At 42.2% G+C, this 144,179-nt stretch overlaps 1 long non-coding RNA gene across 2 annotated transcripts; it reads left to right on the top strand.

The window, feature by feature from the left end:
• Positions 1 to 50,273: 50,273 nt before the first annotated feature.
• On the top strand, positions 50,274 to 142,857 carry LOC118914187 (uncharacterized). 2 transcript variants are annotated; one of them, XR_005025515.2, is made up of 3 exons: positions 50,274 to 50,631; positions 133,452 to 133,719; positions 142,166 to 142,857. It is a non-coding gene; the product is annotated as an uncharacterized LOC118914187 (long non-coding RNA). The 2 variants fall into 2 exon arrangements; XR_008994447.1 differs by lacking the exon at positions 142,166 to 142,857 and adding an exon at positions 140,915 to 141,243.
• Positions 142,858 to 144,179: the final 1,322 nt, after the last annotated feature.

The raw sequence follows: 144,179 nt of genomic DNA, 5'->3' as shown, positions 1-144,179 counted from the left end.
TCCAGACAAAGCATCCCTGGTAAATGCAGGACAACAAAGCTGAGACCACTGAGGAGAAGGCCTTCTGTATGGTCATTTGCATGGGGTGTGACCCGTCATCAATACTGTATTCTGAGTACATGCTTGGCCGTCACCACACCCAGTTACTGTGCTGTAGAGAATAGATCAAAGTCAGAGGGAAGCTGCACAGTTTATAAAAACAAGGCTTATTTGGTTGTAATTTTCCTTTGGAGCCTGAGGCAAGAAGTATTGATGATAAAACAACCGAAACTGGTTACACAGTTGAACTTGATCCAAGTTTGTGTGTTGTGCAATCCCAAATGCTTGGGGCAAACCTCCTGAGGAGGAAGTAGGAATGACTGACAGAATGCATGGGGCAGCTGGGGGAGGAGCGATGACAGGGAGTGCAAGGGGAGAGAGAGTGCTGAAGAGAGAGCTGCCTCTGGTTCCAAGTCCTGACTTTGCTCCCTAGAGGGGGCAGCAGCTCTCTCAGTCCAACAGAGAACATCTGTGGGGACCCTGCTCCCTTTGTGTCCCTGGTGTTGGCTGTGACTATGGGTGTTTTCCTAACTTCCTCCTGCCCCATTGAGCTGAGCAGGAGGACAGCCGCTGTGCCACTCACCCCAGGACCTGCAGAGGCCTTCAGAGAGGATAGACAGGAGACAAAAGGCCAGGGCAGGAACACTCCTTTGCATGGAAGTGGGGGAAAGGAGATTTAAAATGGTTAATGGCAGCCCTATTCATAAACCAACTTATCAAAATATATTTATAGGTGGATGCCTTGGAGGTATATTTATGAAGCAGGAATACGTTTTATGGCACCACAGTCCACAACACAAATTACAATACTTTTCTAAATCAAAATCTACCTGGCACACTTCCCCTTAGCCTGGGGAGCCAGAAGTTACATCTGTGTTACTGTATGGAAAATGGAAATTCCCATGGCCAGGATCCTCACCTGACCCTAAACTACTTGACGATATTATTGGTCTACATCTAGGCTAAAGCTGCCACACTTGTTGGCAATGAGCTATTATTGATCAAGTCACTGTATAAAGAGCTCTGCCCACTGCTCTGGGTGGAGGCAGAGATGAAGGTGGATTATGAACCTGCATATTGCTACATGCACACATGATCCTAGTGCTTGACCTCCTGCCATGAGAATAAAGCTGGGTATAAACCCCTTTTACCCCCAAAAATGTTCCATTGTCACTTCTCAGTCTCATGGAATCCATAGTGAACTTGCCTGGGGCCGAAACCCTCAGGCAAGACAATTAGCACAGTTGCAGGATTCGCTGTAGACTGAAGAAGGAAACAGGCTGCCTTCATGGGAGGGGTGCTTCAGCAGATTGCCCTTATAGATGGGGAGATACTTTAGTGTCCCCCAGTGGGCATGTGGTCTGAAGTGGCTTGTCTCCTAGAGGACTGGGCCCCTCCAAAGGACTCAGGGGAGGTGGAGGTGATGCCTGGGGCAGTAGAAGTGACCGTCCACATAATGAGGTCCTCTGAAAAAGAGAGTGCCCATGAGGTGGCAGGAATCATGGGTTGGCTATTTCTCACAATATTAAAAAAGGCTACAGGTGAGAGGGATGTGCTCCTGCGAGAGAGCACAGGAATGTGAGCTGCAAAGTGCTGTGGATTTGTGGAAGAATGAAATGACCTTGATAAAAGAGGAGGCAGCATGAGAACAAGAGCTATGAGGTGCTGTGTAGGAAGTAAAAGACTTGTTGAATGAAAGGCTGTTGCTGTGAGGCACTGTGAAAAGGCAAAGGCTATGAAGGAGATGGATGTACTCCTGTGAGAAGCACAAAAAGAGGCAGCATGAGAACACCAGCTGTGAGTTATTGAGGTGAAGGTAAGAAAGCTGCTGGAGACTGAAATAGTGTTGCTGTGAGCCACTGCAGGAAAGGTAAAGGGGATAGCAGAGAAGGCACTTGGGGGAGTGGCAAGAAATGTGCTGTCAGCCCAAGCAATGGAGGAGGAGTCAGGGAAGGACAAAGGGGGTGGTGTTGGAGGCCCCAACGCCTCCTCTATTGAAAGCCCACCCAGTTATAGTCAAGAAAATAAAGATACAGTAACCATGGGTTCCTCCAAAAGAGATGTAGCCTCCTCCCCAAGTTGTGGAGCACTCTGTGCTCTTCCCCTATACTCAGACTGAGCTGGTAGATTTGGGCTCCCAGTTTTAGCAGAAGCCCTCAGTGTTGATATCAGCTTGGCTCCTGCATCTTTGGGGTGTAGGGGTGGATGTAATTGTTCTGTCTGGAACAGAGATGGGGAAACTGGCTTCCCTGACAGTTCATCCTGCCTTGAAGCAGCAATTACAAAATGCACATCAAATTCCAGTAACCATTACCTTCCTGATCAGTTTATGGCCACACTTTGTACTTTAGGGCCCAATCAGGGTGATTTACCATCTTTCCCTGATAGTTGGCAAATGTATGCCAAGCTCCAACAGATGTTATGGGAATTAGGCATGAAAAATGTATAGTCCAGAGAATTATGGCCCAGATGAAGAGCCTTTTACTTCAGGGGGAAGGAATGTGGTGCTTCAAACAGATCCCTCGTCTCTCTTTGGACCCCTCGTAGCCATTCTTGCCTCTCACTTAGAAAGCCCATAGTGAGGTTACCCATATGGTAGCAGACTTGGCAGAGGCTGAAACACTGAAACCATGGAAAGAAATATGGTCTGCTTCTCAGAGGGAGAGTTTAAAGGGCCCCATGAAGGTCATGAGGACACAGATGTGGGTTGATTTAATAGGGGCAGGAGCAGACAGAGAGAGATTGGATGGGAAGTCAGATAGAATATCACTGGATATGTAGCAACAATTGAAACTGGAGCAGCGGTTCTGGATGCTAAGGACCAAGAAGTAGAGGCTGGAGACAGAGCCACAAGTCTGGCCTGTGTGTCGGCAAGACTTCCTGCTGGAAAGTAAGCTGACCTTTCCTGAATCCACAAAGGAAAATGCCTGGGGGATATGGTTTGACTGAAGGAAGGGTCAAGGTACCTACCCTGAGGAACTTGGGGGGACCAGAGGCCACACGTAGAAATACCAATTCATTGGTTCCCAGTACAATGTGTCCTGGCTCTGGCAGACACAGGAGCTGAATGTTCACTGATTTATGGCAACCCTGAGCAGTTTCCAGGAACCCCTGCTGTTATAGATGGATATGGGGGTAAGGGTATCAGAATGAAAGAAGCCGGAATCCCACTAGGAATAGAGCATCTACTATCAAAGAAGTATACTGTGTATATATCTCCTATCCCTGAGTATATGTTGGGGATTGATATCCTGCAGGATCTATGGTTGCAGACCACTGCAGGCGAGTTCAGCCTGAGAGTACATATGGTGAAAGCAGTTCTGAGGGGACATGCTAGGCACTAGCCCATAGCTTTGCCTGTGCTTCAGCAGGTGACTAATAACAAACAATACAAATTGCCTGGAGGGTGTAAAGAAATTAAAGAAACCCTCCAGGAACTAAAGAAGGTGGGTATTATAAAGCCCACCCATAATCCTTTCAATTCCCTGGTATGGCCAGTAAAACAGCTAGATGGCTCCTGGGGTATGACTGTAGATTACAGAGAAGTAAATAAAGTCATACTCCCTCTGCATGCTGCCATCCCCTCTACTGCAGACCAGATGAGTATCATATCCTCAGTCACCAACTAGGAACATATCATTATTTTGTGGATCTTGCTAATGCCTTCTTTTCCATTAACAAAGAACAGGAAAGTCAGCAAAAGTTTGCCTTCACTTGGAAAGGATGGCAATGGACTTTCATTGTCCTTCCACAAGGATACCTCCACAGTCCCACCATTGGTCATAGATTTGTAGAACAGGACTTGGCAGCATGGGAGAAATCGCCAATGGTGTGGCTATATCACTATAATGATGATATGCTCACATCTGATTCTCTTGCAGATTTAGAAGGTGCAGCACCAAGACTACTACAACATCTACATAAAAAAGGATTGGCTGTGAACAGCACCAAGGTTCAGGGACCTGGTTTGTGAGTCAAGTTCTTGGGGGTCATCTGATCAGGTAACAGTGAAGTTATACCAGGAACAGTCATAGACAAAATCCAGGCCTTCCTTATCCCTGCAACTGTGGCGTTACATGAATTTTTGGGTCTTCTAAACTACTGGAGAGTATTCATCTCACACTTGGCACAAATTCTGAAGCCGTTATACCATTTGGTACAAAAGGTCATCAGGTAGGTCTGGGATGAGACATGTGCATCTGCTTTTACTGCTGCAAAACAGGCAGTCAAGGCCATACAGGCCTTGAGTATGATAGACCTCAAGGCCCTGTGAGCTGGATGTTCATATAACCACAGATGGTTATGGCTGGGGTTTCTGGCAGCAGCTTGAATGAACTCACCTACCTATTGGATTCTGGTCACAACTCTGGGAAGGAGCAGAGGTATATTACACATTCATAGACAAACAATTGGCTGCTGTGTATCATGTCTTGTTGACTACAGAGTCCATTACTAGAATCGGCCCAATAGTGGTAATAACCACTTATCCAATCACATGGTGGGTATGAGCCTGGACCTAAAAGCCATGCAATGATGTGGCATAGATGCTTGCACTGGCCAAGTGGGGCACATACCTACAGCAGTGTAGTGCCCTCTCTACTGGCCCCTTGAATGAAGAACTCCTGTGATTATTGGGGCCAGTGACATATAACAGTAAAAGGGAGGAAGAATTTAGAGCCATTGGTAGCAGAGAGCTCTTACTGGGAGGAAAGAGCCCCTATACCTGAAGATGCATGGTACATAGATGGCTCTGGCCATGGGCAACCCTCGAAATGGAGGGCCACAGTTTTCCATCCTAAGACTGAGACAATATATATGGAAGATGGTGGGGGGGAAGAACAGTCAGTGGGCAGGGTTGCAGGCAGTGTGGCTTGTGATCAGTCAAGCCCTCCTCAATAGTCGTCTTCATTGATAGTTGGGCTGCGATTGAGGCTTGATGGTATGGCTACCGACATGGTACCATGCCAACTGGCTGGTTGGTCACCAACCCCTTCAGGGGCAAGACTTATGGGCCTCTGATCAGTCTAAAACAGTTACAGTATATCATGTGACAGTCAGTTGCCACTGGTGACCCCAGTGAAGCAGATGAATTGGCCCAGGTACATTGGCTAGAAGGAAAGCCTGCCTCTGATGGCCAGCGGACAACCAAAAGCGGCCTGGAGCATCTCTTTGCAGTCTATGGTTGACCACAGGTAATTGAGAGCACCCACTTTACTGGATATGCACTATAAAAATGGGTACAACAGTTAGAAATCAAATGGAAGTTTCATGTACCATATAACCCTACCAGGGCAGCCGTGATAGAGAGGCAAAATAGTTTGTTAAAATGTGGCCTGAAGTCACACACCAATAGTCTATGGGGATGGTCAGTCTGCTTATGGACAATACTATGGTGTTTGAATGAGAAACACTGGAAGAGGTCATTGAACCCTATAGACATAATAGCATACATTGCTGCCTCCCCTATACAACTGCAAGTACAAACCAATTAGGAGTCATTGAGGCTGAAGTTTGGCCACTGGAATAATATCTTGTTGCCAGCACCAACTGCACTAAACCCTGGAGACTCCCTTCAGTGGATGTGGCCTTGGACATTTCAACACATGGACCAGAGATAGCTGGCCCTCCTGGCACCTTGTGGACAAGGCCTGGAGGCTGACCTCCTGTGTGTTCCTTGAGTAACAACAGAGTGGCCCCCAAAGATTATGGTAGTATATCCTAAATGGCCAGAAGGTAAGAATATTACCAGGGAGTTCTGTTTTATCATTATGGCCAGTGGATGTGCCTCCAGTAGCCCTATATATAGACCTCTCAGTAACCCCCATGGGGAGAGGAGTAAAAGTATGGTACACTAGACCTGGACGGGACCCCCTTCCTGCCACAGTCCCATCACAAGACCACTCTCTTGCATGCATCCTACCTGATGGACAAGATTTGCCTGTTAGTGTCCCTGAAACATGTGTCCTCTCCCCCTTAAGGTCTCCTCTAACATCTTTGTCAATTGGGCACGTACCCTAGAAAAAACTGCTAGTCACTGGAGTGCATGGAGCTCCCTATCAGTACCATTACAGCCTCCCATGGAAAGTGAAGATCATGAACTGGGACTAGTTTGAATACAGCTGGGACGATTACTTGGTGGCAATCAATCTCCCCAGGCTTGAGGATGACTATTATTATTATAATTTTTGTTGTTACAAGGTTCCAGCTTTCTCGCACAGGGACCATTGCAGAAGATTAATTTCTCCCATGGAAAGTGTGAGTCATGAACTCATCTGAGTAGAACTGGTTTGAATACAACTGGAATGACCACTTGGTGGCAATTGATCTCAGGTTAAGGATTATTATAATTTTTGTTACCTGTATCATAATTTTTTGTTATCTTTGTGTTGTTGTCATTCTCTGTTGCTGTTATGGAATCCAGCTGCAATGCTCCAGCTTTCTTGCACAGAGACCATTGTGGAAGACTGAGGGCATGTAGATTGTGAAGTGAGAAATCTGGAGGTGTGGAGTGTGGGAAAAGTGGAAGTTCCTATGGCCAGGATCCTCACCTGACCCTGAACTACTTGATGATATAATTGTCCTACCACTAGATGAATGCTCTCAACATCCATTGGCAATGAGCTATTACTGACTGAGTTAATACTCAGTTCTTCCTAGTGCTCTGGGTGGAGGCAGAGACAAAGGAAGATGACAGACTGCAGACTGCTGTATACAGACATGATTCTAAGTGCTCAACCTACTGCCATGAGAATAAAGTTGGCTATAAACTCTTTTACCCAAAGAACGTTCCATTGTCATTTCTCAGTCTCATCGAATCCATAGTGAATTGCCCAGAGCTGAAACTCAGGCAAGACAGTCTCCCCCAGAGCTCCAGCTGGGTCTTGCAGTATGGTGTTGTGGCAGCATAGGCCAGTGAGTCCCAGGATCTGGCTCCTGGGGTCTTGCTGGCCTTGTCCTCTGGGCTGGCACCTTTCCTCTGGGTTTGCTGGCTGAGAGTCGGGAGAGGTCCCTGGTCTTTAGCATATGCTGGGCTGCATCTGTTTGGTCCTCTGAAGGCTGGTGATTCTGGCCAAGGTTCTGCTCACTGTCTGTAGTGGGACCCCCAAAGCCAGGGAACAGTCTTTTAGGGGGTCCTTGCAGCCATGCCCCCTGGAAGGTCTTCCCACTGGCACAGGGCCCTTGAGGGGACTCACCCAAATCCTTGCTCCTAACTGAGCCCTAGCCACTGCCCTCTACCCAAGTACCAGCAATGCTGCTTTTCCTTTCAGGGAGTTCCCTCTTCATTTCCCTCCCCCTATCTTTCTTTCTCTTTCTGAGGTTAGGACACCTGTCAGCTTGTTTCTTACCAGTTCTTTTCCCAATTTATCTTTCATTTCACACTTGGGAGAGCAGCAGCAGAAGGCAGGCTGATGAGCTACAGGTGGGAAAAATGGCTCTCCATTCTCTCTATCTCTCCCTCCTTCCCCCTATTCTCATTAAGCTCCTCTATTGTCAAGTGTAATAGTCACATAGCTTTGGCTTTAAGGCAAAAAATGAAAACAAAGTGAGGATTAAAGATGGCATGAGAGGTGAGACAGAGGCTTCCTCCTAAAACTGCATATAATACAAAAATATAATTAATACAACTAATCCTGAAAGAGCAACAGGAAAGAGGACTGCACCAGACTGCATAAACCTGGAGAAAAGAGAAGACCTCACAGAACAGGGTAACGTACCAAAGCTGTGGCCCAGTGGGACCCAAGCCCTTCCCCAACCCCAGCTCACTGGTGGGAGGAAAATAAACAGAGCAGGGAGGGAGTGGAGACCTGGGACTATCGAATACCTAACTCCTGAGATCTGCTCTGGGAGCACAAACCTACATTTCATTGTGCTTGCATGGTACTCTCGTGATTAGGGGGTTGGAAAGCTAAGACAGAATTCCTGGAGAGACTGAGATTCCAGCCTCTTGTGGAAAGCAGGGATCCATATCCAGCTTCTCTGGGACAAAAGAAAGGTGGGCAGTCTGAGAGACTTCCTAACAAGGAAGCCCTTAGCAAGAGGGCTGCTAAAGGGGCAAGGATTGCACAGAGCTTACTGCTTAGGAGAAAGGACAGATAGACAAAATTGTCTGGGTGCACTCTGCACAGCAGGTTGGGAGATGTCATGATCTTTAGGCACTCCAGTTCCCTGGCTGGCTACACAGCTCCAAGGACCCCCTCCATGATACGCAGCCTACTGTGCCTTTCTCATGGCCAGCCCCAGCTGGCTCAAAAACCATCAAATCCTACCCTCACGTTAGGCCAGCCAGAGGGAAGATCTGTCTACAGCAACTACAAATGCAAAGCATAGAGGCTTATACCTGTGTGTCCGGCCCTCTGATTCAGGCAGTGGAGACAGGCATAGCAGCCGGGAAGCAGGAAACAGCTCTTTCCTCCCCACAGGCACCAATACTGTTTCCCTGTGACCCCCGACATAGCTTCAGGGGCTGAGCAGCTCCAGAGAGTAGAGCTTCTGGGCACTAGAGGGCGCCATATACAAATATGAAACACCAAAAGGAACCTGGTTCAAAGTAAAATTATTAATACAACTCCTGAGAAAGACTTAAATGACATAGACCTCATGAATCTTCCTGAAAGGGAGTTCAAAATAAAAATCATTAACATGCTCATGAAGGTACAGGAAAATAGTCAAGAACTCAGGAATGAATTCCAGTCAGAGATCCAATCGTTGAAGAGCACAATGGAGAGTATTAAAAACAGATTAGACACAGTGGAGGAGACGATAAATGAAATAGAAACTAGAGAAGAGGAATAAAAGAGCTGAGGCACAGAGAGAAAAAGGGATCCCTTAGAATAAAAGAATATTGAGAGAACTGTGTGACCCATCCAAATGGAACAATATTCACATTATAGGGGTACCAGAAGAAGAAGAGAGAAAAAGATATAGAAAGTGCCTTTGAGGAGGTAATTGCTGAAAACTTCCCCTATCTGGGGAAGGAGATAATCTCTCAGGCCATGGAGGTGCACAGATCTCCTAATTCAAGGGTCCCAAGGAAGACAACACCAAGACATGTAGTAATTAAAATGGCAAAGATCAATAAGTACAGACTACTAAAAGCAGCCAGAGAGAGAAATGTGATCACATACAAAGGAAAGCCCATCAGGCTATCATCAGACTTCTCAGGCCAGAAGGGAGTGGCATGATGTATTTAATGCAATGAAGCAGAAGTGCCTGGAACCAAGGTTACTTTATCAGGCAAGATTATCATTTACATTTGAAGGAGGAATTAAACAATTTCCAGATAAGCAAAAGCTGAGAGAATTTAACTTCCACAAACCATCTCTACTGTGTATTTTGGAGGGACTGCTACAGATGGAAGTATTCCTAAGATTTAATAGCTGCCACCAGGAGTAATAAAACTGCAGTAAAGAAAGAAGAACATCTAATTACTAAGCAAATGCAAAATAAAATTAGCTACCCCCAAAGTCAATCAAGGGATAGACAAAGAGTACACAATATGATACCTAAAATATAGATACCATCTATATTCTGCCTACAAGAGACTTTCTTTAAACCCAAGGACATACACAATCTAAAAGTGAAGGGATAGAAAAAGATACTTCATGAAACTAATAGGGAGGAAAAGGTAGGAGTTTCAGTACTTGTATCACACAAAGTAGACTTCAAAACAAAGAATGTCACAAGAGACAAAGAAGCACATTACATAGTGATTAAGAGGTCAATCCAAGAAAAAGATATAACCGTTATAAATATCTACACAGACAACAAAGGAGCACCTACATATGTGAAACAAATACTAACAGAATTAAAAGGGGAAATAGAATGAAATGAATTCATTCTAAGAGACTTCAACACCCCACTCACTCTGAAGGACAGATCAACCAGACAGAAAATAAGTAAGGAGACAGAGGCACTGAACAATGCATTAGAATAGATGGACCTAACAGACATCTACAGAACTCTACACCCAAAAGCAGCAAAATACACATTCTTCTCAAGTACACATGGAACATTTTCAAGAATAGATAATATACTAGGCCACAAAAAGAGCCTTGGTAAATTCAAAAAGATTGAAATTGTACCAAACAGTTTCTGAGACCACAAAGGTATGAAACTAGAAAGAAACTACACAAAGAAAAAAAAAAATTCCCACAAACACATGGAGGCTGAACAACATGCTCCTAAATAACCAGTGGATGTATGACCAAATAAAAAGAGAGATCAAGCAATATATGGAGACAAATAACAACAATAATTCAACACCGCAAAATCTGTAGGATGCAGCGAAGGTCATTCTAAGAGGAAAGTATACTGCAATACAGGCCTACCTCAGGAAAGAAGAACAATCCCATACGAGCATTCCAATCTCACAATTAATGAAACTAGAAAAAGAAAAACAAATGAGGCCCAAAGTTAGTAGAAGGAGTGACATAATAAAGATTAGAGCATAAATAAATAAAATTGAGAAGAATAAAACAATAGAAATAATCAATGAAAGCAAGAGCTGATTCTTTGAGAAAATAAACAAAATAGCTAAACCCCTAGCCAGACTTAGCAAGAAAAAAAGAGAGTCTACACACATAAACAGAAGCAGAAATGAGACAGGAAAAATCACTACAGACACCACAGAAATAGATAGAATTATTAGAGAATACTATGAAAAATTATATGCTAACAAACTGGATAACCTAGAAGAAATGGATTTTTTAAAAAATACAATCTTCCAATGCTGACCCAGAAAGAAACAGAATATCTGAACAGACCAATTACCAGCAATGAAATTGGACTGGTAATCATTAACCTACCTAGGAAAAAAATTCCTGGATCAGATGGCTTCACTGCTGAATTTTAACAAACATTTAGTGAAGACTTAATACCCATCCTCCTTAAAGTTTTCCAAAGAGTAGAAGAAGAGGGATTACTTCCAAACTCATTCTATGAACCTAGCTTCCCTCTAATACCAAAACCAGTCAAAGACACCACAAAAAAAGAAAATTACAGACCAATATCCCTGATGAACATAGATGCAAAAATACTCAACAAAATATTAGCAAACCAAATTCAAAAATACATCAAAAAGATCATCGATCATGATCAAGTAGGATTTATTACAGGGTTGCAAGAATGGTACAACATTTGAAAATCCATCAACATCATCCACCACATCAACAAAAAGAAGGACAAAAACCACATGATCATCTCCATAGATTCTGAAAAAGCATTCGACAATATTCAACATCCATTCATGAAAAAAACTCTCAACAAAATGGGTATAGAGGGCAAGTACCTCAACATAATAAGGGCCATATATGACAAACCCACAGCCAACCTTATACTTAACAACGAGAAGCTGAAAGCTTTTCCTTTAAGATTGGGAACAAGATAAGGATGCCCACTCTCCCCACTTTTATTCAACGTAGTACTGGAGGTCCTAGACATGGCAAACAGACAACACAAAAAATAAAAGGCGTCCAGATTGGCAAGGAAGAAGTTAAAACTGTCCCTGCTTGCAGATGACAAGATATTGTACATAAAAAACCCTAAAGAATCCACTCCAAAACTACTAGATCTAATATATGAATTCAGCAAAATTGCAGGATACAAAATTAATATGCAGAAACCTGTGGCATTCTTATACACTAACAATGAACCAGCAGAGAGAGAAATCAGGAAAACAATTCCATTCACAGTAGCATCAAAAAGAATAAAATACCTAGGAATAAACCTAACCAAGGATGTGAAAGACCTATACTCTGAAAACTATAAGACACTCATGAGAGAAATTAAAGGGGACACTAACAGATGGAAACGCATCCCATGCTCGTGGATAGGAAGAATTAATATTGTCAAAATGGCCATGCTGCCTAAAGCAATCTACAGCTTCAATGCAATTCCTATTAAAATACCAACAGCATTCTTCAATGATCTAGGCCAAATTGTTCTAACATTCATATGGAACTACAAAAGACCGCAATTAGACAAAGCAATCCTGAGAAGGAAGAATAAAGCTGGGGGGATTACATTTCCCAACTTCAAGCTCTACTACAAAGCCACAGTAATCAAGACAATTTGGTACTGGCACAAGAACAGAACCATAGACCAATGTAACAGACTACAGAGTCCAAATATAAACCCAACCAGATATGGTCAATTAATATATGATAAAGGAGCCATGGACATACAATGGGGAAATGAGAGCCTTTTCAACAGCTGATGTTGGCAAAACAGGACAGCTACATGCAAGAGAACGAAACTGGATTATTGTTTAACCCCATACACAAATATAAACTTGAAATGAATCAAAGTTCTGAATGTAAGTCATGAAACCATAAAACTCTTAAAAACAACATAGGCAAAAATCTCCTGAATATAAGCATGATCAACTTCTTCCTGAACACATCTCTGTGAGCAAGGGAAACAAAAGCAAAAATGAACTTACGAGACTACATCAAACTAAAACGTTTTTGTACAGCAAAGGACACCATCAATAGAACAAAAAGACATCCTACAGTATGGGAGAATATATTTGTAGATGACATATCCAATAAGGGGTTATCTTCCAAAATATATAAAGAACTTACATGCCTCAACCCCCAAAAAGCAAATAACCTGATTAAAAATGGGCAGAGGATCTGAAGAGACAGTTCTCCAAAGAAGAAATTCAGATGGCCAACAGGCACATGAAAAGATGCTCCACATCACTAATCATCAGGGAAATGCAAATTAAAACCACAGTGAGATATCACCTCACACCAGTAAGGATGGCCAGCTTTGAAAAGACTAAGAACAACAAATGCTGGTGAGGATATGGAGAAAGGGGAACCCTCCTACACTGCTGGTGGGAATGTAAGCTAGTTCAACTATTGCAGAAAGCAATATGGAGATTCCTCAAAAAACTAAAAATAGAAATACCATTTGACCTGGGAATCCCACTCCTAGGAATTTACCCGAAGAATTCAAGTTCTCAGATTCAAAAAGACATATTCACCCCTATGTTTATCTCAGCACTATTTACAATAGCCAAGATATGGAAGCAACCTAAGTGTCCATCAGTAAATGAATAGATAAAGAAGAGGTGGTACATATACACAATGGAATACTATTCAGCCTTAAGAAAGAAACAAATCCTACCATTTGCAGAAACATGGATGGAGCTGGAGGATATTATGCTCAGTGAAATTAGCCAGGTGGAAGAAGACAAGTGCCAAATGATTTCCCTCATTTGTGGAGTATAACAACAAAGCAAAACTGAAGGAGCAAAACAGCAGCAGACTCACAGACTGCAAGAAGGAACTAGAGGTTATCAAAGGGGAGGGGTGTGGGAGGGTGGGTGGGGAGGGAGGGAGAAGGGGATTGAGGGGCATTATGTTTAATACACATGGTGTGGGGGGTGACGGGGAAGACAGTGTAGCACAGAGAAGGCAAAATCAATCTGTGGCATCTTACTACACTGATGGACAGTGACTGCACTGGGGTATGGGTGGGGACTTGATAATATGGGTACATGTAGTAACCGCATTATTTTTTCATGTGAAACCTTCATAAGAGTGTATACCAATAATACCTCAATAAAAAAATTTTTTTAAAAGAATAGAAAGCAACAAAAATTATGATTTTTTACAATGTCGTTTTTTAAACTTGATAAACATTGGAGGAATCTGAGTGTGAGCTGCATTCTCTTAACACCTAGTACAAAAGGAGAATGGGGAGCAGGAGGGAGGGAAGTTGTCCCGGAAGCCTGAGCAACTCCTGAGCTGCAGCACTCAGTATCTCCTGCCTAGAGAGCTGTCCTGTCCTGACGCAGGGATCTGGACCTCACACAACACTGTGCTATTCCACAAGTCTTTTAATGTTTGCATTTGACTTTGGTTTAATCACTTTAGTTCTTGAGTACTTTTAAAAATCCTTTATGGATTTGTGCTTTGTTAAAAAAGTGGGAGCTACCACATTCCAGGAGCAAATAATAGAACGTGTCTTTTAGGAATTAAGAGTTGGATCCAATGATGGAGTCAGATAGAAGCTGAATTTTGGAGAAGAGATGGGTATTGGTGAACAGGGGAGTTTTAATTTATGAAACTGTGAAGGATCTGATATGTTACCCCACTTGCAAGCTAACAAGTTAGCCTGCCACTGTTAGAGGATGGATGGATAATAGATGCTGCACACACACACACACACACACACACACACACACACACACACACACACGAGTCAGGATGGCAGTCCTTTGTGAATTCGTCATGTTTATAAGCAACACCTCTGCATCAAGGAACAAGACTTTTACTCACAGGAGCAACTTGTGTCATTTCCCAAGCCAGTTCACAGGGTGATGTGGGGAGAGCCACCAGATGTACCTGTGCTTGTAGGGTTTACAACTATGAAACTCGGGGCTTATATAGGAGTTTCTGGCACATCTGTCTTTTCTATTCTGTGGGTAGAGGTGGAGGGATGGGGCAGAGAGATAGGAACAGACACATGGACTGAAAGAGTGCTCAGAAAGTTCTCTAAGTTTATAACCCTTGGAATATATACTGATGTTTCTGGAGGAGATGTTTCTATCTTTAACTTCCAAACCTTGTCTGCCATTCACTCATCCTTTAACCCTGGTTGCCAGTAAGTTTTGCTCATATTGCTCTGACCATGTAGAAACATGAAAATGTTCATGAAACATTGTCTCTGAACAATAGGAGATTTGTTCCAAGAGTTAAATATAAAATGGATGAAGGCTCATGGTCAAGAACAGGAGATACAATTAGAAAAAGGTTGATTCACAGAGGACATGGGTAGGAAAGGAGATAAAGTGCATTCAAATAGTTAAAAGTAAATGTCCTGGAATGCCAAACAGATTCTGTGATCCAAGGGAACTTTCTAATTAAATATATAATCTGTTTGATGAGTTGGATTAAAAGAACTGCCCCCACCCCCAGTCCCCAAGACAACAATAACAAAAATGGAGAGTATTGCATATGCTCTGAGGAACTCTCACAGAAGGATGTAATGTGGAGGTAAGAGGTTGGAATAAACTCATAGTTAACTGAATTACAAAAGCTCACATGGTTCCATACTAGCACATACTGAGTGCTTTGTATGTGTCAGAAATTGTTCTAAGTACATTACATTGGTTAACTCAATTTAGTTCTTCAAATGACCTCTAAATAAGTCAGGTTCTATGATTATTCCCACTTTACAGATTAGGAAATGGAAGCAAAGCAAAGCTAAGTAACTTGACAATGATCATATACCTAGAATAGTGACAGGTAGTGATTTGGACCCAGGACATCTGAGTCCTTGCTTTTCACCACTACCCTCTGTCTCTTGTGTAGCTAGACAACCTATCTGAGAGCTTTCAAGTACCAGCAGGACTCTTTGAAGGTGGGGTGGGCAAGTGTTTGAGACCATAGGCATTATTTTCCTTCTTTTTGTATGTTAATTTCTATAGGTCTCCCCATAAACCTCACCAACAGAAGCTTGGTTGTTATCTGAGATAGGTTAGTCTTAGCGTAATTCCGGGGGGGAACATTCTGGGGCAAAATACCTTTGAAACTGAAATTAGTCAAAGGGAGAAATAAAATGGGAAAAACTCATTTATTGCTTGCAAGCAGTCATCCACTTTTGCTCACCTGTGTTTCTCATGACCTGGCTGCAGAAAAAAGGGACCCCATCCAACCTCTCAGGTCCAGATATGCCCTCGCTCTCCTGTGTAATTACCTGTTGGTATGGAGATGGACTACTCCTCTCCACCCCTTGGAAGCACCTATTAGTATGGAGATGCACTAAGGTCAGGGGGGAGATTCCAGAAATATTGCAATTTTACTCACACTTAGTTATCTTTATCTTTCTTTCTGGATGTAAATACTAAGGCTTCCCTAGGTATACTTAAGGTAGGGAAAGTTTCAGCAGAGAACCTGCTGAGAAGGAGAAGGGGAGATTTAGAAGCAAGGCCTTTACCCTACTGGGAACCCCATGGTCACTGTCAGAGGCCTCCACACTGCAGTTGTTATTCAGCTCTCCAGGTATGAAAACTCAAGGAAACCATTAATTAATAGATGTCTGGCCACTACCTGGGGTTCCCCTGTGAGCAACCAGCATCCAGTTTTTAACTCATACTCCCATCTTCAGTGCTGTACCCCCTCAGAAAGGAGTCTAAACATAGGAGATACATCTGCAGCTTTGGTGGTTTCTCCCTAAAACTTTTGTAGGAAGACTTTGTGTTGTTTGTTTGTTTTGCTCTTCTGAATCTTAAGAACATTAGATAGAAGAAGTAAGCAAGATATATAAAGAATGCTCATTTATTTAAGTTGGCTTAATTATCTCCATTAAACTTAATTGCCATAATTGTTGCTTCACTGTCATAATTGTTTTTCCTCTTGTTTTTACAAGGATCACCAAAGGTATTGTGAGCTTTGTGTGGTTGTTTGTATGCTGTTTGATTCTATTTGTGCTTTGTATTGTTTACTTTCTGCTTCTTAGGGATTGCATAGTTCCGTCAGGACCATGCCTTTTCTCCAACTCTGAGGATGGGACAAAGAAATGCAACAGTTTTCAGTCTATGATAACATGAGGCAGTTAATCATATAGATACAGTTCATCATGAAAAGGCAGATACTGCCTGGAAACCTTATTGCTGCTAAAAAGAGCTAACACGCCTTTTGACTTACTGTGTGTCAGGTGTTTTACATATAGTCTTATTTAATCTTCTCAACAACTCAGTGAATTAAGAATTATCATGGTTTTCCAGATGAAGAAACTGTGACACAATGAAATAAAGAGACCAAGGTCACATAGGAAGTGGCAGTGCTGGGATATAAACCTACATATTTTGAGCCCAGAGACATCCTATAATTTAATCACTATACTAAATAGGTCACTAGACTTCCGTTCTTTGATTTTAGATATGCAAAGCAGAAGAGGAAATAATCTATGTTTCAGACAGCTTTAAATATCTCACACATGGTTCCTGATAGTTTAGAAGTCCTTCTTTTAAAAAGTTGTCATTATTATACATACTTTTCTCCTTTATTATTTTTTCTGCTATCATGCATTTCATCTTAGATTTTTACTTAGTACATAAAAATATTAAAATGCAAAAAAAAAGTAAAAAAATGTTGGGTAGCTCCAACAAGCCAAACTAATTTTATTTAACATGCTTATTTTTTAAGACCTCTGTTAAAATACTCATGGATTACCTTGGAGCGATAATACTTGTACCTGTTGCCTAGCATCGTTTACCTAATTATTTCTTTTCTACTTAGTAGATTTCTGGGCCTAAAGAGGATGGCATCTAGGAAGAGGTGAGTTTTGGTGTGATGAGAGGATCACGTGGTCCAGATATGGTCACACAGTGTTTTTTAATAAGTTCCATTGCTAGTTGATACAAAAAATGGGGAGAGAAACATTTGACCATATCCCAAAGGATATTTCTTGTCCTTTCTCCTACAAAGCCTTCTCCTACTTTTCTTGTTTAATTAATTTGCACACCATGTCTTCTGTTCCCTAGCTGGATAATTGGGAGTTAACCTTGACTCTCTCCCCCCACAGCACCCACTCCCCAACCAAACTGGTACCAAGTTCTGCCAATTTATTTAATTGACATGGGCTTCAGTTAAACTGCCTCTTCCTTTCCACATTTCCTCCTTTCCTTCAATCTATTCTTCACAGAGTGTCAGAGTCAGATTTCTATATTACAGATTTGTCCAAGTCACTCCTTGCGTGCAATTTTTAGAAACTCCAGAGGCCTACAAGGTTAAGTCCAAAGTTCTTACATGACACAGAAGATTCTTGATGATATTACTTTTGCCATCTAGTCCTCATATTCTCTTATTTTCCTCTTCTTGTGTCTTGTGCTCTAGCCATGCCCAACTACTGGCAGATTCCCAAATGAGTCATTCTCTTTCATGCCTCTTTAATTTTCATTATGTTTTTCCCTCTATCGGGATATACTGATATTTATTTTAGGCAGAAAATCTTCCTTTTGAACTATCCATCTCAAAAGCATGAAATTTACCACGTATTTGTTGAGTACCTACTATGTGTTAAAAGCTGTCTTAGGTGCTGGGTATATAGTGATAAAAAAACGATATGGTTTCCTGCCCTCTTGGGGTCTACAGTATGAAAGAGCTGAATCTTAAACAAACTAATGACTATAAAATTATGAATTAAAATATGTGATATACTAAATAACTCATGGGTCAATGAAGAAATAAAAAATAACTTGACAAATGAAAATGAAAACAGTGCTCTAAAATCCACGGGATGCACCAAAAATAGTTCTAATGAAGTTTATGGTGACACAGGCCCATCTCAAGAAACAATCAAATCTTACACATAAAGGGAATAGGAAAAGAAGAACAAATGAAGCCCAAAGTTATTAGAAGATCAAAGAAATAATAAAGATCAAAGCAGGAATAAATAAAGGCAAAAAACCAATACAAAATATCAGTGGAACTGAGAGATTGTTCTCTGAAAAGATGAACAAAATTGACAGATCTTTAGCCAGATTCATCAATAAAAAAACAAGGCCCAAATGTATAAAATCAGAAATAAAAGAGAAGTTACAACCAAAACCACAGAAGTAAAAACGGTCATAAGAGACTAAAATTATATGCCAACAAATGGGGCAACCTAGAAGAAATGATAATTCATAGATACACTCTTCCAAGACTGAGTCATGAAGGAATAGAAAATCTGAATAGATTTATTACTAGTAATGAAATTGAATCAGTAATTGAACAATTCTGAACAAACTTAAGTCCAGGACGAGAAGGCTTCACAAGTGAGTTATACCAAACGTTTAAAGAAGAGTTAATACCTATTCTTCTCAAACTATTCCAAAATATTGAAGATGAAGGAAAGTTATCAAGCTCATTCTATAAGGCCAGCATTGCCCTGACACCTAAGTTATACCAAGACACCACAAAAAAAGAAAATTACAAGTCAATCTCCCTGACTAGCAAAGATGCAAAAATACTCAACAAATTATTAGCAAACCAAATTCAACAACACATTGACAGGATCATAACCATTATCAAGGGGGATTTATTGAAGGATGCAAGGCTGATTAAATATCCAAAAATCAATCAATGTGACACAGTACATTAATAAAATGAAGGATAACAATCAATCCAATTTAAAAATGTACATAGAATCTGAAAAGACATTATTCCAAAGAGGACACACAGATGAACAATAGGCACATGAAAAGATATTCAACATCACTGATCATCAGAGAAATGCAAATCAAAACCAGAGAAATATCACTTCACACCTGTGAGATGGTTAGTATAAAAGAGACAAGAAATAACAAATGTTGGTGAGGATGGGTGGAAAAGGGAACCCTTGTGCACTGTCAGTGATATTGTAAAGTGGTGCGGCCACTATGGAAAGCAGTATGGAGGTTCTTTTAAAAATTAAAAATAGAGCTACCATGTGATCCAGCATTTTGACTACTGGGCATCTATCTGAAGAAAATGAAAACACTAAATCAAAATAATATGTGCACCTCTATGTTTATTGTAGCATTATTTACAATAGCCAGGTAGGGGAACAATCTATGTGCCCATTGATGGGTGACTGGATAAAGATGTTATATATATGTGATGGAATGAATATTACTCAGCCCAAAAAAGAAAAGAATGAAATCTTGCCATTTGCAACAATGTGGATGGACCTTTAGGGAATGATACTAAGTAAAACAAGTAAGACAGATTTGAAAGACATGTAACACATGATTTCACTTATTATGAGGAATCTAATAAACAAAACAAAACCCAGAGTTGTAGACAGAGAGAACAGATTAGTGGTTGGGGGGTTGGGTGTGGCAAATGGTTGAAAGGGATTAAGAAGTACAAATTCCCAGTTACAAAACAAATATGGGGATAAGCTGACAGATGGTAACTGGACTCAGTGTGGTAACTGGTTTATGATGTATACAGATGTCAATTCAGTATGTTGTATATCTGAAACTAATATTGTATGTCAGTTATACCTTGATTTTAAAAAAGCCAAGACATTTGGAAGAAATATATAATATAAAAAGAAAGAAATTTTGGGATGATCCAAGAAAGGAAGTAAGAGGCAGAGGCAGATAAAAGGGGCAAGGAGGCACAAGGGAGAGGAGACATTTCCTCATGCCGCTCTGGCTCAGAAAGTGGTCCTACACAGCAAGGGCTCGGGGGCAGGAATACGCACGAAGAACTGCAGAACGTCTGGACAGACTTCCGTCCTGCTTGGCCCTTGGTCAGTCCCAGAGGTGGTCTCACCTGCCGGGCATCCTCGGGAAGCAGCCGCAGGCAGTGCCTGCTCTGCTCTGTCTGCTGGTTCTTCTGCCAGTTGGCTCAGGGGAAGCCCTGCGGGAGAACCATCAGTGTGAGTTTCTCCCCGGCGTTCTGACTTGTGCTGATCAGTGATCAAGTGCGGCAACCTGTGGGCATCTAGTGTCGTTACTCTCTGGTCTTCAATTTGCCCTTGAGATACCTCCATACCGTAAGTGGCAGACCACGTGGGAGGAAATGGATCAAACTCGCGCAGACCCGCACGTCTCCTCCATCCATATTTGGTCATTGTTAATGATGCCTGATGCTCGTGACATTTATGAAGAACAATGAGGAACGAAGCAGGAGCAAGTCCTACCAAGGGCTTCACCTTTCATCTAGAGCAAAGCATCGGACCCCCGGACCGAAAAGAAAAGGCAGAGCCGGTGTGACAGGAAGGCTGGAGATGACGCCCCAAAGACCCGCCGCAAAGGACAATGCCCTGAATTAATCTCATGTTTTATATTCAAATTTCTTGCAAATTATGTGTAACCCAGAAGTCATTCATACTTTAATATAAAAAACCTTGCATTTGTTCTCAAGCCAAAAGAAAATTTCTTAACTGCCTCTTTCCCTTAATCTTCTAGTGAAACTTGCTCTAGAAAAGATGTTCTAGGTTTGTTGTATGGATTTAAATGCCCTGGAATGCCTCTGCTAACTCCAGGGATAAAGCCCATTTTAACTGGAGAAACGTGTGTCTGAATCTTTTAAAAGGCCCCTTTCTGGGCACCCCAGAATAAAGGGAGGTTTTGGTAAAAGTCCTCACTAAATGTCATCTGCTGGTTGTGCTTAGGTTCACTTAGATTTCCAGGATGTGGTCCTTTTAGTCAGAGACAGAGGAAGCAAAATTGAGAGCAGTGAAGAGAAACTAAATCCAGCTATTTGTCTCCTCAATATTCTAGCCTTCATTGATCACCTTCAGCTATAAATTAGACATTTTACAAAAATATATTTATTTAAATACTCACATGTTCAAAGACTGTCAGGTCACTGTCAGTATATTACTAGAGAAGGAATGGTTTTCTCTTGGCTTCAAGGTTGATATTTATCAGTTTTGTAATCCTGAGACTACATCCAACACTAACAAATGTGACTTTTCTCCCGCATCTATTATCAGGCACTTGGACGTTGCCATATAAATGTAGATGCTCCCTGTGGTAAATTGTTTTATGATGTGAGTCATGGCTGAGTTATAGCTCTCATCTACCTGAAAGGACCAAGAGGGATCTAAAGTATTGTCAGTGGCTGACAAGATGCCACTTTTTTGGATATTTCTCATAGCATTCAGATTCATATCTGAGCTCAACATGGTTTGTATGTTCTTCCCCACATGCTGGAACAGGTCTGTTTTTGGAGACAAGCTTGGGGAGTTGAGGGAAAAGGCCTGTTTTTACACATGGTCGTCAGTGCAGTGTAATATCTCCAAACTGAGGAAGTTCCCCTGGCTGGGGACACACTTCACCCTTGGTCCGTCTTTGTTCCTGGTCTAGGGAGCCTCCTCTGGGTGATTTTTCCACCCCATCCTCCAACCTTGTACTTGCCCTTTAACTAAAAAAGACACCTTCCCTCTCCTACTTTTGATGTTTTATCTGAATCCTTGGCAAAAGTCTAGCTTACAATCTTTTAATTAAGATGCCTGTATTTGAAAAGGTGGTGACAACTGAGCTCCAGGCTCATCTGGTTTATCACATGCTCTGGGACAGGTTTAGGTCTGGATTTCAATCAGGTCATAACATGAAGTCAGGATCTGTGATAATCTAATTATTCACAGGAACAGAGGCTCATTGAAATGAAGGGAGACACTCTAGTCACCAGCACACCCAGTGTCTTTTTGTGCTATGCCCTTAAATTGAAGTTTCTCATCAGTAGATTGAAACTTTTAGGTTTCATGAGATTTGTTTGTTGCCTTACAAGAGATTACCTTTTTTCTTTGACAACCATTAAGACTTTGGCTTACTTGGGCAAATAGCTTAGAATATTGATGGATTACGCCTGGCACTGGTTTTGCCAATAGTCAAAAGGAAGCCACCAAAACTATATAAACTTGAGGGCTGTTCTGAAAGGCCAGCTCCACCTGCCCTCAGAGGGTGCCTAATATCATCACTCTTGGAGTCCCTGTTGTAGGCATTGCCTCCAGAAAGAAACACCTAAGATACAGCTGTCTTATCAAGAGCTCATTCACTATTTTGTAACTTAAAAAAAAAATTAATGTCTGTTGAGTAGTGGATAGGAGGGTTTGGAGCAGGGAGGGAGGTGGGCAGAAACTTGGGTCAGTTAAGTTTCACCAGGGGAAGGATTATAGAGTCTGAGCCTGGGACTGTAAGTGGGAAATTCAGACATTGCACAGTAGAGAGAGGTAAATTAGTCATGGAGCAATTGGAGGGTGTGGCAGAAGATAAACTAATTTCAGACAGATTTATGCATGCATTCATTTGGCTGGACGAGAGTTCCAAAAAAGCTGAAGATCATCTCTAAGTACAGGAACTTTTTAGTGTCACCTGTTTTTGGTGATCATGTAGTACATACTTCCTTGCCCTAAATTTAGTCTTGCTAAGCTTTGGAAGGGAATACTTGCCTCACCATGTCACAATTAAATGATTCATTTTATTTTATTTTATTTTATTTAAATCTGTGACATCAGGATTCTCTTTATTCCTTTTAGTGCCCCATTGAAGTCCTGAATTCTGAAAATGTAATAGATTTTTGTCTTACAATTTGCCTTAGAATTTCTAAAATGTGTCTGTAAAGGAAGTCTCTCCAACCCATGAAGCACCTCCTTCCTTCCTTTTCTTCTTTTTCTAAATTAATTTATTTCACAAACTTTTATTGACCACCTATTATTTTTATAAATTTTACTATGTGATAGAGATACAAAGATGAAAAAAAATACATTTCTGTCCTTTTCAGAAGCTTACACCCTAGTTGTGAAGATGCTCATGACACAATATGGCAAGCACCATGACAGATAAGCATAGGGTACCATGAGAGGACAGAAATGGATGTCAAGTCCAAACTGCTAGAAGAGACCCTACCAGAGGTAGGAGTAGGGACTGGTTAGTAGGCAAAGAGTATGAAAGGTATGCAAGGATTTCTATAATTTTTTTTGTTGTTTGTTTGTAAAAGGGCAGCTTTTAGAAAAATGATAGAGATGAAAATACAGATCATTTGAAATAAGGTATGCAATTTACTTGGACTAGATTATGGAAGGACAAGGCAGGAATGACAAAAGTCAAATGAAGAGATAAGAAGGTGACAGATCATGAAGGATCATGCATGGCATAAGAAGACTTGGACTTTATACAGAAGTGTCTGGAGAAAAAGTTAAAGCTTTTTCCCAAAGAGGTTATAAGGACCAGATTAAATTTTATAAAGATCACTTTGGGTGCAGGGTGGAGAATGGATTATATTGGAACAAGACTACAGGGAGAATGGCAGGGAGACTTGGTTTATTTTAGGTAAGAAAAAAAAGATGAACTAAGAGTTATACTGGGAATAGAGATGGAGAAAGATGAAATCAGGAAATACGCAAAGATGAAATTGGCAGAAGTTGGTGGCTGATTGGATTCAGATGAGAAAGAGACAGGGCTCAAAGATGACCCTTGGGTTTTTTTTCTTAAAGCTACTATTGATATACATTCTTATGAAGGTTTCACATGAAAAACAATGTGGTTACTACATTCGCCCATATTATCGAGTCCCCCCACGAATACCCCAATGCAGTCACTGTCCATCAATGTAGTAAGATGCCACAGACTCACTACTTGTCTTCTCTGTGCTACACTGTCTTCCCCGTGATCCTCCCCACACCATGTGTACTAATCTCCTTCCCTCCCCACCTGCCCTCCCCAATGCCTCCCCTTTGGTAATCGCTTGTCCATTCTTAGAGTTTGTGAGTCCGCTGCTGTTTTGTTCCTTCAGTTTTGCTTCGTTGTTATACTCCATAAAAGAGGGACACATTTGGTACTTGTGTTTCTTTGCCTCGCTTATTTCCCTGAGCATAATACCCTGCAGTTCCATCCATGTTTCTGCAAATGGTAGGATTTGTTTCTTTCTTATGGCTGAATAATGTTCCATTGTGTATATGTACCACCTCTTCTTAATCCATTCATCTACTGATGGACACTTAGATTGCTTCCATATCTTGGCTATTGTAAATAGTGCTGCAATAAACACAGAGGTGCATATGTCTTTTTGAATCTGAGAACTTGTGTTCTTTGGGTAAATTCTGAGGAGTGGGATTCCTGGGTCAAATGGTATTTCTATTTTTAGTTTTTTGAGGAACCTCCATATTGCTTTCCACAATGGTTGAACTAGCTTACATTCCCACCAGCAGTGTAGGAGGGTTCCCCTTTCTCTGCATCCGTGTCAGCATTTGTTGTTGGCCATCCTCACTGGTGTGAGGTGATATTTTATTGTGGTTTTAATTTGCATTTCCCTGATAATTAGCAATGTGGAGCATCTTTTCATGCCTGTTGGCAATCTGAATTTCTTCTTTGGAGAACTGTCTGTTCAGCTCCTTAACCCATTTTTAAATTGGGTCATTTGCTTTCTGGTTGTTGAGGCATGTGAGTTCTTTATATATTTTGGATGTTAACCTCTTATTGGATATGTCATTTACAAACATATTCTCCCATACTATAGGATGTGCTTTTGTTCTGCTGATGGTGTTCTTTGTCGTACAGAAGCTTTTTAGCTTGATGTAGTCCCATGTGTTCATTTTCCTTTTGTTTCCCTCGCCCAAGGATATGCGTTCAGGAAAAAGTTGTTCATGTTTATATTCAGGAGATTTTTGCCTATGTTGTCTTTTAAGAGTTTTATGGTTTTATGACTTACATTCAGGTCTTTGATCCATTTTGAGTTTACTTTTGTGTATGGGGTTAAACAATAATCCAGTTTCATTCTCTTGCATGTAGCTGTCCTGTTTTGCCAATAACAGTTGTTGAAGTGGCTGTCATTTCCCCCGTTGTATGTCCATGGCTCCTTTATCATATATTAACTGACCATATATGGTTGGGTTTATATCAGGGCTCTCTAGTCTGTCTCATTGGTCTATGGTTCTGTTCTTGTGCCAGTACCAAATTGTCTTGATTACTGTGGCTTTGTAGTAGAGCTTGAAGTTGGGAAGCATAATCCCCCCAGCTTTATTCTTCCTTCTCAGGATTGCTTTGGCTATTTGGGGTCTTTTGTGTTTCCATACAAATTTTAGAACTATTTGTTCCAGTTTGTAGAAGAATGCTGTCAGTATTTTGATGGAGATTGCATTGAATCTGTAGGTTGCTTTAGGCAGGATGACCATTTTGACAATATTAATTCTTCCTCTCTATGAGCATGGGATGTACTTCCATTTATTAGTGCTTCTTTAATTTCTGAGTGTCTTGTAGTTTTCAGAATATAAGTCTTTCACTTCCTTGTTTAGGTTTATTCCTAGATATTTTATTCTTTTTGATGCAATTGTGAATAGAATTGTTTTCCTGATTTCTCTTTCTGCTAGTTCATTGTTAGTATATAGGAATGCAACATTTCTGTGTATTAATTTTGTATCCTGCAACATTGCTGAATTCAGATATTAGATCTACCCTTGGGTTTTTAGATTATGCAAATACCCAGACCAATAACTGGAATTAGGGGTACCAAAGAAAAAACATATTTGGATTACAAGATGATGAGCTCCATTTTTGGATATATTGAAGTTGAACTGTGTGTGACATATAATTGAAGTTGTCTGGAAGCTAATTGAATATACAGCTGTGCAGCTTGGTAGAGATTCTTGGGAGTGATACAGGCATCTTCAGTTTCTATATGGCAGGTCTAGATCATCGTGGAAACCCTGGAGTGGAGGCACGTCACTCCTATGGGACAGAATTGCACTTGCAGCCTGGCTGAAGTACTTTCCATATCTATATTCCATCATTTTGTATTCTAAAGAGTTGAAAAAACAAGATTGCAATCATTGTCTCTCTTTGTCATTATACCTGACATCTAGAATTTTTATATTTTTAAGATTTACATTACAATTTTTACATTTATACTCACAACTTGCACATCTGCATTTTTCTACTAGCTAAGGAGAAAGGAGGGTGTACAAACTGCAGGCCTGTATAAGGCTTTAAAACCACATACTTGTAAGCTCTGTGCCTCTATTGGAAATATGATGGCTTCATAAAGTTGGCCCTCAGGGACTTTTGGGAATGTTTTTACTTTTAACCCCGTGACACCAAACTTCTATGTTACAACAGAATGTCCTGTGATTTCCCAACACAGTAAATATCTTTCCGTGTTTCTTGACCTATATTCTCATATTGGCTAGTATTCTCCTATTGGCCAGACTTAATCTTATACATTGATTTTTTTAGTTACCTATTCATGTAAAGGTGGAATTTTTAGAACTTTGCCCCAGTTTCTCAGTCTAGTGGTAAAATATGACCTTCGAATTCAGATAGACCTTGTTTTGAGCCCCAATCTGTTGCTGACTAGCTCTGTGATAACAGGCAAACTCTCACCTCTCTGAGAGTGGGTTTCTGCATCAAAAAATTGAGGATGAAAGTAGGTTGTCATAGGGTCGTTGCAAGGATTAAATTTTATTATTTGAATGAAGTGCTTTGCAGAGTGACTGAAACATACAGATGCTCAGTAAATGGGTTGTTGGTTATGTTGCTATTGTGTACTTAGTGTCTTCTTAGTGATTAGTCCAGCCCCACCAGCACTTTCTGAGAACCTTGTACTTTGCACAGGCGCCACACCAGGAGCACATTCAAAGATGAAGAAACCCTAGTTATCATCCTCAAAGAATTCACCCAAAATTTAATCACCATTGTTTCCTACTTTACGTTTGCCTGTACCCACTCCCTTCCTCCATCCGGGCAACTCTTTTTAAAGGTTTTTCTGATCTTCCTTGGACTTTGGGGGACTTTTGGTCTGTGGTAACAGGGCTTTCTCACTCCATGTTGCCATCTGGAACTCTTTGTTCAGGCCTCAGTCAGAAAAAAAAACATGCTAACTTAAAGAACATTTAGCAGGAACTTGGCAACAATAACCTCCTTGTTGCCAGAATCCTTATTCACAGTGTGGGTGGCTCAGATGGCACTTAATTAAATGCATTTTCCTATAAATTCTCAGCAGTGTGCTTATTTTTACTGGTGGCTAATGACTGCCCTATCTCTAAGGCAACAAAATGTACAGCTTGCAGAACAGGGAAATTAGCATATATAAATAAAATGTACTTTTGTTAGTACCCAACCCCATTCCTCATCTCTCTCGCGAGTGACAGTGGATATGCAGCTATTACTTTTTCCCACTTAGTCATTTGTCATTCAGCACCTTCCTCCAATTTCATAGACCAATACTGCCTATGTAATAATCATAATATCTACTATTTTGAGTGCCAACTACAAGTCATGTACTGTACTCTGAACTTCAGTTCATTATCTAATTTAATTTTCAAAACTCTTTGAGATAGGTATTAATATTTCTACTTAAAGGGTGAAGAAAACAAGGCTCAAAGAGGTTGTTTTGCTCAAGGTCTTTTCAGTTGGAAAGTAATGGATGTGAAGGGTTGCTTACAAGATCTGTTTGATACCAAAGCCCATGATTTTTCTTTCACATTGTATGGACTTTATTAAGGAAAGGTGCTATCATGCTTTCAGAAAGTCTCCACATACTTCTTGTCAGGCAGTGCATCGCTAGACAATTATTTATGCATCTGTTCAACTCCACATCTCACACTTGGGCATTTTCAGTCCAGTGTAGGAACAACAGGAATGTAATGCAGAAGGAGAGAGGACTAAGTACTTCCCTCTCTTCCTCAGTTGCTGTGTGGTGCCTGGTAAAATATTTAAATTCATTTTCCTCATATTTTTGAGTTACCAAAGAAATTTACTTACATAGAGACACAGTTTCTTAGGCATTTTGTATATTTTAAGACAAAGGTAAAACTTGGCTGAAAGTTGTGAACTGGAGCAAGGGAAAACATGAGACGCACTAGTCAGTTTTTCTTAAAAATAACTTATGGTTTCCTTTCTTGTCTGTTTCCTTACACGCATTGCCTATAGGAGGATGCAAGTTAGCAGAAAAATGTATTGCACAAATAATGTTTCTAACATGTATTTATAACTTTGCCTTTTTAGATTTGACTAAATACCTTATTTGGCCTTCATTTAAAAAATACGTTTTTCTAGGTTTAGAATTTGGCAACTATTTTCTTTCAGCATTTGAAAGATGCCATTCCATTATTTCCTGAATTCCACTGTTTCTTTTGAAAAGTCGGCTGTAGTATTATTGTTGCTTTCTTGAATGTGTTGTATCTCCCTCTTTATTACCCCCAGCCCTCTCCTCTGGCAGTTTTTAAGATACCTGTTTTTGTTCTTCAGCATGTTGACTTAATGGTGTTTTCAGGATGATTAACCGATGTATCTAAATGTGTTTTTCCCTTTTAATTTTTTCCTGCTTCAATTTTGTAGAGTTTCTTAAATTTGTGGATTAATGTTTTTACCATTTTGGCAAAATTCTTGGACATTTCCTCTTCAAATATTGCTTCTGCTCCCTTATGTCTCTTTCTCTTCTGGAACTCCAATTACATATATGTTAGACTTCATTGTGTCATATGTTTCTTATGCTATTATATTTATTATCTTCATTTTTTCCCCTCTTTGCTTCAGTCCTTCCACTATGAACTAAATCCTTCTACTATTTTCTAATTCACTAATTCTCTCTACTATTATGTTTAGTTCATTGTTGCATGAACATCTTTGAATTCTTTATTTTGAAATAAATTAAATTCCATTTCATATCTAACCTTTTCATTTTTATAAATTTTTAAAAGTATGCATTCTCCATCATTGTCATCTATTTCTTGACTATGTTAACCATAAGTATTTGAAAATCTTATTTGATAACAAAATCTCTATCACCTTTGGGTCAGTTTCTATGTCTATACTTGTCTGCTAATTTTCATTCACTTGGTCCTATTTACTAGCATACCTGATAACTTATGTTTGGGTGGTGGATATTATGTATAAAAATTATAGATTCTATAAATGATGTTGTCTTTTTATACAGAGAATTTATTTCCCTTCTAGCAGTTAGTTATAAAAGGGTAGATCCCCTTGATCTAATAAGGAGTCAGGATGCTTCTCATCTTTGTGTGGGCTAGTTTATTTCTAGCTTTCCTTTACTACCAGGGCCTTACCCTTCAGGTGTCTTTTTTTGTAACCTGGTACCATGAATTTTCTGAAAGTTCTGCTAAGTCTTGTGACCTCTTAACTGAAACTCTTCTATTGGCTTCTTGGACTCATTGTATACAAGTTAGGAATTGACAAATACCTCAAGGTGAAATGCAATGCAGAATGTTGTGCTAACTTATCTCTGGTTTCTGTTTCTTTATGGTCTTGGCTGCTCTAGCACCACTGCCTTGGTAGTCCTGGCCTCCAATTTCATCTCCACTGTTCTGTGACATCTGATCATAGTCTGGAGTCTCTATTTTCTGACTGTGCTCGAGTGTTCCTTAGGGTTTAGCAAATGCTTCAGGGGGAAAAGTTAGGGAGAATGTTGAGCTGACCTGTTTTCTTTTCTCCGGAGATCTTGGATCCTCAAATACTAGCTGACTTGATTTCTGTCCATTGTCTTTCAACAAGTTGTTTTGTGTTTTGTCCAGCTTTTATAGCTGTTCTTACCAGGATGGCTGAACTGATACAAGTTACTGTGTCATAATCAGAATTGAAAGTCCTATATAAATAGTTTCGAGTTAGAAATTCCATTCTTTTCTTTGTCTCATTTAACCTACTCAGATAATGAAATACATGTTACCCAGGTCATAGTACTGAAATGAAAATGAGAAAAATTGGGTTTCATTCCGTAATCAATAGGAAAGTGTTTTGTGACAATGAGTCTTGCAATCTCAATTCCTCCATCTGTAAAATGGACATACTGCTTTGTCTATAAAATGTCCATGGTTATTGGAAATATTTAAAGAATGTAGAGAGAGATATTTCTGAAAAAATACTTTTTTTATTATTTTACCTCATTCTCTTAAAAGTTAGTTCCCTGTGGGAATTGAGAAATGAATTTTAAATGAAAAATATTACTATAGTAATCAGAAGCAGCAGTCATTCTTGCACTGTGTCATACCTGTGTTTACCATCTATCCATGCATCAAAGAGAACTGAAAAGAGGGATGAGCAAATGTTAACTCAGTGTGAAACTGGTTAGAGTGCAACTTGTATTGAATTTGTAGTATCCTACAGGCCTTAATTTGCACAGCATTTCAAACAGATTTCAAGATGTTTTCTAACAAGAAAGATAAATGAATTTGCTCATAGAGCTGACTCTTACCTAGATCACGTGTGTCCACTTCAGATGCCAAAGAGTTATGAAAGAGATATATGCCTGTTCATTCTAGCACTGTTAAGCACATAAATAGGTGAGCCATTAATATATACATTCTTGGTCATTTAGCAAGCCAAAATTGAGTCCACTTTTTTCTAGGTAAACCTAATCTAAAATGACATTTTTATCTCTTACTAATAGGCTAGTTGCATCTAATGTCTTGCTGTTGGTCCAGGGCTCCAGAATAAATCATGCTTTGATTATAGGGTAGTGTGAGTTGTGCTGAGCCATTCAGGATTGGGGTGGGCACAGAGTTGTGCTCTATCCCAGGTGTCAGGGCTCATCAAATCCTAGTCCTGTTTAAGTCATGCAGGAGGAGGAACAAAGATTCTTATGTTTGATCTGGCAAGAGGCATAGTGTGGCTGGAGCAGGAAGAGAATAAGCCACCTGAAAAATATATTTTCTTCTAGTTCCACTAAGAGTTTTTTGTCTCATTATTAGTCTAAGTGATGAACTGGAAGGAAAGTCAAGATAACCTGGAGATTAACCCCAGGGCATATGTACACCTGAGACTTCCAATTTCAATGGTCCTCCATTTGTCTAAAATCTCTCCAGACTTAGGAACTCTATGTCCTTCTCACTTAGACAAAGTCTCATGGACCAATTTTTTGCATTTCAAGAGACACTCAAAGTACCTAAGGTACTATCACCTTATTTTGAAATTGCATAGATAAGAAAGAAAGAGCAGGAGGCTGCCTCTACAGAGGTTGACCTCAGGGAAGCAGGGATACATGTGTGTGTGTATATATATATATGTATATACACACACACAGACATACACACACACACACATATATATGTATCCTCATATCCTATATATAAGGATATATATATATATACATTTCTACATATATATCCTCATATTCTATAATATATATATATGTAGGATATATGACCTCTAGGGTCAGTCATTACCTTGTCAGTATTAGGTGCTGGTAGTTTCCTGCACTATGATATCTCCCTATTCTTAAGTTAACCTTTAAAGACATATTTATTGAACTCCTGCATATGAGCTGTGATGGTTCTAGGTACTGGGGATTCACAAGCATACGTAACAAATTTGTCTTCTTTCTGCATCATGTTTCTGCTTACTGATATCTCATGCTATTCATGAATTCTGTCCACTACCGTCTCTGTGTTTCTCAACTGTCTGTGTGCTTGTCTGTGTGTAGCACAAATACTCCAACCTAAAGAACATGGTAGTTCCTGCTAATCAATCACCTGTATTAAGAGCTCATGTTGAGCAGTACTCTTCTCATTCCAGGCTCCCTTCTCCACCTTTGGGCCAGACACCCATCCTTAGTTCAGTCAGTGTGGCCAGGGTAGCAAGGCCCCAAATGTAACTGTGGTTATATCTGCATAAACCGACTCTCACCATGGAGCCTTGAGTATGGCAGGTTGCAGGTGCTCTTTAGAAAGGATCTGTTTACAACTTACATGGCTGGCCCAGTATGATTAGCACTGCAAACCCAGAAGCCAAGCATGTATTACTAGAAGGAACTAGTCCACTTATTTCTCTGAATCTCACAAGTAAATTAAAAAAAAATTTTCCAGCTGTGGTTGAGGTTTCCTTCTGAAACTGTAAAGCTCATGGAATCTGCTGGCTGGCCATGGCATCCTCGTCCCCAGGCAAAGGACCCCTCCCATCGAAGAGCAGATCGGAAGCCATTCAGACCCCAGCCATGGCACAGAGTGCTGGGTCTTCCCGTGGATGATTCCTTGAGGGACACTTTGTGAATGCATCTGGATGACATGGAAAAGATGTGGTGGTGGGACAGGCAAAGCACGGGGTAACCAGGATGTACTGTACAAGTTTAAAGGATTCTTTCAGAGTAGGTTGCCCAATTGTGGCACTGTTGCCATTTTGGGCTGGGTAATTCTTTGTTGAGGGAGCTGTGCTGGGAAGTGTATGATGCTTAGGAGCACCCAAGGCCTCTCCCCACTGGATAGCAGCAATCCCCCCAGTCCTCCTATCCCTGAGTTGTGAAGACAAAAATATCTCTACGTATCACTCAGTGTCTTGTGGGGGCAGGATCACTTTCAAATGAGAATCACTGCTTTAGAGAGAAGCAATTTATGGATAAGAAGCAAGAATCCTATGCCTTTAAATTGCCCGTCAATGACATCCAACCCCAGACTCTTGCAAATTCACTATCAGTTCACCAACAATCAATGAACAAATGATAACAACAACCAAAAAGCATGATCAAAATACTTCCATCAGGTGCACAGTTTTTATTACCTACTTGTGTAAAATTTACCATGATTCTCAATGTCACGGCAATTATGTGAGTCTTGAATAAATAATCAATTTTGGATGAATATATTTTAACATCACCAATGAGTCACTATTTGGGGGACAACTTCCTACCTTTGATTTCCCATTCACTGTTTTAATTTTCTTGGCCTCCTTCAGCCAAATCTTGTGTATTTGCTAGTTAATTGTGTGCACTGGGTGAGTTATTGGTGGCATGATTTAAGACACTGACAATTATTATATAACATGTTTGGAAGTAGGGTGCTCTTGAGTATCTGGTTCATGTGATTTCAGGAAAAGTTAAACAGGTTCTGACCAAAGTGGGACAAAGTTAGGAATGAAAAGCTCCTATGAGAAATCTATCCAGTTTAAGGAAGCTGCCTGTGTCTCACTGGATATACAGAAATGCTGTCACCACATGGGACCAGGGAGAATCTGAGTTGGAAGCAAACAGGGAAAATAGACTCTGGATTCCTGGTAAGTTAGAGGCAGAGGCAGGAGGGAGACTTGGGTTTCACAGGGAACAATAAGGTAGAGGGAGTGGAGGCAGGCAGAGCTGCCCTTGGAGCCCAGGCAGAGGTTTCCTACAGTCAAGTTCCCCTCCAATAAGAGCCCGGGGAGACCGGAGTCTATTTTCCCTGGCCATGCCCCTGACTGACACAGCAAGATCACTGTTGTATCCTGCACCTAGAACCAGACAGACCCAAGGTACTTGAGAGCAGGCATGTGTCTGACCCACTTTTCATCCTCAGTGCCTAGCAGGTGCCTGAGACAAAGCGGACACCCAGTGGCTGACAAACTGAACGAAGGGGCTTTAGAGCATGTCCCGGCGGAGTGGGGCGACTCCATTCAAAGAGCACAGGAAAGATGCCCTCGACCTCCCCCTCCTTGCCCTCTACACAGATACGAGCATTTCCTTCATTACCCAGTGATGGTGGCCTAGGTAAAACAATAACATGACTGACTATTTTTCATATTAGATGTAATTTATTGACACGAACCACAGCCTTTGTCCTAAGATTCAAGAGGAGAGAAGTGACCTGTTACAGCCGGGACTGGAGCAGCAGAGTAGCTGGCCGGGAATGTGTGAGGGGAGGGGACCCCAGGGGGCCGGGAGGCTGGAGCTGGAGCTACGACTTGACGCATGTTCCTGTTTGTGATCTGCAGCTGTCGGCCGGCAAATAAAGCCTGGGAGGAGATAGATGAGAGCTGGTCTTGCCGCAGCAGTCCACGTTTTGCTATTATCTCTACTCTCTGCTAGGGATAACAGAGCTTCTTGTAGCCTCTTTGAAAAGTGATTCTGAACCTGTTTTAGGCACTTTGGGCATCTTGCTGCACTCTTGGTTTGGCTACATTCCAGACTGCTCTCAGCTGATCTTGAATGAGGGCCTGTCTTTGGTGGGCCTGATTTCCTGGCAGTGTGTTTCAGGGAATGACTGTTTTGGGTGGCATTTGTTTTATTTGATTAATGAAGACTTGGACCTTGTTCTTTACTGTCACTACCTCAAAGCCTTTAATCAAAGGCTCTCTGGAAATAATGCCAGCTAATTAGCTGTTTATGATGCAACAAGGTGACTCTCTCTTAGTTCCTTAAACCTTTCACAAACATGCCACACTTGAGCTTTAATTGTCAAGGAAGATGAAAAGTACACCAAATCATTTGCTGGGTAAAGGCCTCCCTGTTGACATAAGCAACAAGAACCTGTGGGCTTGTGCAACACGGGCTTGTAGCTGCAGGCCTATCACTCCCCTAGCCTGTTGTCCTGTTGAGTGGATGAGTGACATGCCTGATCTCTAGCAAGCTCATAAATGGGAGAGCGAACATCTTGGCTCTGCTGCATTGTCTCTCCGTTGGGTTCAGGGAAAGTACCTACTAAGATCAGACTTGAATCAGAACTTTCAAAAAATGCAATGGGATTCAAATGCATACTTTGTTTCCTATATTTTTATATTTGTTTGTGGTTTTAAAAAGGGCCCTTCTTTTATTAAGCCAACACATTTATTTAACACCAAATGTGTTAAGTAAATGAGATTCTTAAGAAAGACACAGATTGACTTCTCAGAAAAATGCATACACATAGTAGATGCAAAGACATGAATCCTGCTGAGAAGGGTCTTGCAGCCCAGAGTTGGAAACAAATAGGAGATAACTCCAAAACAGCATTAGAAATCTGTCGGCAGGTTATGCTGTAACACTTTGGCTCTTCACTGAGAGACTTGGGGTGAGGAGACACAATCAAGGAATGCTTTATACCAGAGAATTCAAGGAAGAGCAGGAGGTGTGCAAGCATTGGCAAGTATTCTGATATATGGCTTGGTTTGACGTCTGAGTGTGGTTCATATCAAAATTATGAGGCTAATATTAGTCTCAGCCATATTCATTTGCATCAGGCATTGGGAAGCCTTCTTCTCCCCAGCTACCAAGTGTGGCTAATGATGTTATCTATCTAGTCTTCAGAATGAATCTTTTCCCCTGATCATTTTTGTTGATGATAAGATTATCCCATGAGGATGTTAACTAGTTTCAACATAGCCATTATCTGCTTTGATACATAGCATCTGGTTAACTACCTATATTTGTGTGCTACAAACCTATTGACTTTAAGTCTTATAGTGGCATATATTGTGATTCAGACAGAAATTGAACTGATTCACCTTTAACTGCCAGCATAAGAAAGCATTTAGTAAGTAAATTAATAGTCAAACAAAATTACAGTAATTGGTTAAAAACTTTTAAAAAGAACCAAATATTTTAAAGCCTCCTGAGGCTTGACAAGTATCCATTCACTCTCAAAGAATAACAATTTTATTTCAAGCCTTTTCCTAAGGAGCTAAACATAAGTATCAAAGTCTGCTTCTATTATTTGGATTTCTTAAATATATACAAATTGAGTTTCTTTAAACATATTCTATAATTAGGATTTTTTTAACCAAATCATATCAAATAGTGTAAGTTAGGGCCATTTTAGCCTTTTTATTGTTATTAATATCAACAAAATGGCTCAAATAAAGGTCTTGAGTTGGTTGATGTAAGAATTAAACTTTCTCAGGACATGAACCCCTCTGAGATTCTTATGAAAGACACAGATTGACTTCTCAGAAAAATGCATACACACAGTTAAGGATTTTTGATCTGTGGAAAATCTGATTTTCCAGACTATCTGGATACACCTGAGTAAATTCTCCTGATAATGTGACCACATAGGGATTTGATTCTCTACCTGAAGCTTCTCCTAGCAGAGCTGCTCCTCCCATGAAAAACCCAACAAAGTAATTTCTAAACTTAAAAAAAAAAATACAAAAATAAGTCCAAATAAATCCAAAGAGCAATCATAAGAGACTTTTTCACACATCAGCTACGTTGTCCTATGTATCTTTCAGGTTCCTGCCCCCACTTCCAATGTGTGTGTGGACTGATGAACATTCCAGGCACATTTCGCACCTCAGAATGGTTCCTGCTCATGCCGAGGGCCTCCATTTTCATATGTGGGCTCCTTTTTTTGTTTTTCTGCATGGGCTCCTTTTTTTGTTTTTCTTCTTCTTAGAGGTGAAGAATGTGCAGATAGAGGAAGAAGGAAATGTCACAATATGATCAGTTCCTTGGCAAGCAGGGGTTGTTTCACTTCAGGACATTTTCCTGTTACCTGGTTATTGCAATCAGACTTCAGTCAACCGTGGGATGTCTTCCCTTAGAAAGTGGTAAGACTGGGGTGGGATTATGAATGCTGAAGAAAAGAAATGGAAGCAGGTCCACACTTCTCTCTCTGTCTGCAGTGTATAGGATGGATTATTCGGACAAAGCAAATGGTGTCCAGAATAATGGAGCTGGAAGGACCACGGCAGTGAAATAGGCTCATCATCTGACCTGCCCGGTGTCTCCTGGTCTCTGCAATGAAAGTCCAAGTGCACAATTCCTGTCTGGGGATGATGTGGAAGATTCCAGAATGATGCTTTCCTGTCTCCAGGCAAGGGTTTGCACCCCTCTCTTGCATAAACCTCTAGCCCACGTACCAAATGAGCAGTGAATTTTCAGGTCTAAAGTGGAATGTGAGAGACCTGGGCAAGGTACCGAAAATGGACCAATGCGTTCCCGGAAGGGGCTATAGTTGTCTTCCAGCCCCTCTGACTTGATGATTTCCTTGCTGTGAGAAGATGCCATCACTGCTGGGGAACTTAGATGCCACCTGGGCCAGTGATTTTCAAACCCTGCCCACAGAGCAGGAATGGAGCAGCCAGCTGCGCCGTTGGCCTATGGCTTCCGTGGCTCTCAGGGGCCCCAGGTCTGCTCCCCGCAACCTGTGCAGTGCTGTCTCCACCACCGCTGTGGCGTTCCCGCAGACCCCTGCAGGCCACAGTGGTTTTCTGGGCCGAGTGGGTGGCGGCTCCCCCTCCCCCTGCCAGGTTCCTACGTGTAATTCTCATTTGGATCCTCCCAGAATCAGGCACCATCCTTGAGGTCTCCAGCAGGTGGGGCTGGGGCTGGGGCCTGCTGGTTGCAGACAGGCTGGTGTGGGCTCCTTCTCCCACTGTGGACGGTGACCCGGCTGAACACATCGTCTGTCCCCTTGACTGGGGCGGTCCCAGGCTGTTGGTCCCGACATGGTCCCTTTAGTGGGTGCAGCCTGGCCTGCCCCATCCCCTGCCCCTCAGGGGTGTGCATGTTTCATGTCTGCAAGCCTGTCTTTACATTCCAGATGTGACAGTGTCACACGGGGCTGGGATTGAGCTCTGGGGTTGCTCTGCCTGGGTAGGTAACTCTCACTTCCCAGCTGTGGGACGGGGGCCCGTTTCCTCATCACTCTGTGTGTCTGCTCTCACACCTATAAAATGGGTGATAATAGTACTTACCACACGGGGTCATTTTTAAGATTAACTGGGTTAATACATCTGAAGCATTTACAACAGCGTTTGGCCATGGTAAATATCACTAAATATTAATTATCACCCTTGTGTCCACATGGTGTGCATGGGTGTATGTGTGGAGGACACTGTCTGTTAGTGGAGTTATTATGGAAGGTTATTTAGCCTGTCTTTCCTCAGTCTTCTCATCTGTACAGTGGGAATAAAAATTCTGCCTTCCTTGCTGAGTTATTACATGATTTTTCATGCTAAGCCCTTAGAAATGTTTGCTGTTATTGTTGGGGTTATAATTCCTTAACTATTCACTCAATTACTGTTAGAACCTTGGCCTTCTGTGTGCATGAGGCTTTCTTCCCCATCTGTAAGTCATGGAAGCTCATAGATTTCTATGTGGATTCACAGGGTGGAGCAGAGCCTAAGCTCACCCTGCAGCATCTGAGAAGCAAATTCAAGAGGAGATTTTTTTGGAGTGAAGCAGTGTTTTTAGCATACTTCCATTCTGATGGCATATGCGTTTGTTTGCTATAGCTATTGTAACAATCTACCACAAATTCGGTGGCTTGAAAGAACACAGTTATTCTCTTACCTTCTGGAGGCCAGAAGTCCCAAACTGGCTTACCTGGGCTGAAGCAGGCTGCAGGTAGGGTGGGCTCCTTCTGAGGCTCTGCAGTAAATACACCCCTTGTCCTTTCCCATGCCTGAAGGCCGCCCACAGCCCCACCCCCAACTCGCAGCACCTCCCCCATCACTCAGACCCCTGCTCCTGTCTTCACGGCTCCATCTCCGCTCTGACCCTCCTGCCTCCCTCTCACAAGGACCTTGTGGCCATATGGAGCCCCCCTGGACAATTCAGGGTTATCTACCCATCTCAGGACCTTTAAGCTGATCATATCAACAAAATCCCTTTTGTCAGAGAAGGTGACACTCATGGGTTCCAGAAATTAGGAAGTGGACATATCTGGGGAGCCGTTATGCAGCCTACCACAGATACTGAGGCTATACCTAGAGAATGTCCCTTCCCTTTAGGTCCCTCAATCAGTGTAAGGAGTGTATCCGCTGTCCTAGCTTACTCTGGGCAGTCCCAAATTATGCCTATCACTCTGGTGTCATTATTAAGAGAACTCCCCACTTTTTCTTTTAGAAATGTCCCAGTTGGAGACAGCGATCGGGTCACCCTATGTAAGGTGGGGGAGCTAAGAGGTCATCCTCTTCAAGGTTTCTGTGGGAGAGTCCCCAGCTGGGGTGGGGATGAGGGCCTGCTCCCTCCCAGAGGCACTCTGACAATCCCAGACTGGGAAAACCTTGTTTGAAAGCCAAGCTGCTCTGCTAGGCCATTCCCTTCTCAGCTGGGGGGTGCAGGGTGAGGGCAGGACTCCCAGCCCCTGGCTTCATCCCTGGTGGCTCTGCTCAGTCCCTTGTGCCCTTGGCTGTCTAGGTGAAGGGATATTTGAGAACATGGCCCAGCTATGTGGACAGCAGCCAGGAAGCCCACACTGCCCCAGTCTATCCGTGCCCTTTTAGCAGCATACCACCTCAACCTTACCTGAGCCAGCCCCGAAAACTTAGCCATAACTCCCTCACCTCTGGAACTCAGATGAGTAACAAGCACTTGGCAGTGTTCAGGTGAAGGGTGGAGAAAGGGCATATAAACACTAACAGTGACTGGGACATAGGTGGGTACTCCAAAGAATTATTGCTGGTATTAAGAAGCAAGGTTTTCCTTAAGTCATAGGAATCAGTAACTTATTTTAATGATATATTTTTGCTGTTGAAGAAAAGAAAATACAGTTTCAAAGATTTATTAATTATGAGATCGACTGACTAATGTTTAAAATTTTTCTCAGTGTATCAGGTGTACAAGAACAAACGTACTTGAGAGTCCCTGCCCTGGGGTCTACAGAGAAGACGCTGGAGCCAGCGGAGTCCCCACAGGGCTCCAGGAAACCCACCGTGCCGTGCACGGGGACTGCTGGCCCCTGGCCTGCAAGAAGCCTGGGGGAGGCGGGGGCCCGGGCTTGGGGAAGGCTCTGCCATGGCTGCTGCACCCTCTCACCCATACCTGGGGCTCACCCATAGCGGTGTATGCTGTGCGTCAGACACTGTGCGGCCTCCCACTGGCCGGAGCCTCTCCTCACCTCTTTGCACATGTGCATGGCACAGCTGTGTACAGAGCCCTGTATGCAGTGTGTCAGCCTTCGCTTTTGAGACGGGCCCATCCCTATAACAGCCCATCAGGGAAACTGATTCCATTGGTCTGCCTGTCAGGCACACCAGAGAGTCCAGTTCACACTGGACAGCAGCTAGAAAGTTGTTGAGATAACTGTTGTTCAGATGGACTTTTTAGTCACAGTGGCTCTCTCTCTGAACTCTGAGAGTCGCTATTTCCTAATATGAATTTAGTCATGACAGAATGTCAGGAGAATCCCTACTGATTCAGAATCCAGTTTGATGGGCAGAGGAGGGGAGAGCTGGTGGCAGCTTTCAGGATCACACAGATTGAGAATCAACACGTTTTATGGTAAGTGAGAAAGGAGATGGATGGTGAGGTAGGCATGGCTGCCACCAAAGCCCTCCCTCCCTGCACCTGCGCCCATTCCTCACATCCAAGGACAATCGAATTTCCCTCCTTGAATCAGGCCTGAACTTAGCAACTTGCTTGGCCAGTGGAAAGTGGCAGTACATTCTAGGACATCCAGGCTGTGTCTGAGGTCTGCCTGGGTCCCTTGGAATACTTGCACTTAGGAGCTCTCTCTCGGACTGCTGCTGCCCATTTGTGTAGCTGTGTGGTTGGGAGCCGCAGCTGAGCTCCCTGCCCACAGGCAGCATCAACTTGCAGCCCCATGAAGGACCATCTTGACGTGTAGTTTGGCTGAGACGCTGGGCAACTGCAGCCCTCGCTGATATTGACGGCAACCACATATGAGACTTCCAATGAGAAACACCCTCTGAGACCAGTCCCCCCCCCAGAACCAGGGGCACCCTGCACTATTCCGCAGGTCATTACACTGCAGTAGATAAGCCAAAGCTACAGGCTGGGGGCGCTGGGTTTTTGGGTCTGGCTCCTAATCTGTGAGTATATAGAATGGACCACACTGACCAGTTTGATGGTCCCATTTCCAGACATGACACAGTCAGGAGGAGTGGAGGGCCTGATCCAGTGGTCTCAGACAACTTTAGAAACCTCTAGACATCTGAAACCACAGGGTTGAGTTCCAGAAGAGCTGACTTGGCCTCTTAATGACCTCAGTCCTGTCTGCTCTTATGATTTTCTGGGGCCTTTTTGAGTTTCTGTAATGAAGAATTACAAGGCTTTGACATAGCCAGGCACACCTGGCTCAGAAGAAAGAGCATCTGTGATCTGATGGCCAGAGAGACTGAGATGAGAATTGGCTTCAGAAGCTGGGAGCTTGACATGTGGTCCCAGCAAGAAATGGGGAGCACCTAGGAAAATGATGTTCTGACCCCAGGGGCTACTGACTGACTCAGATTTCATAAGGGCACTTAGGGAAGGAGCAGGAGGAGCCTTAGCCAGTGGCTCATGCCGCCAGCTGAAGCAGACCAGCCACAGCACATGAAAGTGATCAGGGACACAACATGCAGGTTTGGAAGACGATGCGTGGAGTATTCTGCATGGTGTGTGTAGGCTCTGAGCTCCAGGCAGGCATCGTGATACTAAGAGGCAAGAGTGGAGATCCAGAACTATTTAATCCTAAATTTATCACTGTCTTTTCCTTGCAGCAGAGTGACACCAAATCTCGAAGGAACAGAACAAACAGAAATCATTAAGAGGACTTTAAAATCCAAAATAAGTGAGTGATAGGTTGGTTCATTACAATTTACAAGTTTCAGTCTTGGCATGGAATTTGATGGTGTCTTCTGATGTCCATGGAGGGAACTATGAAGAAACGTGGGCAGAACTGTAGACACTGGGATGGACTCATGGCTTGTGGAATAACCCAAGGTGGGTACATGTGAAGCAACATGTTGGGAGGGAAAGGTGATCAACAACTATCTGTTTCTGAGAGGGTTGGTATCCAGCCTTCCTTACTTTAGCTTTCTTTTTATTCTCAGTTCTGAAAGGGCCTGTTATGAAAATTCCTGAGTACTGTATTTCACATATTTCCTGAATTATATTTCAGAATACAATTTGAGTTGATTGTCATCATTTTCCCACCACTAGTGAGCATTTAGCTTTCTTAGGACTGTTCATTATTCACTGTCACCTTTCCATGGGATTCCCACAGATGGTGGCTGTTCTTTCCTGTCTTCCCCATCCTTGTGGGTTCACATCTTTTCATAAAAGTCCTTGACAGGTTTCAGTTAGATTGTTATAGGGATGAAAAGTTGCATTCAAACAGCTTTCTTAGCCTGGAAAGGAGTGTTTTATATTTTCAAGAGGTAAGTATAAGATGGCTCACAGAATACATCAGAGACACATCCTGTGTCGTTTTGACTCAGGATGGAAGCTTGATAATCCTGGTTGCACAGGGGATTTTCTGCAGAAAATTAAAGTCTGCAAAGTGTATCACTAGCTGCAGTTTCTGTGGAAGTTTTATGTCCATTTATCATTTAAGATTGCAGGTGGCAGGGACTCCACAAAATTACCACAACCACAAAATTACCCTAAGCGAATGGCCCATAATTCAGAGAGGGGACGTGATTCTGGCTGTTGAGCCACGCATTACCCAGTGTTAGCCTTCCCCTCTAAGTCCACAATATCACCCCTAAGCTTCTCCCCACCTCTTTCATCTTTCTTTTTCTCCCCATCCTTATATATTACTACACACTATTAATATCACTTATTAAGTAATAGAGATTGCAACATTTAAGCAGTGCAATGATAGTCTTTGTGTGTAGAATATTTGCACACAGTATTTATATTTCTTCAGGGAAGAAAAAGAATTAATCTGTTATGTGTAGTAAGCATTTGAGTTACACATCAGGTGGTTTCATTGACTCCATTAATACTTGAGATGAAAATCTTCCTTATATGCTTAGGATGAAAGGTAAGTACAACTTAAGGGACATCGATCTAGCCATTACTGTGGTATATCCTGAAGTATAATTATTCAAGATGTGGCAGCTGTAAGTCCAGGAAAAGAATAGAAAAAACACAGAAGAGCAGGTAAAATCATATTACAGCCCGTCAGAAGTTCTCACTAGCTGAGAGCTGACCTTGTGTCCTGGGCTGGCTCCACGGCGGTCAGCTGCATACTGGCCATGGCTCTGGGAAAGGGACACAGGGCTGGAGATATTCAGAGTGCCCTCTGTTAGGGTATGGAACTCCCCAAGTCATATGCTACTGGGGCCCCTTCCTTACTTGAGACTCTTCAGAATTCAGGGTGTGACTCCTGGTTTCCACTCCTTCTTTTCTGGAGGCCCCCCTCTGCCTCACTGGCCACTAACAACCTTGTTGGAACTTAACCAGTGTCTGTTGAATGTCCAATGACAGACAACTGGCCAGCAACGCTTGCTGTATTATCAGTCAACCTCATGCCAGGAGAATGCACTGGGAATGCGAGATTTTAAACCAGACCTTTGGTGATCTGTATGCATAAAGCTAAATGGGCAGTGGCCCTGCCCCTCTACCGAATCTCTGTGATTTTGCTAGCTCCCACACGTTCCTGTTTTTGGCCGTGGGAAATCCAGTTGACCCCTCTCCTGTTCGCCACTCCTTGGGCTCACTTCTGGATTCATCCACAGTCTCTAAGGGACAGAAAACTCAGACTTGGAGTTTGCTCTTGGCTCTGCCATTATTTTAACCCTAAGATTTCAGTATATTATCTTCATCTTTCTAGTCTCACTTTCATCACATGTGAATGAGAGGTTTCTACTGGATAACTTCCAGGATTTTCCAGCCCTGGTATTCTATGATTCTGCAATCATTTCCCCCACTTTACCTGCTCTCTCACTTGCCTTTCTTTTCTGTTGAACTTATTGATTTTATGAGGATGATCCCTTCACTTTTTCCTTGTGTCTTTATGCCTTCCTTCATTTCCCCTCTTCATTCCCATTGGTCTGTTTATTCACTTGTGGGGTTTTCTGTTTTGCTTTTTGTTCTTGCCCCTTCCCTCCGTGAACTAGCCCCAAGTAGGAAGAACTAATCTAGAATTAGTTTCTTCCTCCAAGGTGACGTGAACATCTATAACCCAAGAGGCCGCACTATTCACTGTACTAATACTTTCTGAGCATATTGTTCTTCATCCTTTATTATGGAAAACTAGCTTAAGCTTTATTAAATGTTGTACATTTTTAAGAGCATACATCTGCATGTGCCTGTCTGCATCTAAAACCTTAAAGAGGCCCCTGAGAAGACTCGGAGTATTTACCTTTTTGCCCCAGGTACTGTGGAAATTTCAGTACTGATAACCCCAACAAATGCAATATTCCTCTACCGGTTTTGCCAAAAGTTTAATTTTCCAAATTTTGGCCCTCTAGCAAAATTCAGTGTTAACTGAACATAGAGACCTCAGAACAGGAGGGTGGCTAGCAAAATAAACAGGCCTCTGTTTGATATCCTGACAGGTTTTCCTTCCTTTTAAATGGTGAATTCCAGAGGCTGTTTTCTTCAAGCTGTTCATTTCAGCCAAACAGAGAAAGTAAGCACTGTTGGACAATGCAACCCAATCTCACTTTTTAACCGCTCATTTATTTCAATTTCTTCCACCCCAAAGACTCAGCATTTCTAGCTGGTAGGCAAGGGGGCTGATGGTAGTTCACTTTTTCTTTGTTCTTGTTCATTCCTTGCTAATAATCAAGGGCCTCTGGTAAAAGGCTCCCTCAAGGGAAGGAAAATGACAATCTGGAGAATACTAAAGATTTATCCTACTTGATGCTTGAAAAAACAGCGACTTTACAACTATATACTGTTCAAATTAATTTGACGGTCACTTTTGGTGGCTGTGCATAATGAATATAAGTGTGCTTATAATGAAAATGCTATTGAAGTTTACTTGGAATCTGTTAGTTAACTACACCCTACTTATTCCCATTCTCTTGCTAAAGGAATTACAATAATTGCAGAGGGAATAAACCCATATAATTACTTTTCTAGCCTCACTTATAACGAGGATGACATGTTTGTCACAGGGACAGATATGTCAAAGTTCAAGCCAATTAAATATAAACTCAAATCTGCTTTGGATCTCTGGGAATGCTTCTTCTTTCTTGATGAAGGGGGACAGATATGGCCGGTGTTGTCTTTTCTTCTTCTTCTTGTCTTGGATGTGAATGTAATGGTTGGAGCTGAGCAACTGTTTTGCAACCATGAGGAAAAGGGTAAAAGAAGTACAGAGAGGTACCCTGGCATTACTGAGCTGCTGAACCAACACTAGCAACTGCTTACATTGAAACTTCTTCTTATGTTGAACAAAGAACTCTTCTTTTAAAGCCAATGTAGTTTGCTTTTTCCTTTACTTGCAGGTTAGTGCTTTCCTAACTTAATAAATAATCTCAAATATTTTATTGCAAGTGAATGGATGTCCATTCTTTGTTCTTCCTTCTATTACAGAGAAACACATACCTTTCTTTACTTCTTATAAACACCATTTCTGGAAATCTGTGAGTCTGTTAAGAGACCACCCAAATACACATGGGTTAGATATGCTTAGTTGGAGGCCTTGCTTGAGTCACCCTGGTCAGATCCTGCCAGAGGAACTGGTCTGGAAGCTGGAAAAGAGGGGAAGTTATCTGAGGAAGGCTCGTGTGTAGGGAAAGATTCAGCTCAGGGGCCATCCTACAATACCATGAGGAAGCAACCCAATGCTTCTCTGCTCACCCAAGCCCTTCTTCCTGCTCATCCCTCAATATTTGGGAGATTATCATTCAGTTTACTCATTTAACTGTCATAGTTTGACATGGTTAGACTTGAAAATCATGACTTTTTCCTTGTTCCAGACATGAATTAATCAACCTTGATCCTTTATCTACCACACCTTCTCTCATAAATTAGCAGAGTTTACACACCCCACATCTGGTAGTTTATGCTGGGCATCAGTATGCACTATTACACATCTCCATTTCTTGGCATTAGCACACATTTTTCCAGGTGGAATTTTCCTTCTGTTGTTAGTGTGTGAAGGCAGAGACATGTTAAGTTCTCTTATGTGTGACATTAAAAAATCAAGTGCCTAACAATAGCTAACCAGGAGAGGGTACTCCTTAAATGTGACACAGTGTACTGAGTGTCCTTGATGCATTATCCTATTTCATTGTGATACTACTATTTTCCTCATGGACCGATGAGAAAAAAAGAGGCTATGAAGTATTGCATAGATCCAAGATTGTTTGAGTTTGTGGTCTCTGCTGTAACCAGCATCAGGGTAAAATGTTCAGAAGGAGGTAGACCACAGTCCAGATTCTCACCTTTCTAAGTCTTTGAAAAGTTTCTGGCATCCGAAATGGCCAGTAGAGGGCAGAAATATGAAGTCTGCTGGTCAATACCCTTGGGCTTTAGGATTATTGAATCATTGAATTTTCAACAAGGCGGTTGGGAGACAAAGGTTCATGACCTACAAGATTAATTTGTTCCAGTATTCTCCATTTTATTAAAGAGAAAAATCAGTCCTAAATGGGTTAAATGATCTATCCAAATTTAATTAATAGTCATGATTCAGGCCTCCTGACTTCCCTTTTTGCACTAGTTGTACCGGAGAGGCTGAGTGTTCACTCGTGTCTGCCTTCTCACCCAAGCTGGCCCTGGTTACCTTGTAGCAGTGCTTCTCACAGTGTGGTCTACAGACCCCCTCGGGGCCCAGAAACTCTGTCCCTTTCACTGTTGTGCTGAGTTTTTCTTTATAAACTCCCAGATGAGGAGCAAACAAGCAAACAGAAGTGTAGTTTCACTTAAGAATGTCCTTGATGAAGCAGTAAAAATCATTGACTGTGTTTCATCTTGGCCCTGAAGCCAGGTTCCATTCACAGTTTGGACAAAGGAAGTCAGCGTCGAGCCCTTCTGCTGCAAACCTCAGAGCCGCAGGCATCTCGAGGACAGCAATGTGGGCACTGCAAGAACAGCTAGCAGAAAAATTAACTTTATTTAGACTGGGATATGTGACAGATGTTTTCTTGAAAACGAAGTAAGTGAGTCTGTTTCTTTAAGCAGGAAATCAGCGTCGAGCCCTTCGGCTGCAAACCTCAGAGCCACGGGCATCTGTTTATAAGAGAACTAGTTGTATTTGTTGCCAATGATGAACGTGAGTTTTGAAGTGAAAATTAGAATTTTGGAAACCTTTTCTCCACCACTATAAGCTCTTCAGCTTCCCACTACTTAAAGATTTTTCTAATAAGATTAGAGATAATATTAACGGAGGTCATTTTTAATATCACACCATGAAAATTTTCAACAGTTGAAGATGTGTATAGTTCAGTGAACCCATATTTGCAAATGACCAAGGTATCATGTTCCAAATTCATGCAAGAAAGACAAATGGATTTTAAAGAAACAGAATATGAAACATTCTTTGATATGGTTTCAGATTCTATATTACAAATTGTCTTTAAGAAACTACTGCTTGCCAAGTTTTGATGTTGTATCAAAGAAGAATATCCACAATTATCTGAAAAGGCATTAAAAGGGACACCTTATTTCCCAATTATTTACATAATTGCAATTTACTTATTTACAAAATGCAACATGGGTTTTCTTATATATTTGAACCAAAGCAGCATATTGTAAATGATTGAATGCAAAGCTGCTGTGGGAATTATCAATAGCATATTTCTTCAACATGTGAAACTCATAATGGCAGGGTATCCTCATTACCCTTCTTTACAGCCCTGGTCTTTTGGGCCTGCAGGAATCACATGCAAATAGTACTGGACAATACAGATGCAACTTGATTGTCTTATGGAGCCTGGGGTTGCAGGTGCTTCACAGGCAAAGGCTCACAGCCTCGAGGCCACTCAGCAACCTACGTGGTGATCTTGGTGCTGGTACAAAGTCTAGCATAGCTCCATGTAACTCCAGGGAGAAAATATGTTCCCAGCCCAGGGCAAATAACCATTGAAGCCAAAATCAGTCAAAGGGAGAAATAAAATGGGGAAAATCCGTTTGCTGCAAACAAACAGTTGTCTACTTCTCCTCACCCATGTCTCTTGTGACTCAGCTACAAAAGGACCCCACCACACCTCTCTGATTCAAATATGCCCTTCACCCCCTTGTAATCACCTATTGATATGGAGATGGACTACTTCTCTCCACCTCTTGGAAACACCTATTGATATGGAGATATACTAAGGCCAGGCAAGAGATTCTGGAAATACTGCAATTTTACCCATACTCCTGTATCTCTTTATCATACATGTTGAGTGAAAGTGACTGCTCTTCCTTCTTTTAGCTAGGCGGCTGGGTTTGGCTAATGAAGGACTGCTTTTTGTATGGGTGAGTGAGAGGTGTTAGAAGAGGGGAGGGCTTTACAGACGGAGGCTAGAACTCACAGGAAGAGATTCTCTGACACTGTGAACCAGCTTTGTTTTGATACACTCAGGACAAGACCCTGAAAAGGGGCCGAGGAGTCCACCAAACCTACCCTCAGCTCTAGGACAATGCCAGCTGTCTACAGAGCTTGGTGCATTTTCACCAGAAATGTCTCAGGCGGTGCAGTCCCCACTCGCTCTCTCTAGAGCCAGTTCCAATGTCCTTGGACTGCTTGGCTTGAAATCAACAAATACATTTTATCTCCATTTTTGCTTCTTGAGTTGAAGAATTTGTGTTTTGAAAAATGTCTAAATCACTAAATTTTGTGTATAGGACAACAATTAACAGAGCTTCATTTTGTTTTTTATTGGCAGGGTAAACATTTTCTGGAATCCATACTTAACCATGGCTGGCTCAAAGGTCTGACAACATTGTTTTTGGCTGATAGCATCACAGAACCATAGAGCTCCAGGCACTTCTAGGTTTTATCTAGGTCAGACCTTTGGCTGCAAGCATGAAAATCTGAGATAAGTGGTTATCTCATCTATCAAGCTTTCCCAGGAACCAGTGCATAAATTTCTCTAAGTAGTTTATTGCCATGGTTTACAAACTAGTTTAAGTTTTACTTATGATTGACCTTAGGTAGATTTGATTTGAAGTCTTTGGTTCAGTTAAGTCAATTTTCATTTAGGAATAAGAAGAAGAAGAGGAGAAGGAGGAAAAATAATGGAGGCACACTGTCTGATGTAAAATAGTGCTTATGTAATTACTTTTTTCACATTAATTTTGCAGTTAAATGGGGAAGCATGATTAATTTGGTTTATGTCTATATGGTTACTCATTGAGGTGGATAGTTGTCAAGTTATTTACAAGGTGAAATGTCTCTAATTAAACCTATTAATCATGGACTTGGAGAGGATATTTTTATATACTGTAAAAGGACAGCCACTGTCACAATTAAATAACACACATTTAAATTATTTTGCTTAACTAAAAATCTGTATATTTTCCTCATGTTTATTTTTATAAAAACAGCATATGGATTTTTAATCTGCTTCATATTTCTAAATGTTACATATGATCCTATAAAATGAAACTCAAATGGGCTTTCTTCCAGGTCCACAAAAAATGAATAATGATGAATATCTAGTTAGCTCAGCCTTCTCCTTCCCCTTCTACTTCTTTCTTATCTTTGAACCAGGAGAGACAAGTTTACTTATCTGTCAAGCCATTGAATAATTTTCTTCAATTTTTCCTAAATTAATTCAAAAGAAGAAAGTGTTGTTTCCACAGCTGTAGACATTCTGAAACTAAAATTACCATTGCTTCAATCGCTGCAGATGATGATAGGTACTTAAACATCTCTCAGTAGTTCATTCGAGGCTTTTTAAACATAACACAGTTACCAACTATGTCTTAAACCATTCGCCCTTAGTGCTAAACTGTCTTAAACCTTGACCTTGCATGAGCTATCAGCATCATCTTTCCAGTATAACTGCTTTTTCTTTATTAGCTGAGGACATTGACACCAGAACTAAATATTTGTGTGATGCTCAAGAAAATCATTTGGAAATAAGACACAACAGGCACATGGGCATACCTGGTGGTGCTGCGCTCTGCGCTGTGATGCTTCACAGATGCTGCTTGACATACAGATCGAAGGCTGGTGGCCACCCTCCATCAGGCGAGTCTACTGCTGCCATTTGCCAACAGCGTCGGCTCACTTCATGTTTCCGTATCCCATGTTGGTAATTCTCCCAATATTTCAAACTGTTTCATTATTATTATGTTTCTTTATTACACAGTGGTCTGTGATCAGTGATTACCATTTGCTGAAAGCTCAGATGTATTTTTTAAGCAATAAAGTATTCTTTAAGATAAGCACATTGTTTCTTAGACATACTGCGATTACCCACTTAATAGACTATAGAATAGTGTAAATGTAACTTTATATGCACTGGGAAACCAAAAAATCCGAATGGCTTTATTGCAGTACTTGCTTTATTGCAGTGCTCTAGCACTGAGCCTGCAGTATTTCCAAAGTGTGTCTGTATGTTATTTGTAAACTTGCTTTGAATGTCCACAAGACTGTCTCACGTTCTGTAAAAATAAACATTCCTGTCATGGTAATAAATTACAGCTTTAACAAAGCCTAAGCAAAAACTACCTTTGAACACATTTGACTGACTTAATGTTCTAGGTTTTGTGTTAAATATTAATTTTATGTAATCTCTGACACACTGTGAAGTCCAGCTCTGACTTTTTGTTTTGCCACCTGAGATTTTCTAGTCTAACTGATGGAGGTTTCCGAGGGGCTCCCAAGCCCGGGCTCTTCTTGCCTAGTGAGTCCTACACGCTGTCCTCTCAGGTTGATCTTCTACTCAGAAACTTTAAACATGTCTGTTTCCTCTTATACCATGTTTGGACCCCTCCAGGCCTTTCTGAGCTCCTGCAGTCTTCTCCTTGTGATCTTACTATCCTCTTGTCCTGAAAGGCACCTCCATTGAGGCCCACAGGTTCCTCAGGGCTTCCACACACATGACTTTCCCTCTTTTCCAGTGACCACCTCCTTCCCCTTGCTTCTGTGTCATCTTGTGTTCCATTCTGAAACTTTACTTAAACACACTCAAACACTGTGGCAGATGGTCAGTTAGTAGGGGTGTGTGTGTGTGTGTAGAGGTGAACGTGGCACTTACAGGAACTTGATGAACTCTGAACTTGCTCACACAAACAAAAATGCAGTTATATTCAGAGGCTCATTGTCATCTGAGTGTCTGAGGAGTCCCGGTTATCAACACCTGCTTGAAACTTTTCCCTTGAGAAAGGCTGACGTCTCTATGGCGGAAGCTGGCTTCAAGGAAGCCACGGAAGGAATGTAGAATGCTGCAGGAATTATTTACTTTACTCCAGCCCCAAGAGCTTCTGAAATGCTCACTGTTTTCTGAAATGTTTACCATAGTTCTGTCTCTTCCACTGGATATAAGCCTTGAAGAAAGGGACAAAGGACTTTAGATGACAATACAAATAGTGTTGACTAAACAGGATACAGTAAATATAGTTGAACACCCATCAGTCAGTCAGCATTAAAATATTAAAGCAGGACAAGTTTTGTTGCCTAAGAGGACACGTTTTAGGTACCAGAGAACATCTGTTCCTGGATGAAGCTAGATAAATGGGATGGCCTCCTACTGGGATTTTCCTGCAGAGAAAGCAGGGGCTCCCCCTCGCCTTCCCTCACGCTGGAGCAGTGCCCCTACTGAACTGCACTCCCAAGGGGAGAGGGACTGGTGGGCAAAGGGATGTGGCAGAGACAGAAAAACAGAAAGAAAGGGAGAGAACTGAAGGAAGAGAGGAGGAGAGGAGGGTGCATGTGGGGGGCAGAGGAGACTGCGCAGGCCTGTGGAGGAAGGCAGAAGGAGAAGTGAGTGAGCTGGCAAAAGGGGCCACATTGGTGTCATATCCCCAGTTCAAGTTCCTTAAACATCTTTTGAACAATTATCCATCCCTGCCTTCTGAGAATCGCCACCTTTCACTTCCTTTATGGCTGACAGCCTGAGGAGTGCCGAGGTAGACAGGAACATAGCTACAAGCTCAGGCTGAGGTCAGCTGCTGTGGAGACTCGGCTGCTGTCTTTGTTCAGCCTCAGAGCTCATTGGATTTGCTTCCTGGTTTCCACTCATCCTTACCTTCTGTGATCGCACCAGACTCCAGGTAATACTTGTATGCATTTCATTCACCATTCAACTTATGTTTGCACTTAACAGCCTGAATATGACTTCATTAATCATTGTCTAGTCATGATCTCATTTTGGTGGGGGTTCACAGAGACTTTCCTTTGCCGGCTTCTTCTGAAGATCTCCACCCTTAAAAAAGCTATCATGTAAGTTTTAAAAGGTCAGAGGTTGAAACATATTATGGCATTTAATGAATATTTGCATATGCATTTAATTTGCTTGGGGGAAGATAAAGAGTAGCTATTAACAAAGCAAATATAATAATTGCCCTAATTAGTGATAAACTGAAATAGGTATTTTAGGAGAGTTAGAGTCAATATGCCAAGCAAATATTTATGTAAGATGTAACTATTGATAAGTATTATTAGATCAGTGTTCATTTTCCTTTTGGGACTTTCATATTTATAAACAGATATAGACAGTGGGTGCTTTATTAACTATGTTGAATAACAGATATAACCAACAGGTGTTCTAGGTCATAGGTTTCCAAAGTCTGGTCCTCAAAATGATAATCTAAGGCAGTGGCTGGCAAGCTTTTTCTCTAAAAGACCAAATGGCAAATATTTCATGCTTTGCAAACCACAGTATCTCTGCTCTAGTTCCTGCAGCAGGAAAGTGGTCGTAGGTGATATGTAAACAAGAACTGTGGCTGTGGTCCAATAAAACTTCATGTGAAAACAGGCAGAATAAGAACATGAAGCTTATAAGCACATTTAAAAACATACAAGCAAATCAGCTGGGACTATGGGCCTGAGCTATTCTATATATGAAGTGGGGAAATTTTGGTTCACAAATCTGTTGATGTCTGTTGGCTGCTCAGAGGCTTTTTCTTCTCTTATTTCTAGGTTCTTAGTTCAATAAGTAAGACTGCTGAAGGGGTGATATTTCCATAGATTGGGGTCAACAAAGTATGGCAGCATGCCACATCTGTCCTGCTGTCGGTTTTGTTCATTTAATTTTTATAGCTGCTTTTGGGCTTCATAGGTAAAGTTTAGTAGTTGCTACAGTGACCTTGTGGCCTATAAAGACTGCAATATTTGCTACCTGGCCCTTTACAGAAAGTGTTTGTGAACCTGTTGTAAAGAGTTAACTAGTCTGAACTTGAAGGCAAAATGCAACAAAGTAGTCACTTGTGTATCATACAGACTCAATAAATACTTGTCTCGTGAATTTATTGTTCACAGAATAACCCAATAAGCATGTGAGCATAAAGGCACCAATTATTATGCCACCGAAATTAATTATCATTACATGTCCTGACTTCTGTGACGCTGCCTTCCCCGGCCTCTGCCCCTAGCATGGAAGCACTTGCTTTGCCACTTGCCAGCCAGAGGTGCTGCCCAGGTCTCGCCTCTCCTGTCCTCAGAATGAGGAAGGACAAGGAGAGAGTGAAAAAAGAGCGATCAAGAGGATGGATGAGCAGGCCATTCGGTCACAGATTCTACACACATGTTTTATGATAAAAACAGACTTCTAAAAATTTAAGGAAGCTTTTTATTTAGGGTTTTAAAGTGTGGGTGTTTATAGTGTCGTGATTCTCATTTCTTTGACTGCATTAGTTAGGACAGCTTTGGAGGTGGGCTTCCTGGGCCTGGCGAACTCGCTCCGTGGTCTGTGTATGCTGTCCTCTCTCTGCCCAGCTCTCCAAGTTTTGTCGGATGCCAATTCATTGTCCCATCCAGTACCCCCCAATGTGGGCTTCACAGAATCAGCACAGATAAAAACATGGAGCAAGCGCATAGAGACGCCTCCAACCACTGGTTCTCTCAACTGAAGAAACGGACAGGATGCTGAGATTGCTACACTCATATTCTGCCTTTGAGGTCATTTTGAGTTCTTGTGCCATTAATAACCTTCCAAATAGGAAAGGAACCTCTTCAATAAAACATGACAACATCTGAGTGCCAGGAGAGTCCCGCTGCTCGGCAGCTACACTGTGACTCTCAGGGGCAGGAGGCGAGCACACGGAGACCTTCTGGAATGGTGTCCAGGGCCTCCGACGCTTTTACAAAAGCTTTGATGAAGACACACCTCAGAAAAAGGGCTGGACAGGCTGCTTTGCTTGTTAACTCAGTGAGTACTCACTGAGCGCTTATAATTTTAAGGCTAAGCAGGGCATGTGGTGAGGAAGAGCCTGGCATTATGGCTGCACTGTCTTGTCAGCCTTAGATGCCCACGCAGCTGGGAAATTCTTCTCAGAGGGATGCACACGTCTTACCTCGTTCCTCGGCCAACACTGAGCCAACACAACTGCCTCCCTTTCCTGCAAGTCCGGAGAGAGGCTGCCTCAGCCTGGGCAGGCCCCCGGGGCGCTGGCCAGGAGGGAGTCCTCAGGAGGTGGGAGTGCACCTGCGGCCATTTGCTTTGCAGATGGGCCTCTAGATGAAGGGTGAGATGGTAATGTGACCATTTAAAATTATATTCCTCCACTCATACCATCTAGATATGCAGGCTCCCTGGGTATCTGAGAACTGTGATTCCAGAGAGGAAAGTGGCCACATAATGCAAGGTGGTCAAGCAGCAGCAGGGAAGAGAAAGGCCTCTGTGAATGGCCTTGACGACTCATCCTCAGGTCAAGGCAGCAGCCCCTGCTGGGCCTGAGTAACTGCAGGACGCCTGGGGCCCCCAAGGCAGTGGGGGCTAGAAACGCACGGGCCTCTGCAAAGTCAGAGGACAATATCCCCACCCAGATCCCAGTCTGCTCTCTGCTCCTGAGAACAACATCACCATCAGAAAACCACATCATCCCTATTTTTCAAGCAGGAGAAGGTGGGTGTTTAGTCATTGAAGAGGATATTGACAGTCTTGTGGGCTGCCAGAGGAGGAGAATCACTTTGGAGAGGAAGAGGGCTGTGCAGACAGAGAAGAGATGGCTGGGCCACCCCACACTTTGCCTCTGTCTCGGTATGTGTCTGTCTGTCTGATCTGTCTGTGTGTCTGTGTGTCAGAGGCATTATATTTAATACATTGATGTCTGGGTTTTTTTGCTTTTAGGGAGAGAAAACCAGCTTCTCTCAGTCTCTGGACCCTCCTGTGTTTGTCCGCTGCTCCCAGGGTATCAGATGAGTTCATTTCTGGATATGACAAGCTGGAGAGAAACCATTTTGCACCTTTCTGCAGTACTTTAAGCCTTCTCCTTTGAGGTGGACAGAGGGATTCTAGGCCGAAAAGATAAAACTTTGTCTTTAGCAGACAGTTGGAATTTATTGTGGTCCTGCTCAAAGAAGTCTGGGTTTTGGTTTAGAAGCAACTGAACTGCTAGTCAATAGATAGCCTTGCTCAAGATCTCAGGGAGGGCTTGGGTCTGCACAGGGCCCCTTCTGGAATGCAGGGTGCTCACAGGAGGGAGACGTGGGCCAAGCACCAAAAGCAGCTGTCACCTTTACAAGCTTTGAATCATGGGTGAGCATGCTGGAGCTCAATATGCGAGCATGATGATACTTGGCATCCAAGGTGATCTTGACAGTGTCCATGCACCCCATCTCCACGTTACCACACAGCAAAGCACCTAGCAGCAGGGGGAGTGTTCGTGTGGCTCCAGCAGGGGCTGGGAGGCTGGGCTTCCAGACGCCCCATATGGGGTGACAGAGCCCTGAACATACCTTTATAACTTGGCATGGACACATCTGCTCCATCTGAAGAGGTCACTGACCCCATTTTGGGCAGAAAAGCACTCCTTTTCTTCCCAGATTGTCCTTGAGGGGGAAGTGACTATGAGAGAACCTTATTTTAAGGGCTAAACTGCAGTGTCAGGAAGCAATTTTGTTCGGGTGCCCTCCTGAATTTCCCTTGGGAACTTGGAACAAAGCTCCAAAGGTCACGTGACCGCCTGCTTTCTCAGGGAGGCTGACAGAAATGCAGCGCAGCGCCCCCCTGTCCCAAAGCACAGCTGTGGGGTCCTGCTGTCAGGAGACACATGCTGGAACACACGCTGCATTTTCCTTCCTTTTATAAATCGGGAGTTTAACAGCAGCGTCACAGGGATGACTGCCAGGAGCCCTCTGGTCGGACTACCCACTTCACAGCAACTTCTGCCACTGGGAGCTGCTTACTGGAAGCCACATTAAGGATTGTACCTAATTTGAGAATTGATTGTCCCTCTGGGTGTTTTCCTTAGGATAATTTTGATGTGAAAAGAAATGGTTTATACAATGACCTCACTCACTCTATGTTTAACTGTTGAGAAAGTCCTCTTTGATCTTTTGCACGGGGACGGCCATCTGCCCCAGCAACTCTTGTTGCTTCGTGTTGCAGGGAGCGGAGTGTGGCAGCTGAGGTTGGTCATGTTGAAAAACAAAACAAAAGTTGAAGTTTAATATGTTTCTTTGTTCAGGAAGAATGTATGTTATCTTGCATGGTGAGAAATGTAATGAGGAAAATAGGTATTTTGAGCAAAAAAAAGAGTCCATTTAGTCAGTGGATCTCTAATATATAAAGCAGAGAAACGTGAAGCTGATTTGGCAGGTGAGCACCTCAGGAGTTGCTGTTCATACGGTCGCTCTGTCCTTTCCATCAGCGACGGACAGTGATGCAATCTTGGCCCTGTCCTCCAAAGGGATAAGTGTATGTGTAGAAAGAAAATGGGAGAACAGCTATTTGTGTTCATTTTCATCTTTAAAGAAGTCATTTCTGCAAGTTTTGGCAATTTGTATAATAAATTGACATGGTTGAATATACATACATGTAATTTATAAATAGATAAATACACACTACTGGGTGGAGATATCCAAAGATTTTCTTGGAAGAAGGGCTGTAGTTAAGAAGGTTTGCAGGTCAGCATGCTAATGGATGTAGTCTGGAGAGCACCTGTCTGACATCCTCTTTTCTTTGTTGTGAGGAAGGTGAGAAGTGAAGGGCTCTGATCACCTGTAGACAGGAAGCTGCTTTCCTGGACCAGGTGGGAGTCTCCCCCGCCCCACCTCACACACCAGGGCCCCATGCATCACACCAGCCCTCCTTCCAGGCTCCCAGGCTTTGCAAAGATGATTATTACATTACCAGGGCCCTGCGGAAGATCTCTGATTGGCACAATTCCTATTGGATTAGCCTTCATGGACCAAGTTCTTCCTCTTAACTGACTAGGCTCAATTTCTGCTTTTACTCTGTCCTTTACAAAAGTTAATCATCTTCTAGTAACAAGCAAATTACCTTTTATTCTTCCCATAAATAGATCCATCAAAATCAAAAGTAAAAAAGAGGACTACTCAGTGACATATGAAGAAAAAAAGAACCTAAGATAGAATTTAGGTATGTCATATATCAGTGATTAGTCTTTCGATTTGGATTTTGAGTTTCGTCTTAGACACTAGTGAAAGGTGGGTAGAGCTGTTTTGTGAAGAAAGGCATTGACAGAGGGCTGAAGAAAAGCCTGCTGGGACTTTGACTGGGATCATCTCAGATCTGCAGATTTGCATCAGGAGATTTGGCATCTTAACACTATCGAGTCTTCCAACTTGTGAGTAGAGTGAATCTCACCACTCATATAGGACTTTAATTTTTCTCAGCAGTGTTTTACAGGTCTTACACATCTTGCGTCAGATTTAATCATAAGTTTGATGTATTGCACATGATTCTGTGTTTTTAATTAAAATCTTCAGTTGTACTTTTCTTGCTGGTATGTAGAAGTGCATTTGGTTTTTAATATCGATGTTGTACTCTGAGCTGTTCATACTCTTAAATATTAATTCTAACATCTTTCTTATTTAGATTCCAGTAGATTTCTACATAGGTGATTATGTTGTCTGTAAATAAGGTGATTATGTTGCCTGTAAATAAGGTGATTATATTTGCATCTATGTTCATGAGAGATATTGATCTACTCTTTTCTTTTCTTGTAATGTTTTTACCTAGTTTTGGTATCAGGCTGATGCTAGGCTCAAAGAATTCACAGAGGTGTATTCCCTCATTTTCAATTTTTCTGGGAGAGTTTTCATAGAACTGGTAATATTTCTTCCTTAAATGTTTGTTGGAATTCCCCACTGGAGCCATCCAGGCCTGGAGGTTTCTTTGTGGGAAGGATTTTAGATACAAATTAAATTTCTTTAATAGATAAAGGGCTGTTAAGGTTGCCTTTTTCTTCTTAAGTGAGTTTGGGGGGTTGTTTCCTTCAAGGAATTAGTCCATTTCACCAAAGTTGTCAAGTTTATAGGCGTCAAGCTGTTCATTGCACTCCCTCATAATTTTAATATCTGTAAAATCTGGTGTTCAGTCACCACTTTCATTCCTGATATCGGTCTTTATTTCTTCTTGCTTTCCTGACATGTCTGGCTAGAGGTTCACAATTGTATTGATCTTCTCAAAGAAGCTTTGGTTTCACGTTTTTTCTATTGGTTTTCTGTTCCGATTGCATTGGATTTTCACCTTGATCTTTTATCACTGCCTTCTTTCTGGTTGATTTGTCTTCAATTTGCTCTTCATTTTCTAGTCTTCTAAGATGAAACCTGAGGTAATTGTATTTGAGACATTTCTTCTTTTCTAACATAGTGTTTAATGCTAGAAAGCAGCGTCCCACAAATTCGCTATGTTGTGTTTTTATTTTAATTTCATTCAACATACCTTTTCTTCACCTACCTAAATCTGGGTAATACCCAGCATGATACCTGACACAGATTATGTGCTCAACAAATGCTAGTTCCTTTGTATCTTATATATCATTTGAATGTTTCCTAGTAGACATTTAAGAAATCCTCTTTAAAATAGAATATACAGTAAAAGATAATATTTATAGAATATTGACTACACATTAAGCACTATGATGGGTCCTTTTCATTTGATCTCATCTAGTCCTTACTACAGTTTTATTGGGCAGATACTATTATTGTTCCCATTTTACAGACGAGGGGACTGATGCTGAGGGGGCTACGTCACCTGCTCTAAGTCCAGAGCTGGAAAATGGGAGAATTGGTACTTGCACTTCGTAGTCTGCCCACAGAGTCTGTGGTCATGATGGGGCACCTCCCTCCCTACTGCCATCAGAGGAGAAAGTCCTCTCCCTCATTTGCCTCTAAGCCGTTAATAAGTCAAATGTTTGAATGTCTATTTTAAGGCCAGAACTGTAGACAGAAAAGAAAAGACACACATCTTTTTCCTAGAGTTGGAGTCCAAGTATAAAAAAAAAAAAAACAATAAAGAGGCAACATAAGTAGTCGTCAAAGCTTGTTATGATGTGGGCTAGGCACTAAAGGGAATGAAATCCAGAGAAAACAGACGGACAAAGCAGGGGCGGTCAAGAAAGGAGGAGTTCCCAGAGGAAAGGAATCCTGGTGGACTCTCGTCAGTGTGTAGGATGTGAACCAAGAGCGTCACTGCAGCAGAGGCTGGCCCGGTGTGCAGCTTGAGCATGGAGAACCAAGGGAGAATGGCCCTAGGAAAGAAGGCAAATGTGATCCTAAGTGCATTTGGAAGCTGTTGAGGGTTTTAATAGGAGGGTAACATGATTCTGTTAACATTTTATGGAGAATGGGTTATGGGGCAAAACTAGAGGCAGAGAAGGTGGTTGGGTGATAAGTCTTCTCAAAACACAGAGTAGGATTGCTGCACAGTATAGGGGCAATTCATATTTTAGTTCATGGATTTAAAATGAAACCAGTTAACTCTGTTATGTTTCTTTATGCTATGTTCCTTTAACAACATTCATGTGTTTGGTACAAACTACAAGTCAAGCACTAGGCTTTCAGCAGAGTTGGGTGTTTGAGAGAGAGACAGAGGATTGTGTGGTATGGTATTTGCAAAAGGTTGAGTATGATGATGATCTCAATATCTGGTTAGACAAAGATAGAAGGAAGGCTAGGAGGGGGTCACTGGATAGTAAAGAGTGGTGGTGTAATTAGAGTGAAGGGTGAACTCAGAGAATTGAGGCCAAGGGCACATATAAGCAAGTGGATTTAAAGGCAGAGACAGTGGTGGGGAAAGTGTGAGATGTTCAAAATTTGAGACATGGGAGCTAATTTACAATGAAAGTGGTAAAAACCTTCAATGCGTTATTTCATATAAACAAAACCTTTTTCAGGATTCCTTATTCCCCCCAGCTGTGACCTTACATCCCTTCCTTCTATAGTCGAGCTTAAAATCGTTCTTGCTAATGATGTCAATCACAAACCCAGAATGACTTTAAAACTCAATATCAAATCCTTTCACACCATCAAATGTATAATGGCCATCCACTGATTTTTTTTCAGCCCTTGTTGGGAGATCAACATACTTTTGAATTTCCCTTAAAATTTTTTTTGACCCATACATTATTTACAAATGTGTTAACTTCTAAATATTTGGAGATTTTTCAGATATCTTTCTGTTAGTGATTTTTAATTTAGTATTACTGGGATCAAAGAACATAATTTGTGCAATATGAATGCTTTTAAATTTAGTTAAGATTTCTTCTGTGGCCCGGAATATGACCTATCTACATAAAGGCTCTGTATACACTTGAAAATAAAGTATATTCTGCTATTGTTGGGTGAAATGCTCTGTCAGTGTCAATTAGGCCAGGCTAATAGTGTTGATAGTGTTCAAGTCCTCTATAATTTCCTGATTTTCTGTGAATTTGTTTTGCCAATTACAGAGAAGAGATTTGTGAAATCTCCAGCTGTCACTGTGAACGTATCTATTTTTTTATTGAAGTTCTACCATTTTTTCTCCATGTATTTAAAAATTGTATGTAATGGAATAACTTTTAGAATTGCTATATCCTGATTGATTGATTCCTTTGCCACTTTGGAATGATCTTAATTGTACCTGGGACTGTCCTTACTCTGAAGTCTACTTTTGTCTGATATTAGCAGTCACTGCAGTGGTTTTTGACTAGTGTTAGCATGGTCCATCTTTTTCTATCCCTTTAATTTAAACCCATTTTTGTCTTTATATTTAAATTGTGTCTCTTGCAGGTAGCATATGGTTTGGTCTTATTCTCTTATCTAACCTGACAATCTCTATTGGGGTGTTTAGATGATATAATTAAATGTGATTAATTTAGTAGGTGAAGTCTATAATCCCCACCAACCCTTGTTCCCCACATTTCCTTTTTTATCTGTCCTTTTAAAAAATTAGTTATGACTCCATTTTATCTCCATTGTTGGCATTTTAGCTCTCTTTGTTTTTTTATTTAAATGCTGCTTTAGAATATATAGTATACATCTTATCAGTGTACATTGAAGTGATATAATATCATTTTTTGTATAGTATTAAAGCTGTTTCCATTTCTTCACTCTTGGCCTTTATTATATGGTTGCCATGTATTTTACTTATACATATATAAAAAAATCCAAAATATATCAGCATTAATTTTGATTAACTTGCCAATTATCTATAGAGTTTATTTTTTCAGAGCAGTTTTAGATTCACAGCAAAATTGAGCATTAGAGACAGAGATTTCCTGTGTACTTTCTGCCCCCACACACTCACAGCCTTCCCTCTTGTCAACATCTCCTACCAGGGTGGTGCATTTGTCATGACAGATGAACCTACTTCGACATATCCTTATCACCACCCAAAGTCTCTAGATTACATTTAGGCCTGCCTGTAGCCTGGTGCTCTGTGGTTCTGACAAACATTTGACATATATCCATCATTATAGATTAGCACAGAGCATTTTCAGTGCCCTAAAATTCCTCAGTGCTCCTTTATGTTATTTATCCTTCCCTTATCTCATCCACTGGAATACATTTTATAAAAATGTAAATAATAAAAAAAGCCTTTCATATTTGTCCATGTAGTTACCATTCTCACTTCTCTTTATTCCTTTGTGTAGATCTATATTTCACTCTGGTATCATTTCCTTCTATCTAAAGGACCTTAAGATTTCTTTAAGGGCAAATATTCTGGTGATGAATTCTCTCAACTTTTGTATGTCTGAAACATCTTTATTTTGACTTCACTTTTGAAGAATTTTTTTTTCTGGGTATAGAACTCTAGGGTAACAGTTGTTTGTTTTCAGTATTTAAGAAATTGTGCATCCACTATTTTCTCACTTGTATTGTTACCAATGAGAATTCTGACATCATCCTTACCTTTGTCTTCTGTGTGTAATAGGTCCTTTTTATGGCCACTTTTCCTCTTTAGTATGAAAAAAAATAAATAAAGAGGTAACATAAGTAGTAGTCGAAGCTTGTTATGATGTGGGCTAGGCACTAAAGGGAATGAAATCCAGAGAAAACAGACAGACAAAGCAGGGGTTTGAGCAATTTGTACAAAATGCCTGGGTGTGGCTTCCTTTGTTTCTTGTGCTTGGGGCTCACTGAGCTTCTTGGATAGCTTAGCTTTCATCACACTTGGAAAACTTTGGGCCATTATTGCTCAAATATTTTTTCTATATAAACTGGTTGCACTTTAAATGTGTATTTTTTTCTTTTCTAATTGAAGTACAGTTGACATACAATATTACATTAATTTCAGGTATACAACATAATGATTCAATATCTACATGCATTATGAAACACCACAATAAGGTACCGTCTACCATCATACAAAAATATTACAATATTACCAGCTATATTCCCTATGCTGTACTTTTCATCCCTGTGACTTACTTATTTTATCACTGAAATTTTGTAGTTCTTAGTCACCTTAACCTATTTTGCTTATACCATCATCTCCTTCCCCTCTGCCAACTACAATTTTGTTCTTTCTATTTATAAGTCTGCTTCTGGGTCTTTTTGTTTTGTTTATCAGATTTCACATAAAAGTGAAATCATATGGTATTTGTCTTTCACTGTCTGAACTTATTTACCTAGCATAATACCCTCTAGGTCTGTCCATTTTGTCACAAATGGCGAGATTTAATTCTTTTCATAGCTGAGAAATTTTCCATTGCATATGTGTATCACATATTTTTAATCTATTCATCTATTGATGGATGCTTAGTTTGTTTTCATATCTTGGCTATTGTAAATAATGCTGCAGTGAACAGAGAGGTGCATATAGATTTTTTGAATTCGTGTTTTCATTTTTTTGGGGGGGCTAATTACCCAGAAGTGGAATTACTGGATCATACAATAGTTCTCTTTTTAATTTTTTAAGGAACCTCCATACTATTTTCCATAGTGGCTGCACCAACTTTACATTCCTTTTTGAGGGTGTCTGAGGGTTCTCTTTTCTCCACATCCTTGCCAAAACATGTTATTTCTTGTCCTTTTGATACTAACCATTCTGACTGTTGTGAGGTGATATCTTATTGTGGTTTTAATTTGCATTTCCCTGGTGATTAATGATGTTGATCATCTTTCCGTATGTCTATTGGCCATCTTCATGTCTTCTTTGGAAAAATGTCTACTCAGATCCTTTGCTCATTTTTTAATTAGATTATTTGTTCTCTGGTGTTGAGTTGTATGAGTTTTTTAATATATTTTATCAATTAACCCCTTTTAGGACATGTAATTTGCAAATATCTTCTCCCATTCAGTAGGTTGCCTTCTCATTTTGGTCATGGCTTCCATCACTGTGAAAAATCTATTTCGTTTGATGTAGTCCCAGTTGTTTATTTTTTGCTTTTGGTGCCCTTGCTTCAGGAAACAGATCCAAAAACACATCGTTAAGGCTGATGTCCGAGGGTTCACTGCCTACATTTTCTTTTAGCAGTGTGGGTATTCTTGATGCTTGTTCTGGGATGCAATTAAACTACTTGGAAACAGTTTGGTCCTTTTAGACATTGCTCCTATGATTTGTTAGGTGAGTCCAGAGCAGTGGTCCCAGGGCTAATTAATTCCCATTACTGAGGCAAGACTTTTTTGGGTATTCTGATGCATATCCATGAACTTTGCATTTATCCAACCTGGCTGGTGGGAACACTCACTGTTATCAGCCCCGTGTGAGCACCATGGACCATCCTTAATCCCTTCAGAAGCTTCTTCCTCAGGCTCACTTAATTTCTCCATATACATGTGCTTACCAGGACTCTGCTAAATACTCAGAAGGGACCCTCTGAAGATCCTCAGGCTTCTGTCTTTGTAAGCTCTCTTCCTTTCAATAATCCATTCTAAAAACTCTAGTTGCTTTGTTCGCCCTGAAAATTAAGATCTATCCCTTTAACTCGGATAATCTTCTGGGCTCTGTCTGGGTTCTGTCAAGGCAGTAAACTAAGGCAGTTATAAGGCTCATCGCATTTGTTTCCCATCTCTCAAGAATCTTGGTCCTTTACTATGTGATGTCCAGTAACTTCAAATAGTAGTTGTCTATCTTCCTTCCATTCTTTCTCTGTCTCCATTTCTTTCTCTTTCTTTCTTTTCCTCATCCATCTTCCCTTTACTGTAAAGCTATGTTTTTCCAGCCCAGCCTGGTTCTTGCCTCTGCAGCCATTCCCCACTGTGTGAATCCCTTGATTGACAGCAACTCTCAGCTCCCTCAACCAGTCCTATCTAAATTTGGAAGGAGGGATCCACTCAAATATGCTGATGGCTCCTGTCATCACCTCACCTATTGGAGCACTTGACTGCTTTTCCTCAAACTCACATAAATGGATGTCTATTGGTGCCAGGTATTTATCTTTGGTATCAAATTATACTTGTCAGGCTCAAGTGTCATTCCATACATGCAACTGGAGTGGTCAGGACTCTTGTTGGTGGATTTGCTTCCTGGTCTTGATATTTCTTTCCCACTCTGTGCTCCATCCAACTGAGCCAAGTCCAACCTGAAATGTGACATGATGTATTCATGCAAAATGAAGGGGAAAACTGCAGCCTCCTGGAGACTGAAAATTAATGCTTCTTAAATTTTAAGGTTTCTTAATCTCTTGAGGACTCAAATGATGACTGGAGACTCTCTCTATAAAAATTATATATATATATACAGCAGTAGGTATATAGTTTTGGTGAGGAGAGTGATAGCTTAGACCTTTGAAAGTATATTCATGGGTCTCTCTAGTTTAAGAGTTCTGCCTTTAGAATTATGGTGATATATGTTCTTTTCATGTTTAATGGAGTGCTTGTAGTAAAGAAGTTTCCTGGATATGAATTTCTATCAACATGTTCTCAAGGGTCAACCCCTTTCTAATTATATGTTGTATGGGGGTTTAAAGGATTTGGGATTGATCAAGGTAAAAGATATGCTCATGCAAGGCAGTAACACACAAAAGATTTTATTGGGCAGTGTTTGGGCAGGGTTGCATGAGAGGGGGAGTCCCTTACAGCAGAAGACCCTCCAGAGGCTCACAGTAAGGGGGTCACCATCCAGTAGGGGAAGAAATCAAGTGAACTGGTAATCAGAGAGGAGTTTTACATGTCTAAGTGGTCTCACTCAGAGCATGGCAGGAAGTCTATGGATCAGAGGAGGTGAGAGCAGCAGAGGCTTGGGGCCTTATAACTACAAGTCCCTGTCTTGTCAATGGATAACAGCTGTCAGGTGATGCTTCATGGGGATGCAAAGCAGACAGATTCTGAAAGATCAAAAACCGGTTGTTTGGGCTATTTTTAAAACAATTGGATGTGTAAAAATTTGACCTTGGTTCCAGTAGGCTTTTGAGTTAATGGGTCTCAGTTTGCAATGAAGAAATAACCCAAGGGCCAATGAACAAGGCCATCTTCGGCTCATTTATATGTCAGTAGTCAGATAGTCATGTGAATTTGTCAAGGAAGGAAAATAATTCATTAGAAATGATCAGAATTCAAAGCTTAACACAATTCACATTCATCAATTACATAGTTTGTGCCATTTTCAAATTTTAGTACCTAGACTGACTGTATTACACATCAAAACTCAATTTGATCCTTATCAGTCCTAAGAAGATTTTGTTCTTACTAGAAGCCATGTATTTTAGAGTAGACTGGCGTTAGGGTAGGAAAACCAGAAACTAAATTAGAAAATAGAAATAAAGCACACTCACAATCTTTGCAACTCACTAGTCCAAATTGAAACATCAGCTATTAAGTGTTGATATAAGTGAAATTGATGAAAGCAATTGGGTTAAGGAAAAACATTCTGTTGGCATTCTGTCTTTAAGAGACGTCATTTATTCTTTCAAACAAATATGTATGGCACAGGGTAGAATGTGATGGTGAGCAAAACAGATATAGTCCTCACCCCAATGAAGCTCTAGGGATGGAAGACTTGCATTTAACACATAATAATGAATGGGTGCTGTGTATAAAGATGGGGGAACTGGGAGCATGATGAGACCACCTAGCAGAGGAAATCACTTAGTTTAGCCACAAGGTGAGGTGTATATTTAAGCAGTAGAAGACACCTGATGAAATTTTGGTGTCCAGTTCATGACCTTATCTATGGTTTAAAAAAGTTGAGGTTGTTAGCACGTTGGATTTTATGGTATAACAGAGTGCAATGGCTACTTAGGTGTTTAGTGCTTTGAAAAACATCTTTCCTGATTACAAATAGCTTTTTTCTAACTTGGTTTTTATTTCTAACTCCTTCGAATAACAAGACTATTTTTTTCAAGTCTAGGAATGTATTGAGTCCATACATCTTAAAGAAGTCACTTTACCCTTTACTTCCTGCTTTTCTGTATATTTTCAGTGTCTAACAGGGCTAAGCTAAACTACTACACTGGAATAATAAAGCTGAAGTACACACATACTCCTACAATGTAACACTTACTAAATTTCTAGTTTCAGATCATTGACAATGAATTACTCTCCTATGTTACAAATTCTATAATCTCAAGTTTCAGAACATACCAAGAGTGAGTGACACTAGGATTTCAAATAGATCATTTGGGCATCACTTGAACTCTTGATGCTACAGTTGGGTAATGTCATTCTGAGGGATTTTTATAATCAACTTAATTTTACAAAGCAGTAGGCTATTTTTAAAAATTCCATGCACTGTATATAAAGCAAGTCATATTATTTAAGATAATCACAAAATACCACATTGCAGGACAGAACCCTCATGCCTAGCTCAAGCAGGTTCTGACCTACTTTGTGTTTATCAAACAGAAGTTCACTTGGACCCTCTGCTCAAATACCTACTTGTACACGTCTGCATGGACTCAGTTCATGCCTCATCTCAAGGCACATTTGGGCCCTGTTAAAGTGACAAGCATTGTCTTTTTTTTTAAGTGTATGCATATGGGTGGAAACACATTAATGGGCTTTCAAAATCCTTCAGGTATTTGTGTGGAAATTTCTATAAACTAGATTTCAAAGCAGGTGGGCATGGTGCCAATGGGCGGACCAACCCAGGGGTGGGATTCTGCATTTCTTATTGAATGCTTTGTGTTATTAAGGAAAAGTGTTTCAAACAAGGAAGGAAAGTCCAATTATGCCAAGCTGTGGAGAATTCTGTTTTAATGTCTTGTTTTACAGCAATTTAAGGTTTTGTGCCAAGCCATAAATATTTCTAATTTTAGCCCTGATCCTTGATCTCAAACACTGTGTGCATCTTTGTCTGATCCCTAAACTCTCTATTTTGTGAAATCCCAGGGAGAGGGGGCAGCTCCACGGATTATCTGGCTTTGTGTTTGGTCTCCTATAGCACTCCTACCACTCATAGTTAATTCCAGGCAGCACAGCCAGGCACCTGTCAACTCTAATGGATTCTTCACGATTAATAAGTTAGGCGCCTAATTTACTACGAGTTGGCACTCGTAGTGACGCTGAGTAAAGATCACATGTCTCAGCTGCTGTGCTGAGTCTTCCCTGCTGAAATGGACCTTTCTGCCAAAGTCAATGAGAAAAATTGATGGTGCTGAATGACTAACTGTCCATCTCGTGCAGAACATTCAGCAGCTTGTACCTTTTTGCAGAACACAACACATTTGTTAAATTCTTCCAAATAATGATGATAATGATAAAACAGATATATAGCAGGGGGTAGAGACTCATTTTCACATTTTCTGTATGGAGCCTACAGAAGTTGGATTGACGTTGGCAGCAAGGGTTTAACTTAGCCTGTCAGCATAGACTGCTTTCCAGGAGCCTGAGCACACTCCATTTGGCTGCATTGTCGGCCACACAAACATATCTCTTTGGCCTAAGCTGAAAGGCCAATTCCTGGCTGTTGGAAAGGATCAAGCAACTGAGAAAGCCCTTCAGCAAGACTCTAAGCCTCTTTGTTCTGGACAAATGTCTGGAGAGCTGTGTACTGGTCTTTGTTTGCTCAGTAGCTTAACATGCCTTTTCCAAGTAATAGTGCCTGAAGAACTTATGTAATTTTGCAATTTTACAATCTCTAGGTGACCCGAGCATGCCCTGGGTATCAAGTGCTCATTCAGAAGACATGCACTCCCGGCAAAGCGGGAAGGGCAATGCTGAGACGTGGAGACCATTCTGTCTTGTTATGTCAAGGCATGGGGAAACAGGCCTCGAAAAATTAAATGATTGAGCATCAGCTGTTGCAAAATTAGGATCTCTCTTTTGGAAGGAAGAAGTCACTGAAGTTTCAGAGCTTATTCTTTTTATTATCTTGTGGGATGAACTGAAAGCTAAAGAAAATGAAAGATGAGTTTTCTTTGATACCATATAAAATTCAAGTTTTCCTTGCTTACAAATCAATGCCATGTGTTTGAGTTCAGGAATATTTCAAATTCAAATGTTTGTCTTAGAGTTAAAAACATTCTTATATGTTGAATTAAAATAGTTTAGGAACAGCTAAGCCCTAAAAGGACTGTGTTCTGATCATATTCTGTGAGAACAAAAAGGATGAGGATGTGAGAGAAAGATGGTTTCCATGATAATCTCAAATATAATTAGAAGTAAAATCAAATTAATCTAAAACATCTAAACAGTCATAGAATTCTGTTAGAATGACACACAAAGCAAGAAAGAAGTATCGATAAGTGCTTGGATATAAATGGTATATACTTTGTCACTCTAAAGGATTGGACTCTTGAGCTTCTTTAAAAAAATTTTTTTTTTATTTTGGTATCATTAATCTACAGTTACATGAGCAACATTATGGTTATTAGACTCCCCCCATTATCAAGTCCCCACCACATACCCCATTACAGTCACTGTCCATCAGTGCAGTAAGATGCTATAGAATCACTACTTGTCTGCTCTGTGTTGTACAGCCCTCCCTGTGCTATTGAACTTCTTGAATATGTAAATTTATGTCTTTCACCAAATTTGGGAACTTTTGACCATTGTTTTTTCAAATATTCTGTGCCATTCCCTCTCTCTCTTTTCCTGCTAGGACTCTCATTACTCTAATTGCATGGATTGTAGATCCTCTAATTTTGTCACTGAGGCTTTGTTCATTTTACTTCCATTTTTATGCTCTTTGTACTTCAGATAGTGGTTAATTTCCAAGGATGATCAAATTCACTGAATCTTTCCTTTGTCATCTCCACTATTCCACCTAGTCAATTTTTATGCCCATCTAATAAACTTTTGTTTAGATATTCTGTTTTTTAGATCTAGAATTTCCACTTGATTCTTAATAAATATCTGTTTCTCTGATAAGCTTCCCGAGTTATTCAATCACTACAAGTTTGATTTCCTGTACGCCCTACAGCAGAGCATAAAGATCCTTGTCTGCTCATTATAACCTCTGGGTTTTCTTGAGACAGTCTTCATTGAAACTCTTGGGTTTCTTCAAATGCCTGATTTTGGATCCTATTCTGGACATTGTGATTGTTTTGTTCTAGGGACTGAATTATAGCATGTTCCTTTGAAAAGTATTGTATTTGTATTTTAGCAGATGGTTAACCTGACTAGCCTGAACCCAGAAACTGTCTCCCTAGTGATTCCCTTCTTCCAAGTGTGGACACCCCAGCACTTCTGCCTGCTTTGGGTTTCTCTTGAGTGCCTTCAGGTAATTTAAAAAAAAAGAAATTTTTAACAAGGATATTTTTTTCCATACGGACTTCTATATGGATTTGGAGGGAGTGTGATGACTCTGCAGGGCAAATAGATGATTCAGTTGGCTCCTTAGCTCATAAAAGTCTATGTCACAAAGGTGCACAGCATGATGATTTGATGTATGTGTATATTGCAAAATGTTTACCAGACTAAGTTTAGTTAACATCCATCGCCTTACCTAATTGTACATTTTTTTCTCCTTGGGATGAGACCTTTTAAGATTTACTCTCTTAACAACTTTCAAATATATGAGGTAGTATTGATTAGCTGTAGTCACCATGCTTCATTAGATCCCCTAGACTTATTTAACTTACAACTGGTGGATGGTACCTTTTGACCACCTTCACCCATTTTGCCCATCCTGGGGCATCCTCTGCCTCTGAAACTACCTATCTGTTCTCTGTATCTCTGAATTCTTAAAAAATATTCCACACTTAAGTGAGATTGTACAGTATTTTGTCTTTCTCTTTCTGACTTATTTCACTTAGCATAATGCCCTCAAGTCCATTCATGTTGTTGCAAATGGCAGAATTTCCTTCTTTTTAATGATACCTATCTTTATCAATCTATCAGTCATCTATCTATATCTATCTGTCTCATATTTTCTTTATCCATTGATCCATCAGTAGACATAACTAAGTAATACTGGCTATTGTAAATAACGCTGCAGCTAACATAAGGGTGCATATATCTTTTTGAATTAGTGCTTTCATTTTCCTTGGAAAAATACCCAGAAGTGGAATTTCTGGATTGTATGGCAGTTCTATTTTTAATATTTGAGGAACTTTCTTACTGTCTTTCCATAGTGGCTACACCAAATTAAATTCTCATCATCAGTGCACAGGAGTTCCCTTTACCCTACATCCTTGCCAAAACTTATTTCTTCTTCTTTTTGTTTTTTTTAAACAATAGCCATTCTAACAGGTGTGAGGTGATATCTCATTGTGGTTTTGATTTATAGCTACCTGATGATAAGTGGTGTTGAGCGCCTTTTCATGTATTTTTTGGCTATTTGTATGTCTTCTTTAAAAAAAAAGTCTATTCAGATCGTTTGCCCACTTTTAGTTTGTTTTATTGAGTTGTATGAGCTCATCATATATTTTGGGTATTAACCCCTTATCAGACATGTGATTTTCAAATGCATTTGCCCATTCCAATGTATTTGTTTTAATATAGTTACCTTTTCATTTTGGTGGTTTCCTTTACTTACTGTACAGAAACTTTTTAGTTTGATGTAGTCCCTTTATATTTTTGCTTTTATTACCTTTGCTTTGGTGTCAAATCCAAGAAATCATTGTCAAGACCAATGTCTAGGAGTTTACTTCCCATGTTTCCTTCTAGAAGTTTTGTGGTTCCAAGTCTTCAAGTCTTTAATCCATTTTTAATTTAGTTTTGTGTGTGATGTCAGATAATGGCCAGTTTCATTGTTCTGCATAGAGCTGTTCAGTTTTTTCAACACCAATTACTGAAGACACTATCCTTTTCCCATTGTACATTCTTGGTTTTCATAAGTTAATTCACTATATATGTGTGGATATATTTCTGGGCTTTCTATTCTATTCTATTTATCTATGTGCCTATTTTTATGCCATTATCACAGTTTTAATTACTGCAGCTTTGTAATAGAGTTTGAAATCAGTGAGTATGATGCCTCCAGCTTTGTTCTTCATTCTCAAGATTGCTTTGTTTATTCAGAGTCTTTTGTGGTCTATACAAATTTTAGGATTGCTTGTTCTACTTCTGTGAAAGATGCCATTTAAAATTTGAATTTTTAGGCATAGAATTTCCATTTGTTTCTTAATAAATGTCCTTTTCTCTTCTGAGCTTTTGCATTGAATCTATATATTGCTTTGGGTAGTGTGTGGGCATTTTTAACAATATTAATTCTCCCAACCCATGAACGAAAAATGTATTTCCATTTATTTGTGTTTTCTTCAATTTCTTTTCTTGACCAGTGTTTATAGTTGCTCTCCATGGAATATTCTACCCAATAGGAATCACTGCTCCACTACCAACAGCTTAAAGTCTTTGTATTCTTGATCTATCAGATTTTGATAACATTCCTACCTGAGCAATCTATTTCCAGGAATAACTATCCCAAATTGTATCATTTCTATGGTATGTTTTGATTAAGCTATCAAAGCCCATCACATACCCAAATCCCACAATAGAATCTTTGATACAAAGTAGAACATCTATAAATACATTTTATTTACCCATACTTTCCATTCAGTCCTTCATTCAATAAATAAACATTTACTAAAGGCATAGTATATGTCGGGCTCTGTATTATGTGACAGGAATAAAATAAAGAATAAGGCAGGCATTTCTCTTACTTACAGAGCTTACATTTCAGTGCTATCCTCACTTTTCTATGTATAAGAGAAGAAAAAAAAAGTGAGAGCAAATCTTGTTCATACAAATTCCACTGAGATAAAATAAAACAAAATGACCTCAAAAGTTTCTCATAGGTCCTGGAAAATACCAAAACTAGAAGTGCAGAGGTGCAGATGACTCTTGTTTGGTGACCAACATGGTGGAGATCATGAGCTCTTTCTGCACCCTCCATATCACAGTGATTTTATTTAGAACCTGACATTATTGTCTTAAGTTGTAAAGTTGTTGCTTTGTGAAGTTTGTGTTCCAGGCTCCCATACTTCACCTTATGCAGGATGTTTCCACTCAGGTGCATGCCACATGCCAGCCCCTTAAACTCAGGTGGGAACTCTAGGACCAACCATCAGTTTTCCTGACTCTGAGTTTAATAAGCCATTTCTTAGAATTTGGGAGTTAGAGTAGTATAACCAAATTAATTTGGCACTGTATTCTGGGAGGAAGGTTGAATACTAACACTTAAGATGCAGTGAATGTGCTGTGACTGAAAATGCCTGCTATTGGTTTCAGGAGATGTGATTTCCTCCTAAACCTGCTGATCACAGACTGGTCACTCCCCCTTCATGGAACTCATCCTCACCTGTGAAATGAGCAGGCTAGACAATTGATATTACAGTCGAAGCCAAATCTCAGTAAAAGATTAATAGGGGGTCTTATTCTGAGAGGAAAATAAATGTCTGATTAAACAGACAGGGGTATTTTCATTTTAATAGGAGAGAGCTCTTCCTCTGTTCCACCCAATAGCCCCTCCTTTTATTTCTAACCCGTGCAATTTAAAATTTTTAACATAAGCAATGAATCTCTAATTGCAAAACCAGATATATATTTGAAATTTAGGTGAAACTATTTTAGAGTCCCGACAGGTCTCCTAGACCTCTAAAGCATTAAGTGCATACAGATGCACACACACACACACACACTCCTAAGTCCAAGGTCAGTACTGAAAATAGACATTCATAAATTGAGAATTAACTGTATTCTCAATTCTCTCTAAATTCTAAATTTAAACTAAACTAAAAACTCAGTGTTTAATTATTCTAGCCTTGAGGCTGAACTGTCCTGTGCGTATGGCTGCTTTGTGAGCATTTCCCTAAGTTTATTTAGTGCTCAGCACTGTGCCTGGCATGTCTGTGCTGGGGATAATCCTGCCTGTGGTCTCATCCCTCTGGGGCAGTCCTGGTGCTCTGGGACTGGCACATAGCATCTGTCACGTGAACCAGAGATGGGTTGTTGAAACGTGCCAGTCCGAGAGACCAATGTACCAGCTGACTGGGAATATTAACAAGGAGCAAACAGGATGAGAGAGGGAAGGAGACAGAAGCAGGCCCTGGAGGCACAGGAAGGACAGAGGAAAGGACTGTGGCTGCAGTGGTCCAGTGGAGTCAATCCATGAGGCTACTTGGAGGTGTCACAGAAGGGCGGTCACCCAGAACATCAGTCTTCCGTCTAGGAAACAGTCCTACCAGACTGGGCTCATGTCTAAATCTGGAGTGCACTTACTGGTCTCCAAATAGGCAAATCCAAGCCCCCTTCAGATTGTACCATGTTGTTGCCCGAAGTCTACTCCAATGACGTCGGCCAGGTCAGCTGCCTGCTCCAAGGAGCAGCTGGAATTCCGAGGTTGGGGTTTCTCTTTTGGCTCTTGGTGAACCCCACCTCAGAGGTTTCTTGGGGGTTTTGTGGGTATAAGGGAGCACACTGTCTGGAGCAGTAGCTGAACGCCTTACTTCTTTACCTGCCACAGTGCCTGGTATGCTCTTTAGAATCTTTTTGTCACTAGGTTCCTACAAAAATCGTTCTTTGACTCACTATTTCAGTGACAGGTTATTAGGCTCTTCTTCATTTAAATGGCCAACTGTGCAAACCTCAGGCTACACTAAAAGCCTTTTGGTCTTTATGTCTTTCACCTCCTGCCAAAGAGATTCCTGTCCTGGGTCTGCCTGTGTTGGAAGCTCAGAATGAGGGTCATCAAGTCAGCAGAAAAGTATACTCGAAGTGATTGTAGCCAGAGTCCTCTTTGTCTCCTGGGGTTCAAAACCCATTTCTGGTGAGGTGATGTCTCATTCTCTTCACTTTTCCACCTAACTATAACCCTGAAGTCCTTCTGACGGGCGGTGCTGTCAGCTCTGATTAAACAATGGCCAATGAGATCATAGAAAAGCCAGGTTTGAAACCTATTTCAAATATCTGGCTAGGCTGAGGACCCTTAGAGAAAGGGTTTCAGTGTGAATCTGAAGAAAAAGAGAACAGTATTTAGCCTTGAGAGCATGTAGTAGGAAAGTCCTTTGTGCATCGTGGCCTCGATGGGAGAGGGCAGGTAGCTTTGCCGGGTTTCCCTGGGCCTCCTGAGAAGGCGGCACCATGTCATTTGTTTCTGTGAGGGCTGCCATGGAGCATCTGAGGGAAAACTCACCTGCCACAACTGAATGGACTCTCAGCATGTGAGGCAAAGGCAATTGTCCATAGTTGGATAAGCCCGGCAAGTGGCCTGCACGGGGCTTGCTGAGAAAACCAGCCTCATAGGCAAGGTGGCCACAACAACCATTTATCTCTTCTGGGAAGAGTATGTAACCGTGGAACAAAGAGGAGGTGATCCACCCATACTCAGGCCACTCCCCAGACCCCATGGGTTTGTTTCTGTTCGTAATACAAGGGCCAGCTGGATTCCAGTTTGGGGAAGACTGCAGCCTGCAATCACCCAGGGAATTCCTCGCAGGGAGCCCAGCACTGAAGGCGATCTGTCCTGCATCCTCTGGCAGGTCTAAAGAGCCAGAGAAATAAAGGTACTGTAGTTTATTTTCGTTTGGGAGGAATAGTAATGATCATCTCTGACATTTTTGGGCCAAGAATTTTAGCAAAGAATTGTATTTTGGAATGAAAAACCCGACGAATTGAGAAAAAGGAGCGCCAGCATCTTGTCAGCATGCAAACTGTCCCTAAGCTTAAGGAACTGAGGGCAAAGCCTGAGCCAGCACCTTCCTGCTCCTCCACATAGGTGAGCTCCAGGACTTCAAAGGCGACCCTTCACCTGAGGGACAAGCAGCACTGGGGTGGTCTGCCTCCAGGCTGGAGGATGCTGCTCTCCTCTGGGAGCCTATCTCTGAGCCCAGAGCCTGCCTCACATGTGCCTCCTTGGGGCCTGTGGTGGGCACTGTCTGAGAGCAGTGCTGATTTGCTGAGGACATCTCTGATGGGCCGTGCTGAGGAAGCCTAAAGCGCGCCCTCCTCTCCAGCTCCTTAACCAGTACAGACTTCAACATGTGAAGTCAGGGTCTCCGCTTTCTCACTAACTCTGAAATAAAAGAGGCACGGGTGCTCCGCAAGTCCAGTCATCAGGTATTTGCCAGTGTAGACGTTTGTCGTCATCTTCCAGAGGGTCAGGATATGAGTTCTCAGGACTGAGCATCTTGGAGCATTCCCCCCACCCCACCCCACCCCTTGATGGTTTGTCACTGCTGAGCTACATTCGTAGATACCAGAGTGTCAGCTGATGACACAGTGTGTACCCCTGACTGTCTGTCTCTCTGAAGCTAGTTTTCAACATGCTCTTTCATTCGAATGGAATGTCGAGATTCCTGAGCCAGACCAACGTCACTTGGGAAAAGAAGTTTCCAGACATTTTGATGGGAGGAAGATCATATCACTAAAGAGGGGGAGAATATGAGGAATTAGCTCAATGTACAGGGTGAGAATGCAAACACGTGGACCATGCTAGCCCAGACCTCTGGGTAGCAAGGTCAAGAAGAAGTGTTGATGGCTGTTCTTTTGAACTTAAATCACCCTCTCCCCAAATCACTGGGCTGCATTTGGAAAGATACAGAGGAGTTTCTATAAAACTACATTTATTTCTTTAAAAAGGGAATATAGTAGAGAGGACAAAGCAATAATGATAATAACAATTACAGCTGCCATGAGAGTCACATCAAGACATCAGACTGATTTCCAGTTCTGTCTTGCCTCTGCTGTGTAATGCTGCCTGAGACATGTGGTCCACATTTCCTGTAATGCCCAGTGGTGATCAGAAACCATGGGCTTAATTTCTGATTCAGATACTTTATGTAGAATTTGTGATTTACTCCACATCCTCACCTTATGGGGCTTCCCTTATGCATAATTTGTTGCTTTTTTCTTGCTGCCTTTTAGAGTATTTGTCTTTGATCTTTGACATTTTGATTATGATGTGTCTTGTTGTGGACCTCCTTGGGTTCATGTTGGTTGCATGAGCTCTCTGTGCTCCCTGGACCTGGTAGACTGTTTCCTTCCCCAGGTTAGGAAAGTTTTCATCTATTATCTCTTCAAATACATTTCCTACTCCTTTCTCTTTCTTCTTCTTCTTTATAGGGAATACCCATTATTATAGGCACTCCTGTATTGAGGATGTTGGAACATATGATGTCCCAGAGCTATCTTACTCTATCCTCATTTATTTAATTCTTTTCCTTTTGCTGTTCAGCCTGAGTCCCTTCCATCACTCTAAGTCACTGATCCTTTCTTCTGCATCCTCTAGTTTTCTGTTTATTCACTCTAGTGTATTTTTTATTTCATCTATTGAATTCTTCATCTCTGCTTCTTTTTTAGACTTTCTATCTCTTTATTGAGGTCTGCCTTGAGTTTTTCTATTGTTTTCTCAAGACCAGTGTATATCTTTACAACCACTGCTTTAAGCTCTTTATCAGGTAGATTAGTTAACTCTGTTTCATTTAGTTTTGTTCTCTGGAGTCTTTTTCTTGTTCTGTTGTTTGGAGCATTCTTCTATCTCCTCATTTCATATAACTTTCGGTGCTTGGTCTATGAATTAGTTGAAAGGGCTTACTCTCTGAGTTTTGAAGGATTGGCCTTGTGTAGGAGAGTCCCCTGTGTAGACTGTGTGTGCCTCATGGTTTTGGCAAGTTGGAGGCTGAATAAGTGTGAGATAGGCTTTTCCTGGTGCTGGGGCTTTCAGGGTATGGTCCTAGGACTTCAGCCTTGGGGGCTCTTTAGAGGGGCTCCTGGGGGGACAGCTGTGAGTTCTGTGCTGGTGAAAAGTTCACTCCTGGTAACTCCCGGATTGATGCCATCTGAGTCTCCTGTGCCTCCTCATGCATATCCTTGGGTATGCCCTGGGCTGCTTGGGACTGCTGGAGGAAATTCCTGCATCAGGTGCCCACAAGGTCCCTCTGGATCGGAGTGAGGCTCCATGTTCATTCCCCCTCTGCTCCTGTGTGCTCTGGGCTGCTCCCCTGTGCCCAGGAATTCCCACATTGGAGCCCATGGACCCTGCTGGTGTCCGATACCAGGCATGGTACATGAATGTTCTCCTGAGACCTCTGTGCACTCTGGGCTGCTCTAAGGAATTCCTGCATCACTGCCCACCATATCTCATGACTAGGGGTCAGGCCCAGCAGTCGTGTTTCCTCAGTGCTCTGGGGAGTTGCCTTGGGGACACCAGCCTACAGATTCATGCACCCTCCCTGTGAGCCTGGGGCTGGGCTGGTGAATAACAACAGGCAACAAAGTGGACCTGCTGGATTGCACCCAGATCCTGTTCTCCGCCACACCAAGAAGTGCAGGCATGCAAACAGTGGTGCTGGCTGACTCTGATCCCAGATTGCCTGCAGTGGTTTCCTTGCCAAGTGGTTGATATTTAGTTCTAAAACTTAGGTTCCTTCACTTCTGGTCTAGTTGCACTTTAAACTGCAAGGCATTTTTTTTCCTGCATCTCAGGCAGGGAGTCCAGACCTGGCTGTCTCAGTGATACTCTTCCCCGACCCCTCTGCTGGTCACTGTGCTGGACATGAGCTTCCCATGGTCACAGTGTCTCTGTCTCTCCTGATGTTCTGTTTGTGCTTTTATTAAATTTAATCTTTCTGTCCCTCATTATGTACATGTTGCTTACTTTGGCCTTCATTCTTCTTCAGGGTGAAATGCTCTGGGTGTAGGTGTAGATTTGGTATGTAGGTAGGAGGAGGTAGATTCAGGCTCTTTCTAATTCTGCCATTTTCCTTTTCACATTCTTAACAAACAGAAAGGTCTGGGATGAGATGGTCATCAATGCCAGGTTTAGTTGTGGTCATCATATACCCGACACAGTTCAAACACAGAATCATTAATCTTTGGGATGTGGGTGATCCAGTGTTTCTAGGTCACATGGGAGCCTCTCTTCAGTGTGATATTCTAAGCTAAACTTTGAAAAATACTAAAGAGATTCTTAGAGATTGATAAGAGAGTCTCCCTCTCATGCTCTGCCTTGTTCTGAATGCTTGGGTCTAAGTCAAAGAATAGAGGTTAGGCTCTGGTTGGGGCATCCAGTGCACTAATGAGAATAAACGTACCAGTGAACAGAGTCAGGAGTAAAGTCGAGCTTTAGCCATTCAGGCTAGTTGAGTTAGAAGTCAGCATTTGGGAAGAATCCGAGGAAAGGACACTACCCCCACCTCTCCCAGGTGTTCTTTGTATATAGAAAGTACCCACATTTTTACCTTCTAAGAGCTAATCTCTGTTAAACTACAGGAACAGTTCTGGGCCATCCCCTTAGGCCCCAGAACTCCTGGTATCTAGGAGCCCTTGCTGTTTTGATTGATGGTAATTTAAAGTGATCTGGGTGTGTTTGTGTTTTCTCTGTGTGTAGGTGTATATATGTGTGCATTTGGGTATGTGAATGAGTAGGCCCTGCACAGCTCAGCAGGGCCATAAGCTCTGTATGTCTCCCTCTCCTTGGGTTCTTCCACAGGGAGCTTGCATCTTCTGCAGCCAAAGCAGGCTTTGACAGAATCCCTAGCTCCCATCTAGCTGATTTCTTTGGACATTTCAATTTTCTGATTCTTGTTCTAAAATAACAACTGAAATTTTAAAATACCATTGTTTTCCATTAAAATCTCTGTAAAGTTATTGGACTCTGTGATTGTTATTTACCTGAAACAATTAATTAAATCACAGTCATCCCCTATTAAATTTCGTGCATTTTCCCTTATAAAGATTGTCTGTTCAGATTGAACTCTCTCAGTATTTAGCATTATGATATGAAATTTGTAATGATAACTTTTGGAAAAAGAAAGAGCTAAGCCCACAGAAGAATGAGAAAGATTCATCACGTAGCAAATTTGATTATAAAAAGAATTGCCCTTTTTAGTGTAAATGTTCACATCTGTGTTAACAAAGAATCCCAGGAGACCGCGTGGCTACTGTGCGCTGCTCTACTCCAGCCAGAGTTCACTGAGGCCTGAGACTCTCATTCATCCTCCAATTCCCAGGGCCCACCCCGGGCTGGGCCCGCCTTGGTGGTCAGTGTTTATATCCAAACACAGATTTAGGTTCCCCTTGCTTAAACTTGCTGGCAGTAGAATTTTTTTGTCATTATTATTAGTAGACATGTTCATGTATTGATATTATTCATATTTTCTTAAACAATTACATGCATCACCATCTATATAATCATCAAGTGACTTTTATTTATTTATTTTTTTTGTCCAGAGATTGTGAGATTTCTGTGGGTCGGTGGTTCTCATGTATGAGAACAGAGCATGATTCCTCATCTGTTTCTGATTCTTGTAGGTCTTAGAAGGCCAGGCAGGGTCCCATCTGTAAAAATGGAAATTCCTGTGAAAATGCCTCAAGGGCTGGCTTTTAAGGTGTCTCTGGGAGGTCTTAGCTATTGATGATCCAATCAGAATCACCCAGTCATATTGGACATCTGTTTGTCCTCAGAGGGGCTTATTCTGATTCTAGCAACTTCAGTCACTGGGAAACTATTGGATCCTAACCCAAGACAGAAAGATCACCACACAGAGGGACAGACGTCCCATTTTTGGAGCAGCATCTGCACTACACTCACTGCCGTATGTTCACTGTGCTGCATGCCCCCTGTTCCAGGTGCCAGTGGGTAATGCCTAGCTCATGGACTCCTCAAACAGATGCTTAGTAAAAGGCTTAAAAAACACAACTTTTCTCTCCCTTTTAAATCCCATTTAAATTCCATTTAAATGGAATTTTAAAATATTCCATATTTATTTTCATAAGTGTAAGAAAGCATAAAGAAGAAAATAGCAAGTAATTAATCTCTCCACCTACAGATAATCTTATCATTTTTATGTAATTCCATTCAATTTTTCCATACACATTTTTATAAAATTTAGTTCATGCTTTATTTTCTACCCCACTTTATGTCAGAACATAAACATTTTCCCATACCAAAAAAATAATATTAATGGCTGAATTTTATTTCATTGTGTGGCTATAACATGATTTTCTTAAGTTATTCAACCTATGGTACACTTACTAATAGTATGCAGGATTATTTTAGGCAGCATCATACAGCTAAATATTTTTATTTTGTATGTTATACAGAATAAAAATAGCTATGTATTCATGTATCTATGTCATGTTAACATAATCAGAGAAAATATCCAAGTACTACATACTCCTGTTATGTCAGGGATATTTTTGCTTAGAATAAAACTAAGTGAAAAGAATGGAAGTTGTTTTAAAGTAGATTTACAAAGAAATATTAGTGAGTAAAAGTATAAATTGATTGTTAATGTAGAAAAATTGTGAATGACTGAGGTCTGGGAAGTAAGGTTCTTATGATTTTGCCTAAATAGATAGGCATTTTCTAACATTTAGCTGCAACATACAATTCTAGGATGAACAGCTCTGTACAGAGTTCTTTGTTTATGAGTGTGATTATTTCTTTAGGATGGATTCCTAGAAGTACGATTCTAAATAAAAGTAAATGTTATGAATAGTAACCCTGGTTCAGGCTCCACAAGATTAAAATTCTAGAAAAATAAGTTTGACTCCTGGTTTCCCACTGCTTTTTATCAATTAAAGATTAAAAAAATAAAATTCTTAATACACAAGACAATAAAGTCATGCAGATCAATTAAACAAATCCCCAAAGATATTCATCTCTCCAAGTTCTACCTCAATTATGTATCTGATGGTAGTAGTTGTGGCAGGTACACCTGAGAGCACCTGACACAGGTGACAGCTGTCTATGCATCAGCCACTCCCTCTTATGCTTGTCATCAGAAGAACTCAAGTTGAAAGCTCAGGTTATGGGGGCACAACATACCAGCCACTCAAGGTAATCTGGGGCAAGTAGGGGAGAGCCAGCCACTAAAATCTGGCGTGAGATCTGTCTGAGGATGGAGCCAGATGCAGAAGGTGAGTCAGCAGGAGCAAAGTGTGGTGCCAAGGGAAACCTCCACCTTGGTTCTGCTTCACCATAAGGACAATCTTTGGGTGATGCCAAATAAGACAAGATACTCAGATGATTGCCAGTATGGATTATCAGGGGATTATCAAGAGCTGATACTTTGGGCAGAGGGTCATTCCCCGAAAACTCTGTATGGGCAGCACACGAGTTCAAGTGTTTGAAGTGTGGATTAATTTATGAACTTTCAGGGAAGACAGAGTGGCAGCTGGGGTTGACTTAAGTGTAAGAAATTGGCAGGGACAATAGGGAACCTGTCAGCAAAGGACAGAATAGAATTAACTGGCCCATTTGGCTGACACTTCAAACAAATACATGAATGTGTAGCCTTATTACATGAAGATCTGAAGCTGAGTCAACCTGCCATGATTCTTCATGTGTAGAGATGGCTAACTGCTTCCCAACATCCATTCTCCCATTTTTCCTTTGGGAACCCTTCAGTTTGGCTATCATAGACACATCATCACCCATCTTACAGACTACATTTTCTTGTCTACCTTGCAACTAGTTGTGGCCACACAGTGTAGTTTGTTTCCACACAGTGAGCATGTGGAAGGGATGCCATGTTAGATGTCTCTTTTCTGTTCCTTCCTTGTTGGAAAATGAGGATGATTGGAGCAAATTTGTAAGCCAGGTGCTGTGGGTACCTTCTCACCTTGCACCATTCTTCAATGGATCATTAGTTATGAGAGAAATGAACTCTACTTATTTGGATCTTTGTTACAGCAAGTTTGGTCTGTATCTGCTAATATCCTGCAATAAATTTGGTGTAAAGATATGCTCACTAGCATCATATTATGTCTAAGACTTCCCATTGTGGCCTTTGAAACACTATTTTTGACAAGTGATCATCAATACCATTCTAGATGAGGGATTTTTGGTGGCTGTGGGACTGGAAAGAGCAGTCAGTTGATCAGGTCTGATTTACCAAGGGAAAAGCTATCTCCAAATCGTCCACATCAAGCAAAACCATTATGCTTCACTATTCGGGTGAAGCACAAGGGCCAGTGAGGGTTCATTTAGTTCTTCTCCGTTCATCTACTGAAGGAGATGCAAAGAAGTTACATGGGCAGCCAAGCAGAGGAGAACTTTCCATACATCAGGGAACCAGCTCTACCCACGAGTGTGCTTTATGCTTTTCACTCTGTTGTTTTCTCATGACTTTGCTTACAAACTCAGGGCTTCTGATATTCAGAAAAGCAAACTGATAGGTGGTAAGAGCAGATTCTGGGATAATTAACCTGGGCTGAGGAAGACAGTTCGGCATAGCCTGGGCCATTCTCTCTGCTCTCTCATTCAGCCTGGGAGCCTCCCTCAGGGGCGATCTCCCGGCCCTCATACCCTTCTGTATTTTCCTTTGCCTTCTGACCAGGCTTGGGCACAGCTTGCCACCTATGCAGAGCCACGGTCTTGTCCTGGGAAGGGGAGTCAGCTCACTGTTCCTAGCAGAGATGGACCATGTTCCAAGGTGAGAGAGAAGGATTCTTTCCTACTCTTATTTGTAGTTCTAATAATATTAATAACTCATAACTGTAATAATTCAAGGAGTTGCTACAGTTCTCTACAATAAATATCTCTTAGGAAAGGGAAAGGTTTCTTTTGTTTGTAGGGAATGATAAAATTACTTAAAATTCTCTGTTGGAAAAAGTTGATACTTTTATATTTTACCAACAATTGGTGCACTCAAACTTCCTCATCTTGCTAGATCTCTTTCCAGGAATGAAATGAACTTCCAGCTACATATGAATGCTGTTTACTTTGTGTATATTGCAAACTTTGTTACACACAGCAAAATAAGGTATACCAGGAAGAAAAAGATTGACTGAACGCAGGATTGGAAGTCAGAAGGCAGGCTCAAGACCGTCTATGTGTGACATGGCAAGATCAAATACAAAACATACATAATGTCATGCTTACAGGTTGTTAAAGGATCAAACCTGATTACATATCAATAATGAAATAAACTGTCATGACATTAATTACTCCTATTGGTCTTTGTTTCTTTTGCTGCTCCACACTCCTGTTGGATGGTCATTTTCAAGAGAGTAGTCAGGGAGCTCTTGTAATTTAGGGAAGGTTTGTCTCACTGCTTTGCTTTATTTAGCTACAATATTTGATCCATTTTGCAATTAACATAAAAGAGTGTCCGAGTTTTTACATTTCTAAAAAGTAGACAATTTTGTGGAAAGATTATAAAGCACTACTAAGACAGACTTCCTTCTGTGGCTTCAGCATCTGTGAAACACACCCTAAAATTTGTGAAAATGTGTAGCTGGATGCAAGTTTATCTGGAGAGAGGGTCTCTACCCTTAAAGACCCAAGGCTCTATGTCAAGTTTCCCCTGAGTGCTCTAACAGTGATCTGAGTTCACACTCTACTGTATCCATGCATCTGAGCTCTTGATTAGATTCTTTCCTATAAATGGGAATCGGTACTGCATGCTACAAATCATTTGGGTGAGGGACCGACGTAGTCACAGGCTTCCTTATCCAATGTGACAAGACAGACTTTTGAGTGCCTTTCTACAAATGGCAACCTGACTCAAGAAACTTTTCTTTCTGCCTGATGTTGCTTCTTGGAATTGCCTTCATGTTCTCTTTCTCCCACCTCTTTATTGCTACAGATGTCACATCAATGCCTGAGAACTTCCTTGCCTGGTTCCCTGCCCTGGAATTGGCATCCTAATTGGTGCCAGCACCAGCCAGAGACTGGCTTGTGCTCAGGCTGAGGAGCCCAGGACAGAGAGTGTTTTTTCAAACCAGCATCTCACGGTGAAAACAAGCAGCAGCTTCTATGCTCTTCCTCAAGAAGGGGTCGTAGGACCTAATCTGCCAGGTGCAGTGTTGCTCCTTTATGATTGCAGCAGGCTCTGGGGGAAGCAGAGAAATCTTCACCTTGTTTCTGTGTAGTACTGGGGAGACTCCATGGGCTGACTGGCCACATTCATAATTGATGGACTGGTTCTTTCTCATGGGTTTGGATCATAATGACTCAAAAACATGTTTGGACTTGAAAGACATACTTATTTTTGAAGTTGAATTTCCTATATGGATATACATATAACAACTTCTGATGTTAATGTTTTAGTGTTAACTCAATTTAGAGTTTCAGTAGTGCCAACACATGCAGTAGGGATGGTGGAAAGAAACTTGATTTGAAAGCCCTGCACTCCCCTCCCTTTCCCGGCCCTCTTGGGAAGGGCTGTGCTTTGTCAGGTGAGGACTGAAGAAGGCATTGCTTGGGGGATGGGGCAGACCTGAGACAGCACTAGGTTAGGAGTTCAGAGACATGCTAGGTGGGGTCCGGTCCCTCTTTGTGAAGGGTGAATACAAGGAAATACCAAATTCAGTGGAAATGTACCATTTCCCCACCTATGGTATAATTCTCTTCTTAAATTGTCCTATTCTCAGAGTAGAGAAATTTACATGCATCATTCCAGTACTGGGGAGACCCTCAGATGAGGGGCATCCTTTCTGACTTAGCTCCTCCAGCAGATGAGGGGTGCCTAATATTTGAGGAACTACACTGTAAGTTTCTATACCATGATGGGTTGGTTATAGAGACCTGCCATAGTGGAGGGGACATTTGGGAAGGGACCCTCGATGCTGGGGGACTCTCAGGGAACAGACACAAGAAGACACAGGAAGTACAGCCATCCATTCTTCCAGAGAGGAGGAGGGGTGCCTCTGCATTACGTCCGTCAATCCCTTCCTGACCACAGCTATATCTTCATCATTAGAAAATGCCCCTTGTTTGCTGCAGGAATACTGCTGTGCTGAATTAATACCAGGAGCAGCTCTATGAGCAGGAATGATGGAGCAAAGGTAATGAAGCTGGGGGTAGGGAAGGGAGAGAAACGCAGGGAAGGTGTTAGAGAGTTAGTCCCCAGGAGGAAGAAATGCCCTGAGCTTAGATGGCTGCTTTCCCATTACTGCAAGGTCGGCGTGATGAACATGCCGGTGAGTCGGGGTTGAGGCGAGAGGCTGCTTCACTTTACTTTGTAAAAGTAGACCTGGGATGTCCAGAGACAGACAGGGGCAACCTTCCATCACCACGTGTAGGAACCATGAATGTTTTATTGTGGTGGGAATAAAACAGCCAGCCTTGTTCATTAAGTAATAGAGTCAAAGTAGATTTTTTAAACAAAAAATAGAGGAGAGAGTGACCAAAGACTGTCTTCTGGACAGTAGCAGGAAAACGTGATTTGGCGGTCCTTGCGGTGGGGACACCTACTTGGCTTCCAGAATAGCAGGGTGCAGGTGGGTCACATAACTGTTTAAGGGGTTTTTTGGTCCAGGGAAGATGCTCATTGTATTTTTGGAATTTAAAAGTTTACAGCTTGTTCTTAATTCACTAGATCATACCACTTCCCAAGTAACTCCTAAGACCTGGCCACCACCATCACTTTCTCAGCGCGCTTGTAAGAATGACAAAGGCATGCTTAATGGGTTATGATGTAAAGTTTTACTAGAAATATAAAAATCATGACAGCATGTCCTGAGTGAGATACATAAATACACTTGCTAATTATTACTGAAGAGAGCGTGACTAATGCAGAAACAGATGCTTTAAAAAATAAAAGGTCACAGCATTTTCAGACTATTAAAGCATTTATGTAGTGAATTTGCTTAGATTTCTTTGTCTCTGCTTAATCTCCATCCTTCACACATACGCAAGGAGAAGCCATTATCAGAGGCACTTAACTACCCAGTCACAAGAGTTGATAGAAATGGTCAGAATGGGCAGAGTCTCCTGAGTATGATTGCTGTCATTTCAAATCTGAGGTGAATGGAGACCCCCAAACATTATAAATCATTACAAACCATTCAAATGAAACTGGCTATGTACATAACTACTTAAAAAATACCTTTTTTCCCCCCAGCATAGGCCAACAAGTTGCAATGATTAATCTTTAGCTGCTGTTAGGTAAAGCTAGTAACGATCCTAAAGTATTTTTTTAAGAAAAAAGATACATACCTTAAATGGTACAGCCAATCTGGAAAACAGTTTGGCAGTTTTTTATAATGATAAAGATAGATTTACTATATGACCTAGAAATTTCATTATTAGGTACCTACCCAAGATAAATGAAATACATGTCCACATGTATGAAAATGTTCATAGCAACATTATGCACAATTACCAAAAATGTGGCAATAATAAAAATGTAAACTGTGCTGTATCTACTCAATGGAATATTATTCAGCCATAAAAAAGAATGGAGTACTGACACATGACCTGGATGAATCACCAACATATTATGATGAATATAAGAAGCCAGACACAAAAGACCACGTAGTATATGATTCCATTTCATGAAGTTTCAAAAAAAGGCAAGTCTATAGTTATATGGAGACTGCATACACACACACACACACCACATAGTTATTTATACTTACATAGTTACATGGTTACATGGTTGCTGGACCTGGGGAGGGAATGGGAAGTCACTCCAAATGGGCATAAAGTTTCTTTTTAGAGAGATGGAAATACCCTAAAATTAGATTGGACTGATGACGGCACAGCTCTATGAATGTCCTAAAAACAATTTGACTATGCTTTCAAGAAAATGAATCTATATACAGGTATGTACATTATACCTCAATAGAATTTTTTTGTTAAAGCTACATATTTCTCTGCTGCCAACCATGTTGCCAGACTTACTTTTCCTTTTTTCTTTGGCTGCCTTTTTCTTTAGAGACTGCCTAATAAAGAGCATGCCCTGGGCTATGTTCCTGTAGACACATTCAAATATTTTTGACTCTGAAGGAGGCCCCTCAAGTCAAATTTTCCTAGATAATATCACAGACATCACATGATCAGTTGGGGTTATTTTAAAATGCATTACAGAAGCATTAAAGTAAAAAATTTTCTGCAGAAGAACATTTGCTGGCAGAAATTCCCAATTGGCCTTTAGAAATTTGCCTTTTGGTGGAACACTCGTGTGTCTATAGGCGTGGCAGGCAGGAATCTGAAGATGGCAACCAAACAAACAATTAAAAATCTGTTAACCTGCTCACTGCTTCTTCTGGAGCAAAGACCTTGACATTTACCAATACCATGCTCAACTGTATTGAATATATAAAAAAGATACACTCTGTAGATGACTCTGAAGCTGTTAAATAAGAATGAGGTGGTTCCACACCAACTGACATAGGTGGAGAAGCTCATGAAATAAGAAAAACAAAGAACTGAAAAACATGAAAAAGTGTACAAAATGGCTCAAACGTGTGCATGTGTTTGTATAGGATACCCCAGGCTGCCTACAGCAGTGATGGGAGATGGAAATGGTTGAGGAAGAAGTAAGACAGGGTCTTTTGTTCATTTAGCTCAGACTCTTCTGGATTTATTTTTAAAAATAAGAATGTGCTAATTGTATAAGTAAAAGGAAAGATTGCAGGTGTGACTGAGTGTGTCTTTGCCTGTGCACTGAGCTTTAACTCCTCAAGGAATGGTGCAGCTCTATGTCCCAGTGCTAGGGTGGGGAAATACTCTAGGCGTGCTCAAGGGCTTCACACTGTATTTGGAAAGCTGACCACATAGTAGTGTGTCTGGTCTGTGCAGCTGCTCAGTGGGCACTGTGGATTGATCAGGCTGATCTGGCTAATGAAACACTTCATTGAGCATGTTGTCTATTGGATTACAAGCATTTTCCATTTTAGCTAAGACGGGATTAATAAATTGTGAAACAAGGTGATAGTTTATCCTGGAAAGCTGTTCAATAGAAAAATCCACATAATGGTCTGGGCCTGATTGTTTTAAAAGGTGGATTTATCCCTTTTATCCTAAGAGTTTTGTGCCCACAAGCACTAGTAGAGGAACATTCCTGCCAGCCCTTCCATTTATAACCTCTCCCTCTTTTTAAAAAGCTACATTTGTTTTAAAATTTCTTGCCCCAGGAAAACCTCTTTATAAACAACTCCTTATGTTCTCCACGTGACCCTTTGTCAGTGCATACATCAAGAGAAAATTGCTTGGATGGCCTCTTCAGTTTGTCTCTGCTCCAGGGTTCTCAGGGGGCCTGAAGTGGAGCATCTTAGCTCATGGTGCAGACAAAGTATTTTCCATCCTCCAAAGTCCTATTCACTTGGAGCAGAGGTCAGTAAACCATAGCCCCTGGAGGCAAATCTAGCTCCCAGCCTATTTTTGTACAGTTCATGAGCTAAGAATGGTTTTTGTATTTTCAAATGTTGGAAAAAAGTCAAAGAAGAATACTATTTCATGACAATTGAAATGATGTGAGATTCAAATTTCAGTGTCCATAAATAAAGTTTTATGGGGACATAATCACATCATTCTTTGTATTCATGCTTTTACTTTATAAGAACAGAATTTAGTAATATGGGTGACTGTTTAGCTATCTGGGAAGCATACCAAATTACTTCTCCTGACATTAGCTTAATGGGCCCCATAATGGGTATTCAGAGTAGGAGAATGCCAGGCATAGCTGATTGTGTGACAACATCATCCTTAAAGCATAGCACTTAAAGCAAAGCATTGCTCATTTCTGAGATGCTGTTCATGGTAACATACACCACGGATTTAATAGTAGCTTTTCTAGAAAAAAGAGAAACCCACCAATTGCACAATACTTGCTCATTTTAGAAATGCTAATGAGCAAACATGTTAATTATCTTAATGAGATGGTCTCAACCCCTGGGGGCTGAGTCAAGGTCCTACTCACTTTTACAATGCGAGGTTCTCACAAAGAGCTCCAAGATGTCAGGAACCCTAGAGCAGGGTTTTGCAATCATTAGTGAGTTGTGACATCAATGTGGTGGACCTACTTCTGGCATTTTAAATATGAAATAGAACAAGATAAGACTAGACAGATAGAGTAGAAAGACCAGAGCGAACTAGAACATAATACAAAAAAGAGAACATAAGCACCACAGAGTGTAAGTTTCATTTCAGTTATAAATATGTGTGATGGAAACATTTCTTTCCTTGGGTTGTAGTAAAACAAAAGTTTGAAACCCCTGACCTAGTGGATGTGTTTGAGCTCTGCTCAGCAGTGTATTAAAAGAACAATCATGTTATGTGCTATGATGTTGAACAAAAGCAGGCACTGAGAACTGGACTGTCCAGGAGGACAATCAGCCCACCACAAGTGCTTCCCCAGCACCTGCCATGGGCTTTGCAAGCTGGGCTGATGTGGGTTAAATTGAAATATTTCCAAAATCTCTCACCTGACCTTAGTGCATCTCCATATAAGTAGGTGTTTCCAAGGGGTGGAGAGAAGTAGTCTATCTCCATATCAATAGGTAATTACAAGGGGGAGCAGGGTATATCTGGACTGCATAGGAAGGGTGTAGTACCTTTTTGAAGCTGGGTCATGAGACACACAGGTGAGCAGAAGTGGACGACTGCTTGTGAGAAATGAACGGGTTTCTCCCTCTTTATTTGTCCCTTTGACTGGTTTCGGTTTCAAAGGTATTTTGCCTTGGATGGGAAAATATTTTCCCCCTGGAGTTACATTTGGTGGTAATTGACAGGACCTCCGAACCCAAAATCTATCTTAATGGGTGCGACCCTTGGGCAGGCTACCCCTAGAGATGGTGGGGAGATGCATGGAACCACCCTGTGGATGGTGGGGAGGCCCCGGTGGCTGCAGCAGTGGAGGGTGCAGCTTCACGTGGGAGCCGCCATCTGTGGGGCTTCCAATTGAGGAGCCCCTAGTGGGGAATTGCTTTAGGATAAAGCACCTCCTAGAGGGGTGGGGTGTTCCCCAGAATTGGGGAAAGGGGGAGACCCCAGAAGCTGTGGAGTTAGCCCTCCGTGAGATGGAAGACTGCTTAGAGGCCCTGCGTGGCCGTGTAGCAGCCGGGATTGTGGGTTGTGTCTTTCTTGAGCTAGTGGAAAGGGTCATTGAAGATGTCATGTTGGCATCACTTGGAGGAACTGGGTGATAAGCTGTGGGATGCTCTTAAGAGAGATAGTTATTGAGAAGACAGGTCCTGGAAGATACGCTAGCAGTGAGGGACGAGGCAGCTGGAGAATGCACGTTGCAGGAGGTCGTGGAGGAGGGGGAAGAGCCATGTCTTCAGCCCTGGAGATGGTAAAGGAGATGTCGGGAGAAGATAAGCGGGTGGGGCCGAGGGCCAATCTGTTGCTGAGGCCACCACCCAAGGCACCAGCCTCTGCTGTATTAAAGGCCCACCCTGTTGTATTTAAGAAAAAAAAAACAAAACCGCAACAACCACAGGTTCCTCAGGAGGAGGAGCCACCCCCTCCCCAGGCTGTGGAGCCCTCCATGCTCTGCCCCTGTACCCAGGATGAGCTGGTGGACATGAGCGTCTGGTTTCGCAGAAGCTGTTGGACCTCTGCCTATGTGGCTTTGGCATCTCTGGGATATGGGGGTGGAAAAACGTTATTATCCCTGGTTCTGAAATGGGTAGACTGGCTTCCTTGATGACTCATCTTTCCCTCCAGCAGTAGTTTCAAAGTGCCCATCACACCTCAGGGAATGAGATGCTTCTGGATTGGCTGACGGCAACCATCAGGGCAGTTAGGCCTAATCAGGGTGATTTCCCATACTTACCCACTAGCTGGAACATGTATGCAGAGCTCCAGCAGGTGTTATGGGAGGTGGACATGAAAAATTTCATCTATAATATGGACTCCCAGGGGCCCAATGAAGAGTTGTTCACGGTAAGAATGAGAAATCTGGTGCTGCATACAGCTCCCACATCTCTCTTTGGGACCACTCTTGCCCCCCACATAGGGCAACCCTGTAAGTGGGGCCACTTGTACTTTAGGAGATCTGGGGAGAATGAAACAATAAGAGCACAGAAGGAAGTACAGGCTATGACTGAAAGGAGAGGTGCAAAAGACACCCTGAAGGTCTCAAGAACCCAGATGTGGGTTAATTTGATAAAGGCCGGGGTAGTGAAAGAAAAATTTGATGGGCAGCCCAATAGGATCTTGTTAGAACTGTGGCACCTATTAAAGTCAGAGCAGCAGTTCCAGCTGCTGAGGTCCAGGACATGGAAACTGGTGTCAAAGCCTCATGTCCAGCCTGTGTCCCTGCAAAACTTCCTGGAGGACAGTACTCAGGATTCACCTAGGCCCTCAGCCCCACAGGAGGATGATTGGGCATTGTGGTTCTACTAGGTGAGGGTCAAGGTCTCCACGTTGGGGGACGTAGTGGGGACCAGAGGCCACATGTAGAATTAGCAATCCATTGGTCCCCTGTGAATGTACAACGTGTCCTGGCGCTGGTGGACACAGGAGCTCAGTGTTCTCTGATTCATGGCAACCCTGAGCATTTTCCCAGGATCCCTGCTGTGATAGATGGCTATTGGGAGTGAAGAAAGCCTAAATCCCACTGAGGATAGGGCATTGAACCCCAAAGGAATACACTGTGTACATTTCTCCCATCCCTGAATATATTTTGGGGGTAGATATCCTGCAGGGCCTATGGTTACAGACCGCCACAGGTGAGTTCAGACTGAGGGTACGTGTGGTAAAGGTAGTTCTGAAGGGACATACTAAGCACCCACCTGTAGCTCTGCCTGTACCATGGCAGGTGACAAATACTAAGCAGTATAAATTGCTTAGGGGGTACAAGGAAATAGGAGAAACTCCACAGGAGTTGGAGAGGGTGGGCATCATAAAACCTACTCATAGTCCTTTTAATTCCCCAGTGTGGCCAGTGAAAAAGCCAGACGGCTCCTGGTGTGTGACTGTGGACTACAGGGAGTTGAATAAAGTCACATCCCCTTTGCTTGCCTCTGTCCCCCCCATAGCAGCCCTTATGGACACCCTCAGTCATGAATTAAGGACGTATCATTATGTTGTGGACCTTGATAATTCTTTCTTCTCTATTGACATAGCTCAGGAAAGCCAGGAACAGTTTGCCTTCAAGTGGGAAGGCCAGCAGTGGGCATTCACTGTCCTTCCACAGGGACACCGCCACAGCCCCACCATCTGTCATGGACTTGTAGCCCAGGACTTCGACGCATGGAAGAAACCACAAATGGTGTGGCTGTATCACTACATTGATGACATTATGCTCACATCCAATTATCTTGCAGATTTAGAAGGGGCAGTTCCTAGACTGCTGCAACATCTACAGGAGGAAGGATGGGCTGTGAACAGCACCAAGGTTCAGGGACCTGGTTTGTCTGTGAAGTTCCTGGAGCTTGTCTGGTTGGGAAAACTAAAGTTATCCCAGAAGCAGTCACAGACAAGGTCCAGGCTTTCCCCACCCCTACCACTGTGGCAGTATTAAAAGAGTTTTTGAGTCTTTTGGGCCACTGGAGAGTGTTTATCTCACACTTGAGATAAATTCTAAAGCCCTTATACTGGTCAGGATGAAAGGGCATCAGGTGGGGCTGGGATGAAGCATGTGCAGCTGCTTTTACTGCTGCTAAGCCAACACTCAAGACTGTACAGGCCCTGAGTGTAATGGCCTCATCAAGGCCCTGTGAGCTACATGTTCATATAATGGAAGATGGTTATGGAGGGGGTCTTTGGGAGCGGCTTGAATGGCAAGCCACTCAATTGGATTCTGTTCACAACTATGGAGAGGAGCAGAGTGCAACTTGATAGAGAAGCAATGGGCTGCTGTGTACCACATCTTGCTGGCTATAGAGCCCATCATGAGAACAGCTTCGACCAAGGTAATAACCACCTATCCCATCACGGGGTCAGTGAGAGACTGGACCCAAAGTCCCTGGAGTGGCCTGGCACAGACCCCTACACTGGCTAAATGGGGTGCATATTTACAGCAGCACAGTGCCCTCTCTACTAGCCCATTAAGTGGAGAACTCCAATGCTTATTGGGGCCAGTGACCTACACCAGTGGAAAGCAGGAAGAACTTGCTTTTGAACCACTGGTAGCTAAGAGACCTTAGCAGAATGAAAAAGCCCCTATAACTGAAGATGCTAAGTATACAGATGGCTCCAGTGATGGGCAGCCTCTGAAGTGGAGGGCTGTGGCTTTCCATCCTAAGAATGAGACAATGTGGATGGAAGATGGAGGGGTGAAGAGCAGTCAATGGGCTGAGTTGCAGGCAGTATGGCCCGTGATCACCCAGGAGCCCTCCCCTCTAGTTGTCTGCACTGACAGCTGGGCGATCTATCTGGGCTTGACCCTGTGCCTACTGACATGGTACCATGCCAACTGGATGGTTGGTCACCAGCCCCTCTGGGGGCAAGATCTATGGGCCTCTGGTCAACTAGGACTGTTACCATATGTCAGGTGACTGGCCATTTGCCTTTGGCATCCCCAGGGAATGATGCAGCAGACACATTGGCCCAGGTGCGTTGGCTAGAAGGAAAGTCTGCCTGTGATGTAGCCCAATGATCACATCAATGTTTGTTGCATGTGGGGCAAGAGACAATGTGGGCTGTAGCCATTGGAAGTGGCATACACCGGAGCTTGCCATTGACCTATGAAGAAATCAGCAGCAGAGCCCGGAAAGAGTGCCTTGTGTGCTCTAAGAGGGACTTACACTGGGTCCTGCAGCAACATGGGACAATAGTAAGGGAGTCGATACCCCTTGTCTTTATGTTATGACAGATTATGCTGGGCCTCTGCTCATATTAGAAGGGTATCAATATGCTATAATTGTGCAGACATGGCTACTGGACTGTTGGTTGCTTTACCTGCATGTCATGAGGATCAGCAAACCACCAAGAGGGGCCTAGAGCAGCTCTTTGCAGCCTATGGCCAGCTGCAGGTGATTGAGAATGATCAAGGCACCCACTTTACTGGACATGCATTACAAGAATGGGTGCAGTGAGAGGAGGAGAAAAAGATGGCAGCGTGAGTAGTGTGGTGGAAATCTCCTCCCAAAACCACATATATTTTGAAAATACAGCAAATACAACTATTCCTAAAACAGTGACCAGAAGTAACAGTACACCAGCTAGTCTACATCTTGGAGAAGTCAGCATCTCATGGAAAAGAGTAAAGTACAAAACTGCAACCTGGTGGAACCCAAGCACCCCTCCTACCTCACTCACCGGCGGGAGGAAAAGATTCAGAGCAGGGAGGGAGTGGAAGCACAGGGCTGCTAAATGACCAGCTCTAGTAATCTGCCCCAGGAGCACAGACACACATTGCGTAGTGCTCTGGAGATTAGAGGAGCTGAAAAGCAAAGTCAGAGACTAAGACTGCAAACAGGTTCCCACAGCCTGCTGCCCTGGGACAAAGAAAAGCAGGAGCTTTAAAATTCTTAAAGGGACAAGGGTATAACAGGTGGTAAAAATCATCCTGATACACTGTAAGTGTGGGGAGAGGAAATCTTGGAGCAAAATACCTCTAAAATCAGAAATCCGTCAAAGAGAGAAATAGAGTTTAAAACCCACGTATTGCTTATAAACTGCAGTCCAGCAATGGCTCTCCCCTGCTCCAGAAGAAGCAAGCAAGCAATAAGCCGGCGCCTCCCCTTAAACTCTCAGGTTCAGACACACCTTCGGTTGCCAAGGTAATTACCCATTGACATGGAGATGAACTGCTCTCCACCCCTGACGATATGCAAGTGCACTAAAGCCAGGCTAGATGCTCTGGGAATGTTACAATTTTACCCACAGGCCAGAAATCTCACCTTATAATCTACTGTTCCCCTTCTTCCACAATGGTCCCTGGGTGAGAAAACTAGAGCATTGTAACCAGACTAAAGACATAACAATAGCAATAGCAATAAAATTATGACAAACCTCAAGCCGGAGGATTCAGCCAGGTTCAAAGTCTTATGCAGATTAAACCCATAGCTCATCCATTCCATAGGCAGGCAGTAGCTGAGGGTTCAGAGCAATCATCATGTGGCAGCTGCAGCCAGGGGGCGCATTCAGGCCACAATGACTGTAGGAGAAAATAATCTTAAGGGCGATAAGATACATGTTTTAATGACACCAGCATAGGCAAATCTTGTCCATCAGGTAGGATACATGCAAGAGAGTGGTCCTGTGATAGGACAGTGGCAGGAATGGGATCTGGTCCTGGTCTAGTATACCAGACTTTCACCCCGCTCCCTGTGGGAGTTACAGATGGGTCAATTTATAGGGCTACAGGAAGTATGTGCATTCATCATAAAGATAAAACAAAACTTCCCCACAAGATGCTCTTACCTCCTGGATGTTTGGGGTACACTACTGTGACCTTTGGAGACCATTCAACTGTTATTCCAGGAATACACAGGAAGCCAGCTTCCAGGCCTTTCCCCCAAGGTGGCAGAAGAGCCAGCCATCGCTCGTCCATGTGTCAATATGTCCAGAGCCAGGTCCATTCAACAGTGTCTCCGGGGCTTAATGCAGTAGGGCTGGCAGCAGGACGTGCTGCTGGTCTGCAATCCCGCAAGTGTCCTAGGCCATCCCAAGGATCGCCAGGCCCATGGCAGCTAAGGGGATTAACCCAGAAGCTGCTCCCTGCAAACCTTAACCAGCACAGGCAGCAGAGACAGGCGCTGAGATTGGGAACCATGAAAAGGCTTTGTACTCATGGCAGACACACGTGCCACTTGCCTGCGACCCCTGCCATCACCCTAGGCCATCCCGAGGGCTGCGCCACCCACAGCAGTTTATGGGATTAACCCCGAGGCCACTCCCTGTGCATGATTAACTGGCACAGACAGCAGAGACAGGCACAGCAACTGGCAAGCAGGAAGGGTCTTTGTTCTCCCAGATGACACATGCACCACTCGTCTGTGACCACTCCCATCACTCCAGGACCATGAAAAGGCACAAGAAACTTGTTCACTCCAAAATCTCTCAAACACTAGAAAGAGGGCTCAGTGAGACTGAAATGACCAATCTTCCTGAAAGAAAATTCAAAATAAAAGTCATAAGCATGCTGATGGAGCTACAGAAAAATATTCAAGAGCTAAGGGACAAATTCAGGAGGGAGATAACAGAAATGAAACAAACAATGGAGGGATTTAAAAGCAGATTAGATGAAGTGGAGGAGACTTAATGGAATAGAAATCAGAGAACAGGAATACAGAGAAGCTGAGGCAGAGAGAGCTAAAAGGATCTCTAGGAATGAAAGAATATTAAGAGAACTGTGCGACCTATTCAAACAGAACAACATTCGCATTACAGGGGTACCAGAAAAAGAAGAAAGAGAAAAAGGGATAGAAAGTGTCTTTGAAGAAATCATTGCTGAAAACTTCCCCAATCTGGGGAAGGTAATAATCTCTCAGGCCATAGAAATTGACAGATCTCCCAACACAAGGGACCCAAGGAGGACAACAGCAAGACATATAATAATTAAAATGGCAAAGATCAAAGACGAAGACAGAGTATTAAAAGCAGCCAGAGAGAAAAAAATAAATCACTTCCAAAGGAAAACCTATCAGGCTATCATCAGACTTCTCAGCAGAAACCTTACAGGCCAGAAGGGAGTGACATGATATACTCAATGCAATGAAACAGAAGGGACTCAAACCAAGAATACTCTATCCAGCAAGATTAACATTTAAATACAAAGGAGGGATTAAACAATTCCCAAATAAACAAAAGTAGATTGAATTTACCTCCCATAAAGCATCTCTACAGTGTATTTATAAGGGACAGCTCTAGATGGAAGTACGCTTAAGGCTAAATAGCTGTCACCAGAGAAAATAAAACCACAGCAAAGGAAGTAGACTAACTCAATACCAACCAAATGTAAAATTAAATCAGCTATCCACAAAGTCAGTCAAGGGATTCACAAAGAGTACAGAATAAGACAACTAACATATAAAGAATGCAGGAGGAAGAAAAAGAAGGGAGAGAAAAAAGAATCATCAGACTGTGTTTATAATAGCATAATAAGTCAGGTTAAGTTAGACCATTAGACAGTAAAGAAGCTGCCCTTGAACCTTTGGTAACCACAAATCTAAAGCCTGCAATGGCAGTAAGTACCTATCTATTGATAATCACCCTAAATGTAAATGGACTGAATGCAGCAATCAAAAGACACAGAGTTGCAGAATGGATAAAAAAGCAAGACCCATATATATGCTGTCTACAAGAGACTCACTTCATACCCAAAAACATCCACAGACTAAAAGTGAGGGGATGGAAAAAGATATTTCATGTAAACAATAGGGAGATAAAAGCAGGTGTTGCAGTACTAATATCAGACAAAATAGACTTCAAAACAAAGAAAGTAACAAGAGACAAAGAAGGACATTACATAACAATATGAGTAGTCTTAGTTCATAATTACTGAAACTGGAGAAAGAAGAACATATGAGGCCCAAAGTCAGTAGAAGGAGAGATATAATAAAGATCAGAGAAGAAATAAATAAAATTGAGAAGAATAAAACAACAGAAAAATTTAATGAAACCAAGAGATGGTTCTTTGAGAAAATAAACAAAATAGATAAACTCCTAGCCAGACTTATCAAGAAAAAAGGAGAATCTACACACATAAACAGAATCAGAAATGAGAAAGGGAAAATCACTACAGATATCACAGAAATACAATGAATTCTTAGAGAATACTATGAAAAATTATATGGTAACAAACTGGATAACCTAGAAGAAATGGACAACTTTCTAGAAAAATAGAACCTTCCAGGACTGACCCAGGCAGAAACAGAAAATCTGAACAGACCAATTACCAGCAATGAAATTGAATCGGTATTCAAAAAACTACCTAAGAAGAAAACTCCCGGACCAGGTGGATTCACCACTGAATTTTATCAGACATTTAGAGAAGACATAATGCCCATTCTCCTTAAATTCCAAAAAATAGAAGAGGAGGGAATATTTCCAAACTCATTCTATGAGACCAGCATCACTCTAATACCAAAACCAGGCAAAGACCCAACAAAAAAAGAAAACTACAGACCAATATCCCTGATGAACATACATGCAAAAATACTCAACAAAATATTAGCAAACCAAATTCAAAAATACATCAAGAGGATCATACATCATGATCCAGTGTAATTCATCTCAGAGATGCAAGGATGGTACAGCATTTGAAAATCCATCAACATCATCCACTTTATCAATAAAAAGAAGTAGAAAAAGCACATAATCATCTCCATAGATGCGAAAAAGCATTCGACAAAATTCAACACCCATTCATGGTAAAAACTCTCAATAAAATGAGTATAGAAGGCAAGTACCTCAACATAATAAATGCCATACATGACAAACCCACAGCCAACATCATACTTAACAGTGAAAAGCTGAAAGCTTTTCCTCTAAGATCAGGAACAAGACAAGGATGTCCACTCTCTCCACTTTTATTCAACATAATACTGGAGAGGTCCTAGCCATGGCAATCAGACAACACAAAGAAATAAAAGGCATACAGTTTGGTAAGGAAGAAGTCAAACTGTCACTGTTTGTAGACGACATGATATTGTACATAAAAACCCCTAAAGAATCCACTCCCAAACTACTAGAACTAATATCGGAATTTAGGAAAGTTGCAGGATACAAAATTAATACACAGAAATCTGTTGCATTCCTATACACTAACGATGAACTAACAGAAAGAGAAATCAGGAAAACAATTCCATTCACAGTTGCATCAAAAAGAATAAAATATCTAGGAATAAAAAATATCTAGGAAAAATAAGCAAGGAAGTGAAAGACCTTTACCCTGAAAACTACAAGACACTCTTAAGAGAAATTTAAGAGGACATGAATAAATGGAAATTCATCCCTTTCTCTTGGGGATGAAGAATTAATATCGTCAAAATGGCCATCCCACTTAAAGTAATCTACAGATTCAATGCAATCCCTATCAAAATACCAACAGTATTCTTCAACGAACAGGAACAAATAGTTCTAAAATTTATATAGAACCACAAAAAAACCCGAATAGCCAAAGCAATCCTGAGAAGGAAGAATAAAGCAGGGGGCATCTCACTCCCCAACTTCAAGCTCTACTACAAAGCCACAGTAATCAAGACAATTTGGTACTGGCACAAGAACAGACCCATAGACCAGTGGAACAGAATAGAGAGAGACTCCAAATATTAACCCAAACATATATGGTCAATTAATATATGATAAAGGAGACATGGACATACAATGGGGGAAATGACAGCCTCTTCAACAGCTGGTGTTGGCAAAACTGGACAACTACATGCAAGAGAATGAAACTAGATTACTAACTCCATACACAGAAGTAAACTCGAAATGGATCAAATAGCTGAATGTAAGTCATGAAAACATAAAACTCTTAGAAGAAAACAGAGGAAAAACTCTCTTGAATATAAACATGAGCAACTTTTTCATGAGCATATCTCCCCAGGCAAGGAAACCCAAAGCAAAAATGAACAAGTGGGACTACATCAAGCTAAAAAGCTTCTGTACAGCAAAGGACACCATCCGTCAAACAAAAAGGCATCCTACAGTATGGGAGAATATATTCATAAATGACATCCGATAAGGGGTTAACATCCAAAATATATAAAGAGCTCACGTGCCTCAGCAAACAAAAAGCAAATAATCCAATTAAAAATAGGCATAGGATCTGAGCAGACAGTTCTCCAAAGAAGAAATTCAGATGGCCAGCAGGCACATGAAAAGATGCTCCACATTGCTAATCATCAGTGTAATGCAAATTAAAACCACAATGAGGTATCACCTCACATCAGTTAGGATGGCCACCATCCAAAAGACAAACAACAACAAATGTTGGGGAGGATGTGGAGAAAGGGGAACCCTCCTATTCTGCTGGTGGGAATGTAAATTAGTTCAACCATTGTGGAAAGCAGTATGGATGTTCCTCAAAAAACTAAAAATAGAAATACCATTTGACCCAGGAATTTCAATCCTAGGAATTTACCCTAAGAATGCAGGAGCCCAGATTTCAAAAGACATATGCCCCCCTATGTTTATCACAACACTATTTACAACAAGAAGTGGAAGCAACCTAAGTGTCCATCAGTAGATGAATAGATAAAGAAGAGGTGTTACATATACACAATGGAATATTATTCAGTCATAAGAAGAAACAAATCCTACCATTTGCAACAACCCGCGGGGAGCTAGAGGGTATTATGCTCAGTGAAATAAGCCATGCAGAGAAAGACAAGTACTGTATGATTTCACTCATTTGCGGAGTTTAACAACAAAGCAAAAAGTGAAGGAACAAACAGAAGCAGACTCATAGAACCCAAGAATGGACCAACACTTACCAAAGAAAAGGGACCCAGGAGGGTGGGTGGGAAGGGAGGAATAAGGGGATTAAGGGGCATTACAATTAGTACAGATAATGTAGGGGGGTGCACAGGGATGACATAAAACAGAGAAGACAAGTAGTGACTCTATAGCATATTACTATGCAGATGGACAGTGACTGTAATGGGGTATGTGGTGGGGACTTGAAAATGGGGAGAATTTAGTCACCACCATGTTGCTGATGTGATTGTATATTAATGATATCATAATTAAAAAAATAAAAAATAAAGTAAAATATAGAATGGGTGCAGCAATTAGGAATAAAGTGGAAGTTTCATGTACCGTATAACCCTACTGGGGCAGGCATAATAGAGAGGTACAATGGTTTGTTGAAATTTGGTCTGAAGTCAGACACCAAAGGTCTGGTCAGTTGGCTTATGGACAGTGCTATGGCATTTGAATGAGAAGCCCTGAAAAAGAGCCTGAGCCCTGTTGACATGCCAACCCACATTGCTGCCTCTCCTATACAACTGTATGTACAAACGAAAGAGTTATTGAAGCCAGGATATGGCCAGCAGAGCAACATCCTGCTGCAGCCCCCACTGCATAAACCCTGGAGACACTGCTGAGTGGACGTGGCCCTGGACATTTTGACACATGGACCAGTGATAGCGGCCCTTCTGGCACCTTGGGGAAAAAGCCTGGAAGTTGGAGTCATGTGTATTCCTGGAGTAACAGCAGAGTGGCCCCCAAAGGTCACGGTAGTGTACCCAAAGCATCCAGGAGGTAAGAGCATCTTATGGGAAATTTTATTTTTACAGCCAGTGCTTGTATCTCCCACAGCCCTATATATTGACCCATCTGTAACTCCCACAGGGAGGGGGGTGAAAGTCTGGTATACTAGACCAGAATGAGATCTCATTCCTGCCATTGTCCTATCACAGGACCACTCTCTTGCATGCATCCTACCTGATGGACAAGATTTGCCTATGCTGGTGTCTTTAAAACAGGTATCTTATTGCCCTTAAGGTTATTTTCTTCTATAGTTCCTGTGGCCTGGACCTGCGCCCTGGGTGGAGCTGCTGCATGATTGCTCTGAACTCCCTACCCATTCAGCTATTGACTGCCTGTGGAATGGGTCAGATGTGGACTAAATCTGCATAGGACTTTGAATTTAGCTGAATCCTCTGGCTTGGGGGTTATCATGATTTTATTGCTGCTGTTATTGTATGTTCTTAGTGTAGTTACAGTGCACCAGTTTTCTTGCATAGGAGCCATTGCAGAAGATGGGAAGTGAGTAGATTTTGAGGCAAGATTTCTGGAGGGGTAGGCTGCAGTAAAACTGCAGTATTTCCAGAATCTCTTGCCTGGTCTTAGTGCATCTCCATATCAATAGGTGTTTCCAAGGGGTGGAGAGAAGTAGCCATCTCCATATCAATAGGTTGATTACATGGGGGAGTGAGGGCATGTCCGGACTGGAGAGGTTTGGTGTATTCCCTTTTTGTAGCAGGTTTGTGAGAGACATGGATGGACAGAAGTGGACAACTGCTTATGAGCAATAATGGGTTTCTCCCACTTAATTTCTCCCTTTGATTTATTTAGGTTTCAAAGGCATTTTGCCCCTAGCTGGGAAAATATTTTCTCCCCAGAGTTACATTTGAATGTGGTGAGGGTTACAAAGCAATAGGTGACAGGATTCCCAGCCTCAAGATGCGATAGCTTATTGGGAAGCGAGATTCATGCCCCCAAAGCAATAACAAAATCTAAAGAAGGTTTAGCACATCCAGAGAATGGGAGAGGGAATACCTTCTGCAGGCAGAGGTGGGAAGAAACAGGCTCACCTGAAAAGGGATGCAGGAATGATTTCAATTTGTTAAGCACCAAATATTTATTCTTCAAGGCTCAACCAAAAGGCTCAAGTCTTCTCTGCCCACCCCTCTTCCCCACTTCCTCATTGTTTGGGGCACTTCCCTTCCTGCTCTCAGGTACCTTGCAAAGGCAGTACAGGGCTGCCTCATCCTCTTTTGCCCCAAGCCTCTTGCCCACAGCTCCTGGTGCAGAGAAGCAACTTGATCAATTGTGATGATAAATTAATGAATGAAGAAATGTGGGGAGTAATTATTCAGCTGCTTCCAGCAGGATGAATGGTGGGGCCATTTAGGTCTGAGAAGAGAAATTGGCTAAATCTGAGCCTTGGGGATCTGGGCAGCTATGGAGAATTTTCTGTTCCAGGTGCTTTGGGAAGGGAACTGGGTTTCTAGGGGAGGCTGTACGAGTTCTTGAACTGCATGATGGAAGCCCATTGAATCATAGTGGTCTAAGTTTGATTGCCATAAAAGAGATCCACAAACAAATTGCTTGGAAAACAATCTTACAATATCTGTCATCTCCAAGAGTTTTTGATACTATGTAAACGAAGATTTTTACTTTTATCACTATTACTTTAATTCAAATCCAGTGTTGGGCATTGTGTTTTAGCAAGGCACCTTGTTCATCTATCTCTGTGTCTTTTGACCCAAGAAACAGAGGGACCAATACCTTATAGGTTGTCAGTGTACGTTTGTTTTGATACCGCTGATTTAATTACCTCCCATTATGTAACAATTGAATGTAGATCTGAGTTTGTTTTTTAAAATGATGACTTTTTCCTTCAGTAGGATTAATTGGTGTGAGTCAGCAACAATTTAAACTCTTACTAAGAAGATACAAAAAAAATGAGGGCTATCCTTTTCTTGCACAAAATAACTTTTATTGTAACTGGAGATGTAGAAGGACTCATGTGGCTCACATCCTAGAATATTTTCAAAGAAGAAAATGTTGACCCTGCCAAGAGCAAGATGAACTGACAAAAACTTGGCCTTCTGAATGGAAAAGAGCCTGCAGGCTTGCATTTGTGGCACTGGTAGCTACACTTTCTCAGGCAAAGTGGTTGACTGCCCTGTTCAGAGTGAAAGACGAGATGGCAATGGTGAGAAATTGTCCTCCACTCTGAGCAGAATGGGAAGTTGGCCAGGGCATTGAAACTCTAGATTTGAATTGGTAAACCACGTGACTCGGTTTTTCCCTTTCCAACAATGATGATGTCTTCAAAAAGTCAAAGTTGATATTGATGACTGTCTTAGTCAATTTGGGCTGCTGTGACAAAATAGCAGAGCCAGGGTAGCTTATCAACAAGAGAAATTAATTTCTTACGGTTCTGGAGGCTGAGGCCCAAGGTCAGGGTGCCAGCACGGTTGGTTCTGCAGAGGGCCTTCTTCCAGGTCACAGACTTCTCATCGTTTCTTCATGTGGTAGAAGGAACTAGGTAGCTCTCTGAAGTCTTGTTTATAAAGGGCATTAATCCCATTCAGGAGAGCTCTACTTCCATGAACTAATCACCTCCCAAAGGCTCCACCTCCTAATACTGTCACATGGAGTATTAAGAATCCAACATAATGAACTTTGAGGGGACACAGGTATGCAGACCACAGCAATGACAATGAAGATGATGTATTTCACATTGTGGAAGTGGACCACAATTGCTATCCCAGGAAGTGATGAAAAATCTGACAGCCAGGGAGGTTAGGACAACTCAATATTACCAGAGCATGAGAACCTGGGTCCACTGACCCCATGGTACACCCTGCATCCACATCTCTGTAGCATTCATTCATGGTCCTGTAGTCTGCTCAGGGCCAGAGCTAAACTGCATATAATCTAGCTATGAGATCACTGGCAGAAGACATAAGAGAGGTCAGGGTTGTTTAGCTATTCCCTCATCTTTATTTGCAAATGTAATATACCTTTATTGCAAAAAGAAATTGAAAGAAAAATGTATAAAAAGTGAAAGTTGCCTTGTTCCCACATCTGAACTCCTTTTCTGGCCTTACTCCTTAGACACTAGGAGGGCCAAGGAAACATTCAGAGATATCCTGAAGGTCCAGCAGAGGAAGGCAGAGGAGCCAGCTGTGGACACTGAGAGGCAGCGGCCAGTGTGGGGGCCAAGGCATCCCTGATGGCTCTAGGGTCTGTCACAGGGAGAGCTGGTCACTACAAACAGTTTGGTGGCTCTGCCTTCTAGGCCTTCTCTTGTATTTGCAAGCACACATGGGCATCCTATGTAAACATACTACATGTTATATATCCATGTGATACACACTGTATTTGTCAGGATGCTTTGACTGCTAGCAAAACAAAACCCAGACTTAATAACTCTTTGGCAGTAGAGAAATTGCATGGCCCCACCTAGTAAGAAGTTTCGAGCTAGGTTTGCTCTGTACTAATTCAGTAGCTCTGCAGTGTCATGTAGGACTCAGACTGCTTCCACATCTTACCCACCTTCTGTGTATGTGAGTTTTTGCTTGGCTTCTTTATGCAGGCCAGTTCTAGCCATTTAGTCATATATTAGACATTGCATGGGAGAAGAGAGACAGTCCTTTGCTGTTTCTCTTTATTGGAGAAAAAGTCTTTCTCAGAAGTTGTCTAGCAGACTTCTCAGGTCTCAGTGGCCTGGATTGGGTCATTAGCCCATTCTTAATCCAATCCCTGAGATTAGTGTGATCATCCCGGATTATTCAGGTCATATCCCTGAGTAAATGGAAGCACTGTCAGTGAGACCCAGGCTACCAGGGAGGCAAATAACTGTCTGCTCCCAGTTTACAGAGTGAGACCACAGACAGTATGTGCAATGTCTGCTTCCTGCCTTTCCATATGCCAGAGTATCGGTGTTTCCCATATCAGAACAAATAATCTACTTTCTGCTTTTCAGAGGATTCAAATATTCCATATTCCATAGTACAGATACGTTATCAGTCATTTAAGATTCCCCTATGAATGGAAAGCTATATTTTTTCTAATCTTTCACCTTGCATAACTGTGGATGTAAAACTGTTACTTGTGAGATCGATTCCAAGACTCTGGATAAATTTCCAGATTCCCAGATTCCTAAACTCTTGGTCCCTAGGTTTCTAATTGCTAGGATCAAAGGTCTGCAACTCTGAAATTATCATGGATACTACAAATATCCCTTCAAAATTTCAAGGATATTGTCCTTCAAAATGGTGGGACCAATGAGCATTTCCACCAGTGTAAGCGAGGGTCTTCTTCCATACTTCAACCAACTCTGGATATTTAACGACCTTTTGTTTCTTACCACCTAATTTCTGAAGAATTTTAACTGACACTAAATTTCTTTTCTTTTGGTTATTTAGAGATGCAGATGCTACTAGAGATACTGCCTAAGTCAGAAAGAGGGGAAGAAATACCTTACTTTTTCCCTTCCTCCTGCCCTCCAAGTTCCCAACAAAGCCTCCCACTGACCGAACTTACCAGAGAGCCTTAGGGTCGGGGACCCTTGGAAATGTAGTCCAGTGATGTAAAGCCAGTCAGCAAAGTTCAGGCCTGCGTCTGAAGGCAGAAAGCTAAGGCCACATGCAGCCTCTCCTTCTCCCACGGGAGGGCTGCCTTTCTGCCACGAGGCCTCTGCTTCTGCTAATATAATAAGCTTTGTTTGCCAATGTTTTTTCTTTTTCTCTTTCTTACTTTTCACTTTTCCAATATGATTCATTCAAAACCATTCTGATCATTTCAGATTTAGTTCTCTTTTTCTGTGCTGAGAGACTATGCCATTTACCACAGTAAAACTTGACTTCATGGAAATTGAGGCTGGAAAGTCATTTGAGTCCAGAGCAGTTCCAGAACCCTCTTCCGCAGGAGCTTCTGGTTCATCAGCCCAGAGCACCACCTTCGCCATGATTCAAGCACCGTCTCTCTCTTTGTGTGTGTGTTTTTATAGTTTGACTGCTATCAGTGACTTAATCTGTACATCTTCTCTCAAAATGTACTCAATTTTGTCATAATTTTAACTTCCTGTTAACCCTGGAATCCTCCTGGTGTTGACTGGTTGTGGCCTTTCTCCCCATCCTTTCACCTTCTACCCCCAGTGTCTACTACTCAATTATCTCACTGTTTTCTAATTCAAATTATTGAGAGCAGAATCCGATAGGCCCCATTTGGGGAGGAAGGTTTTTGGGCTAGGCCACAGCCTTGCCTCGTGTCAAAGGCCTTCCTTGAGTCCAGCGAGCTTGGTGTAGAAGTGGGCGGTATTTTCTGAAACAGAGCCCAGAGGTTGGGGGCCGTGCCCTAAGCAGGGGCATAGGTGTGGCGGGCTTCCTGGGAAGGAGGTGGCATACAGGCAAAGGGAACACTTCCACTTCTTAGCTTTGTGTCACTTTTCTCTTCAACTTGACCATAAGCTCTTAATTGTATTGACCATTGAACAATGTTTTTGCGTTGTCCACGACATTCATTCATTCATGCAACAAATACTGAGTTAATTCCTACCGTATTTCAGGCTTTGGGCGAGACCCAGGGGACACAAGAGACTGCAAAGGCTGCACCCAACTCAGGACCTCCTTCATTGCCCTGTAGCTTTCATCTACTTTCCCAAGGCCTCCTCTCCTCTGAATTGTGTTTCAAGGATGAGTCTGTCTTAGGAATGCTAAGAACCAGGAACTCCAGGCCCCAAGGTCTCTTTTAGCTGCATCTCTTTTGGCGTCAACTTCAGATCTTCCTCATCTTACAATTACTTTATGTCTCATAAATGCCATGGTAAGTTGAAAATATCAAAAGATGAGAAAGTGCATTGAATACACCTAACCTATTGACCATCATGGCTTAGGCTGACCTATCTTCAGTGTGCTCAGAATACTTACATTAGCTTACAGCTACACAAAATCACCTTACACAAAGCCTATTTTATAATGGTGTTGACTATCTCCTGTAATTTGTTGAATCCTGTACCAAAAGTGAACAATGGAATGGTTGTATGGAGACAGATGGATTGTTAAGCGTATGGGTTCTTGTCCCTGGGGATCACACGGCTGACCCCGGGAGCTGCTGCTCGCTGCCCCAGCCCAGCATCACCAGCGAGGATAACACCGCATATCGCTAGCCAGGAAAAGAACCAAATTCAACATTTGAAGTATGGTTGTTTCCGAATGCATATTGCTTTCGCACCGCAGTGAAGTAAAAAAATCCTAAGTCAAACAGTCATAAGTCCCCAGCCGTATATACATTCTTCCTGTAATCAGGTCTCTTCACATGGCATCCAACATGCCTGCGGATGGCCTCTCACGCTGCTTGGCAGTGTGTTTTGAGTTGTTTTTAGCTTCCTGCTCCAGTCAGCTCTCCTTATTCTCATGTCCGGAGGTTAGTATATTCCACCCTGTAAAGATGAGATGAATTCAGACAATATCAGTCTACAGGTGCATCCGTATGTCCTGCGCTAGTTTCTGTTCTTCTCATTATGATTAAAGATCCAAACTTACGGAACTCAGCTGCTGATTGCTAGGTTTCAGCCAGTCTTCTCCAAAAAAGATCCATAGATCATCAGCCCATTTAAAACCGAATTTCATTTCGAAAAACTACTCTCAGACTGAAAATTATTCCAAAATCTGTATTTTTTGATAAAGTAATTCTTCTCCCTCTCTTTTCAAAATTGGTTTTCCTCTTCTCTATTATTATAATTTTGAGGCAGGAAAAAGAAGGGCTTTTCAAACACTGGAAAGGCATCAGTGGTGAGTCAGCCCATTGCGTTGCTCTCCTTCCTGTTCCAAATGATGTCCTAGAGCCTTTGATGCGGTGTGAAGGGAGACCTCTATCGTAGTTTATTTTCCAGTTTGTAGATGTGTAATCACCTGAAGTAGTTATGTTATGGCTACAACAAGAAAAGAGTTTCTAGTATCAGTTACACATGCGCCCACAGGCAGTCCCAGCGGTCATAAATCTCAATGCCATGTAGAGTTTGTTTATTCCCAAATAATTCCGTTTCACTGGAAGCACCCCTCTCTCCCACTGCAAAGAGCTCCTCGCCTGAAGGTGCCTGGACATTCTTTCCTGCCCCTTCCGGAAATAACTCAGCTCTAAATTGATCTAAAACCGACATCTATTTGGTTTAGAAGTCAGTACTGTTTTCAAATTGCATCTACACCACATGATTTTTTTTTGAGGCCTAATGAGCACTGAATGGGTTGTTGTATTAGGCAAAGCAACTGATTCTCCCCACCCCCAAAAAACTCTGCTGGGCTGTGTTCAGACACATAAAAAAACAACAGTATTTGTGAGTGCTTTTCTCAGATAAGCAAAGGCTGTTCTTCCCGATTTTCTTTTCCTCTCCCGTCTTCTCCTCTCCCCTCTCCCTCCCTCCCTTCCTTTGTTTTCTCTCTCTCTCTCTTTCCTCATACTTAGTTTTGCCTGCCTGCTATTACTGGGAAAATATTTATTCCCTTTCTAACTTCTACATTATAGCATGCCACCTCATAAAATTCCCCTGGGTGTGTCCTTTTTAAATTAATGCTACCACATAAGCAAACCTCAAAGGGACGTGTACACACACACACACACTTGCATGCATGCCAAAATCCCTGCTGAAATAGATTTAACTCCTAAAGTAGGAAATTCAGAGCTCTGAGTTCTGCCTTAATTTTAATCTTAGATATCTAGAGAGGTTACAAACAATTCTGGAGTTAAAATGTCATTTTTATGTGAATGAACTTAATACTAAGGTGTCTTAAAATGAACAAGGCTCTATTTCTGTGTGAGTAGCTACGTCTTCCCATTGTAACTCCCCGACTGCTCTTAGAGGACCTCAGGTGGCATAGATCCAAGCATATATGAGGACCCGGCAGGAGCTCAGCTAACAAACATACTCATTTGTGGAACAATGAAGTGTTTACATTACAGGGTCCCATTGTAAGATCAGTCAGTCTCTGTTGGTGGGCTTATAAACATCATCTGCAGGTGGTCCCCTGTGTCACTTACAAAAGACCAGCTTTCATTCTCAGGGAACAGGCCTCACTGAAGTCCCACACAGTGCCCCAAATGCCAGACCAGGCACAGTAACTGATGGTGTCACACCTCCTGGCCCTGAAATGATCACATTTAAAATTCTTGTTTCCCCAGAGCCTTCTGGTCATGCGGTTTGCAGATGGAGGGATGGCAATTACACCTGTCCACCCAGGAGCTCAGCTAACAGGGCAGAGTTAAGACATTTAGACTCTGTCTGAACAGCCTTTGGTTTTGTTTTGTAGCTCACTTTTCTTCTTGCCCTGCTTAGCTGAGATGACATAGAGTTTTGCCTGCATCTCTTAAGTAGTACCTTTTTTCAGTCACTAAGCTTTCTCAAACAAGAAAGACGTATGATAAAGTGTAATTTTATGGTTTCCTATTACATTTCCTTTTTTAAGAAAACTCAAAAAGTTGCTTCTTCTCACTTAGATAATAATATTCTTGTAATCAAGAAAGGACTTTGAATTCCTTGGAAGAATCATTGGGCTGTATTTAAAATTCATTTCTGGGTATACTTAAGGATAATTTCAAAGAAAATTGGTCCAAAGAAAATGCAAGCATTTGTCAAAGGACAGTTCTTGCATTTTTTTTAAAACTGCTTTTATATTTGTTCAGTAAGTATCAACTTCTGGCCTCAAGGCAGTGTGACTTCTAGGCAAAAGTCTTAGAAGGTTGGGGATCAGAAGACATAGCATCAAATGTTACCTGTGCCTCCAACCAGCCAAGGTGTCTTATAGTCAACTCTTGACCTCTCTGGATCAGAGAACTCCTTTGATAAAGAAAGGGATTGGTCTAAATGGGCCCTAGGCTTCTTTCAACTTTCCACATTCTATTACTCTGAACTTCACGCTTCATTATAACCAGTGTGACTCTAGTATAGAGTTGGCATAAACCCAAGCATATGCTATTGGCTAAGAGAAAATAAACATTTTTGGGTCTGTGAAATCATGGGCTTTGCTTTTGAAGGTTTAGAGGTGTGTAGGCTACCTTAGGTATATAGAACAATAAAAGGACTCACAGGCAGTAAGCTATTTCTTAAGAGAAGTGTTGAAAGACATGGTATTATTCAATAAAGAATAATCTGCTGAGGGTAATGTGTTGTTTCTGTTCCCCCTGTAATGTATCTTTCAACAGGCCAACTGGAGAAGAAACAATAAACTATGAGCTTGCAAATGTCAGGGCTTTCATTCCAGCAGGCCAGTTTTCAGGCCCTTTTTGAGTTGAAGATCTTGTCAAGCAAGAATATTTGAGAATTTCGCTGATATTCTTGATCCCAAAACACAGAGCCTAATTCTGAGTCTATGAAGAAGTAGATGGGCACTTAGCCTCTGGGGAAGAAGCTCTTTTTTGGTTTTCTGAAACCAGAAGTAGAGATAGGAGGCCACTGACGTCAGGCCAAGGAACAAGCCATCCACCAGCAACGGACCCGAAAGGTGTGACTCTAGATAATGCCTGTTGTGTAGCATCTGCCTTGGGCTACCTATTTCAGTTGGGTCTTTATGTAGTCCTGGATCAAGAGTCAACTTTTAAACTACTCCCTTCAGACCCCTGTGTTTCCTCTGCACTGGGAACAGTAAGAATACAGATGCATTCTTGGTCCTGCATGGTGGCAACTTCAGGTGTCTGTGTGACTCTGTTGAACGTTGAGACCAAGACTCACTGCGTCCTGCCACTCGGCTTGTTTTGTACCTCCTCCAGATTTTCCAGTGCGTTTCCAGAACATAATGTCAGGGGTTGTTGTTTGTGGCTTTTCTATAAGCATTTTGTATAAAAATTCCTGTTTGTCAAACAGGTAAATGGAGAAATGATCATTCGCATCACTAGAGGACTTTTGTCTTTCAGGAAAGCATTCTCCACCTATTTAAATAGGAACTGCTGTCCCTATTTCTTCCGGGCTGTATCGTGACGAGCTCAGGCCATTTTCTGGTTTCCAAGCAGGGAGGCCATAAATTGTGTCCTCTATTGATAGCTGCCTTCTCCAATCTTGCTAGCTGAAGGGCAGGAGCTCTGCTCTGTCCCAGGGAGCTGGGAATGTCGTATTCTGGCAGTCATCCTTCTTGCTGGGAGCTTTTCAGAAGAGAAAGATCAGATGCACAGACAGCAAAGTGCATGACCAGGAGGCACAATAAGAGCCTTGGCTGAGATAGGAGTAGACCTGGAAGTGAATCTAATTCTGCCACCAGTGTTCTGGGAGACTTTAGGCCAACCAAGCCACCTCATTGGGCCTTCAGTGTCTTCATCTGTAAAATGAACAGCATTTACTGAATGATTTCCAGATCGACTCCCAGCACAAATACAATGTAATTTTTAAGCTTGGGAGAGATATGGGATCTGATGTGTGGAAGGCAGAGCTGAAATTGATGATTGAAACTGAAATCTTTGGCCATCGCTGTTTGGAGATGTAGTAAAATGGAAGACAAATGTCTCTAAAAATAGAACATCAATGGAAGGCGAACCCCATTTGCTGTAGTAAGCTTCTTTAATGCCCATCTTCTTCCCTTTCTTGAATGTGAAGTCATGAGGACAGGAACTTAGTGTGGCTTGTTCACTGCTCTACCCATACCAGCACTAGGCCTGCACGTAGAAGCCCTCAGTAAACAATTACTGAATGAATGAAACTACAGTGGTTGCATTGCTCATGCTGTCAGATCCAGACTCCATTGCCTGTGATCCAGGGCCCTGCCAGTCCGTCTGATAACATGCCCTGCTCATCATCCATGTCCATTCTCTGTCTCAGGGGCAGACACTCTTTGTCATCCACTCTGTGTTCCCTGATCGTTACCAATCCATGGTGTTGCTGATTCTGTTCCATCTGTTTAGAACATCCTCTGTTATTAAGTGACACAATTCTTTGAGGCCACTTTCATCTCCTCTTCCTCCCTGAAGGCCTCCCTTATTGCTGGACCCTGGTTGTCCTTATCATTAGTAATACTCAGATTAATCTTGCTTAATTCTTGCATCGAGCCAGGGTGAACTTCTCAGCATCCCCTTGCATGCCTGGTAATGTCAAGGTTTTTAGCCAGGGTTTGTGTATAAAGCACAAGCAATAAAGAAAGTGGTTCAAGGCTTAGCACTTGGAGTTAGGCTATGTGGGTTGTAATTCCCACTACCCATGTCACTTTAGAGAAACCATTCTGTCTCTCTGACTTTTGACTTCCTCACCTATAAATGGGACCAAAGCAGTGCTCACCTGGAGCATTGCTGTGGCGATCAGATGAGGTATTCCTAAGAAGCATTTATGAGCCTGCCCTCAGTAACAACTGATGAAAGTGTGTACATTGCCGAAGTTCAGGGCATGAATAAGAAACTTGATTATATCCTATTCACAGTGTCAGGTCACAACCTCAGCAGTTTTTGTGAAAATGGTATCTGATTTGGCAAAGAGTGTGTCATCATTTTAGAAAGATAGGTTTCTAGGGTCATATGATGGGTCATCAGATTTCAGATGTGTGTATTTCTTGTTAGGATAGAAGGAAGGAAGGAAGAAGAGAGAGAGAGGAGAGAGAAAACTGAATCCTATTTCCCCCCGGGGTGATCTTTCCTTTCTTTTCCTCTAGAGTTCTCAAAAAGTCATTCCATTATGTCCTACAAAACAGAACTTCATAAAAGTCTTATGTTTTCCACAAATTTTTGGAAACTTAAAAAGTTAGGGGGGAGTTTGCTATTTTCGCATTAGACACAGAACTCATATGTCAGCAGTGCTTTGATGTCTTGAGATAGCACAGGGGTGAACTTCCTAGGCTGCTGGGATGAGGAAATAGAAAAAGATCTGGTGGCCTCATTGGTCCAGCTCCTTTCTCTCAAAAGATGCTCAATAGCTGCTGGCTCCATCACAATTATGTTACATGTTTTTTAGGATTTGGAGGAACAGAGGGATTTACAAGTGGAGACAATAGTGACTTTAGGGACAGTGTTCAGAGTAGTACCTTCACAGTGCTCATAACATGACCCTATAGTGTGAGAGGCATTGGTTTCCTGGAGAAGGAGTCCAGACAAGTTATTTCCCTTACCTCTTAAAAATCAGCTCCAGCAGAGGGTGACTGGAAGGTGTCAAAGTCTGAGCAGATTTCTGCACTCATTCCAGGAGAGAAGGCTGTTCTCAACACACCCTTACTCTTACACTGCCTCACTTCATTTCAGTTTTCTTTTTCTTCTTATGGATTATTCTTTCCTTCAACTCTCATAATTCATAGAGAATAAATAAGAAATGGTTCTCCTGGGCTTTCCTTGCCTTCTGCCTCCTGAAGGACCAGGCTTGGAGGTCTGCCTAGGAGAGAGTACGTTGGTGCCCAGCCCCACCCTCTCCTAATGTACCTACGCAGGGCCGTGCAGGGATTTCCAACACCACACATGCGACCCTTCTCACAGGAGAGCCGATGGCTGAGCATATTCAGTCATCACGTTATTTCCCAAGCCAGTACTGCTGCTGTGTCCAAGTGGGCTGCTGCCTGAAGGCATTTTGATACCAAGTCCTTTAAGATATCATCAGAGAGAGAGAGAGAGAGAGTGGGTGAGAAGCCGAGAAAAACAGAGGCTGATCATGATGCCAAAAGAATGAGTGAGGAGACAGTTGGCTGGACGGTTTGTTATTTTTAGGTATCTCCTGTATTTGATAATCATCTGTGTTCTTTAAGTGAGGGGTAAATGGCTCCTGTTCCTGCCGTGCTCGGCGGCCCTCTGAGTAAACTATTTGAGGAACACCCCACAGCAGCGAGTAAGGACATGTCTGAGAAGCTGCAGGTTTGCCCGGCTGTATAGCTCTTGGCAATATTTACTAAGTTCCACCCATTAGAATACTTTTAAAGAATGGGGAGATATGTCATCACGGTTCAACATGATAATCTTGAGTTTACAGAATTCTGCCCAGTGTGTGCAATCTGTGTTTGACTTCGCTATCACTGACCCTCAGCTCAGAGGTGGAGCAGAAAGGGCCCTGTCCTGTTGCCGCACCTCCGTGTCATCCCCCAGGATTCCTTGCACTGAGCCCCTCTGGCTGCTGGGGTTGGGTGGCTGCTGCCAAGCCCTGGGTCCTTTTGCAGCCATTCCAGCCACCCTACTATCCCACATGCCAAGCTCAGTTGGGACTTTGACAATCTTTCTACTACTGTGCAGTTTTGATACAACTGAAATTTATCTTGGTGGCCAATGCGTTTTTTTCCCCTTAGCTTGGAGTCCATGGGAAACAGCTATTTGAATGACGGCATGTGGAAGGAGGGTACTACCATATCTGTCTGTTAATGTCACTGAGTGTAAATATTTTTTCTCCTTCCTGTACACAGCTGTATACAAGTTTGACATTCATTTATTAACAAGGTAGCATTTCAAAAGAGAGAATTGATTTATATAGGTAAACTCTATTTAAATGGATAATATTAATAAATTATAATTCTTGAAAACTGCAATCAACATCAAAAGCAAATGTCTTAATTGTTTAATTTAAAGTATGAAATGCTATTTTTACACAGGGTAATAGAAGTTCTGATCCATTAGTAGTTAAAGCCTTACTCATATTAATTCAGAACTTCAAAGGTATAACAAATAAACAAAAGATATTTGAATAAAGCATTCAGGACAAATGTTATGATTCTCTATGGCATCTGTTTAATAGTTCAAGCGAAAAAGAAACAGCAAATGATTATAAGCTACAGAGTTGTGCTGGATAAAAGTGTAAAATGACTGAGTGATTTTAAAGACACTTTAAATAAGTTATTAAGTGATAATGTAAATTAAGAAATATTTTTAAATTTAAAAAATCAGGGAATTTTAATTAACTGAACTACATTGAGAATCACTAGTATAGTCTCTGTGCTCTATAGAAGTTCAAAAATTCTATTTATGTTTAGTTACTTTGTGGGTGGGGATTAAAAAGGTAAGGCAGTTCTCAGGTTATACTTGAAGAATTTTGTACAGAATACTGTTATTATTTTTCACCTTAGAAGAAGTAGAAGCTAATCCATGCTAGGTTTAGGGGAGCTGTTAATTCTATTTTAGGAAACAATGCATGAGTCAGGAATGGTTTTTGCAATGGCCAGCTCTGTCTGCCAAATAAATGTTCTGGTTGTGAGCTTCTACTTGTAGTCAAATGTTGTCTTCTAAAAAATAGATCCTCCAGTCTTCTGACTGGGTCTGAGCTGGGTCACTGAGGCACATCTCAAGGTTAGGTCCGCATTCTGACCCAGTGTCCTCGGGGTGGCAGGCCAAGCCCTGATGGCTGAGGGTGGGAAGAGGGGAGCACTGATAGGGGTGACGAGGAGCTGCTGAGTCAGAGTGTGTCCATCCTCCCGGACAGAAGCCTGAGACCAATCTTACTTGTCAGTCTGGCCTCAGAACAGGAAAGATGGGGAAACTCACAGCTGAGTCGAGAGCCATTGAGGGGCATCTGCTATTGGGTCCATCTGTCCCAAAGGGAAGCACACCCCCAGGCCAGAAGTAACAAAAGTGGAGTTGTAAACTGATATCCTTCAAAACCACCAAATCTGATAGGCCTTCTCTTCCTTTGTCAAACCTGTATTTTGGTTCACAGAGAAATGAATGTGACTGTAAGCCAGGCTGGCTGACCCAGAATCGGGCTACTTGTCCATTCTACTCAGAGTGGGCTTTACAGTTAGTGAGGATGATACTTAGGAAGATTCACTTTCAGCACAGCAAAATGAGCAGGTAGACAAATCCTCTTATCCCAAAGCCACTATAATGCTAGACAGAAGAGTAAAGAATGCATGGTGAGAAGGCACCAACATCACTGAGAAACTCACTGATGGGTGTTTTCTGTCCCTTGGGGCTGAGAGTGTTTGCAGGACTGGCTACAGAACCGGAATCTGGTAGCAGTGGGGATGATAGGGTACCGAAATAAGAAAGGCACACTGGCAGTGCCTAGCTTGTTGGTAGCCATACCTGCCGCACCCAAAAATGGCGCCCAGCTTGAGAAAAAGTTGTAGGTAAAACAAAGACTACTTCTGGATAATCCCGCCACTTCCTGGCCACATACCACATGCTAATTAGACCTTCACCTACTAGCCTATTGGCGTATCGTAGCAGCTATGCTAATGAAGCATCACAGGCAGCGCGCAATCAGCTTGGAGCATGAGAGCTATATAGCTAGCCCAGTCTTTCCCTTTGGGTCCTTCCCCTGATGATTGTATCACAAAAGAGCTGAAGATTAAAGCTTTCTGCAGAAGAATCCTGCTGTTGTTGCGTGCTGTTCTTGCCGGCGAGGACGGGGCGCGCGACAAGTGGTGCCGAAACCCGGGAACCAGAACATCACCGGCACCGGGAGGACCCTTCAGACATCTGGAGAAGATTCAGAACTGCAGAGATAGCCCAGAGAGGTAAGTTCCGAGAGACGCGCTTTTAAGGGTGGTGGCTGATGGTTCTCTGTAAATAAAGAGGCACCATGGGAAACGCACCATCGTTAGTCTCAGCATTACAGGCAGTTCTCAAAGAGCGAAATTTGAAGGTCTCCACCAAAGTTTTAGGATCATTTGTAAAAGAAATAGACCGTGTTGCCCCCTGGTTTATCTGTTCAGGGTCCCTCTCCATCCCGAGCTGGGACAAGTTAGGGAAAGATCTTGATAGAGAAGAAGAAGAGGGACACTTGAGAGGAGGCACTAGACCACTATGGAAACTGATTAGAGCTTGCCTGCAGGATGAAAAGTGTGAAAAGGTGGTAAAAGCAGGTCAGAGAGCCTTGTCAGACATCCAAGAAAGTATGTCAGAAACGGAACGGGAGACAGAGCTAGCTCGCGGCCGAAAAGGGGCCGCTAAAACGAAAGTTAAAAAGCCCCAGAGTGAGGGAGAGAGCCCGTCCAGGGCAAAAGCGAAAGAGCCCCGAGAAGCAGGTGACGACCGCCTCGGAGAAAATAGCAAATACCCCTGGAAAGAGTTGAGGGAACTCCAACTTTCCAATAGGGAATCAGAAGATGAATTAATGTCCTCGGAAGAGGAGGAAGAGACCAGAGTCTCTAGAACTGCTAAGTGCAAAAGTACAGATGCCAGCAAAACGGAGACGCAAACCAAAGGGAAAATGAAAGTGAGACGCTCCTCATCGCCCTTAGCCCCGCCGCCCTATGCGAACGGCGCACATTCCTTCTGTGCTCCAGAGGATTTAAGGGCAATTAGACAGATGTTCCCCGTAATTGAAGACAATGGAGCACGTGCCCATCAACCCCTTACCCATAAAGAGGTTAAAGACCTCGCAGAGGCCGTTCGGACCTATGGAGTCAGTGCTAATTACACCCTAGCGCAGATTGAAAGGCTGGCGGAATCCGCTATGACACCCTCAGACTGGCAATATGTAGCAAAAGCTTGTCTTTCTAGCATGGGACAGTATATAGAGTGGAAGGCACTATGGCATGATATAAGCATGACCCAGGCGCGTGATAACGCTGCTGCGGGGGAACCTGCGTGTCATTGGTCCTATGATATGTTGACAGGCCAGGGACAGTGGGTAGCCAACCAGATCGCTTTTCCTGTACCATTGTACACACAGATAAATGCGTGTGCTACTAAGGCATGGAAGGCCCTCACTAATAAAGGACAAGTGTCAGGTAATTTAACAAAAATAATTCAGGGACCAAGCGAGCCATTCTCAGACTTCATCGCTCGCATGATGGAAGCTGCAGGCCGAGTGTTTGGAGATCAAGAACAGGCCATGCCCCTTGTCCAACAACTTGTGTTTGAACAATGCACCAGAGAATGCAGACAGGCAATTACCCCCTGGAAACAGAAAGGATTGACTGCTTGGCTGAAAGCTTGCAGGGAGATTGGAGGGCCCCTCACCAATGCAGGCCTAGCCGCCGCTATATTGCAAAGCCATAAACAAGTAAAAACCCTTAATAGGAATGTTAAGTGTTTTCAATGTGGACAACTAGGTCACATGAAGAGAGACTGTAGAGGCCCAAACTTCGAACAGACGGCCCAGAAAACCCCTGGAGTGTGCCCAAGATGTAAGAAGGGCAGGCATTGGGCTAAAGAGTGCCGATCTGTCAAGGACATAGATGGCAAACCTTTAGAGCCGCCAAAAAACTCCCAGAGGGGCCCTCGCCGCCAGGGCCCGCAAATATATGGGGCAGCCAGCACACCAGTGTCCTTCAGGAGCAGCACAGCCCCCCAAGGAGAGCTACTCCAGGTTCAGCAGGATTGGACATCCGTGCCACCACCAGAATAGTGTTAACTCCACAGATGGGAGTTCAACCCATCCCCTCAGACTTTAAAGGCCCCTTACCACCAGAAACAGTAGGGTTGCTCTTGGGGCGCTCTTCTGCTACCTTGAGAGGCCTTGTAGTTCACCCCGGGGTTATTGATCAAGACTATGAAGGACAGGTAAAAATCATGTGTTCAGCCCCCAGAGGAATCTACCCTATATCCCCAGGAGACCGCATAGCCCAACTCTTAGTGTTGCCTAGTCTCCATGCCAATTATCCAGCTACCACCACGGAGAGAGGAGAAAAGGGCTTTGGTTCCTCTAATTATAACTCAGCCTTTATAGTATTAGATTTAGCAGACAGACCAAAATTGACCCTTAAAATAGAGGGAAAAAGTTTTGAAGGAATCCTAGACACTGGAGCAGATAAAAGTATTATCTCTGCAACCTGGTGGCCCTCCAAATGGCCTGTAACACAGTCCTCACACTCTTTACAAGGTTTAGGATATGAGTCTAGTCCTACCATTAGTGCCAAACCATTGAAATGGCAAGCGCCTGAGGGGCAAGAAGGTACAGTTACCCCTTATGTGCTCCCACTGCCAGTCAATTTGTGGGGGAGAGATGTTATGCAGGGCCTAGGCCTTAAACTTATTAATGAATACTCCACCCCTGCCCAAGGCATGATGATGGATATGGGATATATTCCTGGTAAAGGACTAGGGAAACACCAACAGGGACGCACAGGGCCTATCCTTCCCAAAGTAAAAAATGACCGTCATGGCCTGGGTTTTTCGTAGGGGCCATTGAAGACGCCATGCCCATACCTTGGCTTACAGAGGAGGCCATATGGGTTCCTCAGTGGCCCCTATCCTCTGAGAAATTAGAAGCAGCTCACCATTTAGTACAAGAACAGCTCCAATTAGGACATTTAGAACCCTCTGTATCTCCATGGAATACGCCCATATTTATAATCAGAAAAAGGTCAGGATCATGGAGATTGCTTCATGACTTGAGAGCAGTAAATGCTCAAATGAGGCTATTTGGACCTGTCCAGCGAGGACTGCCACTTCTCTCTGCTCTACCCAAAGAGTGGAAAGTAATCATAATAGACATCAAAGATTGTTTTTTCTCCATACACCTAAACACCAAAGATAGAGAAAGGTTTGCTTTCACCCTGCCAGCTATTAATCATGAGCAACCAGACGCCAGATTTCAGTGGAAAGTCCTCCCTCAAGGGATGGCAAATAGCCCCACCATATGTCAACTGTATGTTCAGCAAGCGCTAGCACCAATTCGCGAAAACTACCCCAAACTGAAAATCATTCACTACATGGATGATATCCTTCTCTGCTCCCCACAATCAGCAGAAGTAGAAGAGGCCTATGTAAAGCTCACTAAATCCCTAGAGACTTGGGGACTGAATATAGCCAGTGAGAAGGTCCAAAAATCTAGTGTTAGCAAATTCCTAGGAGCCACCATTTATACAGATGTAATTTGCCCCCAAAAGCTTGAGATAAGACATGATCAGCTGCGAACTTTGAATGATTTCCAGAAACTCCTAGGAGACATTAATTGGTTGCGGCCATTTTTAAAGATACCTACCACTGACTTGAAACCACTGTTTAAAACCCTAGAAGGAGACTCACAACTAACATCTCCGCGCTCCCTTACACCTGAGGCAGTGCAGGCTATCCATAAGGTAGAACAGGCCTTAATGACAGCACAATTGAGTAGGATACAATTAAATGAACCTTTTGAATTATGCATTCTTCCTACTCCGGGACTGCCAACTGCAGTCTTGTGGCAGCAAGGACCACTGATCTGGATCCATCCCCAGGCCTCTCAGGCTAGAACAATAGAATATTACCCTGCTACCATAGCCAATCTCGCTCTAAAGGGAATAAAAACCTCAGTCACACATTTTGGAAAAGCTCCAAATACAATCATAACACCCTACAACAAAGAGCAAATACAAACATTATGCGCTATGAATGACGATTGGGCAATACTTGCTTACAGCTTTTCAGGAACATTTGATAATCATTTCCCTAAGCATCCTCTCCTTAATTTTGCTAAAGCTCATCCTTTAGTATTCCCTCGAATCATTAGCCACACCCCGTTGCCGCACGGGGACACAGTCTATACAGACGGATCCAAGACAGGTACAGGTGCCTATGTCCATAACGGCAATATAGTAACAAAAAGGTATACACCCAATACTCCTCAAATAGTAGAGTGCCATATAGTTTTGGAAGTACTACAAACCTTTCATGGGCCTTTAAATATTGTGTCAGACTCTCGTTATGTTGTTAATGCAGTTAATTCCCTAGAAGTAGCTGGGCTGATCAAAGCATCAAGTTCGGTAGCTACCCTGTTCAAACAAATACAATCACAATTACTCCTTAGACGCTCTCCTTTATATATGACCCACATTAGAGCACATTCAGGCCTTCCCGGGCCTATGACCCAAGGCAACCACTTAGCAGACCTTGCAACTAGAAGTATAGCTTTCCCTCTGCTAGACCCTGTCGCCACTGCTTCAAAATTCCACTCACAATTTCATGTCACTGCTGATACACTGCGCAAGCGGTTTAGCATAACCAGAGCCGAAGCTAGGAACATTGTTCTTAGCTGCCAACACTGCTGTAGTTTTCTTCCCACACCTCATGTTGGGATCAATCCTAGAGGTATTAAGCCTTTACAGGTTTGGCAAATGGACGTAACACATATTTCTTCCTTTGGGAAGCTGAAATATGTACATGTATCTGTAGATACTTGCTCGGGAGTCATATTTGCCTCCCCATTGTCTGGAGAGAAAGTTTCCCATGTCATTCACCACTGTCTTGAGGCTTGGAGCGCATGGGGGTTACCCCAAATCCTCAAAACAGACAATGGTCCCGCCTATACTTCTGCCAAATTTGCTCAATTTTGTCATCACATGGGAATTAAACATATCACTGGTCTTCCTTACAACCCACAGGGTCAAGGGATTGTGGAGCGCGCGAACCGCACTCTCAAATCCTATCTAATTAAACAAAAAGGGGGAATTGAGGACATACCCCCCACGCCCAAAACAGCTATAGCCCTAGCACTTTTCACTCTCAATTTTTTGAACCTGGATGCTCAAGGCCATACAGCGGCGGACCGCCATCATCAATGGCCAAAAGACCCACAAGAACTAGTAAAATGGAAGGATGTACTATCTAACCAATGGAAAGGCCCGGATCCAATTATAATTAGATCCAGGGGGGCTGTATGTGTTTTTCCCCAGGGTGAAGAAAACCCCTTCTGGATCCCGGAACGCCTGACCAGGAAAGTCCTGAACAAAGGAGATGGCGTCTCTGTGCCTGTGGATCCTGATCTTGTCGATGGGAATCCTGACTCAGGGAGTACTGAGATGGGGAATATTGTCAGTCTTCCCTAAGCCCATGCCTGTTCGCTATAATGCAGCAGTTTTTCCACGCTTTTTTACTACTAACTCTAGCATGAACCTGCCTTACTTACCATTAGATTCTCTAGCAGTTTCTTTAGGAGAAAACCGAACCTTTGAAACTGATGGATCTTTGTGCTTCACCACTCGTAACCACTCAAATTGCCTGTCCCTTAAACAGCATATGTACGGGTGGTTTAGCCGTGATAGAAAATCGGGTGAATTTAGTCAGTCCTTTCGTGAGAATAAGACCTACACTAATGCAGTAGTAAGCCTAATGGTCCTTTGGATCAATGGTACATTTGTGAAACCTCCTATTAAGCAGATTAATTATAGCAACATATTCTTCCCTTACCGTCCCCGTCAACCCAAATATTCTCCCCATTGTGTGGGAGATTATGAGGGAGAGCAATGGCCCTGGACTGATTGCCAGTCACATGCAACAACCTGGGCAGATGAGGGACACAAATTTTCCTTGTCCCCAGATATGGAGGAAATTTCCGGCAGCGTTTATAGAAGGGTGGCAGAAGGAGGGGAGTTCCAACAAGATGTAGGCAGGAACCCCTTCGATAAATGGCTGCTGTGTGGAGTTAATGGTTCATGTTCAGACCTTTCTCCCTTTATTGTCCTACAAGGGGGAGGGATTGGGATGTCTGATAGTTCCTGTACCTATGAAGCTACAAGCCCAACCTTAGATGGCAAAACTGTATACCAGGTGAATAAGACTACTTATAATATTTCATGTCAAAGAGTTGCACCAGCCCCTGCCCAATATCCACCTACTCCAGTATGCGTGTATCCCCCATTTCTATTTATCTTATCCAATAACAGTTTTGACTCTTGCTCCAATGACACCTGTTTCTTGTCTCAGTGCTGGAATATAACTGTCCATTCCAATGCTTTAGTGGCCCGCATTCCTCGCTGGGTCCCTGTCCCAGTGGATTCACCTGATTCCATGACCTTGTTTCGTGAGAAACGTGACTTTGGTGTCACTGCCGCCATAGTGGCTTTAATATCTCTGGCTGCAGTGGCTGCCACTGCAGCTGCCATAGCCTTGGACACCTCTGTTAAAGCGGCTGCAGAATTGAATAATCTTGCGGATTCAGTAGCCACTGCTCTGGACCGTCAATCCTCACTTGATGGAAAGATGAAAGGAGGAATTATGGTCCTCAATCAGCGAGTAGATCTAGTGGAAGAGCAACTAGATGTGCTCTGGCAGTTAGCCCAATTGGGATGTGAGCGAAAGTTTCGCGCTCTCTGCATTACTAGCATACAATATGAAAACTTTACGTGAGCAGCTAATCTGTCACGAAGCCTGTCCCAGTATCTTTCAGGAAACTGGTCCCAAGACTTTGATGGAACGTTAGAAGAGCTACGGCAAGAAATAACCCACATCAACTCCACCCGGCTAGATATTTCCGTAGCAGAAGGACTCTCTTCCTGGTTCCACAGAGCTCTCTCCCACGTTAAAGAGTGGGCGGGCATGGCTGGGATGGGTGTATTCATGCTTGGAGGTCTCATGCTCCTACTCTGGTTGTTATGCAGGCTCCGTGCCCAACACAGGCAAGATAAAGTGATCCTTGCTCAAGCCTTGATGGCAGTAGATATTGGCGCCTCTCCCCAAGTATGGCTCAACATGCTCAATAAAGAAGCTCAGCTTTAGCTTGAGGTAGCCCTTGCACCCTGAGCCCTTGTGGCATTGCACCAGGTTAAGGTACCTGTTCGCTTACCCGAAGCTTCTCATACGAAACTCGGTACAAGAGGGTCACTGCACAGGCCCAAGCCCTTTGTACCGGGCGGTCCCATCGTCAGCTAGAGGGTGCGAGGCACTGCACTGCAAGAGGTCACGGGCCCCTCTGAGAGACATGCCTGATTGCATAGGGGTGGATGTCTACAAACCCCTCTCCGAAAATAGGACATCAGATGTTTCTGGAGATCAGGCCTCTATCTCCACCTCAGCTGACAAGTTCCGCCCTGAGTTTCAACAAAACAAAAAAGGGGGAGATGTTGGTAGCCATACCTGCCGCACCCAAAAATGGCGCCCAGCTTGAGAAAAAGTTGTAGGTAAAACAAAGACTACTTCTGGATAATCCCACCACTTCCTGGCCACATACCACATGCTAATTAGACCTTCACCTACTAGCCTATTGGCGTATCGTAGCAGCTATGCTAATGAAGCATCACAGGCAGCGCGCAATCAGCTTGGAGCATGAGAGCTATATAGCTAGCCCAGTCTTTCCCTTTGGGTCCTTCCCCTGATGATTGTATCACAAAAGAGCTGAAGATTAAAGCTTTCTGCAGAAGAATCCTGCTGTTGTTGCGTGCTGTTCTTGCCGGCGAGGACGGGGCGCGCGACACTAGCTGTTGGCAGCAAGGTGGTCACACTTACTAGAACAAGCAGCAAGCAAGAGCTGCTTCCAGGGAGCCCTGCGCATAATTCTCGTGGGGTGAAATAGGTAAGCAGGCAGGAAAGGTACTGCTTAACTTGTGCAACCAAGTTGTGATCCCTTGTCCAGTTTTTGGAATTGGGAAAGTTCTCAGTCTTGGAACCATTGATAGCAGGAGAGGCTGGTATCTCCGGGTAAGCAGCTGGTGTGTCATTTGTGTATGGTAGTGATTCCCCCAGTCCTTGCCTAGATGGACCTAGGACCATTTATGTGGATAATCCCTACTGGAGAAAGGAGAAAACTCAATCATTTCAAAAAGTGTTAGGGTTTGAGTTAATCTGGCCCCCTAGGACCTAAAGTGCCACCTCAGCCCTCATTTTAGAATGGGGATCTCTTGAGGGTCAAAGCATAAATGAAGTCCTGGCTCTGGTCTGGCTCACAGTTCATTCACTGTGTCCAGGGACTATCGCATCATTCCTTTAAACTCCTTAGTGTATAATTAGGACAGGCATGCTTGGTAATTGGAATGACTCTCACATTTCTCCTTTTGCCTGTGGCCTAAGATCCTATAGATGACCAACTGGATGCCTCCAAAATGGCCCTTATCCTCTTCAGGATAGTAAATCACAAATAACATTGTCTCTGCAAGGATTGAGATTAGTGTCGCCCATAAAGTCTTAAAGAGTACGTGGTCTTGATTCCCATCACATCTACACTCAATTCACATGTCTGGCATCAACAAATCTAGTTGGGCTTTTCCACAGAAAAATGAAATTAGACTCAAGGAATCTTATTGGTGAGAGGATAAAGTGATCTTCAGTGAATTTTACTGAGCAGGAAATGAAGGCCTAGAGAAGAGCAAGGCAACCTCAAGGCCACTCAGTCAGCTGGTGGCAGAGCCAGGACAAGAGCCCCTGACCCACTACAGTCACCACAGCATCTCAGTTCTATTCCTGGCATGTTGCTCGAATTTCATCTTGAGCTAAAATGAGGCTTCCCTGTAGAAAGCAAGGAGCTAACACATTTGTGCACTTGTTAGTCTTTCCAACAAACCTACAGACAGAAATGATCATTCTTTATAGAGCGGAGTTTCCTTATCTCAGTACCGTTGACATTGGGGCTGGATCATTCTTTGTTCTGGCATGTTGAACAGTATCCCTCGCCTCTATCTGCCAGATGTCAATAGCAACCCCCAGAAATTGTGACAAGTATCTCCAGACATTGCCAAGTGTTTCCTGGGAGGGTACAATCATCCTGGGTTGGTGGAAATTGAGTCTCCTAAACAAGCCCTGTGGTCAATAAGTGGTGGTACAGGATTCGAACTTGAGTCGTTGTAACCCAGAGCTCATCCTTTTCCACCAACACTCTCAGAAGTGCCACAAGAACAGCAGAGTTGAAGGTGGGGTTTGTCAAGAGACTTGAGTTGTAGCGACAGCCAGTGAGCTCTGGGGCCCCGCTTTGGACATTGTAACTCCAGGGCAGTCTCATCTGGATTCATGTACGTGTGGGGGATGTAGGCCACGTCATGAGCTGTCCTAGGTCTGTTCATTCGTCTGCTTAGTTGTCTCCTTCCCTCCCTCCCTTCTACCTTCTGTCCACATTATGAGTTAAGAGAAAACTAGATTCTAGGCAACGATCATCACAAAAGCAGGACAACCAGACATCAGGTGGCTCCCAAATGCAAGGACGCCAGGAACACCACATACAGAAGATTCTTTCCAAAGACTCTGAAGCTGCATGTGATCAAGCTTCTAGAAACAACTGCCTCTAGAGAGAATTCAGAGAAAGGAAAAGGGGTAGAAAAACAGAGGCATGGAGTCAGCAAAATTCAGACAGGACCCATCTTTCTTTTCAACAAGAAAATATGGGGGAAAACTTTAATGTAGAATAAACCACATTGAGACTTGAGTGACCAAATGAGCAATCACAAAGTATAGACTTTTTGGTTTTTATCCAAACAAACACATATTTTAAAATTCATGAGTGAGTTGGAGAAATGTGAAAAATGACAGGATAATTGTTGACACTGAGGAAACATGAACTTTTTGGTGTGGTGATGATTATTGTGGCTATTTTTAAAAAAGAACATGTATGTATTTTTGAAAGTTAGAGATAAAATAATATGATTCTAGTAATGTGCTTCAAAATAATCCAGGGAAATATAAATAAGTAAACTCAGGAATACAAAAAAAGAAAATCAGCTAAGAGTCCTTTATTGCTGGTGGGTGATGGCAGAGGGGAATTCGCTGTACATCCTCTCTACTTTTGTTTATGTTTGCTACCTTCCAGAACAGAGATGTGAAAAGGAACTGAGGCAGGCAGACTGTGTACAAACAAAGGCATCGGTGGGGGCTGGCGGAGGGGTGGGGTGCCCTGTCTGTGGTTACAGGCTCTGCAGGGCCTGGCCTGCTGGTGTCCTGTGCCCTGGTATGCAGCTCTGAGCAGCCAAATGGCAGCCTTCCTTGGTGCTGACCCACACCAGAGGCCAGGCTTTCCTCCTTGCTCAACACCCCCTTGGCCCTGCACTTTTGAGGCCTATTACCAAATAGGTGAGACCGCACCACCCCAAGGACCAAACATGCAGGCAGGACCATGTGTGGCAGGAGGGTCTGGTTAGGAGCTCAACCCCAGGGCAGGGCAGCATCCAGAGCAGGGGCCACTGCACAACCATGTGCTCTTGGGCATGTCATTCAAACTCTCTGTGATCCAGAGTTCTCACTGCAGAAGTTGGACCAAGAGGAATAACCCAGGGAGGCAAACACCACTGATACACCAATTCCACTCCTGTCCACTGAGGGCCTTCTGCATGCCAGTTGCTGGCCTCAGCAACAGGACATGGCAGTGAGCAACTAGACCAGGATCTTTGCTCAAAGCTCAGAGGCAAGAGCAAGAGACAAGCAATAAATAACATTAGTAAGCCAAATACATGATATGCAAGGAGTCTAAGCTCTTTGGAGAAGATAAAACCCTGTTCTTGGTAGGTACATATAAACTGTGTACATGTCGTGGGATGCACTGAACAGGGGGCATGGTAGAAATTTTAGGTACTGTAGCCTGTGAAGGTGACAATAATTGAAATTTCTCAAGGAAAAGAGAAAAGGAGGGAAGGAAACAGCCAAAGGAGAAAAAGAATCAGGCAAAGAAAGCAGCGCAAAGTGCTAAGGTCCAGAGCGGGCCAGGCCTGACGTGTTCGTGTTTGACGTCAGCGTGGCTGGAGGAGAAAGAAAGAAGGAGAGAGGTAGGGGAGGAGGTCAGAGAGGTGGGTGGCCTTCTATAAGGCAGTTGTGTACAGTGCCCAGCAGATGCCAATGCACAGCAGCTGCTCAAGGAAAGGGGCTGCCCCTGCTGTTTAAAGATGTGTGCTGCACCAAGTCAAGGCTGGAAGTGAGAAGACAGTGGAGAAAATGTTCCTTCTTGGGGGTTAGCAGATCAGAAATCCCTTCTCCAGGGCGGCCCAGGGATGTTTTGGACCACAAATGACTGCCCACTGTAGGCCCTGCTGGTCAGCGAGGGCTCCTGTCCCCTGTCCCTACACAGAGGAAATGCCTTGTTATTACCAGTATGTGACATAAATGGGAATTCTCAGTGCCCAGCAGGTTGACCAGTGAAGCAGTGGGCCCAGACGCCTACACACTCCTGTCCTTCAGCAGTGCCTGTACCTGACCAGTTGGAGACAAAGCAGGTTGAACCAGCTTTTCAGCAAACACGTGAGGATGGATGTTTGCAAGCCCACTTTACCTCTTTCCTTTTTTGCATCTATTCAAGAGACTAGTATCCCAAATCATGTATGGTGCAGAAACAGGGCTTTTCTAGAAAATCAGTTGGATGGAACAGAAAGACGTTTATGCAGATGTCTGCGAACTTACCAGCCATTGGGCCTCTACAGCTGAGGCTTTAGATGTCGTTGTTTGTGCTTTTGTTTTAGACATGTCACAGGCTGATTCTGAGGGAGTGGGCATCTTAACCCGTCTCTTTCTGTCTGAAAAATGCTCTGTGGTGGCAGGCTCCCCAGTGTTGCCACCTCATTGTACACCTGGGAAAGCTTCTCGGGTGCTTCATTGAGAAGTTTGCAAGGCTAACTTCCTGCTGTGCTCACAGGACCCAGAGGAACTGCCCTAAGATTGCCTATTTAGAAGACAATCCTTGAGACCCTTCCAAGCAGAGTGCCTGATGAGATGGCCTATGGAGGCCATCTGCCCAGACTGGCCTCAGGAGCTTGGCCCCCGAATGGAGGGCCAGCACCCCCATGTCACTCTCCCACCTGCCGGTCTTACTGAAATCATCTGATTGTCAGGCCCGGGGGACGCCATCAACTGTGCTGAATCAATCACTAGTGTGCCTGGGCAGGTGGGGACAGAGGGAATTGCTTAGATTCACATTCTCACTGACTCATGTCCCTAACGAGAGCTACGAGGAGGAATGGTCAGGAGTAAAATTCTATGTATTTTCACACTCAGACACCACAGTACTGAAATTTCGTGTGTAGAGGGCCATTCCTGTGTCAGGGCTTTCCTAACGTTGCCCATACTGTTTTTTAAAAAGCAGCGCTCCTAGGACAGATAACGACTCTGTCTTTGTCTTTTTCCCTAATGGGAGGGCTGAAAGGTAGAAGGTAAGAAGGGCAATTCTATGGTTTAGTAGGAAAAACAAGCAAAGGGGTTAATTCAAGAGTAGGGACACTTGAATTCAAATTCAGAACTACCCCAGTTGGGGGTCAAAACCAAAATTTGCCTTCATTGAAATTTTTTCCAAGAACTGACATTTCTTTTGAGTCTTCCTTACCCAAAAGAACTTGTAGTGTAAGACTGTAGAGCCTCAAACAGGGTCTAGGCTGGAGGATGGAGCAGGCTGGGCAAAGGGAGGGGACAAGCCTGAAACAAGGGCTTGTTTTAGGATTAAGAGAAGTCAGGTGCTCGCCTGAGGTGTGTGTGTTGTTTTGATCTGGGGGTGTGGGTTGTTCATGAGATTGTGTGTATGTATGTGTATTGGGGAGTATGTGGGTGATGTGTGCGTGTCGGGTGTATATAGGGTTGTTTTGGGGTGGGGTGGGGTGTAGTGTATGTGTGGATTGCTCTTCCCTTTAATAAGGCCTTTGGCACTGGAAGTTTTGCTGTCAGCTTCCTGGGGTTCTTGGTCAACAAGGAGGAAGGACATTGTCATGGGAGAGGCCACGGCACAGGGACTGTTTGAACTATAATCCAGAACAGCCACATTCTGTCAACCTCAAGGATTCAATGTGAAACCCCTCATTTCTCTTAAACTGTAGGCCAAAGGGACTTTTTAAAAAGCAAGAAAAATCAACACAGATGTTCAGAAACAGGCCACAACACTGGGCCAAATGGAAAGCTGCTCTGATCTTGGGAACAATGAGTCACCCCATAAAAGGAGTTCTTTTCTGGGAGAAATGATACCCACAAACAGATTCAAGTCAGCCCTCTGCAGGTTAGAGGGTTTTTCAGGAACCCTGGGATTGCTTTTCACAATAGAATTCCCAGAACCTATGTGGGAGAGAAACACCCTGAATGTAATGTAAATGATAAAATAAGAATATTTTATATTTGTAATCATTTGAATATTAATTTGTTTTTATGGGAACAGCCTTTCATTGATTCATCCCTTCATTCAATCAACAGACATTTATTAAGTGTTTTCCAGTGTGCATGCATGACGATACAGACAAAAACAGCCATAGTCCACGTCATTCATTCACCAGACATTTGTCCTCTGCTGTGCTGGCTGTGGGGAACGGCAGGATAAGGCAAGATGCGTCTCGGCTCCCATAGAGCTTCCATTCTAGCAGGGAATTCAGACACCACGTAATTACTTAAGTGTCACTAAGGGAAATCTGGGGGTCAGGCAAGGATTCTTAGAGAAAGTGACAAGTACTGGGGGATCTGGAAATAGCAGCCAATAGAGCAGAGGCTGGTGGAATGGGTGAGAGTGGGAAAGGATGATTCCAGATACAGCAATACCCTGTGAAGGTCCCTGGGTGGCCCTGCCTAGAGAGGAGGGTGCTGTGTGTGGAGAACTGAAGGGCATGTCTGGTTGCTGGAGTGTAGAGGGGAGGGGACGAAAAGATGCTGCCAAGTAGGCAGGGCCGGGTCAGGCAGAGTCTCAGAGGTCATATTCTATATTCTGTCTGTGCTAAGATAAAAAGATTTCTCTCTTGAAGATGAGCTTTTGTTTCAAAGTCATTGGGATAAATACCATGAAGGGACATGCCCTAATCTAACACAGATTTTGAACCCATTATGGATATAAGCATGTGTGCAATTTCTCAACTGTTAAAGAGAGGAGTCAAGGAAACTTGAATTTATTTTATAATAAATAGAATTGTATGAGTGTGATTGTTCTTTTTTTTTTTTTAATCCTGTGGCTGTACTGCATTAGTCAATAAACTCAAAGATGCAAATGAGGAAGTGTCATATCACTTTTGCCAGCAAATCACTCCAGGAGGGAAACTTCTACTCAAAACCTGCCTGGACTGGATTCACTAGAGGCCCTGATCGTCTTGCGGCATTATTTGGTTTGATCCATGGGTGGGGTCTGTGGGCTTCAGAATTTCTTCTAAAAGCCTATTATACACACACTCTGACCCCTGTAAGTGTTCAACACATATTGTATGACTGCATGTATTACTATCACTGGATCTTTTTCGGAGCAGTGCCCTCACTTTGCCATCTTTTTATAACCAAGTCATCATAGAGGTACCAGACACCTTGATCTGGGTGATGGCCCTCTATTTCTCAACTCATACCCATGCATGGTCGAGCTCTGGTTCCAGTCCAGTCTCTGAAGACCCTGGGTTTATTCTCTTTCCTTTCCCCAGGCCAGAGAGGCTTTAAATCGACTCTGGTATTAAAAAACACTGAGGGGTAGAAATAAAGTGTGTACTACATCTCTGAGCACCTAAAATCCAAGACAATCAGTTGCTTGAGATCTGGGGACTACAGATATAAATTGTCAGAAGGATTAGGATGGTTGCTATGGGCAACTCCTCAGCTCATGTCTCTAAGGAGATGGTTTGTAGATTGTTCATGAGTTTGCAAGAGCTTTAAAAATAAAAAACTACAGTGTTTTTTAAATCCAGAAAAATCCAGAAAAATCCAGAAAAATCTAGACACTAAATAATCTGAATATGCACTTCAAAAAGGTGGCAGAATAAAAAAGCTTCTAATTTTTCTTTATTTCCTCACTATTGAAAAAGTCATTGATCAGCTGAGTACAGATGAAAGGTTCTTAGATTAAATCAATCATCTGTTTTTAGTGAAATTCTTGAGGTCTGAATCTTATCTCAATTATTTACATTTTTTCATTATTGTCTCTAAATGTTTTTCTCTGTTATTAATGAATAACTAATACGCTAGAGTTTTTTAGAGCATTTGATATGCATTGTTTTATTTGATGACTAGAGCTTAATGCTAAAAGTAATCAGGGAAGTCTTTTAACTTTAACCTAAAACAATTTTGATGAAATCTTATTTTTATGGCAATTACCTTTATTAATATTGTCTTCACTTTTTCTTGAGAGTTGCTATTGCAAAATGGTTAAAAGAATATCCCAGATTTCATTAGGAAAAAGACCAGCAAACTAATTGAAAAATGGGTGAAAGATATAAATAAGACAGCTCAAGGAGAAGAAAACATAATAAACAAAACAAACATATGAGAACTTATTATCAACCCCTTTGATAGTAAGAGAAATGGAGATTTAATGAAGTATCTTTTTTCACCTATAAAATGGGCAAAAATTCAAGCATACTTAACAGCATATTTTATTGGTGAGGCTGTTAAGAAATAGACATTTACTCAAATTACAGGAAGACATGCAAATTGGTTAATTAATATAGAAGGGAATCAATCAATATTAAGACAATTATAAAACACTTATTTTTTGACCTGACAACCCATTTTCTAGAAATGTGCCCTACAGATATACCAACACAGGGGAAAAGAAGGACATCAAGGTTATTCATGGTAACACTGTGTGAGTAGCAAAAATGGAAACAATCTAAGTCCCATCAATACAGAACTGGTTCAATAAATTGTGGCACATCCATATGATAGCAGTATATATAAAATATGACAGGTGTATGTATAAAACAATGAGAAGGCTTTTTATGAATTGATGTGGAAAGATCTCCAAAACAGGTTATTAACAGGGAAAAGCAAAGTGTGTGTAGCATCCTACCTTTTGTGTAAGAAATGGAGAAACATAGGAACATATATTCACTGTGTTTTGAATTTGCATTTAAAAAGTCAAAAATGATACATAAGAAACTAGTAGAAGTTGTTACTTTGAAGTTGAGGCTGGGGTGGACAAAGAAGGAGGCAGAGTAGGGTGGGTACAAGACTTTTCACAATGTGCCTTTTTATTTTTTATTTTGTATAGTTGACTTTTCAGGTTGTTTTGATTTTTGAACCAGTTAAATGTATGATCTATGTAACCAGAAATTTAAAAATAGTCTGAGGATGGACTCCAGAATTAGTTTTCCTGGTTTCAAATCCAGGGTCTTGCACTTAGCAGATGCGTGACCTTGGGCAACTTAGGCTTGCTGTGATTTATTTCTTCGAGTGTAAAATGGGAGTGGTAGTAAGTATACCTAAACTGTGAGTTTAGGATTAAAAGAGGGTAGTTCTTGGAAAGCACTTACAGGAGTGTCTGGCGCATATGAAGCATATAATACATGTCTGCTATAATTGTTTCTTATCCAGTGATTTACTGAAAGAGGAGCAAATTGGTTTGAAAGAATATTAGGATTTAAAACATCAGTTATTACGTTTGAAAAAGATTTTAGAAATGTATTTTCTTAAGCAGAATTAATCATGTTTTAAGAACTAAAACTAACTATGATTTTATGAGGAGATACATGGATATATTTTGCATTCAGAGGGAAATTGCAATACTCAACACAAATGAGTAGCTGCCTTATGAGGCTTTGTTAACTAAGAGGCCTGGAGCTTGCTGGACATTCATAATGACACCATCTTTTGTTTTTATATTACATGATACCATCTTTTATTGTATATCACTTAACATGTATACATTGTCTCACTGGGATAGTCCACCCAGGTGTGACTCAGCATTTTAGGTGGATATTGGGAAGTATAATGGTAAGATGTTTGAGAACAAGTCAGGGAAAGGAATTTCCAGTGTTTGAGCTAATCACCAGCATCTCTGCTGGGCGGCTTCCCTGCAGATGCTCAAGGACTAAGGAAGGCCATAGGGAATGCTTGTTTAGTAATTCAATATCTCTTATTTCAGTTGATCCTGTACTGTGCTGGGCACGGGTGACCCACGAGGCATAGGATATGACAGTACCTTGGCCCAGGATGAACAGGTGTGTCAGCAGGTAATAGTGGAAGGCTCAGAGCCATGATGAAGACATGTTATGAGGCTCAGGGGCAGAGGGCTGCAGCAAAGTCTTCTCAGAGGAGCAAGCATCTTGGTTTGGTTCAAGTGGAAGCTCATCACCATGACATGAAAGAACAAAGACTCTGGAATCAGGTGGCTACAGTTTTGAATCACTCAGGTAGGTTCATTATTCTCTGTGAGATTCAACTTCTTCACCTGTTAAATGGAATAATAATTCACCTTGCATGGAAGTTACCAGAATCAGAGGTAATGTATAAGTAAAGCAGCTAGGACGGAGTCTAGCATACAGCAGGTGCTCAATGGACGGTAGCAGTAACAATGTCAAGCCATAGGAATGGAAAGTCCTTGGGGACAGGGATTTTTGCTGATTTATTTTCTTCTGCATTCCCCTGGTTACAATGGCACTTAATAAATATATTTTATAGTAAATGGGTGATGGAAAAGGACACTAACAAAGGAAGCAGCTCCTGGAGGCTGTCAGGAGACCAGGCAGGCGCCCAGGTGCGCTTGTGAATGTGCGCGTGCATGTGCGCAGGCGCACAAGAGAGAGAGACGCAAGGGTGGGTCGGTCGAGGACGCGCTTTGTTGATACAAGTTTGAGAAAGCTGATCCTGCCATCAGGTTGATCTGAGATTTGAGGAGAATCCATCCGTAGAATCACTTTTTATAATGCCAAAATATTTACTTTCGGAAAGAGAAGAAAAGGCTTGACAGGAGACATTGGAATTTCATTCTACGGCAAAAAAGAGCCATAAATGTTAAATTCGCTTGAATTAGTGCAGCCTGAGATTTAAGTAACTGTATTTGGATTTATGTTCTCCCTCTTCCTGTAAAACATGGACTTGTTTGGGGGAAGTAATTAAATCCACAGAGGCAATCTGCATATTTTGCATTTCCACGGTTCAGTGATGTCTAATAACCAGTATCTCAGGCCTCAGATCCCCGAGGCAACTGTACTCTGCTGCGCAGCCGTCCTGGCCGGGCTGCTTTGAGCTTTTATAAAATCCCACATGACCTGAAACTTGTTTTTGTGACTTTCCAATGATGTGTGAAGTGCTCAGATAGATAACTGCATTTTGATGGAGGGTTGAGTCAATCTTTGAATAAACTTTAGAGAAAAGGGAGGCTAAAGGTGAGAAAAGTTAAGTAATTCCTGACTTTCAAAAATAATACTGAGGAAAATTCTCTGGTTCCAGAAATGTGGTGGATACATAATCTGAAACCCCTCCAACTACCATAACTCTAGGTGCTAAGAAAATGTCGGCACACATCCTGCTGAGTGTGGGGCTGAGCTTGCAGGAAAGCCTGAAGATGCTTTCAGGGGTCAGATGGGCTAAGGGGCTGAAAGGCTGAACAAGAAGTCTGGATCCTACCTTGAAGCCGTCAGAGGCTGGCAGGTGGCATCCCAGGGATCTGAGGTGGCTGCCCAGAGTAAGGGAAAGGGCACTGATGCTGCAGACCCCCACGTCCTGGCCAGGGCCACATAGGATGGCCAGCTCAGTGAGCAAGTAGAACAACAGAAATCTGTGCACCAGCAGAGAGTGATACCTCAGCTTCTGTCTTGTTGGGGTCTTGGGCTGAACAAAATCTCCCCTGGGAATCCCTAACACTGGCCCTGCGTCGAAAAGGAAGCTACAACAGATTTGACCTTAGGGTAAAAGAAAATTACCAGAGATTTTTTAAAAGTCACTAAGTAATAAGGAAATACACAATTCTGAGATTACATAACCCCAGTCACCATCTCAATGTATTAAAGCAAAAGCTGACAGGTGTCCAAGGGGAAAATGGAAAATCTACTGGCTGTTACCCCTCAGTTATAAATTCTGAGTGAGGCACTTTGCAGCTTTGTTCACTGTTTACCCTGAGGGGCTGGAACACAGCTGCTTGATTAACAGCTGTTGGAGAAATTGGTAAATGATGCCTAAAAAAAAAGTCAAGACTTTTGCTCTGGCCTTTCTGTAGCCGCTTATGGGCACTGTGGGACACAACAGAGATTTCCCATCTTGGGGGGGCGTATCAGCAGAGGCCAAGCACCCGCATCCTAGAGGGGTGTGATCTTTGTAAGAAAAATTCAGGTTCCCAAATGGCCAAATTAATCCTCTGATTTTGTGGCTTATTTGAGCTTAGAATAATTGTAGGTGATCCCTGTGTTCAAGGCAGTGACAATTTGGGTGTTTTACCTGTGTAGGGCCTGGCACGGAGCACACACACATGACCCTTTAGGAGTGAAAGTTTCCGGAGCACAGCAAAACAGTTTCTAGCCATGCAACTAAGTCAACCATCTTGCCTGTATGCAGGGAATTCTTTATCTCCAAGGTAGAAAATCACATTCTAGCCAAGCACCCATGGAACATTGCCTGAAATTGACTACACACTACCCCTGGATGCAAATCTCAACAAAAAATTAAAAATTACCATCACACGAACAAAGTTCTCTAGCAAACATTCAATTCAACTAGAAATTAACAACAAAACCCACCACCACCATCACATGGGAGTGACTATATTTCTGTGGTTTCCTCCGAATCTTTCCTCCATTTCTTTTCTCTTTGTAGCTGGGCTCTGCAGGTCCACAGCAATGGAGAATATGGGGGGCAAAATGGGCATGGTTGTCCAGAGGCTTTAAAGGAAACAACGTATGAAATGTGTAGATAATTGCAGAATGTGTATAGTTGTGCTCTTTAGATTAAGGAATTTCCCCTCTACCTCTATTTCCGTAAGAGTTTTAATCAAGTAATGTTGAAATTTATCAAATTGAGGTCTGACAAAGCTAAGTGGTGGCATATATGAATGCATTACTTCATTCTCTGTCTTTTTCAGTTTACTTTAATTCTTTCACAATTGAAAAAACCCATGCTTTTCAACAACAAATCTCCATTTCAGATGTCCTTAACAGTGACAGGTATAGAACATCAGCCCCATCAAATAATTTTAGACAAATTATGTTGAGTAACAAATTTGTTCAGAAAAAAAGAAACTTGAGCTCAATCTTTGACCTTATTTTATGATAATATAGGTCATATATTACATTAAGTGCCGCTAAATTATCATACATCTATCTCCTGAGTATTAGTTTGGGGCCAACAGGTTTACATTTTGATGTGTTTCACTTACTTTCTAGTAAAATGTGGCCTTTTATGAAATTATGTTCACAGCACATGTATCTTACTTTGTATGATATGGATAATAATTATTATCTGTAAATGAAATTATACTATTAACATTATTTGTTACAGGTCAACTCTACTTGCAGAACAATAGTTAAGAGTATAGACTCACTTGGGTTGAAATAGCAGCTGGGTTGCTTACTGGCTATGTGCTGTGTAAATCACTTTGCATCTATGGGCCTTTACTTTTTCATTTTTAAAATGGGAATAATCATGGCACCCAGTGTGAACACTATTGTGAGGATTATGAAGAAGGCCTACAAGTAACCTATAGTTAATAAAAGAGCCCAGTTCTTTAAGAACACTTACTAAAAAGGTAGGCACTATGTCAAGTGCTTTACTTATATTATCTCCACTAATCCTTCAATATTATGAGGTAGACACACTATTATACCTATTTTACAGATGAGGTAATTGAGGCTAGAGAGAGGAAAATTATATTTTAAAGTTTTGTGGTTGTTTTATATTTGCCCTTACAAATTATTGCTCATATATAGATCTGTTTGATGCTGTATTCTTGATTAGAAATACAGGCCTTGATTTTTATCATTGTTCCCATGAGAAAATATTATCTACCTTGCAATGATTTATCTACCTATTTATGGTGGTGCTTGGGGAATACACTCTAAAGCAAAACACAAAATGAAATGAAAAATTTGTTAAATATATTAAAGTGAAAGGAATTCCAAAGCCAGCAGGGAGCTGAGAGTCAGGACCCTTGGACTTTATTACTGTCTGCCTCTAATCGCTATCTGAAAGTTACAAGCTGATGCACATAACAAATAGCTTCTTTTTTATCTGTGTAATCATGGCTTGAGAACTAGAAGACCAAATCCTTGTTCCTGTTGCTTGATTTCACTGACTTCAGATTTCTTACTCATTGCCTTAGTGGACTCAAGCCAACAATCTCAAGGTTAATTTCTTCCTCTAAAATTCCCTGTATCAGAAAAGTGATTCCATTTATCAGAAGTTGTATATCTTAAAGATTTTAGAGACAATCAGGTGCTAGCACTGAAGAAATATCAATGTCTAAAAAAAGTTTACAGACTAATTTGGGGAGTTTACTGCTCAGAGACACCTACAACTTTCTAGGTTTTTCTATGTTGTGTTGCCATGTGTTTGTTTATATGATATAGACATTGGGGAAAGATTTTCCTTTTTTAGGAAAGATAAGAACATGTTACTTTTACTGTGCTTGATTTTCTTTTAAATAAAAAATTAAAAAGATTACTTTCATCGTCATGGTTGATACTACTATTCTGCAAAATCCTGTATTCATACTACACAATTTGGAAAACATTCTGTAACAGATGGCGTAAACCAATCCAGATGAAACTCATTATTCAATCAGATTAACCTCTTTCCTTGGCAGATGATACAACTCCCCAGCATTCCAATTTGTTACAACTTTAATCAGTTTGGACCCCCTTGGTTTTGAAGTATCTATGTCAGGAACTGTCACATTTAGGAAAAGATTTGAAATCCCGAAGTCCAAATGAAAAACGTTTTAACAGAGATCTAGAAGGAAAGAAAATTTGAGAAGAATGGATATGCAACAAAGACAATGCATTCAGAAATTTCTGATTTTGCCTCTACTACAAATCCTGACTTCATCTGGGGTGCAGGCCAACTGTGCCTGCCATCTAAGTCTCGTTTATCCCAACTGTAAAGTGAGGATAATAGCTATTTATATGCCTTGAAGGCACAAGGTGGTGATTAATTAGTTAATGTGTTCAGTATGCTTTGAAGTGTTAAGTGCTATTAAGCTTCATTTAGATTAATAATTTTATGAACTCAGAGTTCTTTTCACCAGTTGGGAAGTTGGGATCTCTTGATCAGATTTTTCAAATTGCAAAGCAGCCTTGATGCAAAGTCCTTCTCAAAACGGGTCCACACTGGTATTTGCAAATAAAAAAAAAGGTTAAACACTTGAGCAATCACATCTGAGTGTGCAGGGCAGAACAATCTCTTTGTGATAGTGCAGGTAAATATTACTTCCTTTCCCCTTTTTGCTTGATTCCCTCTCCCCTAGTCCCCTATCTCAATATCTGCTAGAGTTTTACAGTCTAAAGTTGGAAACAGAAACTCAAGGTAATGGTGTTTCCAAGCTCAGGATCCATGATGGGCAGACTCCGGAAGGAGTGGCCAAACAGAACTGGTCCTGGGGGGACTCAGGCGGGCGTGGCCATCTGGGCTGGCTGCTCCTGCCGCCACCAGCACTGTGCCACCGTGTACATAACAGAGGCCTGAAATTATGACCTGTGCCTGGGTGAAGGATATTGGTGGCCTCAGAGGGGCTTACTCTATGGAGCTTGTTTAAAACAGGACTTGGGGTGGCATCCATGTGTATGTTTGCTTTTAGGGGCTTCCTGGGAGTTGGGTGAAGGGTGAGTAGAGGGACCAGGTGAGGGCTGTGGGGACAGTCGGTGTCCATCAGCTCTCACTGTGCAAGCTGCCTGGTTCCAATCAACCCCCAAGTCCTGCTGTGCCCCAGCCCCCAAGGTAAACCTCCCATAGGGGTGGTCAACAGGGGTCAGGGCCAGGACCTCAAGTGCAGCAGCACAACCCAGTGATGTGGGGAATTTGTCCTTGTTGGCCTTAGTGGTCTGTCCTCCTTCTGCACCAGGCAGTGGGCTGAGAAATAATGCCAATTCATGAGAAAGTGTGGAAAGGCTGTTACAGGAAAAGAAAGCCGATGGATTCCATATCCTGGGGAATCTGAAGGCCCTTTGGCTTAGAGGAGAGCTCCATTGGACATTCAGGCCTGTCCTTGCTCATCCAGCCTAGGAGCCACACAGTGTCCTGGGCAGTAATGTCAGGAAATTGTTAGGGACAGAAGTGCAGCTTTCATTTAAAAAAAAATTTGCTAAAGGAAATGATACTCAGACAAACCTTGGTCCCATTTTTCCTTTCCTTGATTCTTTAACTTGGTTCCTTTACACATATCTTTCATCTTTGTGTCTCTTTTGAAGTTGCATGACATGTACTGCTTATCTTTTACCTTGATTATATTTAATCAGTATTTTCTACATCAGGATACGGGGAAAATATTTTCTTTTTTTTAATTTAGTAGACTAGCATGGCTTTGACATAAGATAAGACACCCTTGATTGATTTGCATTCCCTGGTGGGTAAACACTTCTGGTATATATAATAAATGTGTCATAGAAATAACATGGGGAACAGAACCAAGATATACTGCTGGACCTTAATTCTGAGGACGGTGCTGGGCTATTTCATGCCAGGCCTGCCCCATGGTGCTAAGTGGAGGGTTTCCTGCAGTCTGACTGGTGGGCCTGACTTTCTGGCAGTGGCCAGCCATATTGCTCCAGAGTAGTTGGTATGTTTATAAGAAAGGGGTAGAATGAATTCTAAATGGGACCAAAAAGACCCCACATCAGTACCTAAAGATCAGAGACATCATGGACAAGAGTCCTTTTTAAACTACTGTATTAAGTAAATTTTGTGGAGGAACAATTTGCTACAATTGCATATATTTCAAAAAGTCTGTAACTGTTAGAAATAGATCTGAAAAGGTTATTAGCACTTATCAGAAACAGAAATTAACATAATATCTTTTACAAAGAAGTGAGAATATACAAATCACTTTGGAAAACGTGTTTAGTGAGTATAACTCCTTTTTCTTGCTGCCTTCCCAGGCATTGTGCAAAACATCTATGTTGTTTCAAGCCTTGCATAGTTAAGTTCTAAAATTATTAGCATTGAATTTCCTGCCTTGCTAGATTTAGAATTAGTAAGCCAGTTAAATTGTTTTGATATGTAATGAATAGACCGAATGTCTTTAGAAAGTCTTTCCCCAACAGCTGCAAACCCCCTCTGATATCCACCGCCATTTCGTCCCAGAATGCGTTTCTTTCTCTTGTGGTTCTCACTCTTGCATTGATGTCTTGATTGGACATTTTTAATTCTGGGTAAAATATGTCCTCATCACTTGAAATATTACATATGCTGAAAGCAAGAAGCTTTCTTTTCAGTTTTCTAACTGTTCCATTATTCATCCTTGTTGCAGATACATTTGTAACCTAACTTTCTGTTTAATTTCTGCCCTTTCAGAGGGGAATTATATCTGCTTTCTGTTTGTACAGTTATTAGGAATATTAGGAAGATTGTAAGCTTCTTGAGGACAGCAACCCTTTGTAACATTTTGTTTCATATTCTACTCAGAACTTAACACAATGTGGACCAGAGACACTGAGCTTAACTACACAGAGACGTGAGGGCCACCAGGAGGAGGCGGTGAGCTTGCCCCTCTGGCCAAAGGGCACCTCCAGCTGACGCCTCTTACCTCACATCCTGACCTCTGTAACTGTGACAGAGTTGAGTGATGGCTGCACCCACCCCAGAAAAACGTGAAATCCCTAGGGGAGCCTGACAACAAATTCATAGCTTATCTGAAAAAGCTGTCCATGTTGATCAAGGGAATGGCTTCTGATAACATTTCACTGAAACTCCAAATAGACGGACCTAATGTGCCACTCCCATAAACTTGGAGTCTGAGGTAGGCTTAGTCATAAAGAAGAAAGCATGAGAACCCTTGTAAGAGTTCTCTGATGCCTTTTACTCAGTGTAGGTTGAGAACAGTGGCTGGCACACTATTTTCTGTAAAGGACCAGTTAGTACATATTTTAGGTTTTGTCTCTGTCACAGCTGCTCACCTCTGCTGTTGTAGCAAAGGAGCCATGGACAATACATAAACAAATGATGTGGCTCTTTCCAAGAAAACTTGATAGGACATTGAGAACCAGGGCCTGCATTTGGTCAGTGGGCTATAGTTTGCCAGCCCTTGTTCTAAAAGGACACAGTGTGGCTCTAACTCTTTGATATGGGCTTTACTCGGTAGCCAGGTTCCTGTGATGCTGGGGGCTTCCAGGGCTGCGAGGGAGGAAAGACCACAGGGCGCCACCCTGGGCCCAGCCTCTGCTGCCTCCTTTCCCTCTGCATTGAATCCATCTCTGCTCTTTCCCCAGAGGTTCCCAAGGCACAGTGGTTCACCAGGCTGGGAGCCCGTGTCCAGAAGAAGTGCCTCGTCTTTCTGATTAACCCACATGACTGCCCTAGTCATTGAAATCCCTCCCTATTTGTTTGTAAGCCTAGATTTTGTTTTATGAGCTTCTGGAGCATGAAGTATGCCTTCTATAAACCAAAACTTCAGGTCTCCAAATTATAAACAAGCTGGAGAAAATTTAGGACCTTCATGTCCACGCAGAATCACCCAAGCTCACACGAATATATTTGAATCTTAAACAAATATGCTAATAGACTAAAATAATTTGAATGAAAGATGAGTGGGAAAGATAGTTGCTAAATGATTTTAAATTCAATTCTGGATGCTTATATGAGTAGCTGTTCGTTGTGGTAGGTGCTGTGTATGGGGGTCAGCCTCGTTCATCTCTGCTTCACTGTCTCAATGCTCAGGATCCTAGGAGACGAAGGGGCTGAGAAAGGACGAGTGCTGACCTTCCATGTTTCCTCCCTCACATGCTGGCCCTTGCTTCTGCCTCATAACAATACAGCAGGAAAATCACCAACCTTTACAGAGCAACCTTGGGAACAGGACTGAAAAAGAAACATTCTGAACATGCTCTGGGAGCAAAAATGGACTCAGTATTCAAGTTCCCATCAGTGGGATTTTACCAAATAAATTCAGTGCTGGTATTGATCAGTTTATCTGGTTTAAGGGGTGAAACCCAGCTGAGTGTAGTACAGGATGCAAGTACTAGAACTACATGGGGATCTCCCAGGACCCAGGGCAGGGGCGACACTGAGAAAGGGGCCTGGAAGTGGGCAGGCTCTCTCCTTTCCTCCCTTCCACCCCTGGCTCTCTCACCTCCAGCTCAACGTGGAGACGTTTACAGTTTCCAGCATTTCTCTGAAAACCAGCCCTCTCTGCTCACTTGTTGGTGTGGTGGTTGCAAATGGGCATTGCAGGAAAGCATCTCATTCCGAGCATCCTTACACCCCACAGAGGGTCAGATGCATAGAAGTTCCTTTAATTAATCTTTATTAACTAGCCCCTTGATGAAACTGAATAAATATGGTATCTAGAGCTCACTAAATATTCTTTGGCTTAAACTTCACATTCCCTGGAGGGAGAAATTAAGCAGCCAGTCCTGAGCCAGCGTCTTCTATCTGCCCAATCAGCTGTGAGCTGTGATTCCTAAAAATGGAGGGCCATACCTGATGTCAGTGGAACAGCTTTCAGGAGGTTCTGGGTACCCCAAAGCATACCTGCTCTAGTGCTTCCATTTAGTCTAAACACCTAGTACTGTAACAATAAGATATCAGTTTAACAAGTGACTTTAGTCATGTCAGAGCCCAGATAACTTAGTTGGTTTCTAAGTTACAGTCACCACAGAGAAGAGATCCTCACATCTTGTATGGTGGGTAACATCTTGGCAGAAGGGGAAGCATGAACTCAACCCATGTCCAACTCAACCCAGACTGATCTCTGTCATTGATTCACAAAGGCCACATGGAAAGTCGTAATTGACTAAAGATAATTTGCTTATTTTTATCATGTAAGTTTAACATTGCCATACATCATGTTTCTACTAGAATGCTCTACTAGAAGTGCTTCAGCCCTAATGGCATAACCACTTGTCCCAGTTGGCCCTGGACCATCCTAATGTTTGCACGAAGAACCCTACATCCTGGGAAATCCCTCAGCCTTGGGCATACTGGGACAGTTGTCACCGTAACTTGTAATCAGCCTGAGTCATGGAAGTGTGGCTGTGAGTAGCCAACCCTCTTCTCATCCAGGTAGGGCAGACCATCCTCCAAACCAGATTCTGGAAGCAGCTTCAGAGCTAAGAAAGCCCTGCTGAGTCAGTAGGCTGCCTACCTGAATATTTCCTCAGCTGGTGCAAGCACCTTCTCTACTTCCTAGGGGCCATGCCCTGAGGGACTTTGATCCTGAGAGCCACGCCTGAAGTTCAGTTCAGAACTCTGCCCATCTCCGTGGATTCAGAACACTGGTGGCTGCCCTCAGGCAGTCTGCAGGGGTACCGGGGCCCACCTCAAAGGCACTTTCAGCCCTAGAGGGGAATAAAGTCATATATGCAAACACAGAGCTTTCACCGCTGAGTTATCATATCAGAATATCAGAAGACCACAGGAATTTGATATAAGAATATTTATTTATTTCTCCCCTCCTGAGAAAGAAGACTTGTCCTTTACTTATGGTAAGTGGCTGTGTTCCCAGGGCCAAGAACAGTGAGTAGCACATAGTAGACTCTTAATAAATATTTCCTGAATCAGTGAGCACAAATGAATGAAGGAAGAGGAGGTAGAAGGACTGGTTAAAAGGCCTTCGTCCATTCAAGGTGCTATAACAAAGAACTGGAGACTGGGAGACCAAAGAAGAAAATAACAAATTTATTACTCCCAGGTCTGGAGGCTGGAAGTCCAAGATCAGGGTGCCAGCAAGGTC

The sequence above is a fragment of the Manis pentadactyla genome, chromosome 16 (genome assembly GCF_030020395.1).
Source record: "Manis pentadactyla isolate mManPen7 chromosome 16, mManPen7.hap1, whole genome shotgun sequence".
Taxonomy (NCBI): domain Eukaryota; kingdom Metazoa; phylum Chordata; class Mammalia; order Pholidota; family Manidae; genus Manis; species Manis pentadactyla.
The sequence above is the reverse complement of the archived record's forward strand: the minus strand, read 5'-3'. Positions and strand labels throughout refer to the sequence as shown.